The following is a 121,896-nucleotide window of genomic DNA, read 5'->3' on the forward strand; positions in this document are numbered from 1 at the left end:
ACAGTCACAAATAAGAAACTATAGTTTCAAAGACATTTGACTACGGGCGTCTGGTCTGTTTGTGACGGCACATATGCACGGATGTCTCTGTAAACGGCACAACATTCTGTTCACCATTTAATTAAAAATCACTGAGGGAGGTAAACTGGAGCTCGGAGATAAACTAGCTTACCTATTGAGGCAGATGCCAGCTCATTGTTCAGGATCAGCTGGAGAGCTTTTTTGCAAGTATGAAGGCGTATCGCAGTAATGCTCTGCTCTGGGTCTACGGTGTATCAGTTATTAAGTTGAATAATTTCTTGGTGAACTTTTATAACATTTTTTGAAAAGAGGTTTTCTGCGGGGGCGTTTATGCTTGTATGTGCAAAGAGGATTCAGAAAAATCCAGGAGGAACAGCGCAGCGCAGTTCAGCATTAAGCCCAGTTCAATAGAAGGATTTGTAAGCCCACACGACGGTGGGAGGGAGTCTTTTTGGAATTCGCCCGGTCCAAGGCTGAGTTAGACTGAAACGGAGACGAGACCAACGCTCGCCAGCCTTGAATGGGAGCAATTTTACAGCACTCTACACACCATGCGGAACAGTCTGTTCCTCACTAAACATAGTCATTCCCCCTTTCTTTCTTCTTCCTAAGCCCATGAGTTTTTAACCGAGAGGTTGGATGTTTTGTCTGAAATCAACAGCGTCTGTTATTATGCCCCACTGTGGCGCATCATTTCAGATCGTATGTTATAATCGGACAGTTTTACTATACATACAAAAGCATGGCCGGACTGGGCACTGGCAATCACAACGTAAATCTACCGAGCAGTGTTATTTCACTCACTGTTTTCGCTTTTCCCTGAATTACATTTAACATTCATTTAGACATTTTAAAAATATATTTTTTTAGGCCTTTTTCAGCTTTATTGGACAGTATATAGTATAGAGAGACAGGAAGAATGGGAGCGAGAGAGAGGGGAAGACATGCGACAAATGTCAGACGGTCGGATTCGAACCGCCGACGTCGCGGCTCGCAATGAGCATGCGGTCAGTGCTCTACAGGCTGCACCACCGAGACACCCCATTTAGACATTTTAAAGGAAAAATTTAGAATGCTGGCTTTCATCTTTATTTTTGTCAGAATGCATTGTTTTTGGATTTTATTGTTTGGTCTTTGAAATATAATTTTGCTAATATGCATCATAAAACAGCACAATTAAACAATAATGATCTTTAGCGGGGATTTCATGATAGTGGAATGTTTGCAGTTTTAAACTTATGCCCAGAAATATATGCTTTGTATTGTCATATTGTGGCTAAATACACAGGAAACACAAGATGTCCGTTCGGTAGAGAAGGGGTTAAAGTCCACTTGGTAATATGTGCAACAGTGTGGCTGTTGCCACGGCCACGACCGTATAGCTGACACCCTGGTGGCATTTCCATCAATCGTGTGTCAGTTCCTCTGCCAAGGAGAGCACACAGAGGAGTGATGCAGCATTAATTATGAGCTGAGAGCGACAGTTAATCTTTGCCTTTTTTTTCCTTTTTTTTTTCTGCTCGTGGAAATGCTTGGACGCACCACTCTGACCTGAGCCAAAGTCACAGCTCTTGACCGTGTGCTGACAATATGAAATGTATTTTTTTTTTTTACTCCTTTACAAAGTTAATGCACTCTTTCTCAATCGTATGACCAGGGGGGATCTGTACCTACTGGGGAAGGAAAGCCTTGCGAGTTCGGAGTGTCACAGGGGGAAATGGGCCATAGGTTTCTGCTGCCACTGATTGGTGGATGGAAGGCCCGCTATCTTGTTCCTACTAGATACAGATGCCATTTCAGCTTGTTAGATTCCATTTAATATCTCACACTCTGTTCCTTCAGAGTCTGCCAGTCTCGGAGGCATAATTGCAGGAGCAATATCTCTGACAGCACAGATTGGACGGCTACAACAGTGATCCTGTTACACTTCACTCAAATCCTCTTTTATCTTTCAGCAGTCAGAGTCATTTGCCGTCTTATTGATACTCCCCTCAGCAGAATGTGGAATAAATCAAATGCCATTGTGGAAGCATTTTTAGCGGAAATTGATAATACCAATTTAAAGTCTAATGCCTATTCATGGCAGTAATCCATCCTTCTTCGGCCTTTCAGCGATAACCATTGGACTAGTCATCCTATGTACCGGAGTTCCATTTATACCCCGTAGAGTTCACACAGGGGTGGCAGACGACTGAACGTCACACCAGAAGCATGTTGAGCCTGTAGCCCACCCCTATAACCAGGCTTGGTTTCCCTTGCACAAAACCAGGTGCCTGAGAGGGTCATTAGTTTCCCATGGCATGGTTTTAGTGCTGATGTTGCAGTGGAAGTCATTCATATTGCTGGAGGTGTCTTGCAATGAGCCTCTCTCTCTCTGCCGTCCTGTGTCAAATGGGCCCGTGGCACCAGGGAAGTGTGTAGGCGATTGCCTCCTGAGAGATTGCAGGAAGCCCCTAATCCCATACGCACACACAGGGCACTGATTGATTCACATCTAGGCCGGGCCACACACCAGAGACAACAGGGTGTGCTAATACAATGCTCTGACAGAATCGGGCCGTTCCTCCCTGTTTGTACCTTCCCTTATAACGAGTACGGTGCCTGAGAGCGAGTGCCTAATTTCCTCGGAGCAAGGTTATATCTACGAGACTACATACGTAAATGCCTCCGAACAGCAGATAAATTCATATTAATATCTCAGCTCACGTACACTTGCACCCACAATCACCTATCATAAAATATGCTGACACCGTGGATGCAAACACACACCAGCCAGCGCATATTGAGTCAGCCTGCTAATGCAAGGTCACACCAGGAAGGGTTACAGTAGGCAAACAAATCTCCAAATCCTTTTAAGCCTTCTCTCCCAAGAAAAAAATAATATATATATACAATATATACAATGCACACGTATGGTTACTGTAAGTTAAGGCAAAGTTTCACCTGCTAAATAAGCTATGGGAGTTAAGAAAAACAAAGATTTCTCATATGGACACTTGCAAAGATTTTTAATTAACAACAAACAGGGGTTTCTGCCACAAGAAATAAATGCCCCACTCCTTTCTTAAACTGTAGCACCTCATTTCAGTTCTGGCAGCAGCTCCCAAGCACGGTTTCGTTGCAGATACTTATCAAGGCCAGATAGAATGACTCCATGGCTTAGGATGACCCTCTAAATAAAGTGGTTAGCTCGTGAAACTTTTAGCCAACATTTGTACAGGCTACTATTCAGGGCAATACAAGCATATCTAAGCATCATTGTAATTACATAATGGATCAAACGTAAATACATCTCAAGGAAGATATTAGTTATATTATTAGATATATAATAGTACAATGGAAATATTTAATATTTCAATCGCAATGCAATAGTACGCAATGCAATAGTACGTGTACTATGTGTAAACCAGACAGATCTGGTTAAATCTGAAAGTTAGGTATGTACAACAAATGTGAGTTATGAAACAGCCTGGCAAGGCTGAATACAAAGCCAAATTACAGGCTGCTAAGATATTCAGCATTTAAGAGGGTTGTGGTGCACGTTGTGCGAACAAATGCCTCAACTGAGAACATGCAGGACTGGCTTCTTCAATCAAGCACCAGCTTGAGGACACATTGGAGGAGTTCACAAGCTGCTAAACCCGGAGGCCACAGCCTGAACATTTGTCTACGAGAAAACAGCCTCTGAGCATCAGACACAGCTGACTTCTGCACTGAAAAACCAGCTAAAACCTGCACCAAGGCTGAATTTTACAGCTCAACCCCAGAGACAAGAGGTAGCTGTTATAATTATGATAGACAGATTAATTGCTTCTCTAAAGATTAACCTTTTGCAAGCACTAAACCAATTATTTGTGTTACTATTGGCAGATGCACGGTTATATCGTAGGGAAGCCTTGCAGCCATGTCTGTCTTAATAATGTTAGAGAGCAAATGGCCTTCGTGATGGCAATAAGCGTATATATTTAACTGTCTGTGCCGAGATCTTTTGGATAGCCGAGTAGAACATAATAATTGGGACACAGTGTAAATAAAGGCTGCAATGCCTTACGGGTGGAGATAATGTGCATTTTCACATTAACATATCGTGATGGTTTATTTATAATTATGCTGGATTTGATCAAATAAACAAATGGAACATAATATTTCCATTTGTTCATGTATTATTCAGAGCACAAGTGGTGCACAGTTGCACAGTGGTGTTAACTAGATTTTTTTTTCCTTAAAAATTGATGTCAGATTATGTATTCTAAACAGTTATTTTTAAATTTGGATAGCTCGTATCTTCAGACAGGTAGTGTTACAAATGAGCTTAGATTTTTATTTCTGATTTGGAAGTGAACCTAACGCAGACAATGTTCTTGGTATTAAACCCACAGCTTCAGGACAATATTCAACAGACAAGGCGCTGGTCAGCACTGTGCTTATAGATTCCCCGTTCAAATATTTGGATAAGAATGGTCAATAGGAAAAGCTGTGTTTGCGGCATGGCCATAAATTACAAGACCTAATAAGGAAAGTGAACCCAACTACCTGCATGTTTGACAGTGTAATCCCAAAGGGATTACCAGTGATCTCATCGGGGAGGTGTCTGCAATGTCCAAATTTAAACAATTGATTAACTGCCACTCTCCATGTCCTGTTTTTTCTTAATGTCAAGGGGAGGGGAAGAATATTTGCTGTGTCCAAATTTCTTGCACATGTGAAATAGAATACCAAATAATAATTATTTATGTATTTGCTTTGCAAGGAATCCATATCTAGGGTGAATTACTATATAGATATGGCTTGCCTCTTGATATACTATATATATATACTACTGGTTCTATGCAGGACCCAGGTCTCCAGTGGAGTATGTATTTATTATAGAAAATAATATTCGACCCAATGTTCTCCCCCATTTTAATTGTTCACCCTTGCAAAGGCAAAATAGTGATGGAGTCAGGCAGACGAAATAAAGAACAAAATAAAGGCCAGGTTAGACAGGAGGTTTGTTGTGTGATGTGATGATTCAGCTTGTCCACAGACCTGTGAGGCTGATTTGAGAGGTTGTGTGCCTCTCACTACGCCTTGTATACGTCCAACATGCACATCCATACCTCATTTCCAACTGCCACATCCTCCCTGATATCTCGATCTCTCTCAATTTAAATTTCAATTGGCTTTATTGGCCAAGTAAATGTACAATATTTAAAAAGCACAGATACATACACATGCTGTACATATTGAATTCATAATATATAATGCAAATCAGTCAATATTAACATACAGTGATTACCAAATAATTGGTTAGCCCAAGCAAGAGGTGATCACTATGGATACTTAAGATATATACACTCAGTGAGCACTTTATTAGGTAGACCTGTACTCCTGCTTGTTAATGCAAATATTTAATCAGCCAAATGTGTGGCAGCAAGTAAATGCATAAACACATGCAGACATGGTCAAGATGTTCAGCTGTTTTTCAGACCAAATGTCGGAATGGGGAAGAAAATGTGATCTAAGTGACTTTGACCATGGAATGATTATTGGTGCCAGACAGGGTGGTTTGAGTATCGCAGAAACTGCTTCTCTTCTCTCTCTCTCTCTCTCTCTCTCTCTCTCCTCTCTCTCTCTCTCTCTCTCTCTCTCTCTCTCTCTCTCTCTCTCTCTCTCTCTCTCTCTCTCCTCTTCTCTCTCTCTCTCTCTCCTCTCTCTCTCTCTCTCATCTCTCTCTCTCTCATCTCTCTCTCTCTCTCTCTCTCTCTCTCTCTCTCTCTCTCTCTCTCTCTCTCTCTCTCTCTCTCTCTCTCTCAGACCAGTAGCAGGGTAATAAGGAATGGAACAGTCTCACTGTGGCCTATCAGAGAACTCAAGCGTAATAAATAAATCCCCCTGAACACAATCTGCTTCCCTGTTTTCAGACCCCCAAGCTCCTGGTGTGACACTGTGTCCCAGGCTTTAATTACTCCAACACCTAATTTACAGACACTACTTACAGTCATTAGGCTGGGCCCCACAGGGTTTTGTTTTCATTTATTTCTTTTTTGGTGTATGGCCACTAACTACTTTCTGAAAACTATGTTTTATTGTTATTTTTTTATTTCTGAGTTGTTGTACCCATAATAAAAGTTGTTTTCACAAGGTTTCTTTGCAAGCTTTTTTCCCCGTCATTGATTTCCAATGGGAGTTCTCCATTGTAGCTTGAAGCGTGTCTCTTTTTTGAAGTGCTGAAAAAGGCACCAGGTCTATTTCTGAGCCCTCCCACACACTTCAGATGTGGAGAAAAGGCCAGCCAATTATGAGACAGACAAGCATGTTGGGTATGATCTGTGGTCTATATTTAAATTTCCCTCTGAAACATACCCACCCTGCAAGCTTGAATAACATTAGCTGGAATTCCCCCACGAAAATTAAGCACTTTATCGTGTGACCTCCTGAATGCACTATTAATCAATACTTGCAATTATGAAAGAAAGGAAATTGCAGATTAAATCCTTACTCATTGAATCAGAGCACATTCAGCATGGTTATTATAACCATTGCCACTTTTATAAATGCATAACATCATTTCTGCGTGTGATACTGGCCAATGTGTACAATGCAACTGAAATCATTTAAACGGATGCAAAGGCTTGGGCCAGTTAATTAAGTGACCAGTAAATGAAGAATATTCCATGACCCTGTTTTTGTATACACGAGACATTTTCAGAAGGAGAGTATACTCCTAGAATAAACATCCACTTAGCAATGCTCTTTAGGAATGATTAAGAAAGCAAGCACCTTTAATCCAGACGCAAAAGCTTATCAGTTATGGATAACCTACCTCTGCATTATCCTCCCAGCAAAGATTAAGGGTACAATAGGTAATTTCAGACTTCTAACGGTCAAGAGGGGAATAGCAGCAACAAACACCTTCAAACCACAACACTGTTTATCCCTCCCCCTTGTCTGTAAACGCGCTGACGTTGAAACGCCATTGGCTGTGGCAATTAGGACCAAATTTCAACCAGTGAGCAAACATCTCACCTATTGTACCTTAAAAATACAGTATGTGATAAAGCAATGTGTCCCCCACCAAATGATAACAAATGCATGTCTTCATTTCTTTACCACAGGAAATTCACATTCACACTGACACTGTACAGCTCCATCTTCAAATACTTAAGATGTATTTGGCCCTGTCTAGAAATGTGCTGCATTCAACACTATCAACACTCCATATGAGAACCTTTTTCTTTACTAACACCAAGGGTGTTCAAGTGCCAAAACTCAGCAGAACTGTCAACAAAAAAAGTTACATATTTAGGTTTTACAACACACCACACAACAAGTTATTGGTAAGTAAGGATGTCTTACTTATTCATACAGTCCTTACAATAGACATGTCAGCTTGCGAATCTTGGTGCTGTTTTTAGTTGGATTTTACTGGCCAGCCAAGTGTCCATTGGCGCCATGGGGCAAAAGGGCCTCACACTTTTAATTCTGTCTTTCCACCTCCCCCCACTTTTTGTTTGGGAAAACGAGAATGCTTGGCCGCTAAAGCCAATCACACCCTAGCTCACATTGATAGTATGACTCAATCACTTAAAGGCTATCTACTGCAATAACAAGGAAATAACCGTTCATTGTTGGCTCCTAATGAAGAGAGAAATTATGTGTGCGATTGCAGGGAAAGGTATGCCTACTTTTAACATAGCAGTCAGTCTTGGTGTTAACTTGCATTAAATCAACCCACATGTCTTGGAAGCTTCTTTTAAAAAAGAAAAAATGAATAAAGACTTGTGGTAAGGCTCGGCAAAAGGCCTGTAGTGCTCGTTCCTGTATATTCTAGCTTGGTATAATCATCTTGATTTTATTTTCCCTAAGGTGAGTTTTCTACACTATTTTACAAAATAACCCAAACAGACTGAGTAGACAGACAGGTTGCATTTCAGAGCAGCGTTGCAGAGAAGGGTAAGGATAGGGGAGGATTGTTTGGGTTTTTTGATGAAAACTTTTATGAATTTCATATGAATTTATGAGTTTCAAAACCAATCTCAGTGCTTCTTGTGTTTTTCTTTATTTTCCCACAGTGAACATATCAGGGGCCTGAGTTCGCTGGATAACTGCATTGATTAGAACCCAGAACCTTCCTAAACATGGAACATGGATCGAAATAAAAAGAGCTGTTCCGGGTTTTATCCGGTGCCGTTATCCAGCAGACTCCGTAAAATTGCTTTGTGGCAATCGCAGAGGAACACTTTATTTCTATCAAACAAATGACCTTTGACATGCAAACCATCACCTGCCAATAGCTTTTGTTTGTTGTTAGATTAATACTTTGAGATGCGAGTGTTATTAATATTAGGTATTATTGTATGATAACTGAATCATCAACTTAGTGGTTTAATGGAAAATATAATTAATAACCATACACCAATGTTTTATATTATTTAGCCTAAATTATAACTACTTTTGTTGTAAAGCCTAGAAATAGCATCAAATGATGATTGCATAACAATCAGCCTAATTATCTTTTGTTGAGTCATTTGTACAGTGGATTTTCTTTTAGTATTGCTGTTCACTTTGAACCCGTTCATACCAAGACAGAATTGAGGTCCCATAGACCAAGACCAGTAATATAAACAGATTTTTTAAAACTCATTAATTCATTCACTCATTCAGGAGGGAGATATATTTTCAGAAATTCAAGTGACTAAATGAATCACTGGGTTAGCCTCAAAACAAGCAGAGAATTGTCATAAAACAAAATAGAAAATCAAATGCTCACCCTCACCCTGTCTGAATTTGGATTATGCCCCCCCCCCGCCCCACTTTCATCTGAAGTAAGGCGCCAGTGCCAGTGTCCATCTGATGTGTCGCCACAAGAAAGCTTTTGAAATTGAGAGATGGCGTGAGAGATGCAATGGAAATAAAAGACACAGTCCCGGGTCAAAACGCAGACTGTGCTCGGAAAAAACTGACAGACTGCCTGGTGAAAGAGCGAGATATCAATTCTGCCCAGTTTGTCCCATTTATTGGACTCATTGCTGTGGAAAGCACCCATTATGCTGAAGCCTGGAGTTATTGCTGCTATTCGTTCACCATCACATCCCATAAGACTTAAATACCTGCACAGTCCTGCCTGGCTGTTTGCTGAAGGCGTGGGATACAGAAATCCCTTCCCTTTTGCTCCACTGGAAGTCTGAAATTATTAATACTGTCATAGCCAATATTAATGGAGGTCTATTTTTGAGCAACGATAAAGTCGGAGCGTCTCCTGCACAAATATATCGGGGACATCATTGCACGTCTATTCAGAGACCGCAATGTAGGCGAGTTTCAAATAGGCACTGGACAGGTAGGCACAGACATGCCATGCAAAAAAATGAGTGATGTATTTTAATCTGAAAACGCTGCTGATCGGTGCTACCGCTCCTGAAACGGGGTGGGCATCTTCCAGGCAGAGGGATTCTGGGGATGTAACACTGTGCAGTTGGCAAATTTGTCAGGCAGTGTTCACCAGGCCGCAATTAATAGCATTTTGGAGCACATGCTATATGTTCAGAACACACTGTTAATCCCCAATATGTGTCCATATGGAATGCTTCCCCCCCCCCCCACCCGTGGTTCCTGTTTGGAGGAGAGAACGTGTTAAGTCCTGTCAGGTTGATGTATGTAATCTTTCAGTCCTGAGTGTGTTCAGAAGCTTGGTTGGAACTGTGGATAGAGCAAACCTGTGTAAACTGAACAGAGCTTCCTCTGAGATCCAGGTCTCAGCACTCATGCTGTCAATTAGCACTGCCTGTGGGCAGAAAAGCATCATTGCGTGAGATGATTGTGTTTGTGTACCTGCTACAGTTTAGAGGAAGCACTTGTTTTGTTTTCAGCTTCACATGCCCTGATTCGCTAAGGATTCTTGAGTCCCAAGATGCATCTTGTCCAATGAAATCCACTGAATACAAAGTGGAGCTCTGTGAAAGCAAGAAAGAATGGCCATCCTGTTAAAGAGTAACAGCGAAAGACATTCTTAGAAATCATACCCAAGAATATCTCCAGGGTATAATGCTTGACCACAGTCTATATGAATTATATTTGACTTTTTACCGTGTGTAAATATTACTGAAAATATTTTTTAGGTTTTTCAGATTTCCTCACCAAATACAGACACTGGACAATAAGAAGCAATAATGATCGTAAGGTGAATGGAGGTGAATATTCTCTACAAAGCAGATCTTAGGTTAGCCACAAGCACCAATAAATGTCTCTCTCTCTTTTTTTTTTTATTAGCAGCTGATATATACCAAGGACATAGCATTGTGTATCTGCACAAAATTCACATTCGCTACAATAAAGCAATGTCTGGGAGAGGCTGCCATACTGTATGTATATTTTAATAGCCAGATGACTTCAGCTCCCTGGATCCCATCCCAGAGCCAATGGGGTCTCAGGGTGTGTGAGACCCCCAGACAGAGGTTATTTTGAACATACAGAAAGCCCTCATTATATCTCTCTTAGAGAACAGGGTCAGCGGTATAAATTAGCATTTTAATGGGAAGGCGATGCTGAGGAAATGCACGGAGGAGCTCGGCAGGATGGTCTAGCAGGTGACAGTCAGCATATGTAAATGATTCATTACCAAGAATACATTAGGATCATTTGCTTGTTAAGAAGATGAGGAATTTGTCAGCCTGGAAATATATTGATATAATCTCAGCCCATTGTATCACCTTCCAATTCTAAGAATGTGGGCCGATGGCAATTAGGTGGGAATTAATGAGATTTCTTGAGGTGATGCTTAAAACCTGGAAAAAAGGGCTATTAAGGGTCTCAGTCTAGCCAGTGGAACTCATTAAAACTCTGAAAAGACATTGTATCATTGTGGATTTATATGGTGATGGGCATTGAGAAAAACCTATAACCTCACTGCCTTGTTTATTTGTCTAGAGTATAAACAGCATGCTACTGTGTGTTGAACAGGTGAAATCTAAGTGAACATGACATGTTCCTAAGCAATTGATCTATTGACAGTGCACTGCACTCTGTCAATTTATTTAGTGAAATAAAATCTACATTATTTAATTACATTTTGTAGCTGTGTTTTGTAACCTGGGCCCAATAAAATCTGCTCTGAAAAACAATGTTTTAAGAATGTGATGGCTCTAAATTAAAATCATGAGCTATATTGTGATTGTAAAAAATACATTTTATACAGTGCTACTCCACTAAGCAAGATAAACAGTTAAATACATTAGGTAATTCACTTACTGTATTAAATTACCTTTGCAATAAACATGTTCATGTTGTTTTGGGGGTTTACTTGTACTTCCATCTGTTGAATAATATGAATACATAGCAGTATTAATTGTATTTAAATTGCCCAATTTAGAGAACTAAAGGCAAAAAGTTTAATTTAAAGCAGAATTTAAACATTTTGTATTCAGTCAACATAGAGTGTAGATTGTGTAGTGTACTTCTCAGGGGAGTACTGGTATCCATTTTATAAGACCTTGTGCTTATAGAACCTGGCGGTCGAGTTGCACGTTCACGCCTGTTTTCCGTTCTGGTTCCTCAGTGGTGGAATAACTTGCCTACCACTGTCAGGGCAGCAGAATAATCTCCCCCTTTTTCGACGCAGACTAAAAACACACCCTTTCAAACTATACCTTAGTCCTCCCTCCTGATTTCCCCCACCCCCCTTTCTGATATCCCTATCCCTCTTGTCTAACCCCAAGCATTTGGTTAGAACAACACTTCATGTGTATTTTACTAGTTATGGATGTAATGCTTTAACTTGTGGAAGACCCTATGCACTTGTAAATCGCTTTGGATTAAAAGCGTCTGCCAAATGACAAAAATCTATACAAAGGTATACAAAGCAAATCTTATCAAATGTATGAAATCAAGTGACAAAACTTTTCTTTCTTGGTAGAAATAAAAATATGAATATCTGTCTGACAATGAAAAGATGTTGCTTGAAATTTAAAATAAAAAAAAGTAATATGCAAAAATATAAATGAAAAAGGTCAATGGATACCACAGCATTCAAACAGAAAGATAAATTAGTCTGTGTACATTTTAAAGTGGCCTTCCACCCTGCAACCTTTGACTGCAAATATCTAAAAACTCCTCATATAAATGTTTTCAGTCTATGGAGGAAGCACAGAGAAGTGTCTCCTCCTGAGATAAAGGCAGGGGAAGTGAACCTTTCCCACTATTTCACTTCAAGCATAAATGACATTTAGTTTGTGAAAGCAGCACTTAAATTTGATGTGTGTCATCGCTCCAAGTTACACAGCAAAGGCAGGACATTTTAATTGACAGAAAAGGGATGAATGCTTTATTATTTAATGCCGGGATTTTTTTGAGTCCCACTATCAAAATGATGTATGGGATGTACTGAGGCGGGCTGGGTGAACAGAATGTAAATGGCTCTGTAATGGAACTTGTCAGCTTGTGTTCCCTCAGCAGAGCTGAAACAACTGAAGTTGTCTTATCTGCCTCCAACCAGGTTTTCCTGCTACAAATTCAGCGCTGTCCTCGCCGTGGCAGTTCACAGACAGTTCAGGGGGTGAATCTCTACCTGATGTTTACCGTTGGAATGGGCCGGGGAATCTCCCCTTAGCCTCGCTGCAGGCTGCGGTGGCGGGCAACCACGATGGGACTGGCCCTGCAGGAAAGCCTGTGGCACAGTCTGTAGCGGCAGCTGACTCTTAACCCGCATACGAGCCCCTGAATACGGCCAGGTATTTCACTCCCGGCGAAAGGCGCTTTCTGAACCACGATCCCATCTGAATCTGTAATGTCCTCTGCTTTGCCCCGTATGAGTCAAGCAAAGAAAATACATACAGTAAGGAAAGGCTAAGGCTGTGTGGAACGAGCCTTGGAGAGTCAAACATTAGTTTGCATTGGTCTACTAAGAGACTTACATATGAGGCTGACAAACACCACAATCCTCTCACAACTCTTAACAACTCTTAACTAAAGAGTAAACTAACACTGGCATATACACACAACCGTGAACCATGCTGAGCTTCGCCATTGATTTGTGTTTACGATTCTACAGAGAATAATTTGCAAGTGTTTGCTTGATAAGCCAATTAAGCTAATTACTTACCCTGCAAGGTTCTACACAGAGTCACAGCCACAATGGTTGTCGTCATATCTGAACACACCGTAAGCTTTTACAGAACATCTCTGAATCAGTCAGATATAATACTTTCATTTGTTCACTCTACTGTCTAAAGACCCGAAACAATGGAAGCAAGGAGTATTTCCTAGACACACTTAACTATATCTTTGCTAATGAGAATAATGAACTGAAAGGATATATTATATTATCTCAAAAACGTCAAATAAAAAATAAGTTGTTTTTTCAGCAGCAACTTGTATAGACATAATCGCAAGACAGATTTTAGAATCACTATTGTTATTAAAAGCCGTATCTCTTTTCAGCACATTATTGAAAGTTACCTTGGGTTCAGTTAACAGTTTGGAATCTAGTAAGTAAGTAATCCAGGAAGACAAACAGAATCCAGAAGTGGGCAGAAACCTGACGAATGAAATTCAATACAACTAAATGTAAAGTTCTTCACATGGGAAATAAAAATATAAGGCAGGATTACTTAATGGGGGGTACAAAACTGGAAAGTGTTCAAATTGATAAAGACTTGGGGGTTATAGTTGACCAAAGCCTTTCAGGTTCTAGTCAATGTGTGGTAGCAGTAAAAAAGACCAACAGGATGCTGGATATATAACCAGGAGGAATTTATACTCACTTTATACAATACACTTGTTAGACCACGCTTGGAGTACCGTGTGCAGTTCTGGGGACAGCACTATAAGAACAATATAGAGGTGCTGGAAAAGGTTAAGAGAAGGGCAACCAGATTGATTCTATGTATAAAAGATAAGAGCTATGAGGATACACTTAAGATGCTTAATCTCTTTAAGCTTAATAAAAGGAGAATTCTTCAGGGTGAGTTCGTTTAGCAGAACGAACCGGGGCGGCTTGGTTCTAATCCCGGTGTAGCCACAATAAGATCCGCATAGCTGTTGGGCCCTTGAGCAAGGCCCTTAACCCTGCATTGCTCCAGGGGAGGATTGTCTCCTGCTTAGTCTAAACAACTGTACATCGCTCTGGATAAGAGCGTCTGCCAAATGCCAATAATGTAATGTAAAGAACGAGAAGGCACAAATGGAAATTGGCAAAGGAGAAATTCCGTACAGATATTAGGAAGTATTTTTTACACATAGTAAGTGGTCAATGTGTGGAATAGCTTGCCAGGACATAGTAGTGGAGGCAGAGACACTGGGGGTTTTCAAGACCAGCCTTGATACGGTGTTAGATACTATTTTGCTTTACGGCAAACTAAACAGTAGGCACACTTAGGGGTAGGAAAAGGCGAGCATTGCTGGGCTGAATGGCCTGTTCCTTATGTTACATTATATTATGTTATGTTATGTTATGTAATACTTGATGGTATAGCTGTATGTATATAATTCCATGTCAAATCAGACCATAAATGACATTTCTACACAGTTTCAAGAAAATTCCATGAAAATGTAATCCCACCCGGTGTGTTTACTCTGTTTTAGAGGGTAAATTGGTCTATATGGATATGCATGGCTGCCAACCTGATTTATCACAAATAACTGTTTACGGGGAAATAGTTTGGCACATGGCTAAAAATCGCATTCTCAAACTATAGAGCAATTCCATGCTCAAAATGGATGATGGCCTATGATAGGGGGAATTCACGTGTGTGAAATGTAATTAATTTCCCAGGACTATAACCTCAGAAATATGTGCCTATCATACTCTAAACTGCCATCATTGCAGGTAGGCTCCTGACCACGATGAGAACCAGTGGCAAGAGCGGTATTTCCAGGACGTTTTCTCTTGATGAGGTCACTGTCCCTCTGACAGGCAACAGAAGAGGAAAAAAAAGCTGCCACTCAAGTCTGTCTGCTGTATTCAGCCAATCGAATTAACCAGGCTGGCTGACTCCCCGTGCAATCCATTCTCACAGTGAAACTGCTGTAGCCGTGGCAGATGGAACAAGAATCAAACCAATTTAAAATGTCTCACTTTGCCAGTTGGCATTCCACTTGTGAACTGGGTCAGAAAATAAACCCTTTTAAATAATAAAACAAGCCCATTTAATGAAAGATTCAGGTTCTTTGCACTTTTCCAAAATCAAAATGAATAAATTCCTCTTGGGGTGGGCTGACAATATCAAGGCTGAAGCTTTCAACATTCTGGATCTGATATGTGCTGCAATCACGCTTGGCCCCAAAAACGTATTTATATTTTTGTATTATAGGTAACAGTACTCAGACTACACTCAGACTTTTTAATCATCATTTAATCACCATTTCTTTATCCGAAAAACCTTTAAAACATCAAAAGTGCAATTTTAACAGTGATAATTGGTGTCAGCTATGGTTGTTTCTGTGGTTGGAGCTGATAACAAAAACGTACACGGCTCTATGTTGCCTGAAGTACCATTGAACAACTTAACTGTTGTTAAAGTGAAGCATTTACAGCCCTATTTTGATTATGCTAAATGCATCTTATATGTGTACAGATTCAACACTTGGATGTATTTCCAAACTTTTTTAGCTCTTGTGTTGGATGTGAGAAACTGGGACTGGGTCAGTGTATACATTATCCATATACTATTTTTTTTTTTTTTTTTTTGCAACAGATTTGGTTATTTTCTTTGTACATCATAAATATCCATTATAATTGTTTCAAGCACCTGCATATTAAATGTCTGCATCCACTATAGTGTAACCCCACACTGAAGTTGTTGCTGTATCTGATTATTGAATCAATTATTTTGTAGTTTGCTTTCATCATTTATATTTCCCCTCCAAAGGGCATAATTGTCTGTGTGGATGAATAAACCTCAGAATAATTCTGTGCAAACTGCTAAAGGAATTTTTATGATCATATCCCTGTAGTAAGTTTCCCCAGGAAACCTCATCTGTATTTCTGATTCATTTGCAAGCAGGGTAATATGGCAAAATAAAATGTCTCTTTAATTTTAACAGTGTAGACCTTATGGATCAGGGTTAAAACAGTACTTCTTCCAGACTTTCATATAAAGCACTAGTTTCTGTGTTTTTCCCAAATGACCAGTTAAAATTAACATTTGGCTGTGCTGTCTCTCGATACATAAATCCCATTTACGTCCAGAAAATGTGTTTGGCATTCATAAACGCATATAAAACAGAATGCAACTTTAATGCAAAAGGCACTACCCCACTTCATGGCCTGTCTGGTTGATTACACATCACTGGTTTAAACTGTGCCCTCTGGTTTTGATTTTCTTGCCACATGCTGTATATCCGCGCATTTTCCAGTTATGGTCTCTCATAGACTGATGTGGGGGTCTTGCATGCAGGCTGTACCCAAAGTAAGATGGAAAGTTGCAGCAGGGTGTCGTCAGTACAGTACAACGCAAACATGGTTTTTGACCAGCGTCACAACCCAATGAGTAGCAAAGTAAAGAAGCAAAAGTAGTTATCTTCCATTTCAGAATGCCTCTATTGCACTGTCCTGTCCAACAGCGTAACCCACTCATGGATAGGAAATATGGGTGAATCCCTTCATACTGTACTGTACATTGTGGAAATGAGGTGGGGAATTCGATGAGCTGCTGCTTCTAATGACGGCATGAATATAAAAAAAATGTAATGCCTCCATGATGTCCTAAACTAGGGTCAGATGCCTGGTGTTCACAGTCAATATTCCACCTGTCCATCCATGCAAGCCTTGCACACAGCTGTACCGTGAGCAAATGCAGTGTGTGTACGGCTTGTGTGGATGTAAATACTTCATCAAAGTGTAGTAAGGTGGAAAAATTACCCTATCTAGAAGGTAAAAATCCTGATTGGAAAGGCCACAATCTCCAGTATTGTAATCCATGTGGAATGTACTCCTGAAGCAGTGCGGGTGTGCAGACAGGAATTTAGGGAGTGGAGGGAATTTAAAACACAAACACAAACAATATAAATAAACAAATATCTCCTGCAACAAGATTCTTGTGAGGCTTAAAAGTATCTCCCCTTCAGTTTCCCTCGATGTCCACCTTTAATTGGGCAATGGAAACCTTTTCATCCCACAAAGTCTCTCCTTGCAATAAATCAAACTGTCAGTCACAGCACATATCTAATATTCTTGCGTTTCCCCAAGCCCTTGATTAATGGCCCGAATTGCATTTATCACCATGCCATATGTGGAACAGAATTAATTAAGCCCAATCACTGAATTTAAGATGAACCTCATGCCTCTCCTCATTTCTTAACTTAAAAAGTTGACCATGTTTGTAAATATTTAGTGATGGAAATCATGGGGCATGACACACAAACATTTTATTCGGCTACACGGTAATTAAAAATAAATGTGCGTCCCGGGACTGTAATCTCCTCAGATATGTGTGTATTAACCGCAGGGTAAACTGTTAGGGAACATGCTTCCTTTAATTGATCAGACTAGCATTACTAATCCCTCTTAAACAGACCTTTGAAAAATATTTGACGCCATAAACTTGAATGTAAATGACTTTACAGTATATTCAGACATGTATTAGCACAGTGTATTCTAATTATTATATTATCATTATTTTTTTAATGTTTAATCTCAGTCAACATAAAAATATAACAATAAAAAAAATTATCATTATTAGAAGTAGTAGTAGTATTGTTGTTATCATTATTATTTGCCATAAGCCATATACAGTATAGAAGGAATAGTTCCATGAACATGAACAGCAGTAGCCATATTGTGGTAATGTTAATGCGTGTTAAATTTAATAAGTCATTGTATATGTCTCAAGACCATTGGGTCTCTAATAGTGCATTATCTCATTATATCTTATTTGCTGCATTAATCAAATGGCTGTATGAGTAAAGTTACTAAATGTATAAAATCCCATTTGAAAAGGCACAAGTTAGTAAGGAAGTCATATGCGGTACAGAAGGCTCACAAATCTGAATGGTACAGTACGTCTCACCCAGTGCTGTACTCTGTACAATCACTGCCTGATTAATCAGACCCTAAAATAATCCTGTAAACTTGCCCATGAGATTTAAATAGCATCATATGCGTCTTTCTGCAGTACATTGCGAATGTCGTCTTAGAAAAGGAAAGAATTCTCCGGTAAAACACCCACTGAAAAACCTGAAAACAGCCCCACAGACGGAGCGAGTGGGACTTAAAGTCACAGCCCTCTGGGGTGGGAGCACAGAGGCGTAAAACTCAGCTCATATAAACAAATCTGATTTATTTTATTCACTTCTACATAAAACCGGGCATTACATGGGGGGAATTACTTTCGATTACAGGCCAGCTTTAGGCTAATAAGAGCTTGTTGTTGAGTGTTGGTCTCATTACGTGAGAAACTGGCTCAGGATCTCCGGTGATTTCCTCCACACCAGCTATTATGGCCAAATCAATTTGAATGTGAAATGACACAGAAGTGTCCACCCTGCATTACACAGGCCTGTGCACAACCCCCCAAGTTTCTCACCCCGCATTGAACAAGCCTGCGCGCTGTATTGCGTGTGAGGTGACAGGTGGAAGCTGGTGTTGTTTACCGGTCCAGATCTAGGCTCTCACACTCAGAGCCCGTGGCACATTGAAGGACTCAGTGCGGACAATAGAAAGACTGGCGTTTCAGAGAAATCACCTGAGATTCCTACAAGGATGAAATGTCAAAGACAGAGTTCTTTGCCCCGCATTGTGATGTTTAAGTACAATCTGCACTGTATGTATTTTCTCTTAATAAGCACATCTTCCGCCCGGAGCTCTGCAGACGATTCTCAAAGAGAATTCTAGGCACCGGCGTTGGACACTCATAACGGCATCACTGGTTCAAGCAACCCCAGGAAAATGTGTAGTAATAGCTGTATTCTCTTTGTTTAATATTGGATAAAAATGTAGATTAAAATTAAGTTTCATGATTATGTGGCAGAAAACTCAATGTGCAGTGTCCTATGACTAAGTACCATGAAGTCGAGTTTGGGTGATAGACAGTAATATAGATTCAACAACCTGTATTTCTACATGATGAGCACTGCAGGCATTATCATGTCCTAAATGGCAGCTACTGCTCTCTTTACAATGTGTATATCAGTACCACAAAAATATTTTAGGGAGAAGCACTAGTAGTTTTTAAGCATATTTCATCATAAAACCTGAAGGCAGCCCTGAATAACCATTTCTAAATTATTAGTGGTGAAGGCCCATGAGTCAGAGTGAACAGCAGGAGGCAGGTCTGGTGTGAAGACACGTCACATCGTGGCTGTGCATCACTGTACGTTCCCACACTCTTTGGCGGAGGAAGTGTTCCTGAGGAGCGATAATGAACTGGCTCTATGGGAGAGGCTCCTGCGTCTGAGTCATCCTGTGATGCACCCTCCTACAACAGGAACGCCAGATCCCGACCAGCACTGAGCCCAGCGTTCCTGTGTAAGCTGCCGCTAAGAGCCATCTCAGCCACGGAGCTATGACGCCTGGAGTGCTACAGAACCTGAGCAGTACAAAGCTCCTTTTTTTGTTCGACACCCAGGAAGTGCATGGAAAGAACATCAAAAACGCTCTATTTTCACTATGTGTTAAAAGAAACTAGGTTTAAAAGAATGTTTCCCAGGTGGAAAGGGTAGACCAATTTCACTGAGACAGATTAAAGTTCTATTAAAATAGTACGCTTGGCCGAGTCAGGGGCCATGTCCTCACAGGACTTATGGAAGCTGACACCTTTCCTGGGTGATTGTGCACTTATGTCAGGATTCAGGAGCTGCTGTCGAGAGGGTGATTCCTAAGATGCTGTTTCGCAAGGAGCGTGGAGCCAGTGTTTGATTTCATGACAGATCCTATTAAAATAAAATGGGTGAAAGGCTATTAATTTTACAACGCAGTCTTGAAATCTTTCCCCAATATTCAAAATACATCTCAACTGTCAGTGTAATGGAGACAAATGGTGCACAAGCCCGTGTGGTCTCTACAGATAAAACCCCTTGCCATTTCTCCAGACATTCTTATTACGGTTTTATGAGTCTAGTCTGAGAGTATTTGAAATACTGTGTGGTGAGATATGGGATGAATGCATCTGTACACTGCTTTTATCTACACGGAATCTTCCACATGTACGCCACCATATCTTCCTTGCTCTTCCCGGCTGTCAAAGAGACAAATGGTACTCACTCAAAGTCTCTTATCTCCTCACTGTCAACTGAACAATTATCAGAGGGCTGTCATGCAGCTCTCATTAGTTTAAGTATAATTAGAATTTAAAATGGTAAATGGTTAATGTCTGCATTTATATAGCGCCTTTATCCAAAGCGCTGTACGATTGATGCTTCTCATTGACCCATTCACACACCAGCCGCGATAGGCTGCCATGCAAGGGACCGACCAGCCCGTCAGGAGCATTTGGGAGACGGGTGTCTCAGGGACACTTGAAGACCGGTCAACAAATACTGACAGTAGAGTCTGGCCAAACTCTTGTCCTTGAATTTAACGTCTCACAAAACCACCTTACTGTACCTTAACTGCCTTTTGAACAAGTCCTGCAGTCAGTTAAGTGTGCAGTTCATGCCTGGTGAGCATGCGTTCCAGCCCAGTTCCCTCAGTAATAGTCAGTCTGTGCAAGTTGATTGAAGGCTGGCCGTTTATCCTCCACCTTCCTGTTAATGGACTTGGTCTGCACCCATTCTCCCCCTCTGTACAAGGTATCTGTGAAAATGTTACTGGGAACAGGGCCACCGTGTGTCATTAGATGAATGTGTAGATACTCCTAGAAGGCTAAATGAAATGTGAATTTGATTAACCATACTTTCACGGTCAGTGTTTGAGGCAGTGAGTGAAAAGTGATTTGACAGCGCTGTTGAACAGACTGTTCCCCTTCACTGGCATCTGCAAACCGTTTCCTCTGATATTGCATTGTTCCTCAGCATCTCCTCCACTCCCATCGTTACACAACATTAAACTGCGAAAACATACCAAATCTAAGTACAGTAACAGCACTGCAACAGCCATGCATCCTGCTGAGTGGCCTATACATCTTTAACATGGATTTTCAGTCAGCACTAATAACGGTACTGTTCATACCATTAAAGTGTAAACACGAAATGAATCTTGGCATGTGTCTAAGCAATGTATCTCAACAACCAAATTTCTCACATTTACTGCATATTTTCCTGGAAATCTCTCTGCTGAAATGTGTCCCAAGTGTGAAAATGAAGTGCGGTCTATTCTATTGTAATCTGAAATGGTAATTAATTTATGGCAATTATGACTGCAGGAAAAACTAATAGGGTACAATAGCATTATGTGCTGCGCTTGCATTACTTTAAATCCCAATGCGTGTTCATCAGCTGGCCTCAGTTTGAGGCTGTTTGCTGCCGGAACGGGACGCTATAATGAAGAAATATCATCTCAGAGGTGGCAAGCAAAGTTACCGCAGTCCCCTGGAACTTACTTTCAGCATGCCTGCCTTCTGTCACAGCTCACTCCCACAGAAGAATGGGTCTGAAACGCAGTGAAGCGGAGGATTTGGTAAAGAATGTGGTGTACACACTGTTGCTGCGCCCAAAACACAGGCACTGACATGGTTTCCTAAAATGGAGATTCATATGTCTCATAGAGCGCACTCATGCGCTCATTCCACACCTCGCTCGTGAAGTTCTTCTGTCATTGCTTCAGCAGTTGGGAGCTCAGAGCAAACTGACTCACTCACCAAAAAGCGTATCTGAGTTAACGGTGTCTATAACTCAATTGATGTTCTATTATGTATGACCGAAGCATGTGCAAATCGAACATTGGCCTTTCGCGATTTGTAGAAAGGCCTCAATTTCAAGTTCCTCTTGACTTTTTTCCAGATTTCCCGAATAAATTACCCATGGCAGTGAATAAATACATGGTGAAGTAAACCAGGGGTGTTCCCGAGAATAAGGTATAGTTTGGTAAGCACCAAAACTGGGCAGTCCCCCTTGTAACCTCAGGATTCTCATCTTGCAGGAAACCTTACTTATTAGCTGTTGTTAAATGCAAATATGTTATGTGCCTACAATAAGACTGCGCCTGTTATAGGCTGTTATAATGAAAAGAGTTGCTTCCCTGTCTGAAAAACATGAGATGATGAGAAAAAGTACATTTAATTAGTACAACTATCATCAACAAGTTTATGGGTTCAGCTCAGCATCACAAGTAATCCACCATATCCAAAAGCAATGAATAAAACCTTTTAAAACAGAATCACTATTTTAATTATCTTCTTTGAGAATTTGTACCAAACTACATATTACATGAACACTTAAGCAAGATGATGCAGACTGTTTCCTGTTTCTTATGCTTTCAGAGTGTTGAGGATTCAGCTAAAGGACACAGCACAATGTAAAATGGAACAAATAGTAAACCTTGATATAGAAGCAGCAGACTTGAAGCAGTGAGAATCCTCATTCAGAGAGATCATGAATTATAGAAAATAATGGTTGCTGTGCACAAGTTCTGAGGCTTGACATCAGCACTCCTCTCTTGTCCCACTTTGTTCCCATTGGATGGCTTTAAGCAGGAGGAAGAATGCAAAGAATGAGAGGCACAGCAGCAGGGTGGCTCGTTGGAAGATACTGGCCTAGATTCAGTCAACGTTTGTCCTCAACTTTGCAAGTGTTTCTTCCCAAACTCAGTCTGGCAAAATGTTATTTTTTTTCCACTGAATACATCGAACCAAGGCATGTTAACTTCATTTTGAGTTAAAGCTGAGGGCGAAGGCTGATGTAATCACCAGCACGTCAACTGGTCCTGCCATTGCACCTGTTTGAAATTGAGAAGATGAGCACTGTAAAGCTGGAATGCCTAATGGCATCACTGTTAAATTTCATGATTTCATTAGTAAAAGGGCTCCATTTTATCACATTCATCCATTTTTAGCATTATAGTTAATTATATTTAAAAAAGGGGTCAGCATTCTAGAGTTAAATTTTTACCGAACTCAAGTCATTGGCTAAACCATTAAGGGCACTAGTATTATTACACAGAAGCCTCACACACAGTGCATTTTAACGGCCAAATTCAAGCCATCTGTTCTCTAAAATTTCATTTCCGCCGTCATGAACCAGCCTACATTTTTATGAGCATGTCATCAGATGGAAATGTTTAATAAGTGGCGCGCAGTGATGCTAAACCACGTCTTTCGCTTTATTTTTTTTAATTTCCATTACTGTGATATAAAAGCCTACTGGCTTTTGTTTGTGGTAAGTGGCAAATTGTTCTGCATGAGCATGTGCAAAGACCATTTAGTCATGCCAAGTAACTTCCGTTTAAAAGAGGCCAAAAAGCATATTACTGTTCATTTCATCTGCCCACATGCAAAGCTGATATGAGCAATACAAATCAGTAGTACCCTGTCATTTATCCACTACTATATAAACTTCGATCACTTTATTATATCACTCTTATTACTCTTGTGTTACTCTTGTTGTTATTTAGTCAGGGGTTTATGTAATGACCAGCAATGTTTTCTTCCATTCTCTGGAATTGGAAGGGAGTGTACCTGCCTGGTGTCTGCAGTAGCTTAATTTGGTAGTTCAGCAATGTTGCCTAAAACCAAGTGACACAAATATCATCCTTTTTTCATTATATACACACTCAGTAAGCACTTTATTAGGTATATATTACACTTATTTTTTAGACTTATCAAAAAACTTCTGCTACTGTAGCCCATCCGTTTAGGCTAGAGGTTTGACACGTTGTGTGTTCAGAGATGCTCTATTCATACCACTGTTGTAATGTGTGGTTATTTGCATTACTGTCAGTCTGGCCCTTCTCCTCTGACATTTGTCATTAAGAAGTTCTGCCTGCAGAACTGCTGCGCTCACAGGATGTTTTTTCGTTTTCGCACCATTCTCTGCAAACTCTAGAAACTCTAGAAACTCTAGAAAATTCCAGGAGACCAGCAGTTTCTGAGATACTCAAACCACCCTGTCTGGCACCAACAATCATTCCACTGTCAAAGTCACTTAGATGACATCTTTTCCCCCATTCTGATGGTTGATGTGAACATTAACTGAAGAACATTAACTCCTGACCCATATCTACATAATTGTATGCATTGCACTGCTGCCACATGATTGGCTGATTATCTAAATAAGTAGGTTTACATGTGTTTCTAATAAAGTGCTCACTGAGTGTATATGAGCCTTGTTTTTACCTGTGATATTGAAGGGACACTTATCAATTTAAATTACATTATATAAAGGTCAGATTATGTGGGGTTAAGGATTATGTCGATCCTTTCACCGGGGAAAAGCGGTCTACGCAAGTCCGTTCATTTTAGTGGTGAAACACGGGTCAAACTAGGCCTGGATGAGATGGCAATTAAAAAATATCATCAAACATTATAGGGTAAAACCAAAGAAGGATATCATAGAAAGATCCAACTTATTGACACTTTGGATCCATACTTAATTCCAAAGAAGGAGTGGTTGTCAAATGTTGACGAATACCTCAGTATATCTTATCCAGACATTGTGGACCATTCGATTTTTACTCCAAGCCCTTACAGGATTTGAAGAGCTATAAAAGTTCCCAAGCTTTAAAGCAATTTCTGGAGGGATGGATGAAGGAAGTAAAGGTGAAAAATGTGAAGGACAACATTGCTGTAGTTGCTGTGAGGGGAATGCATTTTTTCATTTTGCTATTTACGTTAGCAACTTAGCTATCACCACTAAAGAAAATGTATGATCAGTCCTTGTAATGTTAGCTTGCTAAATTGTCTATAAACCTAGGACTTCATTTTGAAATTAAAATAAACATGTCAACATTTTAATAGTAAAACATTAATTCATCAACCTTTTGTGTGCCCTCTGTAGACCTGGGTTGCACCAGCTGTACTTCAGTTCAAATGTAGCCTTATTACAAGGCATGCATTTTATTTGAATCTACTATATATAGTATATGCATATATGTATATAAGCATACATGTAGATATACACTCAGTGAGCACTTTATTAGGTATTTATTAGACTTATTTTTTCTTATTAGACTTATTGGCCTTCTGGTGCTGCAGCCTATCCACTTAGAGGTTTGATGTGTTGTGTGTTCAGAGATGCTCTTCTGCATACCACTGTTGTAATGTGTGGTTATTTGTGTTACTGTCACCTTCCCATCAGCTTTGACCAGTCTGGCCTTTCTCCTCTCACCTCTGTAATTAACAATGCATTTTTGCCTGCAGAACTGCTGCTCACTGGATGTTTTGGGTTTTTCGCACCATTCTCTGCAAAATCTAGAGACTGTTGTGCATGAAAATCCCAGGAGATCAGCAGGTTCTGAGACACTCAAACCACCCTGTCTGCCACCAACAATCATTCCACGGTCAACTAGGTTGAACTAGGTGAGGCTAGAGGCAGAGATTCCGGTGGTAAAATAAAGTGGGCCTACAAGCATACAGATTTGGGCACTAGTTCCTGAATGTGTGCTTGTATGAGAATCAGAGGAAACTGCTGTGTGAGAAGTGATTTGTTTTACTTACACTGGGACTATTTCACTTCAGAGGAACTTTAATGTATGTTGCTGTATGGCTAGCTACTCAGACGAGGGCTGTTGAATTTAAAAAGCTGGGCTTGTAGCCAGAAGGATCTAATACACGATTCCACTGTAGGGTAGAACTGTGCTCTCACAAAATTGAGCAAGGCACTTGCCATTTGTACAGACGAATGGCAATGTAAAGGGATAATATGTAAAATGTAAGTTGTCTTGGTTACCCTGCATAATTGTGTTGAACAGCGGGACCAGAGTGAACTCCCAGGCTATAGCTGCAGTTAAAACATTATTTTCTCTTTCTTAACATGCAATGACCTTTCAACCTGCTCTGTGTGCTTTTCTCAAGCTAAGATGACTAATGTTATTAACTGTCCAAATTGAAAGGTTGAAATAACATTTTAGAAACATGGAAAAAGTATTTCACTCTGACTGAAGCTGATTATTATTATTATTATGTTCATAATAATATGTTTTTATCGTTATGTTTTTACGAAGGGGAAACAATTGTTTGTCAAACATCATTAATTACTATGGAACTGGATGCCCAGAAATAGTCTACTGCATCTTGATCTCACATCATCTAACTTTAGAACACCAGCTGTTACAATGGTGTCATGGTAACCCTGATGCAGCAGTGTTCCACTGCAGAGATGGCTCAGCTGGGGGTATTCTGTTGGATAATGGATGCTGTTGTCTGCCTTAACATGGCTCCAATCTGTAAGAGACAATTGAGGGACTTTTTGCTGTTCGTGGTCTCCACATGAATTCCGTGCAGAGGTCAGATTCCTCGCGGAACAACATCTAATTCTGTTAAACTGGATTTTGTGGTGCATTCCAGCGCAGTTTCTAAATGAGACGAGAGACTGCCTTTTTCAAGCGCTTATAAAAAATCAGCCCTGCTGCAGCATCGATGAAAACATGATTTGAATTGTCTTTCCATCACATCAGCTGCTTTTCCTTACTGCTGTCTATTCAGGAATGACCTGCTATAATAATTAAGAAAACACCTTGATTACTTGACCTTCAACTTAAGGGCAAAGTAGAGATGAGAGCAGTGAAAATAAATTCATAAAGCAGACAGTTCATTAATCTGTCCAACATTTGCTACATGTAGGCTGTGCTCATGAATATTCCGCATAGATAATGTTGTTACATGTGGGCTAGGAAAACGAAGGTGAGACTGAATTTCATGTCAGAACAGAATTGGATTGATTGAATTGAATACTTTATTTGCCTTTCAGGAATTTGCTGTGCATTTTAAAAAGAGGTTCTTGTTTACATACAGGCAATGGGCATCAACATAGGCAAAGGATATTCGTAAGTTTGCATACACAGAAAACTAAATGTCTGTGCTTACCTGTGCTTGCCACCCCCATGTTTCACTGTAATGCCCAAGCCCACGACAAGACAATCGCATACTGTTGAGATCGTATGGTGTAATATCATATGAGAGGTCCATACAGTATGGAAAAATGCATATGGAGAAAATCTAATATTTTTGCTTTGAACTTCAGTGCTACATCAACCCAGGCACCACAAGAGAAGACGAGTTGCTTTGGAGAGTGATAAAAAAAAAGGAGGGGCTATTGTTGCCATAGATTTAGTCTACAACCACCATAAAAGATTTAACAGCTACAGGCATACAATGTGCGCGTATGTGTGCGTGTGTGTGCGTGTGTGTGTGTGTGTGTGTGTGTGCATGTACGATGTAGCACTGCTTGAAAAACACTTTCAGGGAGCTGGTTAGATTGGTATTGCATGCCCATCAGAGCAGCAGTGTTGAATAAAATGGTGAGGCTTAGGAGAGCATCACGATTCCTCAGGAAGGTGCATGGACAGACAGGGCAGGCATCGTGGAAGCAGACAGACTGTGCCTATTCCTCCCTCTGTCTGCACTCGTGAACATCCACGCTGTCAGGACTATACCAGTTATCTAATGCCAAACTCTCATTCAATCATGGTCTGCAAAAACCGGAAAGCTATTGTTCATTATGTGTGCATTTGCCTCAGTGATTTGTGGCCAAGCATGTTATCACCAATACTGTGCCCCAAGCCATATTGATCTGAGCTACTGAGGGGAAATTTTGCTTGAACAAAGAAACAATTGTGTGCATTTGCATTTCCATTTCCAGTCTGGGACGAGTGGCAGCACTGCTTTCTTGGCCCAGGGTGCTTTTCAGAGAGCCTCCCTTGTTTTCGAGCACCCGCCCATCAGCTCGTAGAGACAAAATGCCGTGGTGCCGTTCATTGACCAATGGAGGTTTACCAAGGTCGGACTCCCACAACTCAGGCAAGGGCATAAGCAGGTGGAACCAGGCAGACGCTGGACTAATCCTGTTTTCAGCAAGACCAGGCATCTCTCCCCCGTCAGGTCGGCTGAGACACAGGCCTGAGATGAAAGCGGAAACCCAGACAGTCTGCGTTCGGGAGTTGAATGACCGGTCACACAGTGGAGTCATTGTAAGGCGGCCAAAGTAAAATGTTGGGCCATTTGATTACATCAATACCTCTCCAGGCAATGTCATGCTTTGAAGATTTGCTGAGGTTTAATGACACGCCATTAGAAATGCGCACTGGACTGTTGAAGCATCCTCATGAAAGCAAGCCAAGTTAATGCAGGTGGTTTGTTTTTTGTTTTTTTCGTTTCGTTTTTTGTCCTTCATGTGTAAGACATTTTAGACAATGAGACAATGAGGAACGAGAGTGGGAATTGCACGGTGTTGGAATTACAATCAGCAATTACCGTATTCGGAACACACTTCAATGGGATAGATATTGTAACCCATGCTGTAAGCTCCAAAAGGTCGGAGTACAGTACTTCAGTCATAGTCAGCTCAGTGGATTAGAAGCATCCGCACCTTGAAAGGTGTCATTGAGGTGAAGTTAGTCCCCAGAGCTTAAATCAGTTCATACTGAAAATGCCAGTACTTTTAAAAATGCAAATTATAACTTTGGAGAGCCCCCCCCACTATAGATATCTAAATCTTGTAGTAAGAACACATTATATGTTGTCTAGGGTAGTCTTAGGCAGTCCTAGATCTTACAAAAATATGGCTCCACCGCAATAGAGGTTTTAGTGCAACAGGTTTATTTACAGTGCTCAGTGAAAAAAATATATGAACAGTGAGAAAATATTTACAATCAGAAATACAAACAAAACAACTAACTTCACACGAACACAAAAGATACTTTCAAAAACAATGGCACAGCTACCATCTGGCTTTCAACTCACAAACAAAACTCCTCTCTCTACGAGAAAGGAAGGTTACTGTATTTACCATGTGTCAAGGATCAGTCACTGCTACACTGCAAATACAAACAAGTGCCAAGGGCACAAGTGACACAGAAACCCAGTGTAAATTACTGCAGTGTAAAAAGGACCGCAGTCAATGTATCCAGTCACGACTGGCATCGACCCTCCAAATCATAACAGGAGGGGACGTGGGAAACCTTGTATTGGCAGCCACTATACAACAGCAACAGCTCCACAGCAACACTGACGATAACAGTGGCCTGTAGCGTAGTGGTTAAGGTAAATGACTGGGACACACATGGGTGGTGGTTCTAATCCCAGTGTAGCCAAAATATGATCCGCACAGCCGTTGGGCCCTTGAGCAAGGCCCTTAACCATGCATTGCTCCAGGGGAGGAATGTCTCCTGCTTAGTCTAATCAACTGTACGTCGCTCTGGATAAGAGCGCCTGCCAAATGCCAATAATGTAATGCAATGTAACGGCGATTATCGCGGTGGTAAGGGGTGCAGACCCTTGTCACATTAGACTCAGCCACAGCCCTTGCTCTTACTGCATCCCTCCGACGCAGACATAGACCCACGTCCTCTTCTTCCATTCACGACCGCTTTCAGCCGCTTTTAAAACATTACGTGCAGGAGGGGCTACTCCTCGCTAACGACACACACTTATTTTAATGGCTAAAAGCAATGCTCTTCTTACGTGCCCCTGTACCTGGATGTTTTCTGACCCTCGAACCTCTTAGCTACAGGTGGGTTAAACGGCTGTGGTTTCTGTGCTCGATCCCTCGCCTCCATTAGCCACCTGATCCAGAGACATGGCAATCTGATGCAGGCCCTGGGAAATTAACAGTGCCCTTGAGGCCTTTTCTCATAAACTCACATAGGCAACATCACCCTTTTGAATTATTATCCCCCATTATGACCACATCTTTGTTTTCCTGGATATAGCACTTTAAATCAGGTTTTGTGACCTTTTCCCTCGTTAAGCAGAGAATCAGGAGCCCTTGTATAAAAGTGCCTCATTTTATTTGAGTCAAGCTTTCAGAGTGGCTCTATATGTGCTCATTATAAAACATTTTCCTCAAGCCACAGGAGTTATGATATTCATGGTGACGCAGAACAATGATTTGTGAATTTCCCTGCTCAATTATCGAACTGGTGGCAGCGCTTAGCATTACTGAGCTAAATATCACCACACACCCCTAACAACGACAGGTCATCCCTTTCTTTTGTCATTCGGAATGCCAAATCCTATCGTCCCACCCCTGCGATGCCCTTCCTCAGACAAGCACGCGGTCTGCTGACGACAGTAGTGCTGGCTGCTCCAGTACCCCCGTCAGTGGAGCGACACAGCTCAGCACAGGCCCCTGTCACCAGCAGACTGCAGGTGCCCTTTAGATCAGAGTCACACTTACTGAGTGCAGTCCTGTGGCACTGACTCAATCCCCTCCTTCCCCAATTAGCAGCATGGATTTGATGCCAGACTGTGGGGTCCTTCCTGCATACACTGAATCCGCAGCAAGAGACGCTTACTTGGCCCCTGGCATAGACTTTTGTTTGAAAAGAAACTTTTCCGTTATTAAAAGTTGGTGAAAATGTATTCCATATTAAAATCTAATCAAACTTGTTCGTGCTCATTCACAGGAAATGTTGTGCAGCAATGGATAAAATGTCAGGCTATAAAAGAGTCAGCCAGCTTTGCACCACTGTTACCATATCGAAGAGTTGACAGGGCTGGAATGGGTGAATACGCTGATATGGCCGCAAATAGCAACAAAGTGAGTCAGCTGCAGGAGTTTTTTATTTTTATTTTATTTTTGTCTAAGGCATGTCTTTCCAAACATAGTCCTGGGACCTCTGTGTAAGTTTTTTTTAATCCTGCTAAAATAGGCATTAATGAACTGTTAATTGAGTCGCTTCCCGTAAAGAGCACTGTGTTAAGTACACCTGATTGACTGACTGACAGGTGAACACACACCGGAGCCCTAATTGCGGAGTGCGGACGCCTGTTTATTGAAATGTAAAATCTGCCTGTGGGAAATCATCGTGGGTTTAGAGAGGCAAATGGCAGTGAGCCGAACCCGAATACATTAAAGGCAGGAAAAAAATGTGGATGCACATAAACCCATGTTCTCAATTACTTTGATGAATTAACAGGATTTATTGGAACAAAAGCCAGTGTACACTGGGGACCCCAGGGCCAAGTTTAGGGTGCCACAGTGTAAGGCTGAAACAATCCAATAAGGATCATCCGAGAAAACAGCAACCGAGCAGGGCCTGTTTTCTGAGGCATGGGAGAGATCTACTGGAAAGAAAAAGCGGTTCTGTTTGATCCGTTCCATCTCAGACATATGACAGAGACACATTTCAAAGCACAGACTGAAAGACAAAATATTGTTTGACAAAATAAGTGACGCAACGCCCTGTAAATTTGTCTTGTGTCTAAAAAGACTTAACAGGGCCGCGCCCAACCCCCCCCTTGCCTGGAAAGGTGGAAGCAGCCTGGCTGGGTCACTTCAGTGGGATAACACAGGGCCTGCAGAGAACTCATTAAAATGCACTTCATAACGCAGCCATTCTTTCAGCCGAAGGCAGAGCACTGACTACGCATAAATAAAGGCACATTCAAGCCGAACCCAAAGTTAAGTGATATAATTCTGTGTAAGAAACAAAGAACCAGAGACATGTGGAAGTACATCTCTGAATACATTTACGCCCTTACTGAAATATGGAATAAATTGGGCAGTTGAGCCAAATTGGCCATTGCAACTCTCTTTAGCCTCCTACACATCAGCACTTATAAAGGAAAGCCACCAACTAGCAAGATTGCTGACAAAATACTGAGTAGAATACTTCCTCTGGCTATGTTAATAATCTTCTTCATCCATTTACAGCATGCATTTTTAATAGAGACTATATTCAAGTAAGTCTGTGGGTTTATTGCCATTTTTAAATGATCATGCATTCATTCATTTTTTTTAATTTGCTTATTGGATTAGAATAGAATATGAGCCTCATTACAATGTATTGTTCATTTTGTTCTTCATGTATTCAAATTATTATTGTAGTAGGACTGTTAGTACTAGCAGGAGCAGTATTGCACTTAGATGCTCAGCAACTGTCTGACGGAGAGATTGGATTTCTTGAGACCGAATCGGTGACATTATCAGTTAGTGGCCTCACCATTGGAGGGTAGAGACAGAGACCAAAGGATTTAAAAACTTATTATAGCAAAACCACTTTATATGCAAAGGGTTTTAAAAGTACACCATGTCTGCTTTACAAATGCACGATTTCACTTTGTGTTCTCATTCTTTCAGTTTAAATTCTATACGAGAAAAGATCTTTACCTCAATGTCTTCTTAGTCGAGTTATTTCACCCGAGTGAATACATTTCAAACAGTGGTGCATTGTTCCTTAACAACCATTGTACTGCGGCAGCAAGTGAATGTTCAAATCATTAATTATGTATTGATATTCTACGGCACACTGTGGCTTAATGTATGCTATCATCTCTCATCTTGGCTCTCCTTGTATCTTTTCACTGGCTATCAAATTCATATAACCCCTGCCTTCCAGGCATTCAAGGGCATGGCTCCGTCCCACCCCAATTCATTAAAAGACCTACCACTTGTTTGACCTCTCAATCTCAACACATCTGCCTTCGGTCATTTCACAGTTCTACCCTCACTCAGTTCCCCACTGAACCCCCTAGTGGGGAACTGTGCTTCCTGCAGCCTCCAGAACGTCAGAGTCACTTACTGTAACATCTATTGTCCCCATCTCTAAAATCCCATTTCACTGTACTGACTTCACCGTGGTCCCCATAACAAGAATATGAGCACTGTGGAGCATCCAGGATCTGATCCCTTCAAAGGGAATCGTTCACTTTCTGCAGTTCCTTGCAATATAATTTCAGTTTTAGTGTATGTTTTTGATTGGTCCAGACAGGTTTTGTGTTGCAATAAAGGATATATTAGATACGTACAGACACTTCTGACAACCTGCCAGGTTTACAATGGTGGCTATCAGGGGGTTTGTGGTTTAAAACAAGAAAATACACTTCAGGTAACTCCAAAGCAGCTCGTCCAGCGAGGCTATGCCATCAGAGGTTGACCGTGTTTATGTTACCCAGTTATTCAAAAAATGTGTTTAATCTCACAGTAGGTTGGTGCTATTTCCTATGGCCATGTACCCGCAATCAAGGAACTTGTGGTGCAGCATCCAACATCAGCATAACTACACGGGTCTCTTTGAGCGAAAAATTGCACCGCTTGTGAATCGATAATGACAGAAGCACGAGCATAAACATAAAAACTCTGGAAACATAACATAACATCACTACGGTAACTACAAACTGCTCTGGGGCCATCTGAAGTGTTCTTGCTTTAGACCACAAACATACAAATACCTGCTACTGTAAAGGTGGCTGATCAACTACTCAACGCATCTACTGTAAGTTATTCTCCATCGGACACAGCATCTGCCTGGGCCAATGAAAAACACTCAAACTGAAATGATATTGGAAAAAGTAAACTATCCTTATCCTTCCCTGACATGTCATGATTTTACTATTATAGGACATTGTTTTTGCACAGGTAATGTAGAGTAGTAAGATGAAAGCCAAAAATGACTTGTTACATCTTAGTGGCTTTAGTACAGTTCAATAAACATTATGTATCTCACAATGACTCATAAATAGACACAAGACACACCAATACAATTTGTTCTTTCATTTTCACAGATGATCACAGACCTTGCCCGACTGTGATAGTAAAGAAAATGAACGAATGCTTGCACTTAATTGGCAACGTTAAGGACAATTGTCGATGGAATCAGATCCGATAAGTAGACCGATAGAATTCCAGTCACGCACGAACGCCCGCGCAAACCACGGATCCAAACAAACGATAAACAAATAAACATAGACGCAAACCATGCTGCAGGAGATCACCTGGTAAATAAGCGCACAGTTAAATAAACAACACGCGATAAAAAACGCGACGCGCAGGAAAGGTGCGGGGTTTAGAGAGAGGATGAATTTGGGCGCCGCACATGAAAGAGGCTTTCATTTGTCATCCGACGGAGCCCGAAGCCCCGCCGCTCTCCGCCAATTTCTCCCGTCTGATTAAACTGCTGAGAATTAATAACAGGTGTCTGAGGAGATGTGCCCAAAAACCTCCAAAAGCAAACCCACTTACGCGGGACAGGGACAGGGACGGGGATGGGGGGGACGGGGGGGACGGTGGGGGGGGGGGCGGCAAGCAATAACGGCAAATCTGCAATTAAATGAAAAAGAGGCCAGACCTCCACCTCGCTGGCAGGGACAATGACCCGTAATGTATTCCCCCCGCCGCCTCCCCTGGCCGCGGGGAGACAGATGCAGGCCCCGCGTCTCGCAGACGGCAACCCCGGGCAGCGGGTAATTGAATCTAAAACCGGGAGCGAGGAAACGGATAGGTCTGCGGGGGGAACCGCTCCCGTCGGCGTGGAATATCGCCACGCACCGAATGGTAATCCATCCCGGGCCCTCCGGTAGCGTAATGAGGGGCTTCCTACGACTCAGAGCTGCACCCCTCGCCCGCATCCTGTTTAAAATAATATACAGAGTGTGGATTGACAGAGGAATTACAGTCGCTTGCTACGTTCGTGTTTATATGGTCACTTGGGAATAAAGAGGAAACATCTTAGAAGGATTGAAAACATTACAGATTCCTAATTACAGTAACAGTGTACAAACCCAGCATGTGCTCTTAATATGAATTTTCATACCTCCTAACAAAGAAGACTGTTTAGAGACCAAGGTGCTACTGTATAAACAGCTCTATATGCCGTTATTGCTGAGATGTGAATCGTTATAACATTCATTACACGTATACAACTTATTTCAACATGCTGACCCTTAAGCTGTTTAATTGTCGCATGTGGATAGGCGATGTAGGCAAGCAATTCAATTTGCAGACGAATATACCAATCAGAAGAATTCTGAGAGATATTCTGAACAGCAGACAGTAGAGGGAAGCTGCAGACTCTCTGTAATTAGGTGTCTAATTATTCCATTAAGCGTTTGGGCTTATCAATGATTTGTCTTTTTGGGAGGGAATAAACCATTTAATGATCATTCTTCAGAGGTATGCCTTTGAAAATGTTACTGGCAGACTGAAAAGTAATATGAAACCACCTTCTCTCAACTGCCATTCAAAAGGCAGCTTCTGAGTCGCAGCTGTGTGGTATAGCAGCTGCTTCGGATATGGGTGGGGTGTACCTAGCGCAGTGAGGACTGCTCTGAGCTCCACTTTCTCCAGTGCTCCTTTCCCAATTTTACCAATTAGTCTCATTGTTTGCTTTTCACTCTTTCTCCGTATATTCCCTCTCCCATTCCACGGGAGTGACTGGGTACAAGCAGACACTTTCATCCTTACAAGAGTCACATCATCTGCTGCACAGATCAAGTCAGTTTCAGCTGCTCATCAGGAATATGCTACACTATTATAACTCACAGGAATTAGCCATTAAAGACAAGCTGAAATCAAAATTATTTTTTCTCTCAGTTTACTCATATAGGATAGTCATATCCATCTTAAAGAAGAACACGTCTTAAAATATACAATCAGTGAACACTTTATTAGGTATTTATTAGACTTATCCACTTAGACTTATCCACTTGTGTGTTCAGAGATGTTCTGCTGCATACCACTGTTGTAATGTGTGGTTATTTGCTTTACTGTCACCTTCCTGTCAACTTCGACCAGTCTGGCCCCTCTCCTCTGATCTCTCTCATTAACAACACGTTTCTGTCTGCAGAACTGCCGCTCACTAGATGTTTTTTGCACCAGGAGATCAGCAGTTACAGAAATACTCAAACCAGCCCGTCTGGCACCAACAATCATGCCACAGTCGAAATCACTGAGATCACATTGTTTCCCCATTCTGGTGGTTGATGTGAACATTATCTGAAGCTCCTGACCCGTATCTGCATGATTGTATGCATTGCACTGCTGCCATCGCATGAATAAGCAGGTGCACAGGTTCCTAATAAAGTGCTCAGTGAGTGTTCAAACTTGTAAAATTGTCATACTTGTGTATTTTCACAAAGTTATTTCCATCGAGTTCCTGGAAAACGATTTGAATTTAGATTTTACGTCATTGTGTAAACACAACATTGTGTATGTTGATCAATTTTCCGTTCCTGTCCAATCAATATGCTTTCACACAGCTGCCTGCTTTCCTCCCCCTCCTCATCTGACATCAGTCACATCGACTCCTGACCCTTCAGCAACCCCCCAGAAAAATGCGCTTCACTCACGCAGACGTCATATTGCAGAAGCCAATGCTGCTTTAACGTCCATTTCAGCTTGTCCTTAATGAATCCATCTTCAAAACCGCATGTACATTTATTGCAGTGGTCTCCAACCCTGGTCCTGGAGAGCTACTGGGTCTGCTGGTTTTTCGTTCTTACCCTGCAATTAACTATAATCAACTGCTCTAATTTAATTAATTAACTCACCTCACCTGGTTACCTGGGTCTCAACAGGTGCTGATTTTAAGGTGAAAACAAAAACCAGCAGACCCAGTAGCTCTCCAGGACCAGGGTTGGAGACCCCTGATTTATTGGAATGCCTACCGAAAGTAGACATCTCACACACACATGCATTTTCGGTTTAGAATTCTTAAAGCATACAACCCATGGTTTAAGAGGAATAAATCATATTTGGTGTAGTGGGATACTACAGCCAATCAGATCAGCTGCTTTCTTTTATTTATGACGGTATATTAGTATTTTTGCCAATGAGATTTGACACAAGCATGTTAGGCATGTGAAGACACTCAGGTGAGACCTGGTACATGTTATTTGCTATTTAACCATATTCTACAGTACATCTCATTGATAAATGTGTGATGCTTGGGACCTCTCTTTCTGACAGTGCATGCAGAGCTGTGGTAATATTAGTTAACACCATGGGACCTATTTTGGAGAACTTGTTGTGCATACACTCCTGGGCACTGAATTTGCACATTTTAATCAACAGATCCATCTCAGTGCAACTGGGCCTATCAGAAACCTGAAGTAGCACGTGCATTTATACTTAATCAATATCAAGTTCATATATCAATACAACAAAATGTGAGCATTAAACCAAATAAATTGCTTTCAGTGATAAGAACTCTGAAGGCTATACACTTAGACAAAGCGGAAATGTCTTGTGTCTCTCTTGTAAAACAGATAATGTGTCAAATATAAAGAATGTCGCAAAGAGGGAGATGTAGAGGGAAAGAAGCACTCAAGAGCTATAAATGCAAAGGAAGAGAAATAACGCATGACATTTACATTCTAGGGATTTAGCAGACATGACTGACAGTCTGCATTCTTTTACATACAATCAATTTACACCGCTGAATATCTTTACTGAAGCAATTTAGCTTAAGTACTGTTGCTCAAGGGTGCAACCGACGGCAGTGCCCAACTGAGAATCAAACCTACAACCTGCGCTGAAAGCCCAGTTTTATAACCATTATGTTACACCATAAAGAGTCAGAGCACTCTGTATTGTTGCAAAAACAGAGTCAAGAGTTTATTACTAGACTCCACAAAGCAAGGTAGAAACACATTGTCTCCACTCTATTTTGTGTGTTTGTATGCATCCAGGAATTGTTCTTTTCAGCATGTCACTCTGTAATCCTGTTAGGCATTTTAAGACTGGGCACAACTAATACATTCTTCACTGCTTTCAGATATAAACAAAAGCTAGAATAAAATGAAATTTCACAGCGAGTCACTGAAAAGGTGATACAGATTTAGAAAACAGACTCTCAAACAAAATTACTATATAATTACACACTACATAATTCAGATGAAAAGGAAAAGCTCTACTGAGATCCAGATTACTGGTTTGGGGATTGGTTTATTTAATCTTAGGTTTATGGCTACAAAATGAGAATAGTCTTTTTAAAAAGAATGTAAGAAAGTTCCACCAAACTCTAAACAAGTTACTGTAGGAAAATTTAAGTTCCAAACAACTCTTTTTTTAAAGGTTCTTTTATCTTAAAGGTTCTATTGTACATACATATATTTTTTAAACAACTGAATATCTTTCACAATATTCAGGAGTCACTTTTGTTCAACATCCTCCATGCAGTGTCCTGCGATGTGCAGGCTCATCTGCTCAATATGATTAACATTCATATGTACACACATAAATTCACATATAGCACAGAGCTATAACCTAGTGGTTTATCCAGGTTGGACCGTGATCTGTGGACATGGTCAAGAGGTTCAGTTGTTGTTCAGACCAAACATCAGAATGGGGAATAAATGTGATCCAAGTGACTTTGATGATGGAATGACTGTTGGTGCCAGACAGGCTGGTTCCAATCCACGTTGAAGTAAACGCCTTTGTCGCAGGCCATGAAATTACCGAAATGTGCAAATTCAGTGCCCAGGAGTGTTTGCACAACAAGTTCTCCAAAATATGTCCCACGGGGGTTAACTAATATTACCACAGCACTGCATGCACTGTCAGGAAAGAGATGTGCCCAAGTCAAGCTTTCAGTTTGAGAGATTTAGCGTTCACATTTCATGGCATGTTCCATTATTCATGGTGAAAGGAGAAGCACTCCAACGACGCGCAGCTCCTTCCCGAACGCCTCTCTCCTGAAGCACCATCTCACGTCAGCGCAGGGCTACCGTAGCGCTCTCCGCTCTCCCTTTCAGGACTGCTGTCATCCAGGGACGTAACATTTCACCCACATTTAAACAAAATGTCATCAGCGCTGCAAGGCTGGTCCTAATTGTGCCACGCAGCCTTTTCATCAATTCAAAAAACGAGGGCCTTTGTGTCTCTTGTCCGTGTTATTGATAAAAAAAATTCTAGCAAATAAAAAAAAAAACTCTACCATAGAAAAGCTCAAAGGTGGTCAGAATTTAATTAACCTCACAGTTGCCTCTACAGTTTGGGTTTGTGCGTGTGCAGAAGAAGTGTGTCGGGCACATCATGTCTGTGCCAGCCAGGGCTGGGGTTATTAGACAGCCTTATGTGTCTAATGATGCATCCTGTATCAGGCATCAGAGAAGAAGAAAAGACAGGGAGCCTATGGTGTTTTCTCTCTGGTTTCCGTGTCAAAGACATCAACCGATAGTATAACGGGGTTGATAAGAGATAAGAGAGACCATTTGACTTCAAAATGGAGTTTGGGGGTGTTCTTGTCCTCCCCTCCCCTCCCCTCCACCCATCCCACACCCCCACCCCCTCCCCTGGTTTCTGGAATGTGATTATCATACTACATCTTTGAAACTTGAAAATATAACTGGGTCTTCTGTCTTTCTGTCAATTGGTTGGCAAATAGTTTGTCAATTCGTTGCAAAGGAATTCGAAAAAGGCAACAACAAACAGAATCCATTCACACACCATTTTCACTCAGTATTCAACAGGAAGCCTCTACTGTTTGTTTAGATTGTGGAATCCACCAGACCCTAGCAGAATGATTCTTTTCTTGTGGGAGTGAAGGCTTGCTCTGAAAAGTGATAGCAATCTAAATGGCACCTCCCACAAAAGTGTTCGCATATCTGTGGCTTACTTTAAAGGTGGGTTTAAATGAAGTGTGGCTTACTTTAAAGGTGGGTTTAAATGAAGTTTAAAAGGGGGGTTGCTGCTTGTTGGGCAAAAAAAGAACCATGAACATTTTTTCCCCAGGCTTCAAGAAAAGGTTTACAGAGGATAAATATGCCACAGCACATTGGCTCAGGGGGTACTGCACCGGCAACTCTTCTGATCTGAAGTGCCACTGGTTTTATCAGCAGAAGGCAAACAAAGAGCATGCTTGTCGTGATTGCATTATCAATTTGCGCCTAGGATTTCATGGTTCTAAGCAAGACATGGTCAGCTGCTGAACGTTTTCGTCCTTCAGTGTGAAACTACGAAGGCCTCGTCCCTCACCCAGTCAAACTCCATGCAGGCAGGCCCCCACAGCCTCCTCTCCACTGCAATCACAAGTGACATCCAACAAAATAAACAACCCATTATTAACCATGATTTATAATCAGGCTATATCTAGCTGTATGATTTGGTAAACCATGCCATCTATTTTTCCGAGCACTGTGAAAGCATGTAATTGATTTTTATCAATGTTTGAATGATCCTTTATGCTTGGTTTCGCTCGTTTTCACGCAAGCTGCATTAGCATGTCTTTGGAACCAACCATCTAGATCTCAGGCCTGAAAATAAATTCCAGTCAGAGTATGATTTACTGCTCATGATATCACATTTGAATAAAAATGAACCATTGGCCATAAAAAAAGCACGTACTGTACGTGAGAATACGCTTATATTTACACATGTACAAGGCAGAACCAGTGGGCAAGATCTACCAAATGCGTATTGTGCTATTTAGCAATTAAAGATCTTAGATATAGCTCTCCATACTGTAATATGGAGTAAGATTTTCATGGGAAGCTTGTGATTTCCCAATGAAATATACTGTCAGTTTTTTGGAAGTGTATGGAATTATTTATAGCCCTAATTATCTGTTTGTCTTTTAAAGAATATTATTGCTTTTATGGTGTAGGCACATTTGGTACAGACTTTGTTATGTGCCCATTATTTTTCAGTTGATTCCTTCTTTATTACATTGCTCAGATCTGAGAAAGTTTCAGTGGAAATACAGACAGGAATGTTCAGTTTTTCATCATATTTGTAGAAAGAGTAGTCTTTGGGGAGGCTGTTGTTGTAGTATACTGTATGCAATTCATATCAATTTATTTTGATATTCTGAGAATACACAGTATAATTTGTCACTGAAAAGGCGTCGTACTTTAATATCCTTTCCTCTGGCACAAAATAAATGTTATTAAGGCTAATCCTATTCCATTCATACTGAGATTATAATTCAACAATAGTGTTTCTCTCCTCCTTTCACATTAGCTATTTATTTGGTCTTGTAAAGGATTAAGGGAAATGGCTGACAACACATTGCATATTTTCTTTACTGTACTGCATTCCAACAGAGCAACTTCATATTAGCAAATACCACACAGCCAAACGCAAATGACAGAAATGCTATTGGGAAATGGATGCAAATGAATCATATATTAGTTAAGCAGATGCCAGAAGATTATTTTTATTTATAGGATTATATCCTATGAGTCCAACAACTAGTTACTGCATGCCTATAGGTATTTGTACAGGGCTTTACCTTTTGCCAATCTGTTTTAAGGAGTTATATCACAGTAAATGGAAAGGACTGACGCCTTAGCTGAGCTATGTTTTATCACTAAGGGTAGCACAACCATGTCAACATAAACCAAGGGAGAACTGTTTGATTTGTTATAGGTTCATCAAGGCAAACCCAGGGACACATCCAGAACAGATAATAACATTACATTACATTATTGGCATTTGGCAGACGCTCTTATCTAGAGCGACATACAGTTGATCAGACTAAGCAGGAGACAATCCTCCCCTGGAGCAATGCAAGGTTAAGGGCCTTGCTCAAGGGCCCAACGGCTGTGAGGATCTTATTGTGGCTTCACCGGGATTAGAAGCGATGTGAAAATGAGATAATCTGAAATAACTTTTAGATGGTTTCTTCTGTATACTCGAACATTTAAACCAGACGACCTGAGAAAAGATTACCCTCTCAGTAGTTCTAGAGGATCTAGGTGTCATTAGGGATAATGAGCCTACTCCTTCCGGCATCCATAAGGAAGCCCCAGTCTAACCACTGAAACAGAAGTTTAATCAAATATTGGGGGAAGGGCGGCACCGCAGGAACATCTGCTCTGTGATTTGTCGATTACATCCAGGATTCAATGCATCATGTTTCTTAAAATGCATCAAAATGCATCATGGGGTTTAAAAATGAGCTCCGAGGTGATTTGTCTACGCTGAAATGTCAGTGTAGACAGATCATCTCAAAGCTCATTTTTAAACTCAGTTTTTGCTCCTCTTGTTCTGCTCTGAGTTTATTTCTCAGGGTGCCTGTGGGAGTTCATCCATACCCTGTCTGCAAAATTACCCTAATCAAATCGAAATCGTCTACCTAATGTAGGCCGCTCTTAAGGCAATACTCCGTACACAGAGGGGTCTGTGTAATACAGAGATTGCCTTGTATCCAAAAGTCTTTCACGGGGTCAGGTTCCTCTCAGGCCGGTGTTCGAAGGAAGATGAAGAGGAGCAGGAGGAAGAGGAGGGATCAGCAGCTGTGGAGTGAGATGAAGAGGAGCAGGAGGAAGAGGAGGGATCAGCAGCTGTGGAGTGAGATGAAGAGGAGCAGGAGGAAGAGGAGGGATCAGTAGCTGTAGAGTGAGACGCACTCGGGCCGGTGTTTGAGGAGAGATGAAGAGGAGCAGGAGGAAGAGGAGGGATCAGCAGCTGTGGAGTGAGACGTGCGGGGTCAGCAGGGCAGCTTCCTGTCCCTGCAGCGGTAGGGCCCTTTGGCAGGGGCCCACGGTTATGAGCCGTCCTGATGCAGGACTGATGGTCCACTGGGCACCTGGACCAGACACCGCTCTCCTGGCTACAGCTCCAGCCATCTGCTGCATCTGATTCAGTCAATATTTATCCACCGGGGAGAGAGAGAGAGGCGGCCGATCTGGAGAACAGGCCCAATTCTCTTATTGAAGCGCCAGCGATCTTTCTCTCGAAGTAATGCAGAAAAGCAAAATCACATGAGTCTGGGGGCCTTGCTCTATCTAAAATGTTTTTTTTTTCTTTTTTTGATGTTTTGAAAAAACTCATATTCAGAGTCAGCATCATATGCCAATGAAGCCAACAGCAGCACATTTCAGCCCCAGCTCCCATCAAGTTGTGGCAAAATAGGTTTCCCAACTCCCAACACCGCCTGACTCAGCGCTGAATCACACTGTGCAGGGAGCACAGCCAGGGGTTTCTGAGAAGCGTACGGTGGCTCCTCCACGGCGTCTCCTCAAAAGCTGAGTTCATCCTCCTTTTTCTCATAGATAGACGTGCCATTATTAGCCAAGCAGTATGTTATTCAGGAGGTTGTTTTTATTTCTAGGATATAATCCTGTGAGTCCAATAGCTAGGTATGCCTGTATGGATTTGTGACAGGGCTTTACCTTTTGCCAATCTGCTTTAGGAGGGATATCACAGAAAACAGATCCACTTTCAAGAAAAAAAAAAAAACATCCTTGACCACAGGATTTTCGATTAGCCATGGAAAGGGCAGGTTGCAGGTTGTGCTCCTTGTAGTTTCTCTCAGTACATAATTCAGATGACAGTGCCTATGGGAGAGAAATTGTCCTCGCTTGTCTGAATAGCATGACAGAAATGCATTAGCAGGCACACCAGGCCCATTTATATGTTAAGAGATATGAGTGCAACTGTTGACAGTTGGTAAATCTATGCCAGACTGAGGTTATCCCTACAGAAAGCAAAACTACAGTATATCAAAAGATGACGTTACAGCTATTTATAAATGATCAGGACTGAAGAAAATAGATTTTTATACTTTCCCCTCAATTATTTACCAGGAAAGAGATGGGGGGGGGGGGGTTGGGGGGGACTTCAGTAATCTAGGGCAGATATTTCCTCACTGAAGAACATACAGTATTTAACAGGAAGCAGAGTGAAAATAAAACCCCATTTAGACCCCCCACCCCCCACCCCCCCCCCACACCCCAACACAAAGTCCTCCTCAGGGAAAGGAGTTGTGATTGAAGACCTCCCAGGCTAGCCCCCAGTGTCTCTGCGCTACACTGCATAATGCACCTCCTCATTCCTCTAATCACATCCAGCATCTGACAGACAGACAGACCTTAAGGAGTTCCAGAAAAAAACAAAACAAAGCCCGCATTAGTTCTTCACCGGGGTGTGATGAACACACCACAGTGTGTCTCCCATGGCATGGATCAGTATTAATATTTATAGAACACCATGCCTTGTTCCCAATACTCCAGTTTACTCACATGAATAACTTGAAAGAAAAAAAAAGTGTGTCAGCTCTCTGCTGTGCAGTCGCTCTGCGTAAAAAAAAAAAAACTATTTTTTGTTTCCATTTCTAAGTTAATAGTCTTCAGCAGGAAACAAATATTGTATCTAGAAACAAACAAACTATGAAGGAAATGTAATTGAACTGGTGACTAACATAATACGGTCCAGCAAAACATGCTTTGGCCTGTTTAGCTTTACACTGATGTGTTTGTGGTCTACCGTAACCCCTTGGTGTGCTTCTATTGAATATGTTCTTGTTGGAGTGATTGGATTTTGATGCAATGGCAGAGAGTGGAGTTGCCGTGCACATGTTAATCATCATTCAGTGCTCTTATTTGCTGCGAAACTACAGTATGTCTATAAAACGTACAAAAAATAACATTGTTTGAATGCCACCTTATTAGAGTAAACAGGAATGCCCGTGAGCAACACTGTCATTTTATTCTTGGATCGTTGCAATGGAGCTACTTTATTTTGTATTTGACTTTGTTTCAGAACACAACTCTGGGTTGACTCTCCTCTGAGTGATTGAGGCTTATTGTTCTCAGATTTATGAACAGACAACATGGTCCCTGACCGTGGAGCCATGTCCATACCTGATTACAAAAATGAATCATTGCGGAGCATTACTCAAAATAAGATCAAACATTCCTGATAGCATTTATTTATCCGAAATAAATTTACACAATTTTCCACAATGCAGCAGTATAGCTTTTACTATACCACAGACAAGTCTACATTTATACATGGGTGTCACAGAACATGGCTGGGCATACAGTGCTCGGTTTTTCAATAAGGGGCTGAAATCACAGCGTAATGCTACAAAATGGCCACAGCACAGAAGTATCACATTCTGGGACACACTCTGTGAATTCAGTGCTGTCCAGTCTGTCACAAAATAGCCACACATGCATGCACAAACTATGTCTCCCTATACGCCTAACTGAATTCAGTTCAGGGGGTTCGACTTCTGGAGCAGTCTCCATCCATCTCACCAAGGATGTTTGGAGCGGGTTACAAACAACGGTAACGGCCTGTTTAAAAAAACCGAGCCCATCGGAGCTCGGAAATACAGATTCACGTAAAGAATTCCGGTTAAATGTGAAATCATACGACTACCCTTGAGAGGATAAGAGCACCTCCTTCTGTTTAATTACTTCAAACTGCCGCAGCAGGCTCAGATGGAGAACGGCACCCATTAGACTGAAGGTCAGAGACTTCTGAGTCTCTTCATTAAACAATAAGCCTCCTTTTCATCCAACACGTCCACACTTGGGATAGATAATTATTTCCAAGGTTCTTTTCTTCTGAAAAAAAATAAAACACAAGCACTTTTATTTTGGAGCCTGAATTTTAGCAGCACGCTAGTTCAGCTCGAGGGCAATACTGACCTTTTTCTTATTGGCCCCGCTTTGCTAATACACTAATTTGATGAGCAGAGTTCGTCACTGAGAGGAGAACTACAATATACAGCCAACCCTTTCTTGTCCTACTGGCTAGTTAATGATAACTGGTGTCCTTGGCAGAACAAAGATTGGTTTCAGAGTACAAGAAGCTATGGTCATTAGGAGATTGCATGATCTTTAACCCTTCAATTTTGTTGTCATTTTGTGGCACCTTTTATGATTGGGGTTGAATTGGGTATAAGCCAATACAAAAAAATAGTAATATAAAAATGTGACATTTTGTGTCACCTAATTTATCCCAAATGACTACTCTTTTACCCATAGATATTAAACATATGTGAGAAACTTCTCATTTTCAAGCCGGAGGTTAGTGAAAGCTTGATACACTATATTGTGTGTTCTTGAAACATTCCATTTAAGCGCAGCAGGCCATGCACAGTAGATGAGTAACAGTCTTTTTCTTTTTATTTGTGGTATCGGTAAAGCCTCTAGCATTTTTTCATCAAGACTACCTGGTATCATCAGGCAATATTTAGGACTAAATCATGGTAATTCAAGTCATCCGTCTATTTACCTTGACTTTAACAACTGAACGAGACACCTTGGATCTTGAGATGGCACAGACGGTTAAAGATGAGATGCAGAGGAGAAAGGAGAAACATCATTTTACATTAGTCTTCCTTCTTTCGCCCATCAGTGGCATCTTGAAGACGTGCAATTAAGTACCGCAATCATAAGACAATTCATACTTCAATTGGCTCCTGACCTCTGATGTTTCAATGCAGAATTATCATCATTGCATATAGAGATCAAACTGAAAACCAAGGAGAGCTAAACTTATACTGCAACAATCAGCTTGATTAATGCAAGATAATAGACAGTGCCACTCGTTTCCCCTTGACAGTTTTTGAGTAAGATACCTCTTCAGTGTAAGTGTAAAATTATTACTGTACATCTGTTGGTGATTACGTTTAACGTGTTTAAATTGTGATGTTTCTTGAGTTTAATTTAATCAGAAGTACATGACTTCTGTTAGATATGTGCCGGTTATTGTTCAGACTGGCATGTGTCCTTGGGCCGGCAAAAACGCAAAAGCACACGGCATTGCAGCATATGACTGTTTAGACTGGATGCTGAAGGGGCTCTGATTAAATGCGCTATATGGTAATTGAGAGCGTGTCTGTGCATAGTTACAGACCTGTTGCCAAGAGACTAGCCTCCAGCACAAAAGGAAATGAGACACCTTCACATTAGTTGAAGAAGGGAGTAAAAATATCGCAATATAAAAAGTCAAATAGTGAAGGTGGTAGTGATACGCAAAACTCATGGCCAAGACCCAGTCCATGAATGCAGATACAAAATTAGATGTACAGATGTACTCCCACCAACTAGGTTTGGGTGATATAGTGCAGCAATAATTATTGACTGCGGTCACTGTCATCACCATCATGCCCTGTATTGCCGTTATTTTTGTCTTTTTTCTTTCATATAGTTCAGTTCATGTGATCATGTCGTGTTTTTGTCAATCACGGAAGCTACACGTTCTTGCTGCTGGTCGGCTGTCTTATGAACACCCAGTAGATATCAATAGATGCATCTCCCCCCCCCCCCCCCCCCCCAAACCCCCTTTCACTTGTTAGAGAATGTATTACCTTAAATGTTTTCATTAAATAATGCATTCCTTTAAATGTACATCTTTTAGCCTGTTTAATTCATATATTATTTAAATCAAGTACCAGTTCAAGGCCGCTTACAGTGTCTATTTACAGCACAGTTTTACAGCTTACAGTATTACTTGTATTGCAGTGCCCTCCTGCTAAGGCTGAGATCTATACCTGGACATTATTCTTGAGACAGCATAGAGTTAAAACTGAATTCACAGCCGTTCTGTTCAGCCTGCCTCTCTCCCCTCACAGTAAGCTTCGGTTTCGGTTGAGCTTAAGTGCAAAGTAAGGAGAAAGGACCGCGTAAAAACAGATGGTGTTTACAAACACTTCGGAGAGACGAGTGCATTGTTGGATGCCTCATCATTCCTGCTGTTAAGACAAAGCCTAAGACCTATCAATTATCACGATTGTGTGTCTTGTACCTTCCTGTACCTCCTCTGCATCGAGCTGAATCACCTTTTGTCACTGTGGCCTTTCAGGTAGTAGGTGGCCCAAACACAAAGCCTAATGAATGACAAAATTAGAAGGTCAGTTCATTCATAACCATAACAGATACTGCATCGGTAAGAAAGAGAAAAAAAAAAAAAAAAAATCAGCAGATGGTCCCTTCTGTATTGTGCTCTGCAGTGTGAGAAAAAAACAGCCTGTCAGGCAGGAATATACCAAACTCCAGCAACAGAAGATACACTTCAGCTCCGTCTAAACTCCCATAATGTTTATCACCTTCACAGCACTGCCTGCCTTTCTTCTCCATTCCACTCAAAGAGCACCTACATCATTCAACGTGGTGTTTCTTAAGAGACACTTATTTTATTCAGGAAATTGCTTATGCAGCACACCTGCTGGTCCCAGCAACACAAGCAAGAATATTAGATTATAACGGATAACTTATTTTAATATAGGTTTTATGTCCCTGTATCATTTTTAAACGAAACTAAGGAACTATTCAATTTATCTGTATTTATTTGAGAGGTTATTACATTGAAACAAGGACAAAACATTTTGTTTCTGTCTGGCCTTTATGTTGAATCAAATTATGTTAAAATGAAAACATGTCACACAGGTTTTGGGGTGAGAAACACCTTGCTGACAGGAAATACAGTGAAATACAGAATACAGTGACCCTCTATCCCAGGAAAATGAAGAGCATCAGCATTTCAGGCTTCTGCAAGCCAGACGGGCCTCCCACAGCCTGCAATGCATGCCACCAAGAATGCTCGAAAACATCACACGCCAGTCACTGGTCCGTGAAACCCTGCTGGAATTGTTTGTCTCTAACACAGTAATCTGGTAATGAAATTAAATAAACATTGTAGCTGGTTGAGAAAGAAATCTTCTGATTATGACGAGCGAGAATATGCATACTGAAGCCGCAGACTGACCTGAAAGGATTTCAGCAGTCGCATATTTTTTCCATACATAACCGGAGAAACGGGATACAGGCAGCACCCTCGGTCCAATTACACTGAGACGCGAAAGCCCGGCGCATTCCTAATGCGTCTCTCAGTCACAGCACTTTGTGACCGAGTGAGGGGCGGGGGGGGGGGGGGGGGGGGTGATTAGCATGCTGCTACAGAGTCCAGGTATCGCCCGTGTAAACCCTCCTGCTGTGATTACGCCTCTGACGTTTTTCATCGCCGATAAGCCTTCCATCAGCATGCAACCGAGAGCCCTACCCTCGTAAAGTCATAGACGTATGAGATTGCGAGTGCGTTGTTGGGAGAAAATACGTCGCAACCACAGAATAAATCAATCTGGAAGGGCGGGTATAAATCAAAGATGATAGTTCAGTTGCAGAGCAAAAAAAAAAACAACAATGAAAAAAATACGATTACACAGTTTCATAATGCCGTGCTCAGGGAGAATTAGTTTAGGGAGGTCAAGCCTATCGCAGTTATATGTCATGACATTCGAGTAAAGGTGTAATCGGTATAATTCAAAAAAGATCACAGAGTTGCCATTTGCTTTGCCAATTTTCACATCGCTTTCTTAGGCGGGAGCATTTAGGGTAGGGTCAGGGAAAGTTTGCTTGGATTTATATGTCTTCTGTGCACATTACAATAGATTTAGAGTCAGTCATCATCTCAGTTTGGATGAAGAGCTTTCTAGTGCCTCTGCTGTTGTGCCATGAAAGTTTGAGGCCAGGCGAGGGAGCCTTGTGAAACAAGCCCGGGCTGTTCAGAGCTCTGACTTAATTCACAGTGAATGAGCCTTCACATAGCGTCACTAATTCAAAATTGTAACCTCACAATGGTGCGGAAGAATTAACGATCAATTATACACAAATTAATTAGGATGGCTGGCAGGAGGAGCTGGCCACACAATGACATGCTTTCCGTGTGACACAATTGCCATAGCCAAATCCTGCCCCAAGCCTTCACTGAGTGACACGCCGTATGACGAGCCTTTGGTCTCTGACGGTCTTTGAAAAGAAAAGGGATCTTTCAGCTCATTATACTTTCCAAGCATTTGGGGTGGAACTTTTGTTTTTGTATTCAAAGCTTGGAGGCATATGATTAAGAATTAATTTTACCTGCAATAAAAAAAAGACTTGGCTGTTAAATTATACATACGATCCCAAAGCATGCATAAAATTTATATCAGAGCTGTCACAGGATTAAAAGACACAGGAAGATAGATGTGCCTGAAACACAAAAATGCTTTAACGCAGAACAGCAGAGTGCCCGAGACCATATTAATTAGCCCGGGTTGCAAGACCACATAATCTACAGGCAGTTGCAACTGATAAAAATAACAGGAGATTTAAGACCGATGATGGGACTTCTGAAGGCTTTGCCTCTGCTATCCTTCAGTGGCGGTGCAGCAGCCGAACGCAGGCCTCCGTCCTCGTAACCTGTTTATTTATCCGCCAGCCGGAGAGAGCGTTTGGAATGAATCATATAGACGTTTACTTAAACAGATTAATTCCTTCATGGTGTATTATTCATCAGGTTTTTCTTAAACTGGGCTCAGCCTTGCTTATAATGGCGCTTGTCATATTCTTCAATTGACTCAAGCGCAACTAAATTTCCATGAATAATACAGGGGATGATAAATAATACAGCGGGGCTGGGGCGCAGCTGAGCCGAGCAGACTGTGAGGATCGCTCAGTCTCTCAGGTGATGGCAGCCCTTCCCTGGGCAGGGGCACTGCACATTAATTAAGTTCACCAAGACTTGACCGGGCGGCTTTCCAAAAGAAGGGAGGAGAGGAGGCCTTCGGCATCGCAGAAAAGATCGAAACCGAGAACAAACACCCAGCGTTTCTCAACAGAAGGCGTCGCACCCGGGGGGGGGGGGGGGCTCCCAGTACGTGCCGGAGCCCGGTCCGAGTAAACAGGCCCGGCGTCCGAGGCTAACAGGCCGCGCCGGGTGGTCGGACAGGCGGAGGGCCCACGTCGCTGCCCTTAAAGGCCCTGACGGGGGTGATGGGAGCAGCGGCGAGGGCCAGCGGAGGAACGTGGAGGCGAGCCGTCCTCGGGAAGGTCAGCCTGTCATCGACGGCTTCGACAGGAGAGCAGGAGGCACGCCGCGCGGAGGGAGGGGCGCCGCGGTGCTAACAGCCCTCATGAATATTCACCTCTGCAGCCCAGAGCAGCGGTGCGGGGGGGCGGCCGGGCCTGTCAGGTCCGACGCGGTGACAGGAGCCCTTATCTGGGGCCCTGCAGGGTCCCCCGCAGGGCGAGGGTCACACAGGCACTGCCGCTCTGAGTGACACACCTTAACGCCGTCCCCCATTTCCTGCCAACTTACAAACTGCCATCCTCCATTTCCTGCATCTTACCACCTGCTGTCTCCTGAGCCCACCGTGATGGTAACTGAAACTAATGCACCAAAATGTCACTCGTGTTTCCTTTGTCACTCTAGGAGCCAGTTTCACAGACACAGATTAAGCTTAGTCCTGGACTAAATTGAGTAGTTTAGTAGTAATCTGTGTCTGTGAAACTGGCCCTAGATATATTAAACTGATTTCCTGGAGGTTTGTAGGTTTATTTTAAAGAAAGGAACAGGTGACGGAAGGCGTGGTGATCACTGTTTTCTCTTTGTGAGCTCCAGCTCCATAGTTGTGCAGGGCTGTGAGAGTGAATACCCCCTCCTGACACTGATCAAAGAGGGCCACTGCACGGGGGCTGGTGTGGGGACCTGCTCTGGGCTGTGAGCCTCAATAAGACCGTCATCCTGCTCTGCAGAGAAAGCAGCTGCTTAACCAGCCGTAGAGAGAGCAGGTTTGATGGGCCCCGCAGTCCACACCTTGTCAAGAAGCAAGTGGAAAAGTGCCTACGTGAAGACGCAACTGCAGTCTCCACCTCTCCACCTTCTCCTTCAAGGTCCTCAGAGACAATCTGACAGCTTTAGTGTTTTAAGTGATACTCCCCAAACATTCTTCAGGGAATAGGGGGGGAAAAAAAGTAATGATGTAAAAATGCAAATGGTCTCATATGGTAAACAACTCGGAGCATTAAGCCAGCTTTATGTAGCATTACGAGTCATTCTGCAGTGGTAAAGAAGCATTTCCTGTCAAGACAGAAACGGAGTGCTGTCATTCACTTTCGAAAGGTTCTCTCAGGTTCCGCCGCAGACTCCTCCAGTCGCACAATGGGATTTGATTTGAAAGCTATTAAAGTTTGCGGAGAGGAGGGGGGTGGTGGAGATAATGCATGCACTCACCATGCCTCATCTCCCACAATGCACTTACATTAGATTAATGCTCATGCAGGGATATCAGCAAAACCAATTGTTCCATCTCCACCACCGCTCCGGCAGTAAGTAGCCTTTCGCCGATACATACTGTACACTCCTGAATGGAGATGCTGTCCTTATGGACAGGCTGTTGGCCCTCCGGACCACATTATGGATGCCATCAGGCCATGAAGGTCTGCTTCTGGCAAGCATGGATTACCGAACGGGGCTGTCGGGCACATTGGCCCGAAGGTTTGAGGGCCCGCGCGCTACGTTTCTCAGTGAGGGAGGGGCCGTAGAGACGTTCGTGCCCTTGGACTCATGATTCATCTATGCCCATTGTATTCTAGAGTTAGCAGAACATTATTTTATGGAATATAGTGTGCAATTCATAGACAACCTGTGCTGTCTCAGCACAACAGAGGATAGTGCGCTTGTGCCTTGAAGGCGGAGGTGTCTGCTTCATACAGTATTGAGCAGAGGCTGAGCTTCTGTCGAGTCTCACCGGGCCTCGCTCGTATCCAGCAACTTCTGTTTACGACAACAAGGGAGCAGGAAGGCAGCCTTGCATGGCACGGTGCTTCTGTAGCCTCAATTTAATTTTCTTTTATCGAGGGCAGCAAACATGAATGTGTAAGCAACTATCAGCACCTTCAATCTGACAGCGCCAGCGCCACTGGAATTCTACCGGAAAAGTTTCTCAATATGGCAGCTGAATGTAAACGGGATTCTTTCACAGTCATATCGCACAAATATGGGAGGAAAAAGAAAAAAGAAAGCTGATGTTGTACCGGAATGGACCCACTTCACCATAAAAAGAGACCTGTAATGCTCACCTGGCAGTCTTGCTGCCACAATCTTGTAAGGATCAGAATGAATACCGGGACTGTTCTTCTTGCTGACACATGATTCCCTACGTCCGGGAATACTAATATCCGAGAACGTGTTTTTCATATCAGAAACAAAAAGGTGATTGTTCTGCTTTATTCAAAATGTAGCAATCGACAGATTATATCAGTGGATGTCCTGACGCTCCTCTCTGGGCTGCTCGCTACGGTACAGAGGAGCTGCCGGGGAAAGGGAGACTCATCGCTGCCCCCTAATGGAAGCCTTAGTCTTAGGCCATATCGCAGTGCCTCATTCAGCAGGCCCACCTCTCCAGCCTCGCTGACGTCACCTGCAGGTGTACGCACTTTGCTCATCTCCCAGGTATCAATATTGATGTGCGGCGGGACAGAGCGACTGTCACAGAGCGTTGGAATGGAGGGCGCGATGTGAGGAACGTGTTTAAACGGCCGCGGTGGTTCCCGGAGGCCCTGCTTTCCGCATCCTCAGCCCTCCGTAGGTGAGGGAACACTGAGGCCACCGAGACGAGACACTGATGCGCACAAAGCGCATTTTCAACGGGTCTTCCCTCTAACGGACTTATCACGGTCTGGTCTGTGCATCAATGGAGAATCTCTTACATTCACTCCAGCTAAAGTGGGAGACCTGATACAGCAGCAGCAGCAGAGAAAAGGATCTTTTCAAAAATGGTTTCAGGGAAAACTTCACCCACATGAAAAAATGATAATTTAAGCAACATGGTTTTAGGCATTTCTCCCTTCTGGAAAAATTATCCAAAATTGTATGAAGCGTTAATCCAAAATCACTTTCTCATTCAGATTGGTATTAGAAGGTAAGTATTTTTGTGATTTAAAAAATATATAAATTGCAAAAGAAAATAAGTTCACAGTTTTAGAACATACCAAGGTCCATTATGAGTTATAATATATTATAATATAATATATTTTAAATGAAAGCCCATTGTAGTAATCAGTTCCACTTGTATTAATGAATCATTAAGGACTGCTCCATCTAACTGACAGATGTCGTAGAAATAATTAAGTCATTGTTCACATCACGCATTAAAATGAAATACAATACGGCAGTTCGGAGAACCTGTTAACGACAGGAACAACATTACCAAACAAGCTGTTAGGTGTGTAGATCAGACCAAATGAGTGCGCAGATTCATCTGTAAACTTCTCGCGTTGCTGGAGTTTATAGTTTTATCAAAGACTTTGAGCACTGCATTAATCATCTTCATGGTGCCAAAGGACATATCCGCGATTATTAATTTCTCCATATTAGAAATGTTAAGGAAATGCCTTCTGAAATCAATTAAAACCGATATGCTAATAGCCGCGGTCTGGGAAGTGGCGGTGTTCGTGGAACAGAGAGACGAATATAAAACCTGCTCAGGATAATATTATGTTTCTCCAGAGGGGATCAGAGGCAAAAGCGATTGGCTTGTGGTTTTTAATATCAATAAAATATTGCTGTGAGTATTGATAGCATAAGCAGCAGGGGTGCTTTACTGCGCTTCTTTCATTTCGTGAATAATTTTTATTGGTTTTATTTGCGCTTTGCATCTCTGCTGTCTGAAGCGACATTTAGAAAGTACGTTTCTCTTTATTGGTAGATTACTGTTCTCCAGGAGGAGTGGGTGTTTGCCTGCAAGCCGCTGCGAGACAGCCTGCAATGTTGTCTCATCATAACAATGCATTTCGCCTTTCAGCTTGACCTGTTCAATTTAATCAAACTTTAATCTCAAATGAGCATGACCTTTTGAAACTCACCAATGAAAGTAATATGTCATACTTTATTTATAACACCTTTAGCCGCTGGTGCTATTTTTATGTCAGGGATGCCTTGCAACTTGCCATACCTTTGATTGCTACATTTTGCCCTCTGCACACTACAATGCATGAGATGTGTGCACCAGGAGATTAAATTCTATTTCAGTTTATTTACTTCATTCTTCCCCCTTGGCCTGTGGCTCAGAGTTTTCTAGAACTTCACAATCTCCCATGTGGAACTGTGGGTGCCTGTGCTCTCCACCTGCCACACTTACAACTCAGGCCAAGCAAGTGGCTGTAATCAGGGATATCAGTAGTATCAGAAAAAATGGGTTTACATTTCAGGCTGCCCTGTTGAACACTTAACATGGTCTCATGACTAATTTATTGCCTCTCTATACCTTTCCAGGGACAGGGAACGTGTGCATATTTTTCAAATGAAGAATGAATGCATTGTGCGTTGTGGGAAATGTGGAGCAGGGCTCATGCCACACTTCTGGAAATGAATCAGAGATTTGTTTCAGAGCCCTCATTCCCTCAATGAATTATTTTTTGTCATGCTGGTGCTTTAAATGTCCCATTACGAGTGTTGATGATTCACATTTACTGTACATGAGAAAGTAGCTCGATTGAGCATACCGACAGTTCCCACAATTGGCATTGCATAGACGCAAGACTCGCGCATAAGTATTTATATTACATAAATGGGAAATAAATTAAACCTCACTGTGCCTGCCATTTTGAGGCAGTATTCATATTTGTCAGATGCCGTATTTGGCACTACCATAGAATAAGTCACACAAGATCACGCAGAGAGAGGCTTATCCAGATTTGGCACAGTTTTTCCCCTCACAGTGTCCTGGGAAAAAGCCAGGGACATAGCCCACTATCCGAAATGTAACAGAGACTGTGTTTGTGTGAGTCCTGCAAGCACCAAACACACTGTACCTTCACACAAGTAACGGTGCCAACATCCCCAATGGCATTCTTTTGAAATTGAAATTTACCCACAAACTATTCTATACTGGAGCATCTCTGATGGAAATAGGGTTAAGCCAGACTGTGACACATCCACTTACAGGTGCAATACTGAAACTAAAGTATAGGTCCTTTCAGTCATGTGGAAAGGCTTTATTAAGTAGATCTGTCACAGTGTACCTGAATTTTGTATGAATAAAGCTGGAAACATCTGGGGAAATGATATATACAGCCATTGCTTTGCAATAGAAATAAAATACAGTTGTCCTTCATTCACTGAAAACTATGGTCAATGCATTTCTTAATCAAATTATTTTCTGCTTAATTCTGCCTGCAGAGTGAGTCAGAAATGTGGAAAAATGTGATGTCCCCTTTAACAATAAAGGAGTGTATTCTGCAACTTTTAACATGGTGATTTTTCAAGTATGTTTTAGAAAGAAGTATGAACATACAGTATTTCTCCAAGTCTGAAATTGAATTCCATCGTAATGTGCTTCTATTAAACAGATAATTTTCTGCACCATTGCCGTTTTTATGGAGAGATTGTGTTTTGCTTCTATATAGAAATATTTAGCACATCAATTATCAAATGCTTCATTACAAATGCAAGCTTGCACAGCAGCATGATAAACAACTTAGCATTCCCATTTTAAACCCTTGATGTGCAGACTATTGAAAACATACGAAACTGCTGTGCCAAGACTGGGGTCAATTCCATTTCAAACTCAGTTACTTCAATAATAAATTAAAATTCAATTCATTAACTAATAAATGCCCATGAGGGTCTGAAGGGATTTACTGGAACTCTAGAGTGTTCAACATGGAGGTCAGCATTTATTGTTCCTCTCTTCAATGTTCATCTTTATCAGAAAGGCTGTAGTAGTAGCGTGTGCAAACAGATGGTGTTTTGAATTGTCTGTAATAGATTGCACCATCTATCACATCTACTCACAACATATGCGTATGCATTGTTTGTCTTTCTCCACGTAAAAGTGTGATTCGCATAAATTCTCATTTTCCATGACGCACAGCGTAAGAAAAAAGTAACGCACACCAAAAAAAAAGAAAAACATGGGAAATGTTATCTCTTAAACTGACTCCCTCCACCTACAAACATTTCAGACGGACAAGTGGAAAACCCTTTGAGTGGAATTGTTTTCCTGCACAGTGTGCCCAGAATTATGCCCCAAACTCTGAGTCAATGACCCCCCCACCTTAATGAAGGGATTACCAACAAAAAAAAACAACGGTGTATATTATCCCCTGTATGGTGAAATAACAACCCCCAGGCACAGTGAGGTAAACAATCCCCATGGTGAGGGATTAACCCCCAGCAAGATAGGAAAGTATCAGTGGCAGCAAAGGGCTTCGCTAGTACACTGTGCCAGTCAGATAAGCAACAAACACTGCTCGCAGATTCAGGCCGATAAACCCTAGGGTCGGGCTCCGGAGAGCGGTCGGAGAACTGTTGCGGCACGCAGAGTCTGTCTGGGCAACGAGTCCAGCACTGGTCACACGATCAGGTCCCCGGGTCCGTGTCCAGCACTGGTCATGCTCAGGTCCCCGGGTCAGAGTCCAGCACTGGTCACATGATCAGGTCCCCGGGTCAGAGTCCAGCACTGGTCACATGATCAGGTCCCCGGGTCAGAGTCCAGCACTGGCCACATGATCAGGTCCCCGGGTCAGAGTCCAGCACTGGTCACATGATCAGGTCCCCGGGTCAGAGTCCAGCACTGGCCACATGATCAGGTCCCCGGGTCAGAGTCCAGTACTGGTCACATGATCAGGTCCCCGGGTCAGTGTCCAGCACTGGTCACATGATCAGGTCCCCGGGTCAGTGTCCAGCACTGGTCACATGATCAGGTCCCCGGGTCAGAGTCCAGCACTGGTCACATGATCTGGTCCCCAGGTCAGTGTCCAGCACTGGTCACATGATCAGGTCCCCGGGTTAGAGTCCAGCACTGGTCACATGATCAGGTCCCCGGGTCAGAGTCCAGCACTGGTCACATGATCAGGTCCCCGGGTCAGAGTCCAGCACTGGTCACATGATCAGGTCCCCGGGTCAGAGTCCAGCACTGGTCACGTGATCAGGTCCCCGGGTCAGAGTCCAGCACTGGTCACGTGATCAGGTCCCTGGGTCAGAGTCCAGCACTGGTCACATGATCAGGTCCCCGGGTCAGTGTCCAGCACTGGTCACACGATCAGATCCCTGGGTCAGTGTCCAGCACTGGTCACATGATCAGGTCCCCGGGTCAGTGTCCAGCACTGGTCACATGATCAGGTCCCCGGGTCAGAGTCCAGCACTGGTCACATGATCAGGTCCCCGGGTCAGTCTGATTCTAGCCCAGCCCAACAGCATGGATACACAGCTAAGCCTCCCTGTGAGCGTGAAGTCAGAAGCCAGCGGCAATGCTGATTTTTATTGCTTTCTGACTTTGTCTTCTTTAAATGAAAGTACTGTACCACAACTTGAATGTTTTCTGGCAACCAAAACTTAATTCTGTTTTAAATCTTTCATATCACTTTACTTTTGAAAAGTTCTGTTTTGATGATACAACAGAAATCCTCTTTTCTTGCCTTTATTATACCTTTACATAATCTCATAATGTAACTTAATGTAAAGTACTTTTAACACATTATAGACATAAAGCAGGATTAGCACTTAACATTTAAAATTTAAAAAATTAAAATATTTAAAACATTCTAATATATAATAATACATATAATACTCAGCAGACATGATTGGACTTTTGCTTAACTTTGCCACAGTTAAGTGTTTTTACAGTTGACAGAAGTCCACCGTGTCATTCTCGGGGTTTCCGCACTAAAGGAAATGTGAGGAAATTAGAGAGAACTGCAAACAGTGTGAATTTACAGTTCATTATGCATCCGCAGCCCCAGGGTAAGAAGACATCAGGGAACGCAGGAGAGCGGGAACGCAGTGATTGCCAAAAAGACTATATGGGCTGCTCCCTCTGTCTATTGAGAATTACTCTGCTTATCATGTGCGGTTCACAAGGACTCTCATTGCATTCTATACCATGACACCTTTTCCCAAAGGGGGGCTACATTGGGGATTTCACTCAAATCTCGACTCGTGTCCCCTCTGTTCTCAAAGCGAGTTTCCCTGCAGTCTCCTCTTTTTTTTTTTTTTGCTTAACAAAAGCACTATCTACAGCACTTATGTCCAGAATAAAAGCAGAGTGACTGAATGAGAAATTCCACAAATTCATTCCTGCAAATTGGTACGTCATTGATTTAATGCACTCACGTCATCGATTCAATGCACAGTGTCAGCCACAGTGTACACAGAACGACAATAAATCATTTTTTCCGGGATTCATTTGCAATTAGGGTCAATTAGCAGCCCGGCTCCCTCCTTTAATCATCAATGGCAGCAGGGTTTTTAGGCCCACGGTGAAGGGAGGAGACCCAGTGGACTACTGTAGCATTGAGCACACTTTTGAGGTGAGCTTATTCGAGGCGCGATAATTAGCTTACAGAATGTTCCGTCTCGCTTCATTTAGTCAGGGTAAATGTTTATTTCCGCCCTGCGTTACAGACAGGTCTCATATCTCAGCGAGACAGCACGCGGATGCTAATCAGGTTTGCCGGGTTGACACATCCAGAATCCATACAAGTCAGGTCTCGTGTACATCCCAGACGCATGCACGCAAACACCTGACACATTTCTTGAAAACAGGCGTTGGACTGAAGCTAATATTGAGAAGAGCTGTCAACTCTCTGACTACTTGATCTCACTTTACCAAGGAAAATTGCACATTTACCATATTTCTGAGAAGGTTGGGGCGAATACCCCCCACCCATAATATAAATATATATATATATATATATATAATTTCATATAATGAAGATGGCGAATTCTTGTTGTGATTGGGATATACTAATGAATAGTAAGCTGAAGTATGTCCACCTTAAAATTCACCAGAAATGATCATTTTACAGATTACAGATTTCTTTTTTAAAAACATCTTGCATGTGGGCATGCCATCAGACTCCACTGCATTTACACCCCCCCCCCCCCCTTTTTTTTAAACTACACTTACACCCGTTTCAGATCCATAAAAATAATCACTTATAGCTGCGCACCACCCGCAAAGGCCAGGAGGCTGGCTGCACAGTCACTCAAGAGGCAAAAGTCCATATAAGCATTTTGTTTTTAAATCAAGGTTGTGTTTTTATGATCCGTAGCAATCATCCCGAGGCGTAAATTCAGAAGTGGAAGAGAGAGAGAGAAAAAAAAAACTAATTTCCTTCCTTTCTGCAGATGTGCCCCACAGAGGAAATCTGGCACTCTGGTGACGCTGCAGCTAGGTGAGCGAGTTAACGGCATCAACAACTGCATTAATTAGCCAATGAATTACTGCGTAACAACACAAACCTGCATGTCCTCTGGGCTGCCCAGGGCCAGACCGGGGCCACCTACGAATTACTGTGCCGCGGAATTAACAACTTTGCAGCCGAAGTCAGAATATTAAATGTGAATTCCTGGAGGCCTCTGTGGTTCTTTGTGGTCCTGCCTGTGCTACTCACTTGTTAATTAGCCCAATTCTCAATTCGTCATTTTGTGATCGGATTATTCACATTGACACGTAAACTTTTGAGAGACTGGTAATGCAAAGAGGTACTGTAGTTCCGGTCCATTTGATTACTTCTCATAGAGTTGAGTTTTTAAATGAATTCAAGACTTGGACGGGACAGCCCCCAATGATACATCTTGTAAAAGATAGTTTGTTTTTGTGCTTGAGAGAGAAATGTTAGTTAGGCCAGAGAGACTGCCTGCCAGAATATGAGATTGGAGTTCTAATTTTTAATCAGCGAATCCATATTTCCCTCGCATACGGTCCCAGATGTTTAGGAAGGACTGTGAAGACGTAGCCCCATCCATCTCCTGAGAGTTTAGACAGATAACACCTGTCAGTTCAGGATCCCCGCTCTTATGATGGAGCTCAGAAATACTCACCTGACATACAGCAGGTTGCATCCAGACCACTTCAGTTATAGCCAGTGGATGAAGGGACAGCCTTCTATTAATATTCTAATCTTTATACCCCCGACCCAGACATGTTGCGCAGTATTATTTCAGAAATACAGTGAAGCATGTCATTTATTCATTACCTGTGAAGCCCTGCTGTATATCAGCACAAGTGAGAAGGTGCAGAGGCGGCCGGCCTAATAAGGCATTAAGTGGTTTCCATTAATATCTCCTTCCTGTCGCTGGGAGAGAGCCACACACCCACGTGCCTATCTTCAGCTGGTCACCTTCCGCGGGACCAGTAATCGCCTTCCCCGCTCTTATCAGGACCAGCTTGCTGCAGAGCCTTTGTCAATCACCCCACCGCCGGCACCTCTGCCCGTGATCTGACCTGCGGCTGAGTCGCTGTTAACTTTGGGGAGTGGCACGTGGGCAGACATGTCCCCGCAGACAGATAAAGAAGAGATTAATGGCACAGTCGACACGACATGACATTTCCCCGCGAACAGCCCCAGAACCTCGTCCGACACGTCTGCGCGGGGAAGAGAGGCACTACGGAGTAATAGCCCCTTCTTTTCACACAGGCGTGCCTGCGGGGTCCGGCTTTTCTGCCAGTGTTTAAAAAAAAAAAAAACTTCTCTCAGTGTCGTTCCAAATCTCACATCGCCAGTTGTTGCTCGTGACGACGCAAACTTTCGACGTATTCATACATTATTAATTGGGCGCGTGTGGAAGAACGAGGCAGCGTCCATGATGCACATCACGGCCCCTTTTCTCTCAGACACGTACAAAAGCGCTGTCGGGACTCCACCGCCATCTCTCAGAGAAGAGAGGAGGCAATTCTCCTGAGGGACATCCCGTGCATAACTACAGCTGGCTATCTGACAGGCGCTCATATCTCCCACCCCGTCCCTGTATCGCGTGGGCCTGCAAGCTCCATTTCACTGCAAAAACAGCCATCAGCAAAGGCAGTTTTTACGCAGTATTGGGCCCGTCAGTTCCAAAAAAAAAAAAAAAAAGAGAGATTCATTCTATTACCTCCCCGAGCCTTGAAATAGACTTAGGCGGGGGGAGAATAGATATGACAATAAACACAGAGCACACTGAATTAAAGCCACAATAGCGCAGTCAACAGCTCAAGGGTGGTCCTGTGAAAGATGGCCACTCGTACACTACCTGGCAGCAGTAAATAATGGCAAATCAATTGCTCGCACACACATTCGTTCTGCATAGCTGGGATACAAGAACATAACCCTGCCATTAAACATTCCTTTGCGCAAATTATTACCCACTATAAAAAAAAAAGAACACTTTTTTGTTTTGATGGCACTGTTTATTGACCGCACAGCTACTCTAATTACACTTGTCAGCCGGACATTCAGAGCGTTTCCCCGCTCAGAAGGCCCCCCCCCCCCCCCTCGACTGTGGGAGGGCGTGGCGTACGCTGTCACTCACGCGAAACCCCTCCATCCCCTTCAGCTCGGCCGTAATTACTCCTCATTTGACGATTCGACAGAGTCCGCTCCGAATCCCCCCCCACACGGCAGCCCTCTGCACGCGGCGCTGACGTTCCCCCGCTACGCCTTTGTCTTTCAGGCCGCTCATCACCGATGGCAGCCTAATCCAATTCCCCGGAGGGATTTGCCACAGCTATTATTACGGATCCATTTCGGCGCATAACGCGGTTTTTCCGAAAGCTTTTAGAAATGCCCTTATTCTTTTGAGCTGCCGACCGCACAAATACCGCCGAGCACATGCGTGTACACGCCATGCCGCTAGCTCGGGCGGCAATGGAGCAGGTAAGAGAGGAAACGCGTGTTAAAGAGGATTATGTGGGAAACCGGGCTGAATCTCAGAGCTGAGAATGCAAGCATAGAGGAGACGGCAGAGCATAACTTCGAAATCGAAGGGCCTTTTTTACCTGCAGTTTGTGTCTCATTCAATTCCGCTCGTTGGGGGGCGAAAAACGAAAACAGAGCTTTCAAAGAGCTGCAATACAAATCAAACAAAATGAGTCAGGATGGTCAAACATAATTTCCTGCGTGTGGTGCAGCACTCACCTGCTGAAAGCACAGAAGTAAGAGCAGAGGAGACTGCGTATGATCTTTCACCAAGCATTACCTGCAGCATGCTATCAATTACACTACCACACATTGACATCTTCCGTTGTCTGGTAGTGTAATTGATAGCATGTCTAAGGCGTTGGCTAAGGGTACAAGAACTCAGTTGCCGTTGTAGGGCAGTTGCAATTATATGACATTAAAGCAATAAAGCTGGACTGCAGTCTGCGGATTGCATTAGGGAAATTGCTTCAAGGGCAATTGTATTTTTCCAGGTATGAAATTTAAAGAGATAAATTGAATAAACAGTGCTACTGAAAGATACACCATACTGAAGTTCATCTCTCCCAATTTTGTATATAGATTTTGTACAAAAATGTTTCATTAAAAAACTTAAATGCGCCAATTTCTCTGAGAGAAAAAAAAAAAAATCATTTAAATTAACTAATTTAAGAGTATGGATTTAATACTAACGTATTCATATTCTGCTCATTAGAAATGACTGTAGTGCACCAGAAGTATTTTGCATCTTATGGATGTAATAGGTGTCATTTCATTGTCAGTTTAGCATGGATGATTCCAGCTAGTCTTAGCATGCTTTGCCTGCACTAACCAAAATGCATCTAACAATCCAGTCCTTACATGCTTTTCTCATTCATTGTATTTACTGTGCAGTAGAGTGCGTTTGGACCGTCTATTTTATAAAACATAATTCATCCCTGAGCAGGAACCATGACACTTGCAGTGGCCAGCAGATTTATATTTCACCAAATCACACAGATCATACAGTCTCTCGCAGCTCATCCCTTCTACGCCTTAGATACCGCTTGATTTTGACAAAAGGCCAGATGTTTTATTTGTTTCATTAACCTTCCTCCTCCATAAACAAGCTTTCTTTGAAAGCTGTAATGTGCTTTCCCTAAGAGTGATCTTTCGCTAAGAGTGATCTTTCCCTAAGAGTGATCTTTCGCTAAGAGTGATCTTTCTGCGTCAGCAGCAGATACAGTTTGTGTATGTGTATGTATGTCCACACCGATCCCTGTCAAATTATCAACCGCACGGGCGACATGAGCCGTCCCCACCCCACGCTGACAGTCAGGAAGGGGGGGGGGGGCGTTCTATAAACGAGAGGAAGCAAAAGAACAACTCTCAATCCAAAATTAAACACAACTGAGCCATACGGAATGACAAGTGATGAGAAACAGACATTGTGGCTGAGAGGGGGCAGACATGACGCAGATGAGCGGAGTAGCGTGTGGGATTTAAGGGTCATTACATTGTAAACATATTTTGTCGCATTGCTCCTTTTTTTTTTATGATAGATAGATAGATAAATAAATAAATAAACTAACGCGGGGAAAGGAAACGACTGGAATTTGCATCCGGAGATGACAGCTGGTCCCGGGGGACGGAGCGACGGGCCCTACCTGAGGCACGCGGGAGCTCTCAGACGCAGGCGGCACAGAGCGGCACGCACACACCGCCCTCATTAGCACACGCAGCCCTGGAGGAGCTGTGTAAATGTTGTTCTGCTCTGATGAGCCACTTGTCCCAGCAGTGGCAGGTTTGGGAGGGGGGGGTGGGGGGGGGGATGGGAGGACTGTCTGCGGGTGAGGTGGGTGATGTTCTACCCGCAGTGGCTGGAGAAGGACGCACCGTCTAGGCGCACGGTGTCCAGTATGGCCGACGCAGGAGACCGGGAGACTGGCAGGAGGTGGGGGGTGTTTGTTTTCTGGGTCTGCCAGCGGGGAGAGAGAGTTGTGTGAGTACTCCGCTCCACAGGCAGCTCTCCTCCTGTAAATAACCGGGCCCGCTCCAAAGACTCACATCACATTCGCCTCGCACTAAATTCATCAACGCATCTTCCAAGGTTTTGGCAAGTAATCAATGTGAATGATGCCCCTGGGTAGGTCACTCAGTCCGAGCACAATGCAACCTCGCGCTCCTCCTCCCCTGCGCGGTCTGCGACTCAGACCTCCCTTTTAATCCCCTCCACCTCGCCGAGTCCTTGAGAGGTGATCCGGGGGGCTCGCCGGGAGGCGGCCATTTTGCGGACAGCTGCGAGTGCGCGGCACCTGGCACGGAGCGGAGCGCGATCGCGACGCTTCTCAGATCTGGGGTCAGGCTCTCTCTTGTTTTTCATGGGTATCCAGGCAGCAGATGGCACGGCGAACAGGCTCAGTGTTCGGATTGGCAGAGTGCGCGCTGTGGATTTCGCCCGCGTTGCGCGCGGCAGGTATTCGGTTAAGCGTCGGGCAGATGTTTCACTGTTTTCACTCCATTCCCCAAACGGTGCTCAGACTGCAGTGTACCGTGTGCTGATGAAGGTACTTACCAAGCACATAGTTACAATGAGAAAGGGTTAGGCCCCAGCAGAGCCAATCCCAAACCTCGCAGCAAGCTAAGGAGGGCACCGGTGGCAAATTTACCTAAATCACAGTCCGCATACAAATCTAGTGCAGTGAGGATTCTGTCTAAATATGGGACACAAGATTTTTAGCAATGTGTGCCTTTATTTTAATGTCCAAAGTTCTGCTGTGACAGCAGTGGGTATCTGACAAAGGTGCAAGCTCCCAGTTGGAGTGTTCCTCTCCTTCTGGTCCATCCACCAATCAGGGAAGGCAGCCAACCCCTACTTTTCCCCCTGCAGATCTGTGGCCTAATATGGCTCCACTGTGTCAGGCTGTATACTGACCACACTAATACCCAAAGCCTGGGCCACACTTATAAACGATGGAGCAAATCCCTGAGAATCCCAGAGAATTCGTACGACAGGTCAGAAACAGTCCTGCATCTCAATGAGACCAATTACAGCGTACTGTACCTGCCGGTGCCGGGATAATTCACTTAAAAGCGTGCGTGGCGTCTGACAGGTACATTTGTTTACAGATGCCTGATTTCAGAAGCTGCCATGTCTCCTTCTTTGGCATTTCATCACGCCCTCTCCCGCTCCCATCCTTCCCCCTGTCAGCATGCCGTTTCCATGGCAATCTGTTTAAAGAAACAGTCAAGAATCTTCTTCTTTTTTTGGGGGTGGGGGGGTTTGTTTTGTTTTGCCGTTTGACCTCATAGCCTGTTGGAAAAAATGATACGCTCCGCATTTCCATCTGAGATATTTATTTTAAGTTTTTATTTATTAATTTAGTTAAAAATCAGTGACAAATCAATGTTATTGTTCAGCTTCAGGAGTCAAGCCGAACACACCTTGTTTTTTATTCACTGTCTTCTCCAGAGACAAGCGAGATATCGTTTGACAGGTTCAAAAGGAGTCAGCTTTGTTCTTCCCACTGCTTTTTTCATTCTGGGTGCAGATGCACAGGGATATAAAAGTACCAAACAAGCGCAGGTACTGTACTTCCCACAGAAACATCTACAAAAACAACCCTCAATGATGAATATAATGTATAGTATAATGAATCCGTTCAAGTGTAATGTACTGTAAGGCAATGTTATTTCAGTGGTAATCGTCAAAATCTGACATCTGTCTAGACTTCCACGTTAACTTTTAATTATGCTGTGCTGTGAAATTAATGAAATGCATTGAGCTTCTTAGGTTCTTAATGTGCCTAGTCCAATGTGAGATATTAAACTGAGGTCAACAATCATATGCAGGAAAATTTGTTCAGTATATGTGTCACTAATATGATTTCTTATTAATGCAGAACCTTTTTTTATATTCTGATATACATAAGGATTATTCAGCCTACGGGAGATATACTGTAATACGGAGAGGGACATTTTAGACTTAATTTTGCATTTCCTTACAAGAATCCAGCCCTCTTTATAAAGCTATTAGCTAATATTACCAGGGACTGGATGTAATATTGTGTTTAATGCATTTCTCTGTGATGTGAACACATTCAACCAGGTCCCACCACAGACACTAAAGTCAATGCAGTCTCGTCTCCCATCTCATTAACCAGCAGTGAAGGAAATTTCATTAGGAGACTCCATTTTGTTCCCTTTTCCATCTGATGCATCAACAAGAGACAGATTAAAATGTTGTACCTCTGCTCTCAGGTGTTTTTCATTTTCTGTGGCAGATAAAGTGCCAGACTGAATCTGCACAAGTTTTGTCTGGGTTGGGGTGGGGAGGGGCGGGGGGACGGACCGGCGGTAATGCACAGATCTTGGGGGAAATGGTCTGAAAACAGCTCAGGTCTCAGGTCCGTCAGGTAAGTGACTAACGAAGGGAATAAGTGCCTTGGAGCTGCCGGTGGAGGGGGCAAACCTAAGAAGCGTGCCATCATTATCCCATGCTTTTCTCCAGTGCTCTCTGGGTACGAATTACCGTTTAACAAAAGCCCTCCCAGAACACAAAGGCCTGATCCGTCCTTTTAACGAGCTCATTACTCGCTGTTATTTGGTTCTGCATGGCTCTTTGCAATGTGTGTGTGTGTGTGACGGGAGGGAGGGGGCGCATTTTGATGTGCTGTCTGCTGGAAAGCTGCACTAGGTGTTACAACATTTTGACAAGATTTTAATGGGCACAGGAATGATACCGGTCTGTGTCCTTAGACTGACTTGCACGTCAACACCACTGCTCTCTACTGAAAATTCACATGTGCCTCATAAGACATCGAAAAGTCGAGGGCTGGAAATAGAACATCTGAAATGCAGTGGAAAAACACCAAAAGACCCGGCCTCGGATGACTTTAAAATGACATTTTCATCACTATGAAGATTAAAAGTGCAGTGCACAGATTTAGGGAAACAAGAGGTAGTTTTGTTTCGAGGCATTTTGGAGGAGAGGAGGGTTTTCGCCCATATCTATTGGTAAAAGCACTCCGGAACCAATGTTCTGATCAGAAATCCAATTTCGGACAGTTTCCCTTTCATTCTCTACAGGAGCTCAGTCAATAGAGTAAACACTTGTCAAGAGCTAGAAAATGAAACTAAATGGAAACAAATATTGACTTTATATATTCTGTATCAAATGTACAAATATTAAATAAAGAGTAAAACTCGGAAAAACAATATTTGTTGGGGGAAAAAAATGTAGAAAATGCCAAAACTCCAAATCCATTTCATATCAAGTCAGAACATACTGCCCGCTGGAAGCAACAGAAATATGGATTATCCGGAAACAGGGAAATGTGTAAGCCCACAGCTGAAGGGTATTTTGATTTGTCGGAAACCTAGCCGGGGTAGTTCCTTCCAAATGGCACATGAGGCCTTCCGTGAGCTATTCATTTTTTATGGCGAGACAGCCAGGGGGTCTCTCCAGGTTACTCACACAAGCAGGCGGAGAGAAGGTGCCATTAAAGGTGAAGGTGAGCCACCTCCCTTCATTGCCTTCATTAAGGGGGCATTAGCGCTGACGCAGGTTAAAGTGCTGAGGTGGAGGAAGACAGGCAGCTGCTCTGGCTCATCCTCTCAGCCCAGGGAGATTTAGTGCCCTGCCTCCCAAAAACAAGCCACTTAGGGCTCAACGCACAGGCCATAAAGAGGCTGAACACACAGGACCAGACAGAGGCCAGGCACAAATGGCGGTGATACAACAGAAGTTGGATGACAACCTCTGAAAAAAAACACAAAAAAAACACAAAAAAACAAAGAAGAGAGCAGGCAGAGAAGCAGAGAACCAGAGAAGCAGAGCAGGCAGAGGGGCAGAGAAGCAGAGCAGGCAGAGAAGCAGAGCAGGCAGAGAGGCAGAGAAGCAGAGAAGCAGAGCAGGCAGAGAAGCAGAGCAGGCAGAGAGGCAGAGAAGCGCTTTGCGCTGACCAGCGAACGTCAGGATGTGCCTCCTCCTGGAAGCAGCACTTAGCGAGAGGCAATTACTCTCTCTGATCTTTCAATAAATAGCTTTATGGGAGCGAGGATCAATGCGCTACATGTAACTCGATGAGCGGGAATGAGCTAATGGCCACTGATCTGCACCGGCAGATTGCGTGCAGAAAATTCTGTGTCAATGGGTCAATTCATAATTTAGGTTTTTTTTGGTCTGTGATCTGCCGTCTCTTTTGGAAGGTCTGCTGATAATTCCACTTTAGTGCTTCCTTCTGTGAATAATCTCTGCACATTACTTTCAATATAACCGGAATGAATTCTGAGTTTGGAACTGACCCGGTTTGAATTTCAGGACCCAGAAATGGGTCTCCACGCACGCACACCTAAAACCGGTATCTGTGTCCAAATGTGTAACAAAGATATTCCGCCTTGTCTTCAGGCCACGCTGTCTGCTGCAGTAATTGAAGAAATAATGGCTCATGTTAAAGGAACCTGTACACTAACTAAACTACAGTACTTGCTGTGCCTCATAGCACTGCAGCTCACATGACAGGAAATGACATCACGTCTCTCGAGCTCTCTCCCAGCCGAAATGTGCCTTTCAGGTGGCAGCAGCGTCAGGGCTTAAATATGACAGGGCCTCGTGATTTCATCAGTTTGGGGTGAGAGCAGGGGCTCGGTGTCCAGCGCCCGGTATCCTCTCTGCGGGTTTTTAATCACTTCCCCGGTCCGATTGGAAGTGACAGGCCATTCGGGCCGAGGTGTCTCACAGTCCTCACCACCGCCGGGGGGGGCGTCCGGGGGCTGTCAGCCTGATTACACATTAGCAGCACTGGCCACCCGGGGGCAGGGGCTGTCCAGCACAGGACAACATAACACAGCAGGCTTAAAGGGATAAGCCAACTCTCCGGACCTGTCTGGAGCCCCGGTCCCCCGCATAAAGACATCCCGCACTGCCCTCCGCGCCGCCCTCTCGATTACATTACTCGTCTGATTAATCAAATTACTGACATTACATGAAAAATTGATTTTGGCTCAAAAGGGAGTATAGGTATATTATCAAATCTGGCTCCCCCCTGACACTGCGGATTACACAGTCAGCAGTGCGTCGGGCCGTGCCTAATTAGAAAGTCACTTTCTCAAATGAAGTAAACGGCGAGTTTCCGCTCCGCGGGCGCGAGAGACTCAATCACGTAAACACGTTTATAGATCACTCTCATCTGTCACAAGGGCACTGATTCACCCTTTATTTCCCCAGGTATGAAGTTCAGAGGCACTCCCAGGCAGACAATGATGAAGGTGGGTGCCAGTCCTGTCTATCACTCACAGAGCCTGCGTGAGGAGGGCGTTTCATCGCAGTCACCCTGGAAACAGTCACATCTCTGCCGGGTATAGGACCCTTAGAGGTTTAAAATGGGAGCGTGTTGCAGGAACTTTTTATATAACTCAACCAGTTTTCAGGTTCCTCTCTGCGCCGTGAACAGTGGTGCCATCTGGAATGATGGGAGAGTAACAGGAGTACCGAAATTGCTATGCCTGGCACACGCCTAGGGATTTTAATATGTGGTGTGCACATCTGCTGTGTTGGCCAAGCTGAACTCGCTTCCCATCAGGAATTGGCCAGAGAAAGTTCAAAGGGTGCCTCCTTCCCTCCAGGAAACAGGGGAGATCAAAAGGTTGCTGAAGAATACACCTGAAGTGACAACAAACATCATGTGAACAGTGCAGTAATGCACACTGGACTGGCAGCTATATCTGAACTCTTATTCAAAATCATTATTAGACCGTCGGAACCACATTTGCCTGGTAGCAATTTGGGCTCAATTTATTTCAATTCATCAATTCTCATTAAAATGAAGCCTCAGAGACTCCACTGAAAAAAACACATAACACAGATTTTACTTTCTTAATTATTATTTTGAGCTGACTAAAATTAAACATTTATGCTGATCTGTATGGTGTGAAGAAAACCTTTATTATATGTACTATTACCAAAGTTGAATGCATTACCCAACAACAACTCAACAGGAAGGGTTAGTGTTCTGTGAAAGTACTATGGCGCCATCTCCTGGTGTATACAGGTATCCCAACCAATGCCTACTGCCTATGTTTTATCAGCCATAGTTATTCTGAGCAGGGTGTTCTTAGTCTCTTGAAATATCAGATTGCAATATGAATATTGATGCCTCTGATCTTTGCCATTTCCACTGGTGTTCTTTTGACAAGAATATACAGTAAAATAAATATAAAATCCAAAGATGACTGACAGCTCTCCCGAAAAGGTAAAATGCAATTACTGAAAAATGGGTTAATAGGTAATTACAGTAAATCCCAGTTTATAATTAACTTGAATTTTTTGAAATATAAATGTAATAATGCAGTGGCATGAATCTTCCCTGATTTATTTTTTATATCTCAATGTCATTAACAGCCGAATGTCTGCCCAAAGTGAATACTAATTAAAGCGCTTTCCTTGAGGGTGCGTGCTTTATGCCTTACTGCCTGCCTGTGCTTTGCAGGACCAGTGCACTCACAGCGAAGGGGCCGTGAGGGATGACCCAGGCCTGGGTACGAGGAGGGGCGGGGAAGGGCTCTCCAGCCCCATTCCCCCCATGCAGTTCCCCTCTTTCGAGTGGCCGCAGCAGTCCGGCACCCCGGGGTCCCGGGAGCTGGACCTGGAGGCCCCGCGCGTCACCAAGAGGCACAGGAAGCTTCTGCTCAAGAACCCGCCCTCCGCCCAGGCCCTCGGCTCCCCCGCGGACCCGCCCAGGAGCTGGGAGCAGCTGTCTCTGATCCAGGAGGCCCGCAAACGGCTGGTCCGGGACGTGTGCGCCAAGTACCGGAGCAGCAGCAAGCGCACGGTCACGCCCCACCACGTGTCGCGCATCTTCGTGGAGGACCGGCACAAGCTGCTGTACTGCGAGGTGCCCAAGGCCGGCTGCTCCAACTGGAAGAGGGTCCTGATGGTGCTGGGCGGGTCGGCGGCCTCCACCGGGGAGATCAAGCACGACGCCGTGCACTACGGCAACCACCTGAAGCGTCTGGACGGCTTCGACCAGCGCGGCATCGCCCAGCGCCTGCAGACCTACACCAAAGTGCTCTTCGTGCGCGAGCCCTTCCAGAGGCTGGTGTCCGCCTTCCGGGACAAGTTCGAGAACCCCAACACCTACTACCACCCGGTGTTCGGGAAGCCCATCATCTCCAAGTACCGCGCCAACGCCTCCCAGGCGGCCCTCAGGACCGGCGCGGGCGTGACCTTCAAGGAGTTCATGCAGTACCTGCTGGACGTGCACCGGCCCGTGGGCATGGACATCCACTGGGAGCACGTCAACCAGCTGTGCAGCCCCTGCCTGCTGGACTACCACTTCATCGGGAGGTTTGAGACCATAGAGGAGGAGGCCAACTTCCTCCTGCAAAGGACGGGCGCCCCCAGAAACCTCACCTTCCCCCGCTTCAAGGACCGGCACCCCCAGGCCGAACGCACCTCCGCCCACATCGCCCAGCGGTACTTTGCACAGCTCAACGCCTCCGAGAGGCAGCGGGCCTACGACTTCTACTACATGGACTACCTGATGTTCAACTACTCCAAGCCTTTTAAAGACCTGTACTGAGCACTGAGCACTGAGAGTCTAGCTCACACTGAGTGTTTAATATTAAGGTCAGCGGTGGAACGGAAATGCAGGAACAACCTCTGCGTTTCTCCGCGAGGAAAACATGCAAAATGTCCTTCTGTTGAATGAGCACCTGTGCACTGATTACAGATTCAAAAATATTTTTAAAGTAGAAGTGAAGTAGGGACAGAAATTGAAGCGACCCTTGTTTTAAAAACTTAAAAAATCTTTGTACAATACCCTGAAATTAATTACAAACCAAATATTCAAAAAACTTCTTAGTAGTCTAGCCCCTACAAAGTAATACATGCCATGACTCAATATAATTTGAAAAATCCAACATATATGGAATATATTTCAATGCATTTCATCAACTTTGCAATAAATCTTTCAATATATGCATATAATTACATACATAAAAGAATAAGATAAATATTTCTGACATAATTTCATGTACAACATATATTGACATGTCGAAATATATTCCTTAAATCCTGGAATTTGTGTCTTAAAATGACTCTCTTTGCAATAGATGCTGTCAAAAGCACTGTTGGCCAGGTTTGTTGGCTCGCAAGATACCATTTCCTAAATCACAACTTGGAACTGTTACTGATAGTGAACAGAGCATTTCCTAGCCTAGCACTACTGTACAAATGTGGGCTGGTCCCTGTGTACAAAAGCTGAACATGACCATTTGAAAACACACCCCATATTAAGTATTATAGAGACATTGATCCCAAATTAAACCAAATTAAAAATAAACCATGTTTAAAACAAATTGCTACATACAAAGGCATATATATATACAGTATATTTGACTTTTTATAAGTGCAGTGCTTGTATAATTGTATTCTGAAAAATCAAAGCTTTTGGCACTATTTTATTCCTGAAGTCATTGGGTGTTCTGTTGCCCACAGAACACCTCCACATGCCAGGCATTGTAAAACTCAATTTCACAGACCTGTTGGAGAATATTGAGTGAGGAGCTGAACAGCTTCCTATCAATAAACCACTGCAAGCTTCATAGCCAGGAAATGGAATGACTTATGAAGTGACATCTGGTCACCTGCTATGCTCACTGGCGATGAGGTTATGACGTCACAGTATAATGAAAAGAAAACACTGATGCGTACTGCTAACATCTTTAGCACACAACACCTCATGAGTCAACACTGCTAAACAGCACATATCGTATGGAAGAAGTATGCAGTATAATATAATGTCTAACGCAGCGTGTTCTGAAATGTACTGGGCTGACCAAAGCCAATGGTTCTACTTCTTCTGTGGTGTAGATGAGCAGTATCTGCTTAGCATGTAAATAATATATTTATTTTCTCTTTTTTGTGTGTCTGTGTGTGTGTGTGTGGGGGGGGGTTATGGGGGCTGGAAGTGTGGTGTTTATGGTTTGCAGGCAGAAGTCTCCAGGTTTTGAGACATTTGAGTTTTCTGCCATCGTACAATTGAGCAAGGTGCTTCAGTAAATATCCAGCTGCTTAAATGGGTAATTGAATATGTCAAATACGAGCTATGCTTATTGCCCAGCATTCAGGCATCTGTCGAGTCGATAAACACCATGGAATGAAATCATAACCTCATCCAACTCAAAGTCATAAGTCTTGAGTGAGAGGGATCTACCACTAAGGGAACCTACAGTATATCAACGGTAGCCTCTTCCAAAACAGGACAAAGGACAACAGAAACCAAAACAATGAAAGAGGTGGCAGGTGTCTCTTGTCACTGTGTGGCAGACAGACCCAAAGAGTCAGTCAATGGTAAAAGAAAAGTAATACAAATAATGCAGATAATAGTTATGATATAATTTAAATGTTGATATATTTTTTGACAAAAACAGTATGTCAAACACAAGTTATGAATAAGGGGGGAAAAGTTTAATAGTTTAATACTATTAAAGTATGTCTATGTGGTGCATTGACTTTGCAGTACACAGATCATCTGTTTGTGGTTCTGATGGTCTAAATGTTCTGACTGTGTTGGTCGTAGCTCTGGCTCAGTGGTATGGGGGATGGTGAGTGACTCTCAAACCTGACAGTATCCATGCAGGCACTGACCCTTGTGGGTACTGGATAATATGAGTCTATGCTACAATACAGATATATTACAATGTAAACTGTAACCAGTGAATGTATAACTGTTTTAATGTCAGTGCACAAGTGTACAATAACCTGATCTCAAACCTATTGCCTTATTTTACACTGCCAATTAGCAGGTATAATTAAATGCAAAAGCACTGGGACAGTTCTGTCAAATGGGTTGTTTCTCCTCTGTACTAATTAAATATGTATTTTCAAATCAAACAATGACTATGAGGCAAAATTCACAGCGTCGGCTTTTATTTAATATGTTCTTTTTTTGGGGACATTGAACTATATTTTAACAATGCCATGCAATGTGTCAAGTCTCCTCGATTCAACACAGCATAGGTACTGTGACAAAGTAAGTTTTGACGAATTAAATATTACTTGCAAGGTCGACATTTAATTGCGTCTGTGACTCATGGACATCAGCAGTCTCATGATGTGATCCTTTGTGATGCCCTGCCATAGCTTTACCGCTGCCTGTTTCAGTTACTGTGTGTTTGCTGTGTTTTTGGACTTCAGTTTCCCTTTGACCCGGTGAAAAGCATGTTCGCTGCTGTTTAAATCTGGTGACAGACTGGGATCTGTCAAACACTTACATTACATTACATTACATGTCATTTGGCTGACGCTTTTATCCAAAGCGACTTCCACCTTTTCTTCCTGATAAGCTCGGTTAAGCTTGCTGAATGTTTCGTCTTTGGTCATCGGCCTTGCAGCACGATAATGCTGCAGTGAGTTTTTCTCTGAATACGGGTGGAAAATATGCTTCTGTAAACTTCAGCTTGCTGCCATCACTGGTTCCAGCATGTCTCTGCCCAGCCATTCAGGGCCAAACCCAGGCCCTGTGTCAAACTGCCTCCAACAAGCTGAAGAGATGAGGTATGCCAGGGGCCCATGCAGCAGCAGTCCCCCTGTTCCTCCGCACTTTCACCTGCCCCTCACGCTGGTGAACAGCAGATGTTTGTTTGTCCCAATACTTACGCTGCCTTGGAATAGGGGACTAGACACATTGGGTGACATTTCTGTAATACAGTTCAATGGCTGTTTATATGAAATAGATGCGGTCATTGTGAAATTTGCCTCGTGGCCATTATTTGAAATTAAAATGTGATTAATACAGAGGAAAAACAACAAATTCGACACAACTGTCCCAATACCTTTGCATCAGGAAGACATATATCAGGTGGTTGAATTATTCCGCTGATTGTCTATAAATAAATGTTTTCAATTGTCTTTAGTGTTTGCATTTTGTACTGTAAATATATATATATAGAATGGATCAGAGTAGTCTCATTACAGCATCTTCTTCCATATCTAAAATGTATCAATGTGTTAATACACATATCAAGTACAGGGACTTCTCAAGGAACAGTACTGAAGAAAATGATCCCTCAATGCTAAATACCAGGACATGTTTATATGTAAAAAAAAAAAAAGAATTATATATATATATATATATATATATATATATATATATATATATATATATATACATACATACACACACACACACACACACACGTAAAACAAGCAACACTGGATTGGTGATAAGTTTATGATAAGGATTATAATGAGTCTACTTGAAAATCTCTCTGTATGTGCAGTGACATTTACATTTTTACATTTTATTCATTTGGCAGACGCTTTTAATCCAAAGCGACTTACAAGTGCATAGGTTCTACCATAAGTCAGAGCATCACATCCAGAAACTAGCAAAATACACAGGAAAGGCTGTTCTAAACATAGTTGTCATCAGAAGTGCATTTTTTTTTAGGGGGTTAGACAAGGATAGGGATATCAGAAAGGAGGGGCAGGGGAAATCAGGAGGGAGGACTAAGGTAGAGTTTGAAAAGGTATCCAAAGTGACCAAATAATGAGGTAAGTGTTTATCCTACAAGTGTGGTTCATTGTAAAATATCCTACCTGCAAAAGGTATTTGATTTCAATTTAAAATGTGTAATACAAGACAAAGGCAAAACATTATTTAACATTGTTAAATCACATAGAAGTGCATTAAATTGCAATATTTGTCCAGTTTCATTTAAAAATAAAAAAAAGATTTGTACATGGAAGATTTTGACAATAAAATTGGAATTTGGGAATAGGTCATTATAAAATATTGCATTATAAACCATGTTGCAGTTCGGGTATGAGCAAGCATGTATTTCAGGCAATAATATTTTGAAATATTTATCATAATATGTGATGGCACAGAATGAGGAGAGAGAGCATTTTTCTTCCAAAAAGTAGTTACACTGGACACCTAAACATGTTAGACATCATCAGCACCAGCAGGAAATGCACATTAGAAGAGTATTGATACAGGTAGGTCTGTTTACTCGAGTCAGGTTGATAAATGAAGTATGCTAAGTAGTATACAAATTTACATATTTTCATAGTGCCCCCCAAGGCACTCTATTCAATCTGCCCACAGTGTGCTTTGTCTTCTGTTTTGATTTATACCTCCAAGAAAATGTCGATTTTTTCAATATTTACATAACATAATTAACGGTTTGCCGAAAAACTTTACATTTGTCATTAAATCTTAAGGAAACAGCTCCTTTTGGTCAGATCAAACAGGCCTTGATGTGACAGTTATATATATAATATTTTCTTTAAATAGTAGGTTAAATGGTACATTGTGTGGTCATGATCTTATGTTATATGCATAAATTATCAATATCAATATCAATATACCTTCTTGGCATTGTTTGTTTTGATAAGATGACAATGTTGCTGGAACAAAAAAAAGAAACAAAAAAAGAATCACAGATTGAATTACCTTCTGGCATGTCTTTACAGGTTTGGCAGTCAATTACAGCTTTATTAATAACCTTTTAAAGCTGAAAAACAGCTACATCTGCTGTTTTCATGGATTAGCTAAATTATGTGCGCACTTTCTGGATAACACAAAACACGCAAACCTTTTTCATCACCCCCACACGTTAAGGCTGCACTGTACAAAGAGATATGCCCACTAGATGGTAGTGCCTCACAAGACTGGATTCACACCTTGGATTTGTGAGCCAAGACAGTTGAACTGAAGTAGGCCTACCTGTCTGCCTCAACTTAAACTGGATTGAAAAATCTTTCTACAATTTCAATATAGTGATGTTTGATATGGTGAATATCAGATCATAAATTAACCATGAGCATATTTAAATAATGATGCAAATATATGAAGTGTGACTTCTTCATTTCGTTAAAAGACCAATTCAGGAAATCTAGGTCTTGTTGTTTCTATTTTTATTATGTACTTGTACGTACATAAAGTTTTGCAAACTCTAGAAACTAGGGTACATGAAAATCCCAGCAGATCAGCGGTTTAGATAATCACATGAATAAGTAGGTGTAATAAAGTAAAAATGTTCCAACTAAACTATTTTGACTGATTAAACGGGAGTAAGATTCTGGTAGCTATCCCACTGTGACCCTCTCCACTGACACCCAAGAAACAATATTTCTGGAACATTCTCCCTTTCTTCAGTTTCCACGTCAGGGAACCTGGTTTAAGGTATAGGGAAAACAGAAAAATATGACTGCAAATTCCCTGGGTTCTCAAAGACCATCCATCCGGCTGTGTGGAGGAGAGTGACAGAGTGGTAGCTGACAGGGCCAACACCTGGCCTGGAACAACTGCTGACAACGGACGGAGGGAGGGAGAGAGAGAGAGAGAGAGAGAGAGAGAGAGAGGGAGAGGGAGAGGGAGAGGGGGAGAGAGTGAGGGAGAGGGAGAGAGAGAGAGAGAGGGAGAGGGAGAGAGAGAGAGAGAGGGAGAGGGAGAGGGAGAGAGATCTGATCAGCTGCAAAGCCTGATGGGCAATCACATAAGGAGACAATGGGCAGCCCAGGCCTATAACTTATAGTGACGTGCCCAGTGCCCCTGTACAATTACCCGACTGTGGGAAAGGCCTTCAGCACAGTTCCCTCACTGGGATGGATGACCCTTTCTCCGAGGACTGAATTAATACTGAAAACCCAGAGAATTGCTTTCGGGACAATGTGTGTCTTAAGGAGCCAGCCAGACTCGGAGTTGTCTAAATGCCCCCACAGGGGCTCCTGGGTGTGTCCCTGGTACACATAATTTGGGAGAAGCAAGTCAATATATTCACACAGAGAAAGAAGCCTGATAGGAAGGAAACGGGCTCCATGGCATGAGAAACGGGGCACCGCACACGGTGTGGTCTAAATGAACACTGTTTCTGTGTAAAAAGAAATTATAGAGACATGAAAGAAAGAAGAGAACACTGTTGCTTTTTAGGCAATTTCTTCACTTAATTATGAAAGTCCTTCATCTTTTATCTCCTCAAATGAAGGATATCTGAGCCTTTAGCTTGTGTTGTCCTACAAATGAGACGGTGTTGTCTACTTAGCACAGTGCAATACATTGAGTGCCACGCATGATATGGTAAGAACAGTAATACCGTATGCAGGGGAGGCATCAGTGAAGGGAATTTAACCGCAGGGTATTTACAGCAGGATATTACAGGAGCAAACCGTATGAAGATTGCAGGACAAAGACAGACATGGCAGTGCTGTTAAGCACCAGCTCAGTCATGCCACACACAGTGATGTACGTAAACCCATTTGTCCATGGAGTCATCGGGGAAAGACTAGACCCACATCCCCCCCGCAGATTGATCGTCTCTTCCACGACATGCTGTCACCATGGATCTTTACAAATGGATCAGCGGCAGAAGATCTCATCCTCTGTCAGGATTAGCTGCCCGAGAACACCCTGTCCAGGGTACGCACGGTGAACTGTCAGCTCTGGCTGAGGCACGGACTGGATTCACAGCCCCAGGGAGGGACTGTTCCTACAGACAGTGGCAAAGGCTCCCCGGGCATGTCTCTAACAGACCACCGCACCATGACCCTTCACCCCAGCAAGCACAAGCACAAATGATTCACCTCTAAGAAGACACTGTTCACCGTAATGTGGTTTAAAGGGGAGGATAGACCCCTCTGTGCAAAGCAAACTGCGTGTCTCAAGGTACAGGATATGATAATATGCTATAGGCCGCAATACAGAATGTTTAACCTGCTACTGCCATTGAAAATACTGTACACAGCACGATACAGAGGACTTCATCCCATCATTAGAAAACGGTCACTAGGATTTATTAGTAATTTATTAGTAATATAAAATGGGATGCAGCAGCCCTATACTCATTCTGTTTCAACTAATGTTGTCCACATTTCAGACTTACAGTATATAGACACTAAAATCCCTTTATACAGGTACCCTATTTCATGTAGTACAGTTAACTGAGTTCACTTTTCACATGAAGTCAATGCTACTGGCCTTTCTGGAATCCACTTCATTCTACAACTTTCCAGTGAAACGCAAACCTATAAAAGGGAGCATCTGTTTTTACAAAAAGGACAGTACAGCATGCTAGGCGAGTGAATGTGCCCTGTTCCGATGTCACGGGAGTGCCTCACGACTTTACGCATGAGCATACAGTGCCTCTGTGTTCAGTATCGTCATACAGTAGAAACACAGCGCGGTGTGACTAATGGCTACTTATGTGCAAAGTGTTTGAAAAGATGTCCGCAGTACGACCGCAGGGCCTCGAAAACGCGATGCATACTCCACTCAGGGTGACATCATCTGAGGACAGCCACTGGCCTGAGAGAGCAGAGAGCTTCGGCGTGTTTCCCACAGGAACTGACACACAGGTCACGATAAGGACACCGCAGATGAGGATAGCACAAATAAATGCATTCATTAAAAAGCATTTTCAAAACCTGCGTCAAGCACAAGGAGTTACCATCCGTTTTTATTTCAGAATAAAAACATGCACTCATCCTTCTCATTCATAATTATGGCCAGTAAGGTAATCATTATCTCTAGAAACTGTTACACTGTATACAATTGTACAACACATAGATGAGAAGGATATATAAATAGAAACAGGCAAACTATCAGCACAGTAGGCACACTTTAGTGGGAAAGGTGAGCTTTGCTGGGCTGAATGGCCTGTTCTCATCATTGTGTTGTCTTTTGTTGTGTTAGGTTATGTTATGTGGATCGAGCCCATATCTTCAATCGAAGTGCCTATAGACTAGATCAAATTACAAAAAAGACACAGTTCTCTTTCCTGGTCTTTTCAAAAGAAAGCTACCAGGGTTGCACATGTGACAATTAAAATTTCATCAGCCTGAAGTTCCAGAATGAAACCTCCAGCTCTCTGAGTGAAGGCACATCTCTCCTCTTGCCCGGGGCAGTAAAAACACTCTGTGCTCCCCCCCCTCCCTCCCCGTTAGTTCCTCACCACATTCTCCACTGCTTCAGTATCTCGGGGGCGCCTGTGTTGACTGGCCCTCAAAAGACATTTCAAAACTACATTTTGTCTTTAGGAGCTCAGCCAACAACAAAGACATCAACCTGCCTCATATTCATCCAAGTATCTTCCACAACAGAGTAGCTGCAAGTAGCTGCTCACAGGGAGCAAATTCTCCTCATTCAAAAGACATGCAGTAGAAGCATCCAGAAATCTTTCTGGAACCCAGAATCCCAGATACAGTTCCCATTCCTTATGAGTGTAAAAGATGATAAATGTATTGGAGCGTCACATTTTATCGAACATGAATCTTGTTAACTGACATCGACATCACAATGATCTAGAACCTAAACATGTCGAGGAAGTAGAAATGGAACAAACATGCATATAGGTAAATACACAGGAGGACATCCTTGTATATATCTTACATGGCCTGCCAATGCAACACAGAAGACATACTTGATTCAGTCTAACCTCAGTGCACTTGTTCACCTTGGAGTCGAGTAGCTGATTTACGGAACAGATGTCCTTATTTCACATGTAGGTTGCTAAGGTAGCTGAAAGCAACAAAAAATGTAGCACAATAGACAAAAACTTTAACTGTTTAAATTCCTTAGCCAGATTTAAAGACTCTGTGCTTGGAATTTGGGCAACTATGTTCTATGATTTCTGCCTTCATATTTCAAATGGATGACCATTCACTCCTTGTTTATACACAGCTCAGTTAGATATTTGAATATAAGATAAATCCAAAATTCAACAACAGACAATCCTGTCATCTGAATGAGTGCCAGGTGATGATAGTTGAAGGTAATCATTATTAGACTGTAAGATGTTATAAACTTGCTCGAGAACAAAACATCTAGAAAGAAAACATTTTGCTTTATCCTTCTTGAGTAATATTTGATTATATTAAACAATATTTCATGTTGTAATCCTGCATTACTATTTAATTCCACAAGATGTCCTTCTTTGGCTATCACCAGTTCGGGATGGTAAAGCGCAGAAATAATGTTTATATATTACAGTCTGCAAAAGGTGAAGTCTACAGTTTGCAGGAAACAATATGCTGGAGCATATCCAGAAGTAAATGAGCGCGGACAAGCACATAGGACAAACAGACTTTTGTTTTTGTTTCACCTTACTCAAATATTAAGTGAATAAAGACAACATTCACTAGTTGGTTGTGTTATTGGGTGGTTTAACCCATGTGTATGTATGCCTCTGCTGGCACTGGCACGGGTGTACACAGCCTCCCCACAGGGCACTGCTCCGCTTTGTCTTCCACAAACTTACCTTTCAAATTGGGACAGGAACACACATACACACATACTCACATACTGCTCACGTGAACAGAGAGCCTTGCTTCAGTATGCACGCGTGAGTGGGACGAGCGCATTACAGTATCCCTAATAGATAGCACTGATTATACATACTCCATTTAATGATCAGACCAATCCTTTTGGGTGGGAACCACAACGTTTGCAACTCAGAGCCAGAGGTCCATTAGACCAGTGTTTCCCTTCCTTTTTTAACCCGCTCACTGCACACTTTGCAATAAGTAAACAATCTGACCGCACGCCAGTTTCCCAGAAGCCCAAAACAATTTAATAAAATAAATAACACATACAGTTTATTAGTACTGAAGTAAATAACCACTTACTTTCATTCAGCATGTGACGAAGAGCATAATGCAGATGTCCTGGCAACAATGGATGAAAGACACGTAGCTCCTGTTCCACCGCTCTCGAACGTCCCTCGTATTTATTCTTCACGTATGTCAGGCTTGAGAACTGGAGTTCGCTCAAACAGGTGATGCCAAAGTGAACATAACTGCAGTGGCGTTATTAATGCTCCTTTTGAACTGTCAGTCCAAACTGTTCAAAGGCACGACACCAAACGTAATTGTCAAAATGCGGTCTTGATTTATTCCTGCTTGTCTTTGAGTTGCTCTTTCGCGTGCAGTGGCATTATCTTTTGCGCGTCCCAGTGTTATTCCGTGGGTCACGGGCCTAAAAAAACTCTGGGAAAACACCAATGGAAAGTAAAAGTTAAACTTCTCCAGTATTTACACATATTGAGAGATACGGCCACACCGTGCGCCGTTTGATTGGGCACTGGTTAGCGAAACATTTCGACCGGAGCCTTTTCTATACGTACGCGGCAGAGGGCGAGCTTGGATCGGAATCATTGTAATTTGTAGTCGGAGAGAATACTTTAGTGTTTGCATTTTCGTTGACATGCTTTAAATGTCTGCCAAATAGGCCAGTTTTGAGCAATCATCAATCAGCTTTGCGTAGTCCAATATTCCTGCCACTGGTAACTTTTTAATTTGGTATGTACACTGTTTCCATTCTTTCCATGTTCACTGTATGCAGCTGTCTACCCTTGTTAAATTAGCTGGCTAGCGTTGTAGCCTGCAGGGGGCACTACGATCCAAAGCAAAGCCAACGTGCTCACCTTGACGTGACGTCTCCAAGAAAAGCCAATTTAAGCTTTAATTAAGCGCTCTAGATTTTAATGACAGTAAATCTCGATATTGTGAGAGCTTCAGCAACTATCTCCTGCAGCACAATGGAGTTTTAATTGCAGAATTATAACAAGCATTCAGACATGTAGCAAAATAAAAATTGAATCAGATCCATCAAATACAAATAAAGCTGAAAGTCTTCATAAATTGTGTTGGGTCTTTTTTACCAGGTGGGATTATAAATGAATGTTTAAGAAGATTTTTAAAAGTTTTTTAAATGTTTTAAACTTCATCTTTTAAATATTATTTAAACTTCGCATAGGTTTCTTTTATATATATAAAATCATGCATGAATGATACAATGTTAATTAGTGAATCAACTTTATCAGTCATTAAAACCTTTTATTATTTTTTGTATTATCCTTTAAGAGAAATTTAATTCAATTAGGGTTCTACAGTAGATCCTACTGTTCCAAATCTGAGCTGTTCCAAAATTGGTACATATACACTCTTACTCACATATACTCACATATACACAATCAAATGTTCCCATGTCTCAACAATACGTTGAAAAAATACACATTTGTTAGACAGCATCACAGTGCTTGGTGAACTGCAGCATTCCCTCTTGTCTTAAAAAAAAAAGGAAAATTGCACTTACGATGACTGTATTTTTTGTTTAGAACAGCACTTCATGTGTATTTTACTAGTTATGGATGTGATGCTTTAACTTGTGGAAGAACTTATGCACTTGTAAGTCGCTTTGGATTAAAAGTGTCTGCCAAATGGCTAAAATGTCTCCCCCAGAATGTGCCCCTGTATGTCATGTAGCTACCTGCTGAGACCTGCCCAGTACTACAGTGCCAGTAAACAGTTGGGACAATTTCTCAAAAAGTACCATGGGATCTTTAATTGCCACAGAGAATGATTGCACTGGCTTTAAGTTCTCGTCTGAAGGATGCTGCTTCTAAAGCATTGTGCTCCCATCACTGTGCTGGGATTTTTACCTCCAGTTCTGAGGGACGAGTGCCCCCTACTGGCACAGTAGCATCACCTCCAGAAGACAATTAAATGAAATGGCTGCTGGCAAATACATTCATGCAAGCTGACTTGCAGAACATTGGAAAAATATATTTCAATTATTATTTTTTTATTTATTATTGTTTACATTACACCAATTTAGCAGATGATATTTATCTAGAGTGAGAAACATAAACACATTCACCTTATGAACAGGACTGGTGCCAGGCCTGGCTAACAACATTCCCAGACCAGCGAGTAAAAATGCAACATCAGCATTGCGATTGCCAATGTGAACGTTTGTCTGAACAAGTTAACTTAAATTATTGGCATACTTTGATGAAACTGTGGGCATATATTATGAAAAACTGTCATTTAAAAAATAATAAGTATTTTATTGTCAGTGTCAATAAATTATTTCAGTCATGGTTATACTGGCAAATGGATTCCTAACAAAAGGAGGGTTGCTAACAAAAATGATGGTTGCTATGTTGCTATGCTCAAAATCTCTGGGAAGAAAGAGCACATACAATATTGAAATTCAACCAGCACATATGCAAATACACATTCTTATTTTTCAGGAGCACTTTTGACACACAATATGGTGAGTGAACTTGCTACTGTATGCTAACTAGAAAGCAAGTGGGAGACCGCGTGGGACAGTCTGCAGGGGCGGTGAAGTCTAAATCCTAAAGGAACCAGCCTCCGGCCCAAGCGGCAGATGGTAAGATACCCTGCCATGGTACTTTATGGACTGTGATCCCATCTCTTTCTGTAACCCTCTCTGCCTTCCTCCTCTCTGAACAAACGGAATAAATACAGAGGATGGACTGTCCACTGTCCATAAAAAAAAACTAGAAAGGAACTGTGTATGCATAACAGAGCACAGCCTCTAGCCTCGCCTCATCCACATCAAACCAGTCCCACCCAGAACTGACCACTGTCCCCCTCTCAGCTCCACTAATCACACAACAGCTATGGATGGGATCAGCGTTGAGGTCCCCCCTGTTCTTCTCCAAGACCTTTCCACCACCCTCAATGTTTTTACACCCTGTCTGGAAGATGTGCAGCAGTGCCAAGTGGACATTTAGAGGTACACGTCAACTGTAGGTGGGGAGCCACTCTGCACTGTTTGGATCCCACATCCTACTACAGATCCCAGGGTGGCATTGTGGCTGTGCAATGCTTTTAGTGTTCGGCTGCCTGCTGACAGACTAGCACAGAAAGGAGCAGACAGTGTGTGGCTCTTCAGGTACACTTTTACATTACATTACCTTATTGGCATTTTGGCAGACGCTCTTAGCAGGAGACAATCCTCCCCTGGAGCAATGCAGGGTTAAGGGCCTTGCTCAAGGGCCCAGCGGCTGTGCGGATCTTATTGTGGCTACACCGGGATTAGAACCACCAATCTTGCATGTCCCAGTCATTTACCTTAACCACTACGCTACAGGCCGCCCTACACTTAAGAAATTTGAAAATTTGAAGTCCAGAGATGTAGCACAAACAGGGGGAGTAGAGTGAAGGGCCTCGACACACCTTCGTGTATGAAACAGTTGTTCTTAGAAATGGCCATTACACAGATCATGGCTACAAGGCGAGTGAGGTGCTCCTCAATGCCTCTGGGAGAGAATCAGCCGCAGGGAAAGTGTCAGAGGTCAGTTTGCTTCACCAATGCCTGTCCAGCTCCTGTGTCCTGGCCATCTCTGGGTCCTCTTTCCCCAGGCCCAAACCCCTATCCAGCTTTTTTGTAGCAGGCTCCCACTGCTCTCTGCCATGTGGAGCTGTTCTTTCCACAGAGTGCTGTGGCTCCAGCTTGGCGTAGCCCCAGAGCTCTTCGTCCTTATGGCCCCAGTTTTCCCTTCTTAAGTTGAACTGATGCTGGGCATTGATCCGCCACTGCTCCTCCAGCTCACTCTCCTTGTGAAATGCCATTGATGGTCTTGGGCCCATGTTCACCTACCCTGGAGAAACAACATTTGTTTCATTTGGGAGCAATCAAGAAAGGTAACTAGTCTTATCCAGTGATGCTGAGACAGAGAGTCAGGGGGTTGAGAGAGAGAGAGGAGGAAGAGTCATAAATAAGTGAGGACTACCTGAGTTTCAGAATATCCAGTAAGAAGAAGTTGATCTGGGATAACAGGGGGAAGAGGGAACATTCAGATCATAAGTAATGCTAAATGTGTCAGAGTATGTGTGTGTGTGTGTGTGTCTGTGTGTCTGTGCGGGTGCATACCTGTGTGTCTGCATGTGTGTGTGCATGCGTGTGTGTAAGGTATTTCCTTCTGGGCAGAGAGAGATAACGCACCTCAGTATGAGGGAGGTTTCAACATTTGATTTGGCATCTACACAAAGATAAAGTAAGAGTATCCCATTTCACAATGCTGAAACACACCTTTAAGCAGCTTTCATACCCCAGAAGAGCTGCACAGCTTTCACGGCTTACAGCCCGCCTCACTTCCTGAAATCTCAGGCCTGTCCTTTCCCAAGACCAATGCTGTACTGTTCCCCATTCATGCCACATGGTTACCATGGCAATACCTTTGAGCTTCTATCGTTTCTTCTCAAAGATCTTACAGTCGTCCTCGAACCCTCTTAAACCCAGCACCAAGCGGAAACTTTGGGTGGCCCTGGGATTGTCAATCATGGAGATATTTACCTGAGGGGAAGAACAAGGTTTTAGGAAGGAAACCACTCTCCTCTCTCTGACTCCAATACTCTATTGAAGATGCCCAGCTGTGGACAGTTTCTGTCTAAAAATAAGAGTAAGACTGTACAAACATACAAAACATAGACAGCCTGTAGCTTTTCTGTTCTTCATTTTGCCATCTTAGATACCAGAGGCAGAAATGTGGCTAAAAATTCCCAAGGGTTACTCACTGACACATTCGATCATGTCTAACAGCGTTGAGACACACTTTTGAGAAAAGCCATGTCTGCAGGTGAACTGACCTGGAAGAACTCTGAGGAGATCGGTGGAGAAGAGCCAGTACAGGCCTGGGACAAACAGGCTCGTATATTCATATTTTAGTGATTGGGTCCCATTAATAACAGTTGGGGGTCCTAAGGAAGAGAGTTGAGAAAACATATTGCCTCTGGGTAAAAGTATGTCATTTTAATAACTTGCCGGACTGCTTTCAGGAGTAAAGACACAAGTTTCCTTTTTATCAGCAGCACAGGTCATAAATATAGTATTGTTTTCACAAGACCACTATATGATATGAAGGTCATACACAAAAAATAATAACATGGGAAACATTAACCATGCAAGATTAATAACATTAAAATAGCATTAAACTGTTGTAGTTTAGAATATAATCTATACAACCTTAGCTTCAATTCGTTTTACAGCATAATTTGAGAACAAGAGAAACTCTGCGTATACCATGAAATAATATTTGTGCATTGCTTTACTAGATGATTAATGAAAAATAGGTTTACAATCAAGAGAAATATGATATAAATGAAGAATGACTGTACATAAGGCATCACATATTCTTCTGCAATCTATAATCATACAACTATCTGGCAAACCTAAGATAAGATAATTCAATAAACACTTCTCAGTAAAAAATTCCTTACCCAAAAGTTTTTTCCCTTGTCAAATATAAACTTCCCTATTTTCAAACCTGCAAAAGTTTTGTTCCTCTCAAGCCTTTTTCTGCATACAGTAGGAATAATAAATGGATAAAGTTGAAGATAAAATACAGTAAAACTGCAGCATGTGCACTTTTACTGGGTGTGATAGTATATGGTAAGGTAGCTCATATTTGCAAGAGTGATTTGTTGAAGCTTTTGATTAACAAGGAATTAAGAAGGCACTACTTACCAGCTATAACTTAGTATTTTAATGAGGTAGATACAGCAAGGGTTGGTAGCGATTCCATTTTTGCTTTGTAGTGAGCTTTCCGATTATTTTGCTATTGTCAGTAAGGTTGCTATTTTATTTGCCCAGAAGTTTCATTTTGAGGGGTAAAATAATAGTAAGGCTTCTGGTTTTAAGCTTGTTCCTAACTTTGCTAGCTTGTAGCTACAGTATAGTTATTCATCAGGCAATGCAGTGATACTTGAAGTCAGAAATTACATTTCATGCACCCTGTTGAGATTTTATTGCTACATTAGTTTAGGCCAGGGGTTCCCAACCCTGATCCTGGAGGGCCTTAATGCCCGCTGGTTTTTGTTTTCACCTTTAAATGAGAAACCACTTGAGACCAATATAATAGGTGAGGTAATATAACTGTGTAATATACTGCCTTAATTGATCAAATACGTGCAACAAAACTCACAGAACAAAAACCACAACAAAACATAAGAACAACAAAAGTCTGTAGACCCTACAGCCCTCCAGGGCCAGGGTAAGACAGCATGTAGACCCCCCTCCAGGACCAGGGTAAGACAGCATGCAGACCCCCCTCCAGGGCCAGGGTAAGACAGCATGTAGACCCCCCTCCAGGGCCAGGGTAAGACAGCATGTAGACCCCCCTCCAGGGCCAGGGTAAGACAGCATGTAGACCCCCCTCCAGGGCCAGGGTAAGACAGCATGTAGACCCCCCTCCAGGGCCAGGGTAAGACAGCATGTAGACCCCCCTCCAGGGCCAGGGTAAGACAGCATGTAGACCCTGCAGCCCTCCAGAGCCAGGGTAAGACAGCATGTAGACCCTGCAGCCCTCCAGGGCCAGAGTAAGACAGCATGTAGACCCTGCAGCCCTCCGGGACCAGAGTAAGAAATGTTTTATCTCAACAGTGGACATCTATGGCATTTTTTAAACATATCCAGTTGGCTGAAATAACATCACATGTACAAAATCCTTATTGGTTGTTTATATGAATGTATATGGAGGCCATTTTTGTAAGGCCTTTTCTATTGATACCAATCATTTCAACTTTGATTAAATTGCAGTTGGTTATTTAACTATGCTACTGCATTCATATGAATACGTCTTCATGGAAAACTAAATTCAGTTCTCTTCGGTGCAAGTTTTTCTTTCAGTTAGCAGCAATGCTAACATTTCACTGCACCTGTATAAGTAGAGTAAGATCACGGATCATTGCCTTGGACAGCAGATATTTATGAACTATAAAAAGTACTAGCTGGTATTATTTTCTGACAGCAGGGGAAGTCTACACAGTGACACATGATTGACAACCTTCAGCTGCTGGTTACTAGTTTAGGGCTTCTGTCGTCCATTCAGGCAGAAATTAAATATAATTTTTGATGGATATTTTGCTGCAACAACACAGTTCAGGCACAGGTGAGTGAAACAAAGTCACTGCATAACAAACCTCTCTCTTCCACCCACGTATAAACATTATAAGAGATGCATTGCCTTTGAGAAGAGGCAAGGCAGAGGGAGGGAGAGGATCTGGTTTGAGCTTTAAAACCACAGAGATTTTTTTTCAAGCATTCGCATCCTGAGACCTGTCATCTTGCACAAATATTCAAATGTACTTGTGCGAATGCAAATAAAATGAACCGAAAGCACTTGGCTTGTTAAGTCATTTTGCTCCCCCCAAACCAGGTTGACATTCAATAGCAATTGAAGTCAGATGGAAATATGAGCCTTTATTTCCGCACACTTCTTTAAACAAACCTAATTGCCAGCATTTTGCACCTGGGGGGGATTGCTGTGCCTATTTAAGGTACTTATTTGTATGCAATACAACTGAACCCATTCTAATAATAAACTGGAACCTTCATGCTGTTTCTGAAATAATGAACAATAACTGTCACCACATTACAGCTGCATAAGTACATCAAGGAGATAGTCAAACGACTGGGGAAATGGAATAGCAGGCGGGAGCGGGGCTTGATAAAGCATACATATTATTGAGTGTGAGTTTCGAATACACTTTTAAAACTTGAATTACCTGCCCTCACGCAAGACAGAATACAGAAACTAGCTTACTATTAACTATTGCCGCGCTTCAATTCAAATGGTGCCAAAGGATGGTATTTGTGCTGGGTGACCAATATTTCTCAGCTTGGAAATGACCACTCACGATGGTTGTGTGACAAGTGTCCTCTCCAATAATTCTTACAGTACATTGTATTTTCATCCCCTTTTAATGAGTGGAAGAATTATCCTTCAAGCAGAATTAAAAATGGGATGCAGTGAACACAGGGTTGCTTTCTTTTAACAGAGCCATTTTTTCAGATCAGTTGAAGATTAACAACTGTTTAGTTGTGATGTATGGAGCATATTTGATGAACTGAATGTACTGTACGAGTTCAACAAGGCAGATGTGGAGTGTCTACAGTACTCTTGTGTTATATTAACTCTTACAGTGTTCATGTGGTCCCAACTGGACCCTTCATTTTCCTGGGCACAATCAGATTCTGTCATTGATGTTAAATGGTAAATGGCAGGCATTTATATAGCGCCTTTATCCAAAGCGCTGTACAATTGATGCTTCTCCATTCACCCATTCATACACACACTCACCCACCCACCCACCGACGGCGATTGGCCGCCATGCAAGGCCCCCACCAGCTCGTCAGGAGCATTTGAGGGTTAGGTGTCTTGCTCAGGGACACTTTGACACTGCCCGGGTGGGGGATCGAACCGGCAACCCTCCAACTGCCAGACGACTGCTCTTACTGCCTGAGCCATGTCGCCCCCATTTATAACAGCAGTAACTGCTGTGCATAGGCAATCTTATTTTGTAACAATTTATAAATACCAGAGTCGGACTGAATTTAAAGGTACAATAGGTAATTTCGGACTTCTAATGGTCAACAGAAGAATAGCAGCAACAAAAACCTTCAAACCACAACACTGTTTATCCCTCCCCCTTCTCTGTAAATGTGCTGGCATTGAAACGCCATTGGCTGTGGCAACTAGAACCAATTTTCAACCAATGAACCGGATTTATTGAACAGTTATATTGTACCAAATACGTTTAAGAAAATGAGCTTAACCTTGTACAGTAATAATGTCATGGCTGTGCATTATTACTGTACATGACTTTGTAAAGCATATGGACAAACCAAGGTCTCAGGGAAGGCTGCGTGGTTCTTCTCATTTGTGAGTCTATCCAGTTTTGTTGATATCAGAACTGCTGAACAAATGTATTAAGTATTTGAAATATATTTGAAACATATATTCGAAAATTTCATGATCATTAACAATACACTGTAAAGTGTTTTTTTAAATGCTGGATATTACCTCTCGGGATGATAAGTTCTAATAAAACCCAAAAGGCATGGACACTAAGCTTACTCGTGTATATAATTCAGTGGGGATTGTGCCCATATGTTTAAATAATATTATGTAAAATTATGACAGCACAATGACAAATGAGAGCCATATGCTGCGTATGTTCTGCATATTGGTGGAGATGTTCTCCTCCGAGCTTTGGGGCTTTGTGACGCCAGATCCCGTCATTGTCCCCCCGGTGCACCTCTGTCCTGACGGGCCGGGCTCCTGACTGTGTGAACTGAATGGCCCCTCGCTCCCCGAGCACACGGGACAATGCCCTCACCATCTGCGTGCGGGGGCAAGCACCGGTAGGTATGGACGATGCCGAATGCATGAATTTTTATCAAGGCGATTGATTCACTGGCAGAACAAAGGGGGTGATGTGCCCGTAACCCAAAGCGGATGATCCCTAAGCCCTTTTTATAGTGCGCGTGCGAAGCAAATGCGTGTCCTCCGTTCAGACTCGGTTTGTTCATTTCAATTTGTGAGATTATGCAATACAACAGCTAAATATTTCCGTCAATAATTTGTCAGCGTTAAGGATGACCCACGCTGCTATTTGATTTAATATAGGCATGTAGCAATGTTGCTTTGACGTGAAGTACATCCCCCTTAAATTCTGAGTAAGGTCTGAAGACCTATTTAAAAACTGTTATCAATGCTGGTGGTACTGTTAGATCCATCAACCAGCCCATAGCAAACCCTGCATAGGCTAAACATCAACTAGTTATTATATTATTATATAGTGTTTTTCTCTGCTTGATATTATCCATAATTATTCGATTTCTGGTTAGAAAAACAACAGGTGTTGCATCCCCCACCGTAATTTTCACTACAGTAAAAAACACAATCATTTTATACACCCTGCAGGGCAGGAGAACTGTCAGAGATATTGCTCCCTTTTATCTAAAGTAAAGCTGATATACACATGAATGTATACCTATTATAGTGCACCTATCAAGAGAATTATACCTATCGTTTTCCTAAATAACTGCTAGGACACAGAGCGCAGAGCATGATTTTATGATTCAATAAACAATTTGTAAAAAAATGCAGTTATTCAATACTCTAACTGGTGCCTTATACAAAAAAAAAAATTCTAGCCAATACTGCCGCATTTGTAGTCTCCACAAATAGTGTGAATGGACAGATAATTGAACTGAGGAGCAGTTTATTGCTGTACATTTAATATGTCCAGCAGGGGGCATTGTAACGTGAGAGAGACCACTGATGTGTGATAAATTAAAGTGTTTAAAGTGAAAAGATCTATGTCAGGGACCTCCTGTCCTAGAAACAAAGTGTATCCACACACACACACACACACACACACACACACATCATGACTGACAGACCACAGGGCTGCAATGTCTCTCTTGTGAATGGCTAGGTGACAACAATATAGATACAATATGTTTATGGCAGAACACATTTTATATTTGATTGGTTCCCTGTAAGGTTGCAGGATACCTACTGAGTAGAAAGTATAAAATATGAAAAATATGAAACGTGGGTCAGACTCTTTATAATTGCTATAATGCAGGCAGTCCGTGAAGATCAGTTTTAATCCATCACTGGACAACATGGTGTTTGCATGAATGTGGAATGGACCAGCTGTGCAGTGTGTGAGTCAGGTGAGCTTAGGGCTTAAACAAGGCGTTAGCCATGTGCAGTGATACTGTACAGGATATGTGTAAATATGTTTATAGGGTTTTTGCAAGAGGCGAAAACCCACAAAATTCAATACAGCACCCACAAAAATAATCAAATGTCTTTCAGACTACAGGTTGCGTAAAACAAAAGCTTTCCAAATGGGAAAGTCACTTAAGACAGTAATTCCTTTCCTGGTTTTATATGAGTATTTAATACAGTTTAAATTGAGAATATTGTATCTGCAGAGCTTTGAAAATACTATATACGGAAGCTAGGGCTATTATTTGAGAAGAAATCAGTAGTTTAAATTTCAAGCACTGCTCATCGTTCATGTACATGTCATGGCGATGTTTCAGACAAAGGTCATTTGGTATAGAATTCAAGAGAAAGTGAGGCTGTACATACCAAGCGTGCACTTGGTAAATGTTTGATACAAGAAAGATTTATAAAGGCTTAACTACTCCAACCAAGCAATTTCCACAAGTTACTTTTGCCTGTTAAAGCAAGCTCAAAACAGGCCTATACCCATTATACAAACTGTTGCCAGGTGTGATCTAATGCACTCAGTTACAAATAATGTTGGCTTAGACAAATAGAGTATGAAAGGCACTGAAAAAATATACGAGGCATACCAGTTAAATTCTCAACAGTTTATCAACTTGGTGCTTACGAATACATCTTTAACTACATTAAATAAACTATACTTACCATATCCTGCCAAGAATTCAAGCACTCAAATTCACATAATTAAAGACACACATTTACTGTTTGAGGTAATGGAATGGTCTTTCATTTCCAGGTACAGCATCTCAAAATGTCATCTAATCAAACATATGCTTATATAACGCTGAGTGCCACAGCTGACAAATTGGATGGATTCTGCAATTTCTTTAAAACCAACATCTTGTATTACATTACAGTACATAAATCAATCTGCAATGGATGGAAAGGCTCATATATACACATGTAAATTGAAAGGCATTTGTTTCTGCATATTGGCCAACTCAGAATTATGGGCTGACCAAATAACATAACTGAATACATTTAATACTGTTTCTAAATTGTTAAAAGACCATAAAATAATTGGAGCCTTTACAAAAAAGGTAACACATTAAAATAGAAGAGTACTTTTCCCTGTGACGTTTTCGGCATCACTGTTAATGACACCTGCTTTTGAACCTTGAGGCATAGTTATTATTCTCAAAGGGTCATGCATTAATGCATACACCTCATTTAAATGTTCCCTCAAAGAGGCCTTGCAAATGTTGATTGATTTTTTTCTTCCATATTTTTTTCTGAAACATAATGCTTCAAAATTTAAAGGGAACAACAAGACCAGTAGGCAGTTATTTAACAACAAAATAATGTGTAACTATGTAGGCCTATCTAGATATGTAAATATCTCAGATGTTCCCAATCAAAATAGATTAAAAAAAAAAAACAAGAACAAGACACTCACTGTGATCCCTATTATATAAAGAAGTTTAAAGTATTGCATTGTTGTCATGGCTTTATCTTGTATTTTTAATAATCCAGCTCAGGCCTACTACGCTCAGTACATTCAGTATGCCTACTTCACGCATAGAAAAAACAAATACTAAAAACAATGTTTAGCAGGCTACTCGGAAAACAAAAGCAGACTATAATTCTCAGTGCTGTCAAGATTCTAATTGCCATGTCCCCGATATTGTGTAGGCAAGGCTACAGTTCTCTTTGATGTATTAAGAGTAGCCTATATCGGCTACAGATACGGTTCATCAAAAGCTGTCACATATGCAGCAGTACATGATTAATAATATTATATATTATAAGTAAGTGTTTACATGAGAAGAAAATCTTTGTTTGATGAACCACTAGCTTGCGTTGTATGCTCATTAAATTTCAATGTGGTTGGTTGTCCACTAGTATCTGTTTTGGCAAAGGGCAGTTAAACACAGTGAAATGTGAATTTAGTAGCCAACTGGTGTACTCTCATGAACCCCAAAATGGTCAAGAATACCCAGAATTTAATCTGTGTTGTATGCAAATCCCCCATCTGACCTACTTCCTCTCACTTCAGACTCCGCTAAAATCCATAAATTAAGGAAATTAACTGATGGGGCCCGGGGCAACTTTGCAAGCTATTTAAATCTTAAAATTTACAACATCTTCTGCATAGTTCTTGTAATTGAACTAACTCCGGGGTTGTTACTTAATGAGAGAAAAAAAAAAAACTCTTCCTTCTAGTTTGTACTCCAAAAGACAACAAATATCACCCCGAGGGTAAAGTGGTTGCACTGCTCAGGCAAAATTCAGAAAAACGATTGAATTGTGTTGACAGAACTTGTGCTTAATTTCGATTATTTGCTATTCTTGGATTCCTTGAGTCGTGTCCCGCCCGACCCTAAAGACAATATAATTATTATAACGTATGAACAGCAAAGTCATGGAAAAATACGTTTTAAACACACCATTTTATTATGCAACACTACAATCCCCAGCTACATAAAGCAGTAGGCCTACATACTGTAAATAATATAGTTCAAAGCTGACTTCAAAATTAATTAATACCGCTTTCAAAGTCCACGTTGATCTTTGGAATTCGTCTTTATGACCATGATCTTTTTTACACACTGGTTGGCGCCAAACATCAAGAAATAAAATAACGTGAGCAATGAATGGATTTGGGAATACTGTAATTATAAGGCTCAATGCAGCATCTATTATTTAAAGCTATTTACCCGCAAATAAACAAACAGACAAATAAATAAATAATCAGCCTGTGTGAACACCTGTACCGTGTGTGTGGGGGGTGACACTTCAGTGCGGCTATATACAGTGATATGTATCGCATGATATGATACAACACACATAATTAAATGGATGGTAAAATCAGCGTTTTTATCTAACTGAATTCGAATATAGGGTGCCTTTATTTCATCTAACAGAGAGACTGTTTGGGGTGGGAAAAAAAATATTGAGCTCGTTCAGCCAGTAGCTTGCCTTGCTGCTTGCCTGGGAAATCTTCACGGCAGACATCTCCATCTAGCCGTGTGCTATAATTGAAATGGCGCGTTTCGCTGGAGGCAGGTTGTGAGGGCGCTTTTTGCAATAGCAGAATGCATGTCGATAGACGTCATTTGGTTTTAATGGCCTACAGGATATTTGGCGTTACAATACGAGACATTAGCAAGGGAGAGAGGGCAGAAAAAAACAGCGGCACGAAAACTGTTTATGGATATCTGCATATTCAAGATCAGTATTTTTATACATAACCTATACTTTATCAACAAGTTATAGGCTACTCTGCTTCCATGATCGGTATATGAGCACAAGGAATGAGAGAAGCGTGCCTTGCGTTACTTATTTGGGAACTGAAAATGTATGCCTAGTTGAAAATGCCCGGGGAAATATTACATCAGACGAAATGACAATGATTAAAATCTGCTTTTTTTCTTCTTTATGTCTATTGAACGACGTGACAGTAGCCTGATACTGAACAACGTTAAAACCGTTATCCCCCTGCGAACCAGAACTTAGAACCGTTACAAGGATTGATCTATTTTTATTCAGACGGAAAATAAGAAAAATAACACTAATGGTTCTGTATCATCGCAGCAATTTTTGCAAGAGGAAAAATATCACGTTTTCATCTTGAAATTAGCTAGGGCGCGAGTAGGGTTGAGCTAATTGTAGCCTAATCCTTGCCCCAGAGGCGTTTGGAAAGCCTGGAGCAAGAATTCTTTTTTAGCTCTCCTCTGTTATTTAGAGACGGATTATTGGCTTTCTTCTTCTCATAACAGACCCTGCAGTTTCATTTTAGCAAAAAGAAGGACAAGAAGCGAAAAACTCGCAACAAGAGCCAACCATCTAATTTTTAAGATATATAGAAATAATACCCGAAAAGGGAAAGGAGAGATTTCTTCTATGTACAAGGTAAGAACGCCGCTTGCTTCCTGTGTTGCTTTTGTGGAAAGTGCCTGGTCTGAACTAGTCTTGCTAACACTAGCTATAGAGCTTTAAAGCCACAGCGACCCTTTTTAAATCAATGCATCGCTGCTAGATTCACGGGTTTTTAAAACCAGTTTGCGGATATTTGGACACTTCACTGCTGAGGAATAGACGATACACTCGTGGAATGCTGGAGTATACGACCGCAGATAGTTTTACTAAACTTGCAGTATAAAGGGACAACGCAACCTTCCACGGAGACTGATACGATCTGGCTCGGATTTCTTCATACTTCGCAAAATGTTTGAAACGGTATGATGGACTAAATAATTATAGATACCATACACAACATAAATATGTGCTACCAATTATTTGTAGTTATTATTTTTAATACATTTAAGTATTAAATGGCAGCTCTCGATTCGTTTGCTTGTGAAGCAGTGTTCAACGCGCAGGCTTGGATGGATTTTTTTCAGCTTTTGAGAGGGATAGTTTATAATTTGTGAATGCCGTACACGCTGTCCTCATAATGAGCAGACGCGTGTTGCGATTTAAATGCATTGTATGGGCATCTATCCAGTTCGCAACACGCGTTTTAATGTATCCGTATCATATGCATCAATTTCTGATATGTTGGTATGTGTAAAAGACGCCATATTGTGCAATTGGCTAAATTTACCCTTTGGCCACCAATGTACATTGAGCAGGATGGCAATAGTAGAAATCTCGTGTTCTTGGTTTATTTTAGGACTAACCGAACTCGGACAGGTTGTGTAGCCTATGCATAGCCTATATATCTTGTGATAAATAGAAACTTGTAAAGGAAATAGCTCACCGGCGTTGAAATATTGGCTGAATTTGGAAAAGGCTCAACTTTCACTTTTAGCCATGACACTGTTGTCAAGAACTGTTGTCAGTTAATGTTCTTGGAAGAAGTTTATTAAAATAAGTGGCATTTTTTAAAATCTGCGTTTGGTTCTTACTTTGGGAGTTGCCTACGCCGGTAGGCTATAGCTCTCAAAAAGGGGTTGGTCACTTTTTATTACTGATTATCGTATCTGGTGTCAAGTAACCCAAGAATAGGCTTCTTCAGTCAACGAGAAACCAATAATACAGAGAGTCAGAGAGCAGATGTCAGATCTGATCCCATTAAAGACGACGCAATAGTCCTTATGTAGTCCGGATGTTTATTGGGACAAAATAACTTAATCTGCGTTTCTCACTGCCACATTGATACATGAACACGGACAGTGGCCTTTAGTGTTTTATGTGCTTTATTTGCTGGACAGCTGTAAATGCACTATAGTGGTTAGTTTCATGTATTATATTTTAATAATTCGCACCCATTTAAACTCTTCTCTCTCTCTCTCTTTCTCTCTCTCTCTCTAACCGCGCACACGTGTGTGTAGCCTGAGCGTGCGTGTGCGCGCGCGCGTTTATATGGTATATTCCCCCAACATTATTATCAGTATTGGTTACCATGGCCCGTGGCTATATGAAGAGGTGGGATAACTTCATACGCCCAAAAGTTCTTAAGTCTTTTGAAGTCTTTCTTTCACCGGGATCTGAAATGTATCATCCAGAGTATGTATAAGTGAATAGTATTCCTGAAGGTTCCGTGTACAGCGAGGCAGGCAACACCCTGGAAAATTCTGTAGTCTTTCAGCATTCTCTGCCCCGGGCACATCGCCGCGGGCAAAGAACTGAATGGAGCCCTAACAACCACCTTCTGTTTACCTTTTATGGTTAAAATAACAGCTTAACAAATGAGATACTTCACGAAGGAACGAGTCGATGGAATCCCACCCTTACTCTACCAATGTAGTTTGTTTAATAATCGCTAAGAAACATGAGTGACTAAAACTGCAAAGCAGGACGTTATTTGTGCGCACTAGCCTTTGCGTGCTTTGACAGCATGCAAGTATTCCTGCTGGACTTCTAAAAAGGCAGTTGCTTGTACCAAGTCTGAATCTGGGACGATGCCACATAAAAATGTAAAGTAAAAAAGTAAAATGTTTGGCGTTTATGACCACTCAACGAGGGAAATTAGAATTTTATTCTATCCTAAATATGAACAGAGATTCATGTTCTGTCACACTTTTCGCCTAATTGGGAACATACAAACTGAAGGACGTTGTCTTGAAGATAAGTGATTGGCACTGATGAAGCTGTCTGAGACCAGTAGATAAACCTGCGTCAGAACGGTGGCCTCACCTGTTTGCAACATAGCCTACCAATGTCACAACGATGCAGTGGTAAGGATGACCAATATAGATGCTTTGCAGCTTAAAAATATATTACTTGTATTTCAAGAGTCTTCAGTATCCGAATAGTTTTGATGAAACGCAGCTTGTACGGCTGCGTTCTGCCCTCGAAGCAAGCCAGAGGATAGAACACAACCGTTCAGGCTGTGAATGGAAATTTGAGATACGTGTAGAAAAACCCCTGGCCAGATTTCAGAAATGTGAAATGCAGATGTTATGTTGTGTTATTACCCACAAGAGAATAAATATGTTCATACACTCACTGAGCACTTTATTAGTACTTATTTTTTGTATTTGTTTTATCTAGGTATATTTTTATCTTATTGGTTTTCTGCTGCTATAGCCTATCCACTTAGAGGTTTGATGCGTTCTGTGTTCAGAGATGCTCTTCTGCATACCACTGTTGTAATTTGTGGTTATTTGTGTTACGGTCACCTTCCTGTCAGCTTTGACCATTCTGGCCCTTCTCCTCTGCCCTATCTCATTAACAACATGTTTTTGCCTGAAGAATTGCTGGTCACTTGAATGTTTTTTGTTTTTCGCACCATTCTCTGCAAATACTGTTGTGTGTGAAAATCAGCAATTTCTGAGATACTCAAACCACCCTGTCTGGCATCAATAATCATTCCATGGTCAAAGTCTCTTAGATCACATTTCTTCCCCATTCTGACATTTGGTCTGAAAAACTGAACCTCTTGACCATGTCTGCATGCTTGTATGCATTTACTTGCTGCCACATGATTGGCTGGTTAAATATTGGCATTTACAAGCTGGTGTACAGGTCCATCTACTAAAGTGCTCACTGGGTGTATAATTTGTCACCAGACTTTGTAGTTTATTTTAATGATGTGTCTTGTGAATCCAGGACTATATGGGTGACATATGACATGGCCAATTAACTGCAAAAGCATGATAAAGGCAGATTGCTATCAGGCTGTTGTTGTCATTAAATATATATCATAATTGTTGTTGCAAATTGTCATAATTATAATTGTATCTTTTTAATAGGCAGCCATTTTAACTAGAATGGGAGTAGCCTAATAACATTTTAAGGGAATGAAAAATGCAAAAGGTACCAAGATCTCCATTTTGAAAAAAATCTTTCATTTGGATGTGTCTAGTCACTGAGGCAAACTTGCAAAAATGCCCCTGTATCCAAATTCTCAAATTGGTTACTCGTTTGTCAAAGGATGTTTCACGTCTAACACATAAGCCTACGACCTTTAATTAGAATTTTGCAGTTTGTTTTATCCCCCCTTGAGGCTGACACCTAGCATTTCTCTTTCTGGATCGCTAATAAGCATCCTACCATTCCCCCTCCGGTAGCACGAAGAAAAGGATGCAAATACACTTAATTAGAGTTGTGGCAATAATTTGTAAGCTAAATATGCGATCAGGCAGATGTAGAACTGATCTGATAAGAGTCGGGATCACAGTTGCTCCAAAGGTATAGGGGATACGGTGACATTCGGGCGACACGGCTCACTTATATCTGGGGCTCTCTTATTCGCTTGCTGACAGGAAGGAAGAAGCATGTCGCGCCTGTCGCTGACCCGGTCTCCAGTCTCTCCGCTGGCCTCTCAGGGAATCCCTCTGCCGGCTCAGCTGACTAAAGCAAACGCTCCGGTTCACATCGACGTCGGAGGGCACATGTACACCAGCAGCCTGGCCACGCTCACCAAATACCCAGACTCAAGGTAAGGCTGTTGTGCACTGCTGTTGACTCATGATTCATAGGTTTTTCTGTTTAATTTTGCATGATGAGACATGAAATTGTAAGTATAAATTAACCTGTTTAATGGTTTGTGAAGCGGTTATATTTTTAAGACGGCACTTCTATAGTAAAATGGATGGACGTTTCGTTTAATGAATTTGGCTATTATTTTAATTTTATTTTTAATAAAAATATTTCACTGGGGGAAATTCTCCATTATCCATGGACTCATATAGCATATGGAAAGTATATTTAAGTTATTTGAACTCAGATAAAATAAGGGAATGAAATGAACTGTCAGTAAGACTGCCTGATTTAAGTAGTTGATCCAGAGTGCAGTTGGAGCTGGATTGCAAATGAAACAATAAAAAGTGATGCTACCCTCATAATTAATTGATTGTTATATTCTCAACTTCAGCCTCTGTTGGACCAACCAGAAAGCTTGAACATATGGGATTGAACTATTATCCTCCTTGTATTATCACAACATGTTCCCACAGTGCAGATAAGGGCTGTGCTGCTCATGCTGCCTCTTCATGTACTATTCTGGGAGAGGGAATAGCTCGCATAGTTTCTGCTGCAAAGTAATGAACCAGGACTGTGTTTGACATGAAATTAACATAAAATCATTTAAAGATGTGTTTTCATTGGACTATCGTTTTAACCATCTGAAATATTATTATTTCTAAAAAATAGAATCTGTTTTACAGTCGCTGGGTTGTTTTACAGAACATTGGCAAATGCTGGGTTGAAAAAACAATAGCAAAATAAATAGTTTGACAGTAAAAAAGAAATAGTTATGATTTGAATTCAATACTGCCGTATTCATAACCGTTTTTACATTTGTATTTATGCAGTTTAAACAACAGGCATACAGAGGAATACAGTGCAAACACCCTTCCAATACATGCTCCTGGGCTGCATTTTCTCTGTTGGAGAAAACCTTTTTTAACATACTTGTTTCAAATTTAACATAATGAAACATGGTCAGGCTTCCAGAATGTCACACTAGCTGAACTTTATACACTACCGGAAACTGCATAAACTGAATTAAACCCTGAATGTTTTAATCCTAATACACTTTTAATTGTGGTCCTACATACTATAGTGAAATTATGAAAGCGACAGACAGAATGAGGACACCAGAATGGAGATGTCCATACTAGTTGACATACCCAACTGTAAATCTCTTTGGATTTGGCATAGATGTTTGCTAGTGAGCAAATATTTTTTTTATTTGATATCATATCATAATGAAATGAATGAATGGCGCACACATACTGCTGTTTAGCTTTCACTGTTCATGCAGGTTGTATCATTTTGTGGGGATGATTATGTTGTCGTTGATAAGAGCATGGCATATTCAGAGCAATTTTCTGAAAACATAGTAAAGAAAGTAAGTAGACTATTAGTGTGTAGGAGGCCTTTACTTCTAACTCGTTGCACCGACTAAGTAGTGTGGAGCAATAAAAACAGGTTATTATTATTATTATTATTATTAATATTAATGTCATTATTGTTATTATTACTATTGGCAATGATAACAAATAGGGGAAACAAAATGGCCGTACTAAGTTTTAAAAGTGATGTCTGATACAGTATAGCGACAGGTCTGTTGTGGAGCTGGGGGGACAGTAACTCACCCCAGTTTTCACCCAGCTGATGAATATGGGTTGATTGAGAAGACCCCCAAGATCAGATCATCTAAGCACAGCTCGGTGTCAAAGATTCAGCTTAAATCCTGCTCTTAAGAGTGAAGAATTTTAATTTGGTGATTTCTTTTAATAGATTGCCTGTTTAATTATGCAGAATGCGAAAAGAAACTTAGTCTAGTAACTAATGTCAGTGCATCCGTCTTCCTTTACGCGGCTCACATTAGGAGACAGGACTCATGAAACATTGATTAGCCACAGAGCTACTGTGGGGTCCTGTGCCTGAGCCAGCTCTCTTAAGCCAGTTCAGTTCAGTGAACGTAAGGGCACCTAGGTCTTTCCATGAACGATTATCATTCCTGCTTCTTCATACCGTTCATGTCATATTTTACGTATATGGATTATATTACCTGGAGCTTGGAATTATTTTGAGTTTAATGACAGTTCCCTGGCACAATTAGATAAATGCCAGGAAATTGCAGATTCCCAGGAAAGTGTTAGGTTGACCATATCAAGTCCAACTAAGTAGATAACCTTAGAAAATAGCTTCTTTTCCCCCAACTTTTAATGCTTAGAGTAAAACCAGAAACTTCCCTTTTTTCTGAAACAAAAGCAGTAAGATTTATATGTCAGTGGCACATGTTACAATTGAATATTCAGTATAGATGAAAAATAATGTAATTTGAGATTATATCGTGGTATTTTTAGGGCTATGCTGAAGGTCCATCGTTACATCGTCATTATGACATCATCCTATTTCAGCAGCATCATTTCGTAGCTATTACCATTACGATCCCGTTTACATCAGTCATTTTGGCAGGAACTGGCAGAAACTGGCAGGAAACGGCTTTTTCCATGGAGGAGTTTAAGCTTAGCTCGTTTTTCATCGTACGTTCCCCCTCTCCACCGCTCACACAGGACCTAATGAACATCGTCACGTATTGGGAATCAATCTGAAGATCCTAAATCTGTCTCTCAGCTTCGCTGGAGTCAAAGCGCTTGACCTTCCCCCACACCTCTAATCACGCCTTAATCACGGTTGTAAATTTTTTAGCTACAAACGCAGACGGACCCTCAATGAGACGGTCACCGTCCAGTGAATCCAGATGAGCATTCACCATGCAATCCCCAGGATTTCAGTCAGGAGCCCTAGCTGCCCTGAAGCGGCGTGCGTCAGAAACTCCCACTCCGCTCTGAGGGGAGGACAGCCGGGCCGCTGTGCTGCCCTGCCTTGCGTTGACATGAAAGAATAAGCGCTGGATGAGGATGCTGAGTCTTTCAGGTGCTGAGGGGCTGACGCTGTCGCGTCCCTTACCTAAAGAAATGTGAGGCAGAGAAGCGGGTGAAAGAGACAGAAAGAAGGGGAATGAGAGAGCGAGAGAGTGAGGGAAGGGAGAAAGAAAGGAAAAACAGGCAGCATTTTAATTGCTTTTAAGAAAAAAAAATTGGAGATGAAAAACAGAGATGGCCTGGAGCGGTATGGTGAAATTCTAGCTGGAAGAATTGCAAGACCATATGAGAAAGGACCACCTTGGGCGCAACAGGGAGATGAGTATTGGTTTTTTATAAAGCATTTTGCATCGATTTCCAGAAAAGAGAGTGAGGCAGTGGGTGGGAGGGGCTATCTCTGCACTTGCTCAGTGGGCAGGTTGGTCCAGCTTGCATACATGGGCTCTGGCCACTAATGAAAAGGCCAGGAGAGTTGTGTACACGTTGGGTGGAGGGCAAACTGATGTAAAAACATGGCCCATTTGTTTCACGGAGATTTACAGGAAGGAACGCGGCGGACTTTAATCTGGGGAAGATTTTAGTTTTAGTTTAATTGTGCACTAATTACGCGAGCTGTTATTTCAGGTGCTAGTTACATTGATGCAGAAGTGAGCTTTACAAAATCTGGGCCTGAAGGACGTTTTTCAGGAAGAACATAATGCTGTATACACTGAAGCTGTTATAACAGCAAATTATTAGTCATTTCAGAAAATAAATACTGGATATAAGCCCATGTGAACAAGCCATATTTTTGCGTTGAATTAGTCATTACTGAAAAGATGTGAGAAATAACAGAAAACATTGCATCAGGTACGTGGCTAACATCTTTAATGATCACAATAATACAAATGATCACAGTGAAGCAGTGATATTTCTGAAAACGTTCCCCTGATGGGCTGAAGGCTCCTTCTCAGTCTGCTGGTTCTTAACATTGTCTATGATAATTAGCTTGGCATTCATAATTTAGTAATGCAGTCAATTTTCAACATGAAAGACGATTCAAATTGTATTTCTGTTATATGTTTTTTAAAAAGGGCAAATACCTTAGGTAAGAAATAATTCTAGATAGCTACTTCGGGTTGTCTCAGGCAACTCCCATGAAAAAAATATTTTAAAATTAAGATTTAAGAAATTAGACATTACTACTATCAGAGTGTGCTCACAGTTTACTTACAGGCTATTTGCAAGGAGAATTTTGGTGCAAAGCTACATGTTTTGATATTTTACAAAACAAATGATTAGAAATAGCCCATGCACAGTAAAAGCTTTATCCTTTACCTATATATTTGTCCTACAGTACATTGCCATGTATACACAATTTCCATTCAGTAAAAGTATTGAAATATATTTATTGACAAATATGTGCAGGTTTGACTGAAATCAACATCATTTTGGGTGTGTATAGGTGAAGAACAAGCTTTAACTGCGGTTTCTTATTTCCCTAAATGTACCTGGATATTCATAATTTACGGAGAATTCTGACCACTCTGTAATTATAATATTCATTACTTTTATGAATATGCTGTTAGTGCAGGTTAACATAACTCACATCACTAATGTCATTTTTTTCCTGCAAATAAATCAATACAGGTGATAAATCACGCTGAGAAATGGCAAATTAAAAGCCCGCTCTTTCATCTAACCAGCCTGCACTCGTAGACACACAAAACCAGTTTGTGGTGAAATAGATGAGATCAAAAAGGCGAGAAGGGAATGAATGGAGGAATACTACAAAATGTGATGATGAAATATGCATTGTGGGTGTCATGTCACACGCTAATATGCACACAGGGATGACAAGGGCTGACACTCTCCTGCCACTCCCCGATTAGGTCTGTGTGAGGCCTGACAGCGAGCCTGTAAGCACACGGGGTCAAAGATCAGCCGACAGCGTGTGGCAACAAGTGTCTCATCGCACGTCGTCCCAACTGTTCATCAGAATATCGACATTAATAGGAATTGGTTGTTTCGTGTCAGAGAGAGAAGGCTTATTTAAAGATATTTAGGCCTTTTTCAGCTTTATTGGACAGTATACAGTATAGAGAGACAGGAAGAATGGGAGCAAGAGAGAGGGGAAGACATGCGACAAATGTCAGACGGTCGGATTCGAACCGCCGACGTCGCGGCTCGCAATGAGCATGGGGTCAGTGCTCTACAGGCTGCGCCACCGAGACACCCCAGAGAAGGCTTATTTAAGCAGGTGCATTCCATGTCTGGGTGCGAGTAGAGTTGTTTGTAATCCACTGACTCTAATGATTTTATTCGCATTAAGGAAACTACTGAGGTGTGATGGGCTGAGTTCATTATTTCCAGGGAGGGTTTGTGCTTAAGTCAAGAGTGGAAAAATGTCCATGCCTTGGTCAAAAATCAAAAGACCCAAATAACTCTTTCTTTGCAGGCCTTTTTCCACCATTAATTTCCATTGCAGCAATAGAGCTGAACACCCAAACAATCACCATTCATACAGTATCTTCACTGCCAAAGAAATTGTACTTTGCAACATAATGCAATTTTACCATCTGGATGCAGAAGGCAGAACATTCAAACATGTTCAGGTACATAGGAGATGCCCACAGCAGAATGATAATAATCCCGCTTTAGGTGAATCTCCAATGGATGATGATTCTCCTGAAGCTCTGTGCTAATCAAACTGGAAAAAAACTAATGGAGTCAAGAGTTTTGGCAGGCATTTAAAGGAAAACATTTTGGGTTTAATTTTCAGAATCAGCCGTCTGTTCAACGGTACAGAGCCTATCGTGTTGGACAGCTTGAAGCAGCACTATTTCATTGATCGGGATGGAGAGATATTCCGCTACATTCTCAGCTTCCTCCGGACCTGCAAACTACTCCTCCCAGACGACTTCAAGGTAAATTTGACTATTTTTCCAGTTCACCAAAAGACAAATATGTTAAATAAATAATATTCATTTTGGAATTTTTGTGGTGAGAAATTTCAGTACATCAATTGAATCATTTCAGAATGATTCATAGGCATTCGGGCTAATTTACATGCTGATGGTGCTTCAAGTATTGATTATAGCCCAGAAATATATCTCTATTTTCATTACTTGTAACAGAAGATGTAAGACAAACTGGAAGTTTAAATCGCCTCTCTAACCTGGCCTGTCACCCAAAAACATCAGATGTGCACATCAAGGAAAACAATATGTGAAATAAATATCAAACTTTGAGAGTATGTTTTTTCATTAAAGGTTTTAAAGAAAGTGCAGTTGCACTGTATTGTATATGCAGTCTGTCCAGTCTCTACAAAACACAGCACATATGAACATTATGCTTTTTTGCATGAATTACATTGGAATTGAGATTTGTTAATGGACAAATTAACAAAAAAGATCTTGGAGGGAAATGATGATGTTAAAAAAAAACTAAGCACAGCTAATCATCATCAGCAGCATTATCATATCTGAATGAAGATATATGATGTATTTTAATGAATGGCTAGTGTTGGCAAATAAGGGTTGTGGTCTTTGGAGGCTGACATTTAAGGAATATCCAATATTAGTTGTCCAGTTTTTAAAGACTACCTTTTTGTCATGATGCTTTTCGTGTGCCGTTATCCTGAATACCGGGAAGTAGTAGACTGAGACTAGAGAGCAGAACAGGTGTGATTTCAGACAGCTCTGACACCCAGCGTCAGTTTCACCAGCCTGCAAACGGGGAAAGGTGAAAGTGCTGTCTAAATGGAGGGTAGCCTTCTGCTGTGTGCCGGAGCCCTGAGCTGTTGTCTTTTCACTCCAACTGATTTCTAAAGAGGGGCTCTCAGGTGAGCTGCGGTAACCTACACTTTTCTCACTTTCCCTCTGTCTTCCCGCGCTGTATCCAATTCGCTCTTGACAATGCCACCCAGGCACACAATGGCCGCTCCTCAGAACTGGCTAGACTGCTACGGCGAGGGTGGCAGGGCACGAGCGTGTGACGACACGAGACAGGCGGAGTCACGCAGGAGAGTGAGAACAGAGAGGGAGCGCAAAACAGGCTGACCCCGGTGCTTCCTGCCCCTCGCTGTGCCTCAGTGTGGGGCCAGAGTTGCATCCGCTGTGCGCCACATAATGGTAAATGGTCGGCATTTATATAGCGCCTTTATCCAAAGCGCTGTACGATTAATGCTTCTCATTCACCCATTCATACACACACTCACACACCGACGGCGATTGGCTGCCATGCAAGGCACCGACCAGCTCGTCAGGAGCATTTAGGGGTTAGGTGTCTTGCTCAGGGACACTTCGACACAGCCCGGGCGGGGGATCGAACCGGCAACCCTCCGACTGCCAGACGACTGCTCTTACTGCCTGAGCCATGTCGCCACCACAACCTACAGCAGAGACCTGGACCATTACCCGATGAGCACAGCTCAGCACAGTTACTGTATTATAACACTGAGCTGGCAGGTGTGCGCCGTGTGCAATATAATCATTCACTGTCCTAATCAACCGGGTTATTGTGTTTCCGGGGAATCAGCTCTCATGTGTACAAAACCTTCTGACCTCCCCGCAGTGGAAACACGGTTCATGAAACGTGTTTGGGTCGATGTGATCGATGGGAGCAGGGCACAACCCCACACAGCGAATTCCCTACTCTTACATCACACAGCCTATTAAATAAATTGGAGGCCTTTTCATTCAGCACAATGAGTCTGGTGTCCTCGTGGGGAGGGCACTGGTGCTGAGCTTCAGGAAGCCTCGGTAACATCACAATCTACTGACTGGCTTCCCTTTCCGTTTGTCTGGGCTTGAAAAGATGCAAATGCTGTCAGACAGAATTGATCCTCTCCGTATCTGTACACAATCACGCTCACAGTCGCTTGGGGTTGGTCTCTGTAGCGCTGGCAGCTATGGCACTGGCTGTTTCGCCAAATCGATGTGAAAGTCAAAGCAGAATTTTAAATCCAGGCAAAGTGGATTCATCGGTGTAAGATTACATTAAAAAAAAAAAACACTATACCTCTTGCATCCAGTTCATTTTCAGAATTATTCATGCAGTCCTTGTTTCTTTTTAATTCGAAATGTGAGCCTGCACAGTCTAAATGTGGACTGAACATAGGTTGGTTTTTATATGAAATTGATTTAATTTATAAATTATTGTTTTTTTCAATTATTTTTTTCAATTATTAGTAATTTTGCCATGAAGGTTGTTATAATATTAATACTAAGCACTGATTGGGTGAATGCTTTGTTAATTTAGCATGGCTTCAAACATGCCGCATTTCAGTGTAATATCCTGGCTCCAGTCGAACATAAAGCATTGATTTTCTTCAAGCATGTCATTGTTAGAGAACTTCCTGACCCTGATACAATTATTTCATAGTTGGCACTGTTTATTTGTAATAATTTATATATGCAGTGTTCAGTATAATAAGTACAGATATATCATAACAATATAAAACTGAAACAATAATTCTACATATTGTAAATCTCTTAGTTCTAATGGTTTGAGGGGATTCTCGGGAGGAAATTGGATGGGGTCATTATTGATTGATGTGCTTTGTAAGTAGAAACTGACCAATTAATCTTTGTCCTTGTGTGTGTTTTTGAGTCTTGGAGACAGTCAGCAAAATTCCAGTGTAGGGTAGAAACCCAGGCAGGAGGCAGGGCATTTGCCTTGCCAGTGGGCACTCGGGTTGGGATCATTATTTTGGAGCTCAACCAGCATATCTGGCCACAGGTTTATTTTGAGGGGGGGGGGGGGGGGGGGGCTGTTGGGTCTGTCTCTCTCTCATCCTCACTTTAGCAGTGAGGATTACGCTGTTGTTTTCTGCGCTGCTTGGGATGACTAAATCGCCTCGCAGACGGACCCCTGTTAAAAACACATCCATCCCTCGCTCCAGACCCGGGAAGGATGGGGAGATTCGCTTTGATACCGAGCGAGCCCTGAAGGGGAACGTCTCTGTATGCGTTCTGTCAGCGGCGGGGAGAGGAGAGGAGAAACACAGCTCCTTCACATGCGGGGATTTTGGAGTGTGAGGGTATCTGCGGTGGATGCTTAGGGTCGCGCTTCTCCTGCGCCGTGTGCCTGTGTGGGTGTCAGGTGCGTTTACACGCACGGGCATGCACGAGGTTCCTCTGCCACAATCACTCAGATGGGTGCTGCACTGCTAAAAACACTCAATAATATCCCAGAATTTCAGGCTTATATTGAGACTTCAAATCTTATTTATACTACTTTTCTCTTACAAAATAATAAAAAAATATTGCCAATGAGGTGAGACAGTTAGATTCATTTCAAGATTTGCCAATGGGGTAAGAAAATGTCACTTGTCTTGCAAATACCTGTCTAGTAACAAGCTAATATTTTCTGCTTGTTAAGACTAGATAATATTTATCTACTAGTAGAAAAATAAGACTTTAAGACTCATTACATCGAGACTGAAATATATTTTTTTGCAGTGTGTTTTCTGCTGTTTCTAAGGCTCCTCCAGAAAACGGTAGACAAGGAAAGGAAAACGAATTTCTCACTGAACTCCTTTTCCGCTGTTCTGCCAGCACCCCCACTGCTAGACTCCCCGACAAGGAGCAGTGAGGGTAAAGGAAACTTCTCTCTCCAACGTTACATGTACCTCTGCAGAGTGCCGTGGGATAGACCTGCGGCGCCACGGTGATGCAGTCAGTCTGAGAGACGTTCTCTCCTCCGAAAAGAACAGAAGTCGAGACTGACAGGCCGTTCTCCCGAATCTTCCCTCGCAATGCATGCGGCACATCATCTGTGACCCCGAAACACTCCTATGTCCTGACGTGCACTTATATTGCACGACGTGTGCCCTATAACTTTTCTTTCCATCAGGTTTCTACCATGCCTTTTATGTAGTGTGCTATCTTCCCTTGGTGTTTTCTATGGTACTGTTCAGCAATGGTGCCATCTGGTCTTGTGGGAAATTAGAGGCAAGAGTGAGGGGGCAAAGCACCTGGAGCAAGTATGACCCAGGGGGAAGGCAGGCAATCTGCTCTCAGAGAGTCTGCAGAGAAGATGCACCATGTTGGCTCACTGCAGCAATGCTGCAATGGATTCATAACACCCCAGCCAACCATAGACAGTCCTGGACACTGTTATATGTGTCGTAATAGGTCTTAGTAGTGTGTAGATTATCCAGGAAGCGTAGCATTGACACTATTCACTGCTTTGGCTGTGCTCTTTTCGTTTCTTCGGTAAAGTGGAGGGAATGCCGCTTACCTTGGGTGATGCATGGAAATAATTACCGCGTGACTCTGGAAGTCTCAGTGGTGCGGCTGCCTCGGTGTGGGGGCAGGATATGCGGCGATGAGCGGGGAACGAGGTTGAACTCAAAGAGGTTGAGAATGGAAGGTCATGACATTTCAAGCCATCTATAACAGCCAATCAGATGGAAAGGCTGTGCTCTCCAGGGTGGCTGAAAAGCATCATTCTTTGTTAATTTCAGCTATAGCACATCCCGTTCTTTGTAGCATGGTGAACTGCTCCAGGGGTCATCGAATCTCGGTCCTCGAGGGGTGAGAACTGCTGGTTTTCCATCCTCCCTTAACCTGGGAGTCAGGTGTGAAGATAGTCTGTTCAGTTGTTCAGTTAATTACCCAGGAGAAAAGAAAACTTGGGCTGGGTTTGGATTCAATGGCCAGATTTGATTATCCCTGTACTATATGATTAAATTATTTAAAAAATAATATATTCTTAGAATGTAAAACATCCTATTGTACTACTACTACGACTTGCACAAAAGCACTTTAGAATGTACTGTCAGAGTTTGCTGCACGAAACAAGTTTCTTTTAATGCCCTTGCCAACGGTGGTCACTGTTAGTCAGTCATTATCAGTGTTGAGTAGAGGCAGAAATGGCATCCCCCATTCATGGACAGTTTGTCACAAAAATACGGAGCCGGTTAAGCAACAACCAGAGGATGCTCTGTGTCTGCTCGGTATGAAAGATTTGTCCAGTTTGAACTAATTCAAACCAAGCTCTATTTGTTTTCTGTACAGACGGACCCAGGTGCCCACACTCTCAGACATTAGCATTTAAACAGAAATGAGCGTTAGTCACCGGTCAGCGAGTGATCAGCCCGCCCCCTCCCCGTGTCCGTCCGCAGGACTTCCACCTCCTTTACGAGGAGGCGCGGTACTACCAGCTGACGCCCATGATCAAGGAGCTGGAGCGCTGGAAGCAGGAGCGGGAGCAGAGGAAGCTGTCGCAGCCCTGCGACTGCCTGGTGGTGCGCGTCACGCCCGACCTGGGCGAGAGGATCGCGTTGAGCGGAGAGAAGGTCCTGATCGAGGAGATCTTCCCTGAGACCGGAGACGTCATGTGCAACTCGGTCAACGCCGGCTGGAACCAGGACCCCACGCACGTCATCCGCTTCCCCCTGAACGGGTACTGCAGGCTCAACTCCGTGCAGGTGAGCCCACCGCCCTGTAGCCCTATCCTTAATTATGGGAACGATCTAGGATCAGGTTTATCTTATTTTGTAATTAAGTTGTTGGCTCATTATTAAACAGGGATATTTTGCCCCCAAGGTTGTGGTTCAGACAATAGAGTGCCAATGCGTGGTACCTAAAGGGTACTTTTAACGGTACCCACAGGAACAACATACTTCATAATTGTTGGCACAATGTTCTGGACTGGGCAATAAGTGCTTGTGCTGTTTGAAATACTGAAATCCTTTTTACATGTCATTGCAAAGCCCCCAATGTACTAACAACAGTCTGTGTTACCCCATCCTTAAGTAATCATGCTAATGTGCTAATTTGATACGAGAGAAAACACTCCCATTATATTAAGCACAGCTGAAAACAATTGTGCTGTTTAATGAAGCTAAAAATATCTTTCTTTCAGTTGCTACATTGTCAAGTGCACTGTCATTTTAAAAGTTCAATCTTGGTTTAAAAATGGCCAAGAATCAGCTTCCTCTAGAAACTTGTCAATCAGTTGTTTTGATAGATGAAGGCTATTCCATGTGTGAGATTCCATGTAGTATGCCTTTAATCTGTAGTATGAGCTCATTAGCTACTTCTATCTTGCTAGCTCTCGCTAGCATAACGTGAGTGGTCTAGATAGACAAAACATTCTAAAGTATATCTTTTGCAATCACGTCTGCTCCCCAAAACAGATGTTGTATACACAATAATGTATGGTGATCATTAACTAAGTAGGTAAAATATAGCAACCACTGCATATCCAACTAGCTGGGTAGCTACCTAGTATTTTAACACGGATTAAAAAAGTAATATTAGCTAAGCTACCTACATTAACTTCCGACACATAGCTAAACAGTAACTGTCAGCTAGGTAGCTATCTATAGGCTACTGAGTGAACAGGCAAGACTGTGATAGATCTGATCAATAAAAGTTAATATTAGCTAGTGCTGATTGCTGCTGAATGCTATAACCCAATATTTATTTCTTATTTACAATAATATTAGCAATGCCCAAATTATTGAATGGCTTATTTAAGGAAAAGGAAATAAATTAGTAAATTAATATGTTGTTAAAGGATTAACTTTGTCATGACTTCTACCTTCTTTCTGAAGTCAATTCATTGAATAGTCATTGTGAGAAAAATAATTCCAAAAACATGAGAGGTGTTAAAGGTTGAACTTTATATTTAATTTAATAAAGGTATCAAAGCGTACCAGTACTAATACCGGCGTAAAAAAAAAAGAACACTTGTTCCGGCATTAATTCGGAGGATAATTGCAGAGATGGTGGACGGTATATGTGTGTGTATTTTTGGAGTGTTCACTCAGAGGTGAGAGAGTGGTTTGGTGGGGCTGGCAGGTGTGGAGAGGAGGTGTGGCAGCCCCCCTCCTCAGATGCAACCGCGTCTCTCCCCAGAAGTGTCAATCCTGGAGGCTCTGCGATCACCACAGTCTAACACCAGAAGAAAAAGAGCCCTCACAGCCGAGAGGCCGTTCCCAGGGCGGTATGAGCTCCAGAAAATGTAGAGTTCTTCCACGGTTTTGTTTTGCGAAAAAATTAAAAGGAGAAACGGAAGAAAATTATATGCATAATTTATACTTTACTCTTTTTTTTTAACACCGAGCTTTGAAAAGGCTCCAATATGAAAATGCCCGCAGCGATACAAATACATGTATTGCATTTTTTAATACTGTACTTAGAATTTCTCAAACATCATAAACTGGTTTATACTTCTTTTCATAGATTTTTAAATGTCTTGCAGTATAATTAATTGGCGCATCAGCTAACAAATTTTCCCTGTCCATATAGTGCTGAACATAGACTCAGTGAGCTAGCATCCATTTCAGATTTACTGGGAACCTATACAGTGTTCATTATTGTCCGTCCTATGGGACACTAACAGAGCAGGAGCCAAGGTGATAGAAATGCTTTTATTCATTGTATGAGAAACATCCAGCCGCAAAAGCAGACTCTACTCCCAGGGTTTCCCATTAACTTTTTTTGCTCTATGCATGAAGACAGAGTGGATTTCAAAAGAGGTATTGTTTAGAGTTATGCTCCTTGTCTAGATGAATAGGTAGCTTCTTACCCTCACGCATTGGTCCTCTAAGACAGAGCTAGCAGGGCAGGCTCGTTCAAACCATGTATGAAGCAAGGGGGAGGGATCCAAGCAGAGGTGAGGTGTTTTCTGTGTAATGGGAGATTTTTCTAAACAATTTGCTCGTTGTTATTCATCATCGTGGCACAAAAGTTAGCATAATCATCTTTTGAGGAGATTATATTGCATTGATTCTGTTGCGTTTTTGGCTTACTGCCCAGTGGAGGGTAGTGTCCCACTCAGTAGAGTGAGAGAGAGAGAGAGAGTGAGCACGAGAGCGAGAGAGAGAGAGAGCATATGGTGTACAGGAGTATACAGAGTTAGTAGTTAGTATACAGGATGTACAAGGTTTCTGTCACAATCTCGACAGTAAAGTAATTTGATATTGCTGATAGTGTTTGAAAATCAGTAGTTCATTGAGGTGGGTGACAAATCTTGTGAAAAATATCTTTATGGGTTAGTTCAGACTTGATTCCTTTCTGTGCCATAAACCCTGAATAAAAGCAACTTTTCAGCTGACAGCGTACCATGCTTCACCCAGATTTATTTTCAGCTCGGCTTAAACCAAGAGTGACTCACTCAGAAAAACAACATGAAAGGTGTTCCAAACACCAGCAAGCACACAAACTGAACAAGCAAAAGACATGCTCCGTGAACGAGTTCCCCGGTCGTCCAAGGAATTCGGAGAATAATGCAAACCACCTGGCCCTGTGATGTGCTGCCAGGAGAAACGTAGTCAGCCCGGATAAAAGAAAACAGGAAAACTCACAAAGGTGCGCACAAACGCTCCCAAAGTGGGAACCGCCCGGGCCACTCCATACATCATGTTGATGGAGCACCGGCATCAGGTCAGACACTACTTTTCCTTTGTCATGGTGACAGGAGTGTGGTGCTTAGATTGCTCCAGCCCGTTCCTGCTGCCAGTTCCGGGGACACAAACCGCTTCGGCCCGGCACTAATATGTCACGCACGCGAGCAATCAATTCTGGGTCAGGTACGCTGCAATGTAATACAACTCGCTTTCTGACCCCCCTGTCTTGAGCAAGACGAAAGAGCTGATCTCGTGAAATCGGTCAAACCAGGCTGCGAAATGTCACGGTGAGCCACGGAGGGGACTGACAGCGGAAATAAGTGAGAATGATGCTGATATCCCAGAATTCATACCGGCTTTCAATAGACCTCTCATCAGTGCCAACCTTCAGCTTCAGTCGCGAAGAAAGAAAGCATTAGGCATTTTCTATGAAGAGATTAGGAAGCTGAAATGGTACTTTGCCTGCTTGCTGTCAGAGATGATCAGGCGGGGTTGCGATAACAGCGAGCCTCATCACGTGGAACAAGGCAATTCATTTTTCAACAAAGGTGGCTCCCCAGTGCAGCCTTCCTGTACGCGCTGGCTGATGTGTCACATCACCGGTGACATGTGTCACCGCACGGCGCCCTAGCGCGGCGAAACGGATCTGCGCCCCCGTAAACCGTCGGGAGACGCGTACGCACTCCCGCGGTCATCAATATTGCATCACACGCCGTTTCTAGCCATGAGGTTTATCCACTGCGATTGCTCTCCCTGTTCAGTTCTGTTGTGTCTGGATCCGATGGCAGAAGTAGTTCAGTGAACGAGACGTCCTCTTTCGATCCCCGTGGAGTCGACCCGTGGAGTAGAGCCGCCCTGGCACTGGAAGGAGAACAAACTGCAGTTGCACTGCTTTAAGTATTGTGCTGTTGTGTGATCAAGTTTGACTCCCTGCCATTAACCACAACAACCCCCCTTCTCCATACACATCCTAAAAGGTACAACAGTAAGCTTCTAGGTGTTAAGAGGATGGAGAAATGTAATATGTTCAAAAACGAGGAAGCCGTAAGTATGTGATTAAACATTCAGCGAGCACAAAGTTGGATTTTTACGAAGAGGAAGCGAGTTCAATGCAAGTTTATGAGTCGGCCTTTCTCCTTTGAATAAGTCGGAGTCGAAGGCTGACATTACACGTTGTCGTCATTGTGTGCAGAAAGAGTTCAAGAGCAGTGACTTTCTTCCATTGGTCTTTCAGACTGTTGTAATTCTACGATACAGCTCCTAGAATATTGTTGAATATGAGTTTTTAATTTTTCCATTCACAGTCACAAGTTCATAAGGTCCCCTCACGAAAACTGTGATTCTTGCCAAGATTTTGCAGCGGGCTTGACCTACGTAGGTTCAGGACTTTCGTGACTACAGCTACATTTAACAGTTCTCAGTTCTCTCACCGACCATCGTCTTAATCCAGCACTGAAACTATGTACATTGTGAAGTTTACACAAAGTAATCTCTTGACGTTGTGCATAGTTTTTCTTTTTGCTTCTGTGGTCAACGGTGCATGGTGGAAAGACATCTCTGCTACGGAGTGGTAGTATGGCACAGATTTGAACATGCAGTGACATATGTAAGAATGAGAGCAAACTACAAAGCGTTGAAACAATCAAAGCAATGAGTGTCATGTAATTAACATAATTGCAATATTCTTCTGTATGGTCTGTTGTGGATCTGTGAGTGTTTGATGCTTCTGCAGGTCTCCTAATTAGCGAGTGTGCTTAGCTTGCCATCATCCGTCCTGTTGGTAGTTTCTCCAGATCGACAGCTGAGTCACTGGCCACCGTGTTCGGGCAGCCAGAGTGGTCCTTATTGGGCCTTGTACCACCTCTCATTTCATCACCGTCTCATGAGTGAGGAAAACATATTTAAGTCTACAGCGAATGATTAAATGTTCGCCCTCAAGTTTAAAAAGGCACGTCTTGTTTACAGGAACGTTGAATCCTTAACAAGTCTCCCACCCCACACCTACACCCATACCTGGTACATTTCACAATAAGATGCAGTACTGAGCCAGACGTGCTAATTGCCCCTCTGTTTGCTCAAAACAAGGCTGCCATTAAGACGATAAGAGAAGCCACTTTCTGTGGGATTCGCGAAGAAGCCAGTGTTTTGCATGAACTTGTTTGGCTTCTTCTCACTGGCAGCATAGCCCATAGCAAGACCTTTCATTTTCATGCACAGCATTCTGCTAAGCATAAGGGAATACATAAATGCACAATCCTTCATGCACTGGAATTTAAAGAGATACCCAACCAAATAACATCACAGGATAGCAGTAATATACATATATATATATAAAAACACCCGTCTCACACAATATCATATATCGACAATGGATACAACCCATAACAAGAAATAATACCATACCATTGAAATATCCTAAAGAATAAGAGCATTCATTTAACATTTTACAATTTGCTATTTCTTGATTTATGCTCTTGAGAACCACTTATAAAATCTTGTTAGCTAAAAAAAAAAAAATGTGTCTCAAAAATGACAGTTTCAAGTAAATCTCATGAGATGACTGTGGAAGATTTCACTTTTCAATTCAAAATCCTTCAATATAAAAAATAGACCTGATTTCTGAAAGTATATATATATATATATATATATATATATATGATTTTATATATATATAAAATCATCTTATATACACTCAGTGAGCACTTTATTAGGTATTTATTATACTTTTTTTAGACTTATTGAGTCTTCTGCTGCTGTAGCCTATCCACAATCATTGTGTTCAGAGATGCTCTTCTGCATACCACTGTTGAAATGCGTGGTTATTTGCATTTCCTCAGACCTCTATCATTAACAACGCATTTCTGCCTGCTGAGTGCACTTTTATAAGGAAACATGGAATAGAACTAATCAATTTAAACACTTACTGAAGAATACAGTACAAATGCAGTGCAACAAGATTAGCTCTTTTGGTAAATTAGAGAATTTACAATAGTTTGTATTAGCAGTGCTATCTATCTATCTATCTATTTAAAATCATAACATTTGACCTTCCATAAATAAGAATTTCCAAATTCAGAGAGAATGTCTGACATTAATCTCTGGAATAACCAATGGCCCATAATATTTGTTTTGCAGTTTGTCAGTTTTTGTCCTTATAATCTCATATGAAGCCATACCCGTGCTACTTTACTCTTACCTTGCTAGTTAAGTGTCACTGCAGTTGCAAATCATTTTTAGCAGGAAGGAATCAGAAATGGCTGGTGAAACCGAGATCTCAGACGTCACGCAAGTGATGCAAAGTGCATAATATTGAGCTGTAATGTTTCCCTCTGTAGAGGGACGTTTGTGCTATTGCAGTTCATTATTACCACTCCGGTTATTGCATTAGAGGGCCACACAACTAAGAAGTGGAACCCGCATGTGAAAAGCCAGAGGACCTGCTGTTGCATGATGGGCTAAATCGTACCCATGGAGCCCTCTCTCCCTTCTTTGACCAAATAACGCATTTTCACATGGGACTCAGCACCAGCAGGGAGAGCTAATCGGACAACACCACAGTGTCCCATCACCTTTCGGTCATTTAGAGCACAATATGAAAAGCCGGCCTTAATTTTCCTGAGGAGTGTTTGAGAATATAGGTGCGTACGCATGAGTGTGATTGACAGGCCTGATTTGGGTCTTTACCGTGTGCTCTCGCCGTGTGTGCAGGTCCTGGAGCGGCTCTTCCTGAAGGGCTTCAGTGTGGCGGCGTCGTGCGGCGGCGGAGTGGACTCCTCCCAGTTCAGCGAGTACGTCCTGTGCCGCGAGGACCGGCGGTGTCAGCCAATCAACACCTCTATCAGGATAAAGCAGGAGCCCCTGGACTAGAGCATGCTGGGAGAGAGATGGACACTCCTACAGAACAACAACCCCCCCCCCCCCCACCCCCCCTACCCTTCTCCCAAAAAAAACAAACAGACCAACAAGCAACAAAGCATTAGCAGTCCAGTCCAGTTCATGTCACTGACTCTGTGGAACACAGTGGTCCAATGGGAATGTCATTTTCAGCAAGTCCGGGGAAGAAAACAAAAAAAAAAGAAAGAAAGAAAAGAAAAAATGCTTTCACTCTGTCAAGAATACCCAAAGAAGTCTAAACAAAGGGACTGTGAAGAAAAAAAAAAACCTGAACCATTTCAACTTTTACAGAAGCTCTGGTCCTCTTATTTTGTTTGGTGGAGCTGTGAGCCTGCGTAGCAGGGTGGGCCCAGAGGGCCGTGTGTCTTTCACGCGAGCGCGCCCTGGCGTGTCGTCTGGTCCCGTCTCTGTAAACCCCGTGTGTTATGTGTGGCGAGGTGGCTGAACGAGGAGAGCGCTTGTGTGCAGACACCCGGCCTTCCTCCTGCGGGAGCACCTGGTGCAGGGCAGCCTCGGAGAGGAAACCCTGTCCAGCTAACAGGTCATTTCCACACTGAGAGAATGAATGGGCCTTATGTCAAACGATCACCTTCAGCTTCTCTCTTCTCTGTGCTGAATGCCAAATCCAGTTTTATTCCACTGGTGTGTGTGCATGGATGTCCGTGTATGTATCACACAAATGTTTGTATACGTGTGTATATACACACGCACACACACATACACACACACGCTAAGTATTTTAATCTTTTTGCTCTATTTTGCAGCTATGATTTTTTTATGATTTATAGGTTTATTTTTATTTTCTATATGAAGGATTTGTGAAACTTGTTTTTGAAAAGTAATTTGGTTTGAAAGCATAAGTAGAAGCCACTTGGCACTGGCTGTACAAACACTATTATGTCTGGAGGCTACGTGGCTAAAGCAGTATAGCTGCTAATGCATTCAGAACCAGAGAAGGCCTCACTGTTGTAACAGGGCTGCAGGGAAACATGGGTATTTGTAAGAGCTTTTCTGATCACATTTCTAAATCTTCCGCCCAAGAATATGTAGCTAATACACACATGAAGAGCACAACCTTCCTCTTCAGGACTAGCATGTTCACATGATTAGCCTTAAAACATATCCCTTGTGCTAATCTGACAAGCACACACAAGATAGAAATTTAATAATGATTCATATTATCAAAACAGGTTGAATAAATGCCGTTATTGAGACCACAAACTTGAACATCGTTTATGTATATTACGTGGTAGTGATTGAAATTTGACTGTAAAATTCTACAGTGTAGAATTGTTCACGAGGGCCTTGCTGCATTGGCCAGCCCGTGGCAGAACAAAGCCCTGGTGTTCCCGGCGTGTTGGGGCCCGGTTCATGACCTAGGAGCCGACATCAAACACGGCAGTAAGGGGATCCCTGTGTGATCTCTGTGCTGCACTTCTTTCTTTTGCACTTAAAACGCCTCCACTCCACTCCCATCTCTGGGACGAGGACTCGCTCTTGGAGTGATCATTGGCATCCGTCACTGAGACCAAGCCTTGGGCCATTTCTTGTTCTGCCCCTGCCCCAAGGCAGTCAAGACTGAAGCAGCCCATTGTACCATTGAACCAGGCTAAGGGTTCTCTTGGGAAAGTTGGGCCAATAAGCACTCCATAGGCTGCCACTGGACATAACCCACCTGGGACTAAGGTCACCTTTCCCAGAATCGTCTCAGAAGGTATCATCTGGTGACCAGAAGAGCAGAAGCAGTTAATACGGTGTCTGACATTACGACATGTGGAGTTACAGATGCTGGGATGATATTAATTCACCAGCCATGTGGAACCATTGAAATTTTGATTGTATCTAGTTTTACCGTATGTAACAGCTCTCGAAGTCAGAAGAGGAACATTACGAGAGCTACCATATAGGTGTAATGTTAGGAGGTGTATAACACACAACTTAGTTACTTTGAACAGTACAGTTACTGGGGGGTAAGTTGGTTCACTGGTTTATTTTTCTCAATAGTTCTAGATGAAAGGGATAAACAAGAAAGGCCAAGTTACTCAAACTTTCTATGCGTGTAACTTATAGATGCTGTACTTATTTTCTTGCCAAAAGATTGATCAAAAAGAAGTCCATTTTGATCTCTGAGGGCAAAGCCAGTTAATCTGACTCTGAAGGGAAACGTTCCCTCCTGGGGATTTTATAATTACGTTCAATCATGAAAAGGAGTGAAAACGGGTGGCTAAAGTAACCTTCGCTTGGCTGTAAAGTATCTTTGGTGTGTTTGTTCACTGATTAAATAGCCACACACGTGCGCTGGGAGGCAGGGGCAGAGGAGCCCCCCAGCCAGGCTCTGATGTAGCGGGGGATCCCGGGTTAAGCTCTGCTTTGTTCTGGCCCGCTTCTGGACATCACGGGGCTGGGTCCCAGCATCCAGTCCCCACAAAGTGAATTAGCAAACACCCCCTTTCATGTGCTGGGGGAGGCGGGGGGCGGGGGGGCTGCAGCCCGCCTGGTTCCCTGCACGTCCCGCGGGCTCCAGAGTCCTGCGGTGCCCGTGGAGAAGCAGGCCCCTCGCCCTGCCGCTTCCCGACGCAGCCAATCACATTTTGAGCACGTGACAGGTCGTGGGGGGTTTTAAACTTTCTCAGCGGAAGGTGAATGAACCCCCTACATCTCATTGTGAAATCATCCCGTAAGTGTCTAAAAACTCACTAGCAGTCGGCCTCAACCAATGAGAGCACTCGCGGTATTTACTGTAATCCCATTTCATGGTGGTGGACACCTCGACGACTCCCCACATTAAAAAAAACAGAACTGTAAGTCCATAGGCTCCAAAACATAGCAGACATACACAGAAACAAACTGTCCAATACCCAGGCTGCTTGTAACATCCTGCACCAATGTGCAGAGCTGTATATTATGCGTTTTGTTAAGAAAGAACACCAACAATGGGAAGAACTGTCATGTTTGTCGGTAACACAATGATACTTGCACCCAACGAATTCAGTCCAATTGAACGGATAACCCAGGAGGGCAAGTGGTCTCTGTATGCCATTTAGTCTAAAGATGACTCACCTTGTATAATTATTTGTATATTGAAATGTATTTGGACTCCTGGTTTGAGTGTCTGTTTTGTTAAAAAAAAAGAAAAAAAGAAAAGAATAATAACAAGAACCTCAAAGTTCTGTTGTAATTTTCCTGGAAAAGACAAAACTATCAGGAATTAAAATTTGCAAGCAATATGTTGTGTACATACGGATTTTTTAAAAATCATTTCAAAAGGAACACTACGGTGCAAATGTACATTATTTAAACAAAATGTTTTAATAACTAGACTAGTATTAAAGGGCATGTGTTCATTTGCAGTGTTTCCATCGTTTGATTTTATTTGCATATTTGCGTTAATAAAAGGATGGACTGTTTATTTAATGTTTGTATCCTGTCCTATTTCAGTATGGAGTGTTAAAGTTCCTGTCTCATTCTATTTCAGTGCATTTCTGAAAGATCAGTCAATCTACCCAGCACTGTACATTTAAAGCTATGCTCATCAAAACCATGTCCACCACACTTTAGGTTATTCTAGTTTAGTCTAGTACAGCAGTCCACAGAGTGTTGACTGAGAGACAACACGAAGAAACAAATGCATTATAATAAGGGGTGCGTCGCAGGCAATGCGCGT

At 42.3% G+C, this 121,896-nt stretch overlaps 2 protein-coding genes across 3 annotated transcripts; both read left to right on the forward strand.

Annotated features, from left to right (window-relative positions):
- Positions 1 to 70,483: 70,483 nt before the first annotated feature.
- Positions 70,484 to 71,482, forward strand: LOC133112108 (carbohydrate sulfotransferase 8-like). Its single transcript, XM_061222806.1, has one exon. It carries the CDS (start codon positions 70,484 to 70,486, stop codon positions 71,480 to 71,482), a length of 999 nt encoding a protein of 332 aa, XP_061078790.1.
- Positions 71,483 to 95,987: 24,505 nt separating this feature from the next.
- Positions 95,988 to 121,646, forward strand: LOC133111631 (BTB/POZ domain-containing protein kctd15). Of its 2 annotated transcripts, none has more exons than XM_061222139.1 (5): positions 95,988 to 96,119; positions 99,920 to 100,095; positions 105,756 to 105,900; positions 111,105 to 111,410; positions 118,047 to 121,646. In XM_061222139.1, exons 1-5 carry the CDS (start codon positions 96,111 to 96,113, stop codon positions 118,203 to 118,205), a joined length of 795 nt encoding a protein of 264 aa, XP_061078123.1. In that variant the 5' UTR covers positions 95,988 to 96,110; the 3' UTR covers positions 118,206 to 121,646. The 2 variants fall into 2 exon arrangements, with proteins under 2 accessions (XP_061078123.1, XP_061078122.1); XM_061222138.1 differs by lacking the exon at positions 95,988 to 96,119 and adding an exon at positions 96,204 to 96,446.
- Positions 121,647 to 121,896: the final 250 nt, after the last annotated feature.

The sequence above is a fragment of the Conger conger genome, chromosome 15 (assembly GCF_963514075.1).
Source record: "Conger conger chromosome 15, fConCon1.1, whole genome shotgun sequence".
NCBI lineage: Eukaryota > Metazoa > Chordata > Actinopteri > Anguilliformes > Congridae > Conger > Conger conger.

Coding starts and splice junctions, on each gene's coding strand:
- LOC133111631 (XM_061222138.1), top strand. Junction 100,096..105,755: donor ACCAAATACCCAGACTCAAG/GTAAGGCTGTTG, acceptor TTTAATTTTCAG/AATCAGCCGTCTGTTCAACG. Junction 111,411..118,046: donor GCAGGCTCAACTCCGTGCAG/GTGAGCCCACCG, acceptor CCGTGTGTGCAG/GTCCTGGAGCGGCTCTTCCT.
- LOC133112108 (XM_061222806.1), top strand. CDS start 70,484: ATGCAGTTCCCCTCTTTCGAGTGGCCGCAGCAGTCCGGCACCCCGGGG.